This window comes from Chiloscyllium plagiosum, unplaced genomic scaffold, assembly GCF_037043375.1.
Source record: "Chiloscyllium plagiosum isolate Xiang-an unplaced genomic scaffold, Cpla_swu_hap1 HiC_scaffold_12, whole genome shotgun sequence".
NCBI classification, from domain to species: domain Eukaryota; kingdom Metazoa; phylum Chordata; class Chondrichthyes; order Orectolobiformes; family Hemiscylliidae; genus Chiloscyllium; species Chiloscyllium plagiosum.
In genome coordinates this window covers 89,742,732-89,869,499 of record NW_028270150.1, presented here as the reverse complement: position 1 = coordinate 89,869,499, position 126,768 = coordinate 89,742,732, and the positions used below count along the sequence as shown (strand labels likewise).

The 126,768-nt window shown below is 41.5% G+C and overlaps 2 protein-coding genes across 8 annotated transcripts; one reads left to right on the top strand and one right to left on the bottom strand.

Moving 5' to 3' along the window:
* Positions 1-11,285: 11,285 nt before the first annotated feature.
* lcp1 (lymphocyte cytosolic protein 1 (L-plastin)) lies at positions 11,286-86,711 on the bottom strand. Of its 4 annotated transcripts, none has more exons than XM_043700340.2 (16): positions 86,646-86,711; positions 58,477-58,575; positions 57,377-57,534; positions 45,285-45,411; positions 41,251-41,386; positions 37,255-37,336; positions 36,901-37,066; positions 35,533-35,675; positions 30,504-30,599; positions 29,124-29,319; positions 23,867-23,945; positions 20,162-20,276; positions 17,614-17,747; positions 16,266-16,389; positions 15,735-15,859; positions 11,286-13,344 (listed from the first exon to the last, which is right to left on the bottom strand). In XM_043700340.2, exons 2-16 carry the CDS (start codon positions 58,541-58,543, stop codon positions 13,212-13,214), a joined length of 1,881 nt encoding a protein of 626 aa, XP_043556275.1. In that variant the 5' UTR covers positions 58,544-58,575; positions 86,646-86,711; the 3' UTR covers positions 11,286-13,211. The 4 variants fall into 4 exon arrangements, with proteins under 4 accessions (XP_043556275.1, XP_043556276.1, XP_087849168.1 ...); XM_043700341.2 differs by lacking the exon at positions 86,646-86,711 and adding an exon at positions 76,628-76,751; XM_087993042.1 differs by lacking the exon at positions 86,646-86,711 and adding an exon at positions 76,504-76,525.
* Positions 86,712-88,117: 1,406 nt separating this feature from the next.
* On the top strand, positions 88,118-122,847 carry lrrc63 (leucine rich repeat containing 63). Of its 4 annotated transcripts, none has more exons than XM_043700350.2 (10): positions 88,118-88,202; positions 93,136-93,256; positions 94,437-94,829; positions 97,988-98,062; positions 99,194-99,348; positions 101,257-101,355; positions 102,517-102,653; positions 109,347-109,430; positions 118,100-118,339; positions 122,420-122,847. In XM_043700350.2, the coding sequence occupies exons 2-10, from the start codon at positions 93,166-93,168 to the stop codon at positions 122,574-122,576; spliced, it is 1,431 nt and encodes a 476-aa protein (XP_043556285.2). In that variant the 5' UTR covers positions 88,118-88,202; positions 93,136-93,165; the 3' UTR covers positions 122,577-122,847. The 4 variants fall into 4 exon arrangements, with proteins under 4 accessions (XP_043556285.2, XP_043556280.2, XP_087849169.1 ...); XM_043700345.2 differs by lacking the exon at positions 88,118-88,202 and adding an exon at positions 88,500-88,603; XM_087993043.1 differs by lacking the exon at positions 88,118-88,202 and adding an exon at positions 88,770-89,076.
* The last annotated feature ends 3,921 nt before the right edge of the window (positions 122,848-126,768 follow it).

The window sequence follows — 126,768 nt, the reverse complement described above, 5'->3', positions numbered from 1 at the left end:
CCTTCTAAACTTCATCGAGTACGGACCCAAGGTCCTCAACCTCTCCTCATATAACAAGGCCTTCATCCCTGGGATCATTCTTATAAGCCTCCTCTGGACCCCCTCCAATGTTAATGCATCCTTCCTTAAATACTGGGCCAGAAATTGCTCAGAATATTCCAAATGTGGTCTGATAAAAGCCTTATACAGCCTCAGCATGTCATCTCTGCTCTTATATTCTAGCCCTCTTGAAACTGTCGACTGAACCTGCATATTAACAACCAGAGAAATCTGAACCAGGACTCTCAAGTTCCTTTGTGCTTTAGATTTTTAAAAAGCTTTTTCTGTTTAGAAAATAGTCTATCCATCTATTCTTCCACCAATTTTTTCCAGCAATGCTCAAATTCTATACTGCCAAACAACTATTAATTCTTTCATTGGATGTAGTTACTGAGCAAAGATAGTAACTTGCCCATTCTTAGCTGCCTTTGATGGTGACTTCAGAGGACAGTTAGGAGTGCTGAATCAGCTATTACAAACTTTATTAAACAACCAAATGTTGGGAGACCTTCTTAGCAGACTTGACCAAAATCTCTTCCCAGTGCAAAGTCAGCACGGCAATTTATGGTCTTAATTGTCACATTTTGTTACAATGCTTTTCTTCTTTTGTTAAATTCCACAGTCGTTGATTGATTTCACAAATATGTCACCTCTCCTGAATCAAGATAAAACATCTGGGCTCTGCGGATGTTCTCTTTCACCTCTTCATTAGCCATAGAAACCAATCTCTATGGGTTTAGGATCTTCCTTCTGTCTATCCCTTTATCACTTTAAAGTTTGTACTCAGCCTTATGAAGGTCATTAGGTTTTGCAATGTACCCAACTTTGTTTGCCTGGGTCCAATACTGTGGTGATTGTCCAGTGAGTGGAATCATTGTACCACATTGCACACTGTCTGATGCAGTAAAGATATTGCAGCCACTTGTTCTGTGACTCACTTCTTGTATTGAGCACGTCCCTTGGGGGGGGAGGGGGGGGTGTGAGTCACCTCAATTGAACCATTTCCTCTGATGACCATAAGTTCTGACCACAGGATATGGGTGTCACTGGCTAGGCCAGTATTTATTTTCTATCCTGAAATGCCCAGAGGGCAGTTAAAGGTCAACCAGGTTACAGTTGGACTGAAGTCATATGTACTGTAAGTCAGACTGTTTCCTTCCCTACAGGACATTAGTGAACCAGTTGAGATTTTACAACAGTCCACAGTGGTTTCATCATATATTCCAGACTCAGTTGAATTCAAATTTCAGCATCTACCATAGTGGGATTTGAATCCAAGTTCCAAGAACATTGGTCTGGGGTTCTAGCTTGTTAGACACATGTCCAGCACTCAGCTTACCCTGCTGGACATTTGTTATGCCTGCGGTTCAGTTTGGAGTTGCATCTTGTCCAACCTGATAGGTTCAATGACATTGATTCCTGCAGTTTGGATATGTTGACAAGCTTTCCAGGAGTAACAATACCACCTTGGGACCACCCATCTGAATTGACAGAAGAATCCCCAGTTCCAGACCTTGACGTCTCCCTACACAGTGAAATGAACTGCCAGCTCTAAATATTCTTTGGATTGAAGGGAATCTGATAACTTCTCACCCTTTACTACTATATGGTCTCTAATTAATTCATTCTTCAAATCTCAGCCCCAACTACAACCTGCTAGACATTATAAAATCATTTCCAAAGTCTTCCATTGAATCTCCCAAATGTTGAGAATGCTGATTAAATCTCATTCTATCCACTACATTTCTTTTGCGGCTTAAAGTATGTGTCAAATACTTCAATCAACATCTAATATTCAGTAGTCATTCCTTCCATACTTCATCTTCCCAGAACATCATCAGATATTGGATCCACAGCCTATCAAAATTAGACTAACTTGATGGCCCTGCCCCTTCTCTTGAAGACTGAAACTGTTCTGTAATGTTGAAACTGCAACTTCCAGAGCTCCCACTTCTGTTGTTGTACCATGTGGGCCTTCCATGTTATCAAGTGTTGAGGTCTCTATCAGAGCTGCCATCCCAATGCACTACCAAGCCTGACTGACTTTGCCTTTGTTGCAATCAGAGGTATTCATATTCTGTGATTGTACTGTCCAGAGTGTTGCCTGTTTTTGGACTCTTCTAAGGTTTCCTTGTCTCATCCTTCAGCGTGGGCCCATTTCTTAATCCTGTGATTGAAGTCTTGACTTGCCATCGAAAGCTTTCCTCTTCTCTCTCAGACCCAACTTTGAGCCTTCCGAGGTCGTCCTGCTTTCCGTATCTTCCCTTTTCAGTTGCGTTCCTTAGATTTTGTTTTAACTTTAGATTTTCCCTTACACGTGCTTCACTCTGTGTTTTAAGCCAGTATAGAATCCCACAGCCCAACAAGTTCACACCGACCCTCTAAATGAGAGAGAAAAATTCATCAATTTACTTACAGTATTGCTACCTGCACATTGATGTACTGGAGGATCTCAGGCTCTGCGATCCACTATCCTGAAGCTGTTTGCTTGCTAACATTGAGTGAGCCTCTTTAACTCTTTAGTTACTGTGACACTTCTTCACTTACATTTGTACACAAGTTATCAGTGTTAACATAAACATCACTATTAGGGATAGTGAGGTGCTCGGAGTCCTGGGTGTCATAGTGGAACAGTTGCCGAAGGTGAGCATGCAGGTGCACCAGCTGGCATGTTGGCCTTCATAGCAAGAGAATTTGATAATAGGAGTAGGGATGTCTTACTGCAGTTATACAGGGCCTTGGTGAGGCCACACCTTGAGTATAGTGTGCAGTTTTAGTCCGAGGAAGGACATTCTTGCTATTGAGGGATTCCAGTGAAGGTTCACCGGACTGATTCCCGGGATGGCAGGACTGACATATGAGGAAAGTCTGGATCGAGTGGAATTTTGAAGAATGGAAGGGGATCTCATAGAAACATATTAAATCCTGATGGGACTAGACGGGCTAGATGCGGGAAGAATGTTCCTGATTTTGGGGAAATCCTAAACTAGGGGTTACAGTTGCAGAATAAAGGGTAAACCATTCAGGAATGAGATGAGGAAGTCTTTTCTCAATCAGTGAGTTATGAACCTATGGAATTCCCACCTACAGGAAGTTGCTGGGGCCAGTTCATTCGATATATTCAAGAGGGAGCTGGACGTGGTCCTTGCAGCTAAAGGGATCAAGGGGTATGGAGAGAAAGAGGGAGTGGGTTACTGAGATTACATGATCAGCCGTGATCGTATTGAATGGTGGTGCAGGCTCGAAGGGCTGAATGGCCTACTCCTGCACTTACTTTCTATGTTTTTATGTTTCTATCCACAAAGTGCTGGTGAAAAGTTGCATAGATATTTCCTAAATTGATTTACATTTTGTTCTTCTTACCAAAACTTTTTCCAGGAGTTTGCTTAATGAATGGGGAGAAGCAGGTGATTTTCTTTTTTTACTATTCATTCGTGGGATGTGGGTGTGATTGGCCAAGCCAGCATTTATTGCCAATCCCTAATTGTCCAGAGGGCAAATAAGGTTCAACCACATTGGAGGACAGGTAATTGGCTAGAGCCCGGGTGTCTCTGGAAAAGGAGCACGCAGTGTCCACCGACACCCTGGAGTTGTTCAGGGAGAGGTGGGGGCCATAGGGAGTGGAGTGTATTATTTCTCCCTCCAATTCTATTTTGATTTAATCCCTGCCCTCCCCTTCACGGTTTGATCACACAGCATTGCCCTTTGATGAGAAGGGCGCTGCTTGTCACTGGCCACTCGCGTGTTTCCTATCTTCCTGATGGTGGAAATTGAATAAAGATTCGTACACCTTGTGTCTCTCACTGTGTCTCACACCTGCACACACACACACACCATGGGTGCTAGGGAAAAAAATAAGCACTACCGCAGTCAGGCAGTAATGTGGGGGTAAAAAGGAGAAAACAATTTTTAAAAATAGACAACTGGCTCAATGATGAGAGAAGGGGTGAATTGTGTAGATTTCATGGACCAATTATTTTTTTCCCAGTTCTTTTCACATGTACGAATGCGCTGGCAAATGCTTTCAACGGAACATTGGCTAGTCCATGATGGATCTTGAATATCCAGGATCCTGAGCCTGGCCCACTGTTAGTACAGGTAGAAAACCATGTCCCTTACTAGTTAGAAGTCCTGTCACTTGTCACTTATAGAGCAGTGGATAATTTAGCACCACCAATCATGTCCTTAGTTTCAGACAGTCCAACCTGCTCAATTTGCCCTGTCCAGGGGAATTCAAACTTCACAGTATCTCAGGAGTCCATTTGGCCCATCATGTCTACAATGAATTTCCAAGTGAGCAACTCTGCTATTCTCCTGCTCTGCCTCCATGCCCTTGCACATTTCCTTTCTATCTAAATGACCTTCCAATGCCCTCTTGACTGCCTCATTTGGACCTGCCTTCACCACATCTCCAGACAGAGTATTTCAGCCACTGTGTGTGTGAGAAAGATATATTTCTCACATCAGAGCTGCTTCACTTAAACATCACTTAAGGGTGGCATGGTGTCTCAGTGGTTAGCACTGCTACCTCACAGCGTTAGGGACCCAGGTTTGATTCCCACCTTGGGTGACTGTGTGGAGTTTGCACATTCTCCCCATGTCTGCTTGGGTTTCCTCCCACAGTCCAAAGATGTGTAGGTCAGGTGAATTGACCATACCAAATTGCCCATTGCATTAGTAGGTTACTCTTTGGAGGGTGGTGTGGATTTGTTGTGCTAAATGGTCCACCACTTCCTCTGGCAGCTCATTCCATATGGACCACCCTGTGTGTGAAAAAATTGCCCCTTAGGTCTCTTTTAAATCTTTACCCTCTCACCCTAAACCTATGCCCTCTTGTTCTGGACTGCCTGACCCCAGGGAAAAGACTTTGTCTATTTACCCTAATTTTGTAAACCTCTATAAGGTCACTTCTCAGCCTCCAACACTCCAGGCAAAACAGCCCCAGCCTCCACTTAGTCTTCTACCTTCCAATAAGAACAGTCCCAACCTTTTCAAAGCATCCTCTCTGTTGAAGTTTCTCATTCCTGGAATCATTTTTGTAAACCTCTTCTGCGCTTTCTCTAACGTATTCATATCCTTCCTGTAAAGTGGGTCCTAAAACGGCGCACAATACTCCAGCTGAGGTAAACAATTGTCTTGTACAATTCAGCAGAACCTCCTTGCTCTTCTATTCTAAACACCTACTTAAAAACAACATCCAGATACTCTTAGAATCAGAGCCATGGAGTCATGGAGCACTACAGCACGGAGACAGGCCCTTTGGCCCAAGCTGGTCCATGCTGACCAAAATGTCCAACCACACTACCTCATTTCCCTGCAGTTGATCCATATCCTTCTAAAACTTTCCTATCCATCTATTTGTAAAATGCCTTTTAAATGTTGGTAATGTACCCACCTCAACCAGTGGCAGCTCATTCCATATGCATACCACCCTCTGTGTAAAAAAGTTGCCCCTCAGGTTCCCTTTTATTCTTTACCCTCTAACCTTAAACTGATGCCCTCTAGCCCTCAAATCTGCAACCCTAGGAAAAACGACAGTGCATTCACCCTACCCATGCTTCTCCCGTCGGTCTCCGATGCTCTAAAGAAAGAAGTCCGAGCTTGTCCAACCTCTACATATAACACAAACCATTGAGTCCTGGCTATATCCTTGCAAATTTCTTCTGCATTCTTTCCAGTTTAATAAATCCTTCCTTTGGCAAGGTGACTAGAACTGAGCACAATACTCCAATTGTGGCCTCACCAATGTCTTGTACAACTGCAACATAACTTCCCAACTTCTATATCAGTGCCCTGACTGATGAAGGCCAGTGTGCCAAAACCCTTCTTCACTAAGCTGTCTACCTGTGACTCCAGTTTCAGAGAACTGTGAACCTGAACACCAAGGTCCCTCTAAGACCCTACCATTCACCATTAAACTCCTACCTTGATTTGACTTTCCAAAATGCAAGGCCTCTCACTAATCTATATTAAACTCCATTTACCATTTTTTGGCCCACTTCCCCAGCTGATCAAGGTCCTGCTGCAATGTCTGATAACCTTCTTCACTTTCCACAATACCACCCTTTTTGGTGTCATCTGCAAATTTACTAATCATGCCTTGGTACGTTCTCATCCAATTCAAATAGCATTTGGCCCAGCACTAACCCCTGAGGCACTCCACTAGCCACAGGCCTTCAGTCCAACAAGCATCCTTCCATTATTACCCTCTGCTTCCTACCATCAAGCCAATTGTGTATCCAATTTGCCAGCTCCCCCTGGATTCCATGCAATCTAACCTTTCAGAACATCCTACCATGTGGAACCTTATCAAAGGCCTTACTGAAATCCATATTGACTACATCTATCGTTCTGCCTTGTCACCTTTCTGGTCACTTCAAAGAACACTAACAGATTTGTGAGGCATAAAACCATGCTGACTACTTCTAATCGAACCCTGTCTTTCCAAATGCATGTATATCTTATCTCCCAGAGTCTTCACAAGTAACTTACCTGCTACAGATATTAGGCTTACTGGTCTTTAGAGTCATTGAGATGTACAGCACGGAAACAAATCCTTCAGTCCAACTTGTCCATGCCAACTAGATATGCTAAATTATTCTAGTCCCATTTGCCAGCACTTGGTCCATATCCCACTAAACCCATTTATGTACCCATCTAGATACCTTTTAAATGTTGCAATTGTACTGGCCTCCACCACTTTCTCTGGCAGCTCATTCCACACACATACCATCCTCTGTGTGAAAACATTGTTCCCTAGGTTCCTTTTAAATCTTTCCCCTTTCACCCCAAACCATACCCTTAAGTTCTGGACTCCCCAAGCCTAGGGAAAAGAATTTGTCCTGGGTCTCCTTCACCGCCGCTCCCTCACCACCCAACGCCTGGAGGAAGAATGCCTCATCTTCCCACTCGGAACACTTCAGCCCCAGGGTATCAATGTGGACTTCAACAGTTTCCTCATTTCCCCTTCCCCCACCTCACCCCAGTTCCAAACTTCCAACTCAGCACTGTTCCCATGACTTGTCCTACTTGCCTATCTTCTTTTCCACCTATCCACTCCACCCTCCTCCCTGACCTATCACCTTCATCCCCTCCCCCACTCACCTATTGTACTCTATGCTACTTTCTCCCCACCCCCACCTTCCTCTCATTTATCTCTCCACCCTTCAGGCACTCTGTCTGTATTGCTGATGAAGGGCTTTTGCCCAAAACGCCGATTTTACTGCTCCTCGGATGCTGCCTGAACTGCTGTGCTTTTCAAGCACCACTAATCCAGAATCTGGTTTCCAGCATCTGCAGCCATTGTTTTTACCTATTTATCCCATCCATGCCCCTCATGATTGTATAAACCTCTATAAGATCACACCTCAGCCTCCGACGCTCCAGGGAAAACAGCCCCAGCCTATTCAACCTTTCCCTATTGCTCAAACCCTCCAACCCCAGGATTTCCGTCGCACCCCTTCTTGATAAGGCCCGAAACGTCGATTCTCCTGTTCCCTGGATGCTGCCTGACCTGCTGCGCTTTTCCAGCAACACATTTTCAGCTCTGATCTTCAGCATCTGCAGTCCTCACTTTCTCCCACATTTGCTACTTTCCAGTCTTCCGGGACCTCACCCGCGGCTACTGATGATGCAAAAGTAAGAAAAGAAACTCCAGCAAGTTCCTTAGCCAATATTTCCCTTAGAAATCTATGCTGGTTCTTCCTAATTAACCCATCCTTAGCTATAAAATTATTTACTTTATCACAAATATCCATTTCTCAAAGCTTCCCTACCAACTGCTTTGTAATTGCTGGATTATCCTTACAAACTTTTTTTTTTTGAACAAGAGCATAACGTTTACAATTCTTCAGTTTGCTGGTATTTCCCTCAACACTAGGGAAAGACTATGGTCAGTGCCCTTGAAATTTCCACACTCACATGCTTCAAAATCCTTAGGTGGATCTCATCTAGTCTCGGCACCTTGTCAACTTTAAGTACCGACATTCCATCCAATACCTTATTTTTATCAACTCTGTCACCACGGTCTGAATAGCTTCTAGTTCCTCAGTAAAGACAGTTACAAAAGTATTAATTTACAATCTCAGCCATTCTCATACCTCCCCTCCCTCTCCGCCTAATCAGCCCTATTTCTCCTTTGACCACCCTTCATGATAGAAAACTTTGGGACTTTTGTTGGCTGCTAGCCTTTTCTCATGAACTCACTTGGTCACTCCAGTCTGTTTTTTTTCCCCCACTTCCTGTATTCCTCTTGGCTCTCAATTTATCTCCTACCTAACACCAGTCATAAGCCTTCTTCAATCTCCCTTTTCACAGAGGGAGCTCTGAAGTTGTTTGCCCTCCCTTTCCCTTTTGAGAGAATATACCTCGACTGTGCCTGAACCATTTCTTCTCGGACGGTAATCCATTGCAAAAGTTATAAATTTTTCTAGACAGAAATGGGTACTGCAGATGCTGGAGATTAGAGCGGTGCTGGAAAAGCACAGCAGGTCAGGCAGCATCCGAGGAGCAGGAAAATCGATGTTTCGGGCAAAAGCCCTGCTCCTCGGATGCTGCCTGACCTGCTGTGCTTTTCCAGCACCGCTCTAATATAGATTTTCTTGTCAACCTTCTGGTTCCAATTCCATTCATCTCCCCAACACACTCTTTCTCCCCCCTTCCCCAGTTTAAGTCCCTACTGTTTCACCCTATTTAACTCAGCTGTTCTGCAATTAATTATTTTTGCTCTGAATCGCCAATTGTCCTTTTCTATTACCACCCTAAACTTTACCATACATGGATCACTGTGTCCTAACAGTTTCCCCATTGATACTCAAACTATTTGGCCCACCTCATTCCCAAGAACCAGGTCCAACAACGCACCCTTTCTAATTGGACTGGACTCATACAGCTGTGGAAAACTCCCCCCGTACACGATTCAGGTATATTTACCCTTCTCTGCCACTTGCATGACATTTGTCCCATTCTCCATTCAGGTAAAGACCACATTACAACCACTCTATGATGTTTACATCTTGCAATAATTTACAGGCACATTTGTTTCTCTGTATCCAGTCCACTAGTTGGCAGTCTACACCCAACAATGGAGTCACACACTTAGTTTGTCAGCTCCAGGAAAGCTTCTATTATATGATCTCGGTTTATACAGCCCTCCCTGTTCGACTGAAGCCTTCAATTTGTGTGGACTACAATCAGCTTTCCAATGAATTAGCAGACAATATTCAGCAACATTAATCTCACCTTCTGTTCTAATTTGAAAAATTAGTCTCAAAGTTTTAAAAGTTACACCCAAAACAAAAATCAGACCATTAAAGGAATCAAAAATGAATCCCTGGGTCCCCTTAAGAACTCCATTGTATATAGAATCTTGTTTGGGCTCAATCCAATTAGGCACAGGGTATAAGCAATATAACTCAGTCCCTTACACGGAGACATGTATGTATTTTGTTCAAGTGAAGGCTAACACTTGAATAGCTATTCTACAATAAGGAAGCAATAGAGCTGGTCTCACGTTGTATCACCATTACTGAATGTCAGTTGTATCACAGCCACGCTGTGTTCTTTGGAGTGTGTCAGTTCTTGTCCTGAGGATGTTTTATGCCATGGGAAAGCAAACGGATTTCACAGTTCCAGTCTCTTTGCGCTGACAGCAGGTATCCATGGTGAAGGAAATGGAAGTGATATGAAACAGGGTGGCGAGGGCTTTGTGTGTAGCTGGTGGACAAATGGGCTGTTTCAATGCTGTAAAGTTCTTCACTATTCCATGTACTATGCCATGCCAAACGTGTGGGAGCTTCCATCATACAAACACATACTCCACATACTTAACTCAAAGGCTCCTGCAGAGGCTTCTGCTCTATCACAGTTCACCATCAGTGGGAATCGCTGCAGCATCCATTGCAGTCCCTAAATGCCCTTAAACTGAACAGCTTACTACATCATTTCAGAAGGTAATTAAGAGTCAATCACTCACGTCAGTATCACATGTAGGTCAGACCAGGCAAGGTTGGCTGACTTCTTTCCCTAAAGGACATCGATGAACCAGATGGTTAGAAAAGCTATTGTGGCCACCGTTACTGATGGCTGGCTTTCAATTCCAGATATTCACTAGTTGCCATGGTGAGATTCATAAGAATATAAGGAATAGGAAGAGTCTGTCATGTGACCCGTCAAGCCCGCTCCGCCATTCAATAAGATCATCACTGATCTTTTCCGTGGCCTCAGCTCCACACCTGCTCACCATAACTCTTAATTCCTTTATTGTTCAACAATCTATCTTGTCCTTAAAAACATGCAACGAGGTAGCCTCAACTGCTTCACTGGGCTGTGGATTCCACAGATTCACAACCCTTTGGGTGAAGAAGTTTCTCCTCAGCTCACTCGTTCTAGTTTTACTTAGCAGTGGAAACAACCTTCCCTGCTTCTGTCTTATCCATTCCCTTCATAATTTCATGTTTCTACAAGGTTCTCCCTCATTCTTCTGAATTCCAAAGAATATAATCCCAGTCTACTCAGTCTCTCCTCATAAACCAGCCCTCTCAACTCCAGAATCAACCCAGTGAACCTCCTCCAGTGCGAGTACATAATTTCTCAAGTAAGGAGGCCAAAACTGTACACAGTAAATTTGAGCCCATATCTTCTCGTGTTAGTCTGGGGCTCTGGGTTACTAGTCCCGTGACATTTCCACGACACCACTTCCTTCCTCTGGATTGAATCCTGATTTTGAAGGCAAGTGCACTGTGGTCCTTATCCATGTAGGTGGTCAAGTCTGTAAAACACCTTCATTCAGAATGATGGACAGAGCACTTGCCAGTCAGTTCATTATCTTGGATGATAGGCTCTGTTAGAACTTTGCCACAAAGCTTTGCAAACAGAAGGAAATAAACAACCAGTATTTTGGTATTTTGCAGAGGGGAAACAATCTTTTGAGTGCCATGAGACCTTGTACATTTTCCTCAGTTAATAGTCAAGGCTGTACTTGAGCAGTCTCTGAAGTGCAAGCCTGGGTACGTTCAGGTTAATGGAATCCAGGTCCACAATCAGGTGCAAGTGTTACAACTGAATCACAGAATGTCACTAATTTCTGCTCTATATTAACTGTTAACAGTTAGGACAACACAGTGAGAGAATGTACTATACTTAGCGGTTGTATCTGGGGTTAACAAAAAAAAACTCAGTTCAACCAAGGTTCCCATTTGTGGAGAAAAAGAAGTCACGTCATGTAGGAATACAATTCTGTCACATCCTTTACTTGCAAGATGTCAAACCATTTTATTTATTTTTATTTCATCTGCATATTTATATGATGGCATGAATTTCTGGCTTGCAAGTATCTTAAATAAACAGCATCTTATGCTTAAAGCTAGCATTTCCCAGGAATTTTACAAAACCAAAATATAAAAAACAAACTCTTTGGGTAGAAAAGTTAGTAAGTTATGAAACTGAAGTAATTTTGATTCTCTAGCACTACAGATGTGTGGTACATGAGGCACAATATTGAGGGCCTTTTTGGTTAGTTTATATTGAGTATTGATAAACTGTTTCACAAATTCAGGGAAGGTATGACCAAAGAGACATCCTTTACAAACACAAGTGGGACTAATTTCCAGTAGTTATTTGGAGGATATATCCCAGGGTGCGCTATTGACAGATTAACTGGATAAACATTTGCACAAAATTGTACTGTCATAGCAGTATTAACCCATGTAAAATAAACAAACCAAAAGGTTTGTTGCAGGAATGGCTAATTGTCCATTCCTCATGGTTAATCATAGTTTCTGGGATAAGGTATGGGGGTTACACAAACGACTATTCAAACCTCCTTCGATTTATGGAGAAACACATTTGAGATGCTAAGTCTAAGAGCAGGCTAGCTGTAATCTGAGGTCTCAATGTAGCTGTACCAGAAAATGCTGGCTTCCTACAATCAACAAAATAGCAAATGTTGACAAAAGTTAACAGCCAGATTTTTCTGCAAGAAAAGATGGCTACCTGAATGGCGCATCTGGTTTATTAATCTGCAAAGTATCCACAAAACTTGCAGGAAGGGAAAGGATTTCCATCAATTACAAATCGCCATTAGTTTTTAGCTAACTTGTGTTGCCCTACAGCTGGTTCACAAGAATGCATAATGCACATAATCTCTGTGGATGTCTATAGAGTTGGTGCATTTGGACAATAAAATGTCCACTAAACTTGTCAGACAGCCAAGCCTGGTCATTAATAATATAATGATCATTTTAATGTGATAACTGTTATTGGTAGCCATTCCAGAAATTGAACTAGTGACAATACAGAATCGCATTCCTTCCTCTTTGTAAGTGTTCTAGCAGATATTGAAACATCAGATTTTGATTATTGTTGTATCCTCACAGTTTGCTTAGTCTTTTTCGCAATCCCGCAATCCAATACCCTTTTCCTTACTTTTTAAAAACATTTCTTTCCCTCTTTCTGTAGCGGATGGGATATTGACTTTTCTCATCTCTCAGTCCTGCACTGCAAATTTCCCAATACTTTAGTCATTGTGGTTAAGGAGATTGCTACTTTGGCTTGTTGTTCACCCAAGGTTCCAGAAGGCTCGCTGCCCTCAATTCGTCTAATTGGCACACACTTCCAGAAATTGTGTAGGTGACACATTTTAATTGTAAACGTGCACAAACAAGTCCGATTACCGGTGCATCGACATGCAGTGTTCCAGAAAAATCCTGGACGAGTTTACCAGAAGGGCATAATATCTTCAGAAACCTCTTTCGCTGCTGCATAGGAGTTCCCCATGGTCAAGTAGAACAAGTACTGACAAAATATGCCTCTGAACACACTTTCTTCGACACAACTCAAATCATATTTGCTGATATCGGTAAATTGTTTGGGGAGTAGGTAAGTATGCTGATTGCACACTCTAAACGTTAGAATGCATGTTGAGCTACAGAACCTCTCTGGGTTAGTGCAGGGAGATTAAAGTTTTTTTTGTGTTTTATGACAACTGGGGGAATGTGGTACTTCGATCTAATACAATTATTTCAGCAGTAGCAAAGCCAGTTAAAATGGTTGTGGTAAAAGAAAAAAAACAAAAAAAAAAAAAAAGGAGCATATCTAAGCAAATGTCCTACATTTGAAAGTTGCACCCAGGCTATGGAGAAGAAAACAAATCAATTTAACTTGGCTCAGATCCTTCAGACTTTCTTCATTCCTTTCCCCATCAGACATGCAAAAACGGTCATAACCATTTTCGGTTTCACTTCGACAAGATCCTCTGGAAGGGCGTAGACTCGAGTTCCAATTTTCCTTGCCATTGATATAGCATACCTGAGGGAAGTCAACAAAAACATGTTGGGGTCAGGCACCAAGTTCGTAAATAAAGCCAACCTCGTGGTTCCAGCTATGTGAAAGAAACTTGCTGTGCAACGTAAAATAATGCTGGCAGATTTGCTCCAGCTCCTGTGCTGTGTGTTTAGATCAGGAAGGCTGCAGAAACATAATGAGGAGTGTGGAGTAAGAAAGACTAGCTGTTTGACTACAGGAATAGGCTACCAATGGTACAATACACTATAAGGTCTCAGAAAACAGATTTACCAACTCAGTGGGAGAAGCAGTGCAACATAAAAAATAAACTGTAGGCTTCTGACCACCTTTTTTCAATTTTCTTTCTCATTCTCTGTTTTGTCAGACCTTCAGACAAAAAAAAACTAAGTTATGTAGCATTCTGACTATCTTAAAATGGTGCAAAACATTTCATGGGAACATAAAAGCAAAATACTACAGATGTTGGAAATCTGACATAAGAACAGAAAGTGCTGGAGAAACTCTGAAACGCAGTGGTGTTGTTCATGGACAGAAACAGGGAGTTTCATATCAGACTTAGAACGTTAACAAAATCATTAATTGTTGGAAAATCTCAGCGTCTGTGGAGAGAAATCAGAGTTAACATTTCAGGTCCAGTGACCCTTCTTTGAAACACTAACTCTGTTTCTCTGCTGAAAGACCTCATCAGTCTCTCCAGCACTTCCTGTGCTCATTTTGAGCAAGTCGGACTAAAACTGGACCACACAGAGCAGTAAGGACCGAAGGTTCAGTCAAAGGGGCAGGTTTTAAGGAGTAATATCAAGGGGGAAAGAGAGGTGGAGGGATAAGCAGGTTTGTCGGGGGAGTTCCAGGGCTCAAGGCTGAAGGAACTGAAGGCACATTTGCCAATGTTCCATGGAATGAATTGGGAGTGCTGGAGGCCAGATCTTTAGGGGTATGCAGGGTGAACACTTCACATATTTGAAACAGTTCGGAGGGCAACAGGTTCCATTTCTTACAACGTTTAGTTTAACATAAAGCAAATAGACTGAGGATGTGTTTCTGCTGACAGCAAAGGAATTGAGGGACATGGAAAGGGAGACCTATAGGTGAGGTTGAGATCATTTAAAGAAAAGGACGTTTCCTGGGCTTGAATATGATCAAAATGATATTCTTACGCAGACAATTTCCCCAGTGCTAAAGGATAGCAAATTCCAATATATTTTGGAGTAATATACATTAAAGACACTAACTTTATAGGAACAAGGGTGGGTTCAGTCACCCAAAATCTGTTTCACCATTTAGTTAAATTGTTGTCAATCGGTGCCTCAAGCCCATTATCTCAGGTTAGTCTTTCACAAAGTGATTTGGAAAGGAGGCCCTAGATATTGAGGGGCCACCTTTTGTCTCATCCTTGCAAATGAATCATTGCCAACCTAGCTGTAAAACCACCCACGGTCCCAGGACTCAAACCCCCTCCTGCCTTCTATGTTGACACTCCAATTTTTGCTCAGTTTCTCTGTTCCAGGACACGGTGTTGGGGAGTATTTCAGTCTTTCCAGCAAATGGAGTGATCTCTGCACTGTTCAACACGACTATAAATTCAGAGAGAGTTAACTACATTCTCTGTCCCCTAAAAGATTTACATTTATAGCTGACATCGAAACAATAAAAGAGAAGCTTAAAACTAACGCCAACCAGTGCAAAAACGTATTTAGTGTATTTAACACAGGAAAGTACCCAAGATACATTCACAAGAGCGAAGTCAATAGTAAAAATAGACTTTTTGAGTATGAGGTAAAGAAGAAAATGAGAATAACCAAAACTTGATCAAAGAGATAAATTTTCAGGAGTATCTCAGAGGAGAGAGATGAGTGCAACGGCAGGGGGGGGGGGGGGAGGGGGGGGAATTCCAGAGATTGGGGGCTGTTGCAGCTCAATGCAAGACCAATGTTGGGACAAGAAAATCAGCAATGTGTTGGAAGTCAGAATTGAATAAACACAGGGACAAAGTCGGAGAGGTTATAGAGCAAGCAATGGGCCAAGCCATGGAGAAAATCGGAAATCCAGAATGAGAATCAGAACATTGAAGCAGTGAGGAAGTGACAGCCAAGGGGTGATAGGTCAATCAGACTTGGAGCATGTCAAAAGGTGCTGGCAGTCTTGGATATGCTTAACCTAAAGTTTGGTCCAAATTAATTTACAACCATATCCTGGAACATCATTCAATTAACCAATTTAATAAAAAGGAAGTGAAATTTATTCCTACATTTTCTAACAATATGGAGAATTACATTGAATTGCAGTGACAGAAACAAGCTATTCTCATCATGCTTAAAGCTATCAATATGCCCTTCTATTCCTTTTTCCATAGGTACCTTCTCCTTCAAATGGTACTGATAAAAGCTACTCACTTGGCATTTTCAAGTTTTTCTTCATCAGTCAGGTCTCCAGTCTTTACCAGGTCATATCGGATTGATCCTTGCTGAATGGCATCAATCAGATCCAATACTGGTATACTTGAGCTAATTTCTTTGTCCTGTGTATTGAGTAAGAATTGGAGAACATGTCAGAAAAGCCCTGTGCAAACTGTGTACTCTATCAAGTGCTGGCAGTCTTGCACATGGAGCCATGAACAATCCCAGATAGGTGGGTTCCGCTATCTTCAACAGACACAACTCGCAACATATCCCATAGCTCGGAGGGATAGGCAAGTCCCACAAGTGAATTTTGAAAACCGCACACACAGTCTTGCAAGTGAGCATATAATCTTGTTTATCACATCAAGCAAACTTGTCCATAATGTTTCTCATTAATCTGTTTTATTTCCAATTATCGTTTATTGTTTCATCATTTACAGGGAGTGGGTGAGGGGAATGCTATTTATTCAGGGAACCAGCTTTAAGTAAAAACAAAATCTGTTTTACAGCAATACTCCAGATTACCTTAAAGCTTGAAATGGAGGAACTTTTTCCTGACTCGGATAAAGTCTGATTCACCCAGTTTACAATGATATCATCATTGACCTTCTCTCCATCACCAATGTCTTCCAGCATGTTTAATGTGTATCTAGGGACAAAGGAAACAGTCTTTGACCTCTGAATGCAGATGTCACCACCATCAGTACAACATCAGGAATTAAGAGAATAATGTCTGTACTAGCATACTGTTTAAAAACTTAATTGTTCCCTGTATCAAAGAGTCTCAATTAATCAGAGGCGACTTGTAGACCAATCAGTAATCCTTTTCCTCCCATTGTAGTATAAATTATCATGATCATTTGAAATTTGGAATTAGAGTCATAGAATCATAGAGCACAGAACATACATTTTGGTCCAACACCTCCATGCCAACCAGATGTCCTAAAATGATCTAGTCCCATTTGCCAGTATTTGGCCCATATCCCTCTCAACCCTTCCTATTCATATATCCATTTAGATGTCTTTTAAATGCTGTAATTGCACCAGTCTCTACCATTTCCTGTGGCAGCTCATTCCATACACGCAACCACCCTTTGCATGAAAAAAACGCCCCTCAGGTCCCTTTTAAGTCTTTACCCTCTTACTTTAAACCTTAACCCTCTAGTTTTGGACTCCCCTACCCTGAGAAAAAGACCCTGGCTATTCACCCTATCTAAGCTTATCATGATTTTATAATCTTCTATAACGTCACTCCTTAGTCTCCGACACTCTAGGGAAAATAGTCCAAGCCTTTACAGCCTCTCCTGAAAGCTCAAACCCTCCAATCCCAGCAACATCCTTGTAAATCTTTTCTGAACTTTTTCCAAGTTTTGCATCTTTCCTGACGCAGGGAGGCTGTAATTGAACGCAGTATTCCAAAAGTAGTCTCACCAATGTCTTGTACAGCCACAACATGGCATCTCAACTCCTATACTCAATGCAATGACTGATAAAGGAAAAAGTGTACCAATCGCCTTCTTCACTACTATGTCTACTTGCTAACTCCACCTTCAAGGAACCATCCGCCTGCACCCATAGGTCCCTTTGTTTGGCAGCAGTTCCTTGGACCCTGCCATTAAATGTGCAAGTCCTGCCCTGGACATGATGTGTCAAATGAGCTACTTCTGCACTGCAACACTTCTGATTTTGATTGGGGACAAAAAAATTCTGTTCTGATGGATGCAAGACAAAAAGCTTCATCACCATCTCTGCCTTTCCAGCAGGATTCAAAATCTAGATTACTTTGTCCAGCATTAATGAAGCAGAACCAAACACGTCCCAATTGTAGTACCATCAATCTCTGGCTCTATCGTGCAAGTTAAAACGCACTCACCTCCTCATTAACTGCCATAGCAAGGCTAAAGTTGGCATGTGTTTGCCTTCATTCAGATCCTGTCCTGCAATCCCAACGAGTGAAAACTTTGCTTTATTCTTTCCCAGTTCAACCGCATAGTTACAGTTTTCCAGCTTTGGGTAACAAAGGTTAAATGTTAGCAACCCTCTGGTTTGATTCATTAGCAGAAAACACAGTCTTATTTGATTTTTTAAAATGGTCAATTAGTTGAATCAAAAAAGAACCAAGTAACTGTTGGTGATTTGTTGTGGAGCTTCCTAAAACTTGACTTTCAATCTCAGTCTTACTTCTTGTCTGCGCTCACTTCATTTCATTTCAATGAACAGGTCTCATCAGCAGTATGCAACAGTTGTTGAACCATAATTCACTAGAATGAAGCTATTCAAGAACTGAATAGTGGATTTGTCTCCTTGAATTGAAAATCGCTGATGTCTCCCCTCTCCCATGATGCTCAGAATTGGGCTTCTGTACATTTCAGAGATACAGGTCGGCTGGGCTGGGCAGAAGTGGCTCAACCTTCTCACCCACCTACAGAAAGCCATCTTGATGGTGGTACTGGCAGATTAGGAGGCCTCGAAACAATTCTGTCAAGAGCCTAATGCTGGAGGGCTCCACAACTGGAACCACAATACTGTGGGACCCGTTCCAAAACGGAGTTTAACTAGAACTAGAGAAAGTCACACTCTTAGATTCTGAGGAGTCTCCCACCTTAGTAATACTTAACAGACGTGGGTTTATTTTTAAGCATTAAATGAGAGGTTATGAATGATAATATGATAAAAAGAACAGTGGGTACAGAGTCACCACTAACTTTTAAAAGGAAATTAGATAATATCCTCGAAGAGCAAAAAGATTCTTCACAGGGCTATGGGGTCCGGGGGGGTCATGAGGAGGAGGCGCAGTAGTGGAGTGGGATTGGTTAAAGGGCTGGTACAGGCACAATTATTAAAAAGCTCTCCTTTTGTGCCCTGTGATCCCATGATTCTAAACACCTGGTGTGGCTGAAATCAGACAGGAAAAGCTGAGTTTTTCAATCCTTTAACAGAGGACAAAAATAGTTGCTTGAGAAAGGAGGAAATGTAAAGAACTGAGAGTGGACATGAAAGTAGGATTAGACCTGGGGGTTCAAACGATGTAAAGAGACTACTATAGTCTTGAAAGGCTGAATGGTCTGCTGTAACTTTTGATATTCATCAAATATTACAGGAAAAATAACATACACCTTCAATGACTGCTTATACCCTAACAACAATTTGGATTGTTACATTTATGGGGAAGTGATTCTGCCCAAATTTGGAAGGAGGTTTGGTCTTCAGAGGAAATTGGGGAGATCTTGCCCTTGCTGATGGGGGAGTGGGTGGGTGATATCAACAGTACATGCCTGCCATTCATTGTTCAAGCAAGTTGTGAATACATCTGGAATTAAATTTTCATTTCAAACACTGAGGAAGTACTAGGAAGGTTGTAAAAAGCACACTTTTGAGGATGGCTAGACAGGAGCCCACCCAAAATTAATGCACCTAGAACAAAGAGGCTGTTGCCTTACATTCTGGGAAACTGGGTGGTCATGTATGACTATTAGATTGGCAGATAAGAATTTTAATGTAATGGTCAACCACAGGGACTGAGACTGGCCAGCAAGAATCAGAATCCCAAGTGTTGATGTAGGCTATTTGCCTATCAAGTCCAAACCGATCGTCCAAAGATCATTCCATCAGACCCATTCCCCTACCCTAATCGTGTAATGCTGTATTTCCCATGGCTAATGGACCTAGCCTACTCATTCCTGGACTCTTTGGGCAATTTAGCATGGCCAGCCCACTAAGCTGCAAATATTTGGACTGTGGGATGAAACCAGAGCACCCAGAGGAAACCCTCGCAGACATGGGGAGAACATGCAGACAGTCACCCAAAGATGGAATCAAATCCAGGTCCCTGATGCAACAGTGGTACCCATTAAGCTACAGTGCTGCAGAAGTCTGGCCATTACTCACTAGGTAAAACAAAGGAGTGATTTCCTTTAAACTAGCTTTTTCTAAATACATGTGTACATCCCAAAGCCTGCATTCTCCAATTCTCAGCTATGCAGCCCTGTTAGTGTCTATTCTGGGACGTTGAAGCAGAATTTTGACTAAATTATTAAAATTAAGCCATATTAAAATAAAGTCATTACTACAGTACAGGAAGCAGCCATGCAGTCCATCAAATCTATGCTATCTCTCCACTGAGCAATCCAGTCAGTCCCATTCCCCCAACTCTATAACTTTATTTTTAAAAAGTGCCTTTTCAAGTCATGCATTTTCAACAGTTGTCTACTTATAAATTGGCTAAAGTGCTTTAATTTTGGTTTTAAAAACACATTAATATCTAAAGTCTGTTTCCATTTGAGTAAACAGGAGGAATCTCAGGATCACAAAAGGGGCAAGATCAGAGACATCAAGGCTGGTTGCTGACCGCACAGTTAGACTGCAGAAAACTCTGATCCTAACCTGCCAGATGGTTTTGGCCTTCCACTGAGAAAACTTACCTTCTTCATGTTGGCTCCCAGCTTAGGATAAGGTGGCTTGTTCACCCGACTCCAGTCCACTGGAACTTTGATCTTTTCGTAGAGCTGCAGAATTACCAAGGCATCTTCCAGGTCACTGTAACAAGACAGATTATAAATCATCTCCACAGTATGGAGAATAGGATTGTGCATTCAGACTGTGCATTTAGAACTGCTCAAAGTCGAGATGCAGTTCTGGATACCGATCCAGTCAGAATTCTCAAACCCAGAGACTGGTGCAGGTCAACTGATACCAGAATAGACAATAGATATGGAGTAGACCATTCTGCCCTTCGAACCTGCACCACCATTCAATATGATCGTGGCTGATCATCCTTAATCAGTATCCTGTTCCTGCCTTATCTCCATAACCCTTGATTCCACTATCCTTGAGAGCTCTATCCAACTCTTTCTTAAATGAATCCAGAGACTGGCCCTCCACTGCCCTCTTGGGCAGAGCATTCCACACAGCCACCACTCTCTGGGTGAAGAAGTTTCTCCTCATCTCTGTCCTAAATGGTCTACCCCGTATTTTTAAGCGGTGTCCTCTGGTTTGGCACTCACCCATCAGCGGAAACATGTTTCCTGCCTCCAGAGTGTCGAATCCTTTAATAATCTTATATGTCTCAATCTTCTCAGTCTTCTAAACTCAAGGGTATACAAGCCCAGTCGCTCCAGTCTTTCAGCGTAAGGTAGTCCCGCCATTCCAGGAATTGACCTTGTGAACCTACGCTGCACTCCCTCAATAGCCAGAATGTCTTTCCTCAAATTTGGAGACCAGAACTGCACACAATACTCCAGGTGTGGTCTCACCAGGGCCCTGTACAGCTGCAGAAGAACCTCTTTGCTTCTATACTCAATCCCTCTTGTTATGAAGGCCAGCATGCTATTAGCCTTCTTCACTACCTGTTGTACCTGCATGCGTACCTTCATTGACTGGTGGAGAAGAACACCCAGATCTCTCTGTACTGCCCCTTTACCTAAATTGATTCCATTGAGGTAGTAATCTGCCTTCCTGTTCTTGCCACCAAAGTGGATAACCATACATTTATCCACATTAAACTGCATCTGCCATGCATCTGACCACTCTCCTAACCTGTCCAAGTCACCCTGTAATCTCCTAACATCCTCCTCACATTTCACCCTGCCACACAGCTTTGTATCATCAGCAAATTTGCTAATGTTACTATTAATACCATCTTCTATATCATTAATATATATTGTAAAAAGCTACAGTCCCAGCACTGATACCTGCGGTACCCCACTGATCACTGCCTGCCATTCTGAAATGGAGCCGTTTATCACTACTCTTTGTTTCCTGTCAGCCAACCAACTTTCAATCCAAGTTAGTACTTTGCCCCCAATACCATGCGCTCTAATTTTGCTCACTAACCTCCTATGTGGGACTTTATCAAAAGCTTTCTGAAAGTCCAGGTACACTACATCTACTGGATCTCCCTCATCCATCTTCAGAGTTACATCCTCAAAACATTCCAGAAGATTAGTCAAGCATGATTTCTCCTTCATAAATCCATGCTGACTCTGACCTATCCTGTTACTACTATCCTGATGTGTCGTAATTTCATCCTTTATAATAGACTCCAGCATCTTTCCCACCACTGAGGTCAGACTAACTGGTCTATAATTTCCTGCTTTCTCTTTCCCACCTTTCTTAAAAAGTGGTACAACATTAGCCACCCTCCAATCCGCAGGAACTGATTCCGAATCTATCAAACTCTGGAAAATAATCACCAATGCATTCATGATTTCTCAAGCCACCTCCTTCAGTACCCTGGGATGTAGACCATCAGTCCCCAGGGACTTATCAACCTTCAGACCGAACAGTCTCTCCAACACCAATTCCTGGCAAATATAAATTCCCTTAAGTTCACTGGGACAGCTGGGACTCTGCTTGCTATCCCTGGTGAGGCAGACTCCACAATTAATCCACCAGTGATGTGAGAGGTGCAACAAACATTCAAAAACACATGAAAGAGAACAAAGTTCTGCAGCTCCGATGGCATTCTAACTGAGCACTTCAACACGGATAGGCTTTTCAAAACATCATTTACTCATCCTATGGATTTGAGAAGATAAATAACTCTCTCTTCTCTCCCCACCCCTTTCCAAGTTTTTAGGAATGTGACAATTATAACTACATTCAAGAAGGGACGTACATCATGGCGTGTGAAAGACTGAGGTATTTTCTTCTTTATTAACACAGGAAAAGTCCTGACACGTGTTAGGAGAGGTTAGGAACAGGTTAGGAGAGTGAGCAAAGAAATGGCAGTTGGAGTACAACATGGATAAGTGTGAAGTCATGCACTTTGGTAGTAAGAATAAAAGCATTGACTATTTCTTAAATGGAGAGAAAATTCATAAGTCTGAAGTACAGAGAGACTTGGGAGTTCTAGTCCGAGGTTCTCTCAAGGTAAATGTGCAGGTTGAGTCAGTAGTCAGGAAGGCAAATGCAATTATGGTATTTATTTAAAAAGGACTTGGATATAAAAGCAGGGATGTACTTGCGAGGCTCTATAAGGGTCTGTCAGGCCACATTTGGAGTAATGTGCGCAGTTTTGGACCCCATATCTCAGGAAGGATGTTCTGGGCATGTTCAGAGGACGTTCATTAGAATAGTGCCAGGAATGAAAAGCTTGACATACAAGCAACATTTGAGGACTCTGGGTCTGTACTTGATGGAGTTTGGATGAATGAGGGGGGATCTAAATGAAACATACAGAATACTGAATGGCCTGGACAGAGTGGATGTTGGGAAGATGTTTCCATTGGTAGAGAGGCTAGGACCCAAAGGCACAGCGTTAGAGTAAAGGGAAGACCTTTTAAAACAGAAATAAGGAGAAACTTCTTTTAGCCAGACAGTGGTGAATCTATGGAATTAATTGCCACAGAAGGCTGTGGAGGCCAGGTCATTAAGTATATTTAAGACTGAGATAGGTAGGTTCTTGAGTATCAAGGGGATCAAGGGTTACAGGGAGAAAGCAGGAGAATTGGGTTGAGAAACTTATCAGCCATGATTGAATGGCGGAGCAGATTTCTGGTCCTATATCTTATAGTCTTATGAGATACATACACTGGAAAATGCTGAGTACCTCCTAACTTTGACAGTCACCTCTCTCCTAAAGCCACCACTGATGAGGAGATCTAACACCGGGGTCAACTATGACAGCTTAACATTCTACACTACAGCAACGAGTGCTTGATAACAAATATCTCTGCAGTCAATGAAAGTCCCAGTGTCCAGACCAGCTGTTGTCACTACGCTTCTCCAGATTCAATGGAAGAACTGTTGAATAAATGCTCATGTCATTCTTGATTCCATCACTACAAGAACTCAGTTAAACCCCTTGCAAAACCAACTTCAGTGGATTGGTAATGCTGTCTGAATATTCCACCAAATTCTGCTTAGCTAACTCTCAAATGTCCATTACTCTCGAGTGGACAGAGAAAGTGCTACAAAGACACTCACTCTAAAGCTTGCCTTGAAACAAGGGGCAATCAATTGTTAAAAGACTCAAGGTAACAGACAAATTTCTGTGTGTAGACTGACTATACAATCTCTCTGTGCCTCTGAATTCAGATTGTTAATGTATGATTAATCCTATAGATTGCAGCAACTGGATCCTTGCTTAACCTTGAACTTAATCTTATTCCATTGGTTTCCCTCACCTGTACAAATGGTTCACGCGAGGAGTCACACCAAGTGAGTTCATCCAGTTTCTGAAAGTCCTTTCCTCTCTCGTTTCACCTACAAAGTTTAAAATAAAGATAGATGGTTCACAAAGTCATCCAAAAAGATAGGAAGTAGAATTCATTATAGAGGTGCAGAAATATGTAAGAACATGCCTTTCACATCTGCTCTGCCATCCAAGGGGACAGGAATAAATGTAAAAATCAAAAACAATAGGCCTTTCAGCCCCTCAAGTCTGCTCTGCCCTTCAATAAGACCTTGGACAAGCTGATGGTATCTTCAAATCCACATTCGCCCAATAAGTCTTGCTCAACAAGCATCAACCTATATCTGTCTCAAATACTCTGTCTCTTCCTAAAAGGATGCTGGAAGCAGAGTGCTAAAGACTCTCAGTCCTCAGAGAGAGGGGGAAAACAAAAAGCTTAATCAGATGGGAAAGGTTCACAGGGATAAGGGCTAAATGCAGGCAAAGGAGGCTAGTTCAGCTGGTATGGATGAGTTGGGCCAAAAGGTCTGTTCCATGTTGTACATCTCTACGACTTTAAGAGGGTGACCCTGATTTTGTAAACAGGGATCCCGGATTCTAGATTCTCTCATAAAAGAAAACATGCTCTCAACATCTACCCTGAGAGAAAGTGAGGACTGCAGATGCTAGAGATCAGAAATCACAATTGGAGATCACAATTGAAGATCACAATTGATGCTGATTCCTGGAAGAAGGGCTCATGACCGAAACGTCGATTCTCCTGCTCCTTGGATGCTGCCTGACCTGCTGTGCTTTTCAGCAACACATTTTCAGCTCAACATCTACCCAATCAACTCACTTCAGGATTTCATATGCGTCAATCAAGTCACCTCTTACCTTTCCTCACAAGACGATCTGCCCATTCCAGGCATTAGTCATATACGCTTTCTCTGAACTGTCTCACCTTTTTTTCTAAATCCTTCTTCATTAAACAAGGTTATCAAATCTGTGCACCAGGCTAATCTTCTGTTTAGACGCCCCACAAGTGACTGCAGCACGATGGCTCAGTGGTTAGCACTGCTGCCTCACAGCATCAGGGGCCACGGACAACTGTCTGTGTGGAGTTAGCACGTTCTCCCAGTCTCTGTGTGGGTTTCCTCCGGGTGCTCTGGTTTCCTCCCACAGTTCAAAGATGTGCAGGTTAGGTGGACTGGCCATAAAATCCCCATAGCATACAGGGACTCGTAGGTTAGGTGAATTGGCCATGAGGAATGTAGGATTATAGAAATGGGGTGGGTCTGAGTGGGATGCTCTTTGGCAGGTCAATGTGGACTCGATGGCCCAAACGGCCTGCTTCCATACTATGACTGAGCCTTCACAGCTCTGGGGCAAATGATTCCAAAGGCTTCCATCCTCAGAGAGAAAAGGGATTTCTCCTCATTTTGGCCTTAGCTGGCTTGATCTTTATCCTGAAACTGTGTCGATTGGTTGGAGAGGCACACCCACGCTCCCAATATCTCTCCTCCATTCCCATGCCCAGCTCAGGGAAACACCTGCATTGACATTGTAGATCTCCCTAAGAATTTTCAGTGAAGTACATCACCCCATATTCTTCTAAATGCCAGAGAATGTAGGCCCAGTTTATTTAATCTGTTCTCCTAAGACAATCCCTTCATCCTAGGAGTTAGAAATGTCCATCCTGAGGGAAAGTAATTAGTTTATCCATCCTTAGCTGGGGAATACAGCAGCCACAATCAAAGTCAACAACATTAGTTAAAGAAAGACAGTAGATAAGGGTGCGTCTATGGACACTGTTTACATGATCAGTCATTTGACAAGGCTCCACACAAGATATCATTAACCAAGATGAAAGCAGATGAAATTGGAGATAATCTCGTGACACGGTTTGGGAGAGAGGGTGTAGAGACGAAGGTTTACACACTAAAAACATCACTGCATGGTGGGTTGTTGAATAAGGTTGAATCTCACAGGATCCAAGGAGAACGGCATAGTAGCTCAGTGGTTAACACTGCTGCCTCACAGTGCCAGGGACCCCAGTTCAATTCCAGCCTCGGGTGACCGTCTGTCACATTCTCCCAGTGTCTGCATGGGTTTCCTCCCACAATCCAAAGATTAGATTAGATTCCTTACAGTATGAAAACAGGCCCTTCCGCCCAACACGTTCACACTGACTCTCCAAACTGTACTCCACCCAGACCCATTCCTTTACTCTGTATTTACCCCTGAGTACTGCACCTAACACTATGGGCAATTTTGTACGGCCCATTTACCTGACCTGCAAATCTTTGGAGTGTGGATGGAGACCGGAACACCTGGAGGAAACCCACGCAGATATGGGGAGAATGTACAAACTTCACATAGACAGTCGGCCGAGGGATTAATTGAACCCGGGTCCCTGGTGCTGTGAGGCAGCAGTGCTAACCACTGTGCCACCCAAAGGTGTGCAGGTTAGGTGAACTGGCCATGCTAAATTGCCCATAGTGTTCAGGGGTGTGTACGTTAGGCACATTAGTTTGGATAAATATAGGACAATAGGGTGGGAGAATAGGTTACTCTTCGGAGGGTCAGTATGGACTCATTGAGCCGAAGGGCCTGTTTCCACACTGTAGGAATTCTATGGTGATTCATTTGGATACAAAATTGTAGAGTGAAGACAAATGGTAGTGGTAGAGGGTTGTTTTTCCAAACTGTAGGCCAGCGGTGTGGCATAAGGATATGTGCTGGGTCCACTGCTATTTGTCATTCATATAGATGATTTGAATGAGAATCTAGGAGGCATGGTTAGTATGTTTGTGGATGACACCAAGATTAGAGGTACAATGGGCACTGAAGAAGGTTATCTGCGAGATCTTGATTTACTGGAGCAGTGGGCTGAGGAATGACAGATGGAGATTGATTTAGATAAATGGAAGGAGTTACATTTTGGAAGGTCAAACCAGGCCAGGACTTACACAGTCAAATGGTAGGGGTTGGAGAGTGTTATAGAACAAAGAGATCCATGGGTACAGGTTTATAGTTCCTTGACAGTGAAGTCACAGCTGACCAGGGTGGTGAAGGTGGTTTTCAGCATGCTTGCTTTCATTAGTCACAGCATTGAGTCCAAGAATCAGAACAAAGTTAAAAATCACACAACACCAGGTTATAGTCCAACAGGTTTATGTGGAAGCACTACTCCTTCATCAGGTGATTGTGGAGTATAAGATCATATGATACAGAATTTATAGCAAAAGTTTGCAGTGTGATGTAACTGAAACTATATATTGAGAACAACCTGGATTGTTTGTTAAGTCTTTCACCTTTTAGAATGAGCATATTGGTTTCAGTTCTTTCATATGTAAATTGCAGAACATTTAAAAGTTACATTCTCAAGTGAACTTTAACAATTGGTGTCATGTCGGCCCAGGTTTACATATGAAAGAACTGAAACCACATGCCCATTCTAAAAGATGGGAGGTTTAACAAACAATCCAGATCTTTTTCAATATATAATTCCAGTTACATCACACTGTAAACTTTTGCTATAAATTCTGTGTCTTACAATCTTATACTCCACAACCACCTGATGAAGGAGCAGCGCTCCAAAAGCTAGTGGTTGCAAATAAACCTGTTGGACTATAACCTAGTGTTGTGTGATTTTTAACTTAGTCCACCCCAGTCCAACACCGGCATCTCCAAATCAAGAATCAGAACGTCTTTTTGCAGATATACAAGACATTGGTGAGGCCACATTAGGAGCCCTTTATGCAGTTATGGTCACCCTACTAAAGAAAGGATATTATTAAACTAAAAAAAGTGCAAAAAAGATTTCATGGAAAGGTTTTAGTTATTAGGGGAGGTTGGATAGGCTGGGACTTTTGGAGATTGAGGGATGATCTCAGAGGTCTATAAAATCATGAGAGGTGTCATTAAGGTAGATGGCCAATAGCTTTTCCCCCATGGCAGGGGAATCTAAATCTAGGCGGCATAGGTTTAAAAGGTGAGAGGGGAGAGATACAAAGAGGTCCAGAGGGACAATTGTTTCACACCGAAGGGGAGTGTGTCCGGAACAGGCTGCCAGAGGCAATGGTGGAGGGGAATACAATTTTGCTATTTAGGAAACATTTGGACAGGTACATGGGTATGAGGGATATGGACCAAATGCAGGCAAATAGGACTAGATCAATTGTGAAAACTGGGCAGTATGGAATAATTGGCTGATGGGCCTGTTTCCATGCTGTTGACCTCTATGATTCTATAAAGGTATACAGGCAGGAGTTGACTGTATAGTCTATACAGCCTGCTCCACCACTCAATATGGATATGTTGATTGAGAGTATATGGTGAGGATTGATCGCTTAAAGATCTGCTCTGGAGCCTCTTCACTAGATATATATGTTAACAAATATTAACAAATGTTAACAAATTTGCAGAGGATACTCAAGTCTGGAGACATAAAATGGAATTTATAAAAGGAACAGGGACCAAGTGAGTAGGGATAAATTGCAATAGATGGTGTCATTACATCTGAACTTCCTTAGTTCTCTATTTGCTCAAGTCTGTCTTTCTAGACTCGAGGGCTGAACGGCTTCTTTCTGCACTACAGGGATTCTATGATTCTGCATGTAAACAGTCCTCCTATATCTTGGTTGTATGTTTCTCAGGACTTCCAAACTATTCCGATAAAATTGGTGTAGTGTACTCCAATGGCAACAGAAATATATTTTTGTGGGCAATAGTTCAACAGCACAGATCAAGAAACCCTTTTGCAATAAGTGCTCCCCTGGTTGACCAGGATGGTAATATCGTTGCTAGATTTTAACCTGACTGTCTGGCTCCTTGATTGCTGAGTTAGCAGGTAAGTTTACTGATAAGCTTACTTGAAGCAAACAGCCCCAATCAAAAGGGAACAGAGGTCAGTGACCAGGATTCAGCCATTGTAGGCCTGGATTTCAGTGCAGGAAATCCTTTTAAGTGCTGGGACACAGAATTAGTAAATTGATCCTACAAGGGGCAACAACTCATCAGAATTAATTCGTCAATCCTAAAACAGGGAGGGTTGTAATTCATATCAGAATTAGTTAGCTAATCCTACGTTGGGGATGTGTGTGCACGCGCGCGCACGCGTAACTCGTATCAGAATTAGTAAATTAATCCTGCTGTCGCTCATATTAGGGGAGGAGCAGACATTGGTTCATGGGATCTTGGCAGGAACCATTGGTAGCTGGAGAGATTTTTCACACTGAGGCATTCTAGAGTTTTCAGGAGCTTACCCTCGAGGAGACTCCAGTCTATGTCTTGGTTCTCGGGTTTCTGAAGAGCTGGATACTTGTTGAACAAGTTGGCGACAAATGCCAAGTTGAGCTTGGGGTTTCCTCGGACCACGTCTGTTGCGGTGACAAACTGTCTGCAGCCAAGCCTGTCAGCTTGCTGAAGCATGCACTCTGCTCGCTTCAGATCGTCACTCTCCTGCGCACGCAATTGAAAGCACGTGTGATTTCACCAGCAAACAACGTGTTCTGTCCTACACTCCTCAGAACCCAAAACCCACCTCGTTCTCTGCGTCCTTGCCGGCAGCTCTCCTGAGAATTACGATACGGTGCTGATACCCATCACCATGGAGGTGAATTCCTAGAAAGGGTTCTCCTGTTTGCCTGCATTATTTTGCCAATCTTTCCTTTGTCCACCAAAATTCAGCTCATTGTCTGGAGTAGACTCACCCTGACCTCCTAATCCCAGCAGGAGTTCAGCACCTTGGTTAATTCTTTCATTTTTAAGCTCCTATCCATTCTATTTTGGTGCAGTCATTAATTCATTGAAATCAATGCAATTGTAAATTCATTTGTATATTTTTTTTAAAAGACGGTAAAAACAAGAATTTCAAATCATGAACTACTAAGAGAAATGAATCAGTTAACTAACAACAAGATAACAATACCCATTAACCAATTTGTTACAGAAGCAAAGTTAAACGCACTAACCAATTTGTTACAGAAGCAAAGTTAAACATATAATCACCGTTACACAGAAAAAGAAATGTGAATATCTGATCAATTTCCCCTTTCACTAAATCTATTGCCCAGGAATTAAACTCACTTTGTCAATAAGCTGTGATGAGACGTGGTGACCCCATCTCTGGGCCAGGAGGCCCTGGAGCAAGTCCCACTTCCTCCAGTGGTGTATAACATCTCTGAACAAGTTGATTAGACAATATAATTTTTTTTTAAAATGTTAAATTAGTTTATTCATATGTTATGCAAGTAAAGTTAATATGATGCAGTGGCCGCATACCTACCTCAGATTCAAGTCTACCTACTCAATTGGTGTATTATACATACCTGAATAGGTTGATTAGAAAATGTCTATAAATTAAGTTAAACTGGTTAACCAGCAAGTTATACAGGTGGTGTTTAACCCTCGATCAGCAGCTTAGACGACACACATTGACTACGTCTCTGACCAGGTTAATTAGAAAACATCTAAACCTATTGACTGGTTGCACAGAAGTGCCGAAGTTCCTGTTTATCTTTATTTTTAACTATTTGACCAATCTTGCCGCAAACTGAATACTATTTTTCACTATCCCAGAGAACGGTAACCAGATGCTAGGTGTACAGATACGCTAAGGGAAGACTGCAGGTTTTAATACTTACATTAATACCGGACATATCGACTGGAATTGGAGCCTGGCCCTCTTCATCACCTTTTGGTGCAATTTGATTGAGAAGATGGAAGTAAGCCTTTGAATCCTGCAAGAATAAAGGAAAGGACTTAGAAACTGGTACATTCCATACAAAAATAGCTCAAGCACGCTGAAAGAATGCCGCCGTTACTGGAGACTTCTAATTAATTCCAAAAGACTAAAAATTCTGCATGCAAAACAGTGGACTAATAGAGCAAACATGTGATCTCCAAGCACGGTAAACCCACCTTAATCCAAAACATTAAAAATGGTTTGAACAGATACCTTCATCAAGTTACAGAAGTCAGTCAGCTTTTTGAGTTCACCCACATGACAACAGTCCAGAAAGACGAGACATCCAAAGGGCAGCATTAAGAATTCAAACAAACAAAGAGTAGAGGAAAGTAAAACGGTACAGGATTTAACATTCAAGGGAGACACAACGAGGGTGAAAAGACATTCGAGGGACCATTATTGCACAACACCAAAGACACGGTAAATATGCTTCCAATTATGTTGCAATCACCTTTTCATCTAGATGCTACTTGGGAATGCTGCGTATTTGTACTTAAATGAAGCTTCATAAGGTATGGTGATGTCACTGAACTAATACTCCAGAGAATATACATTTATTCCCTCAAGGCCGATTGACAGCTTAATATCAGTTTTAAAGATCGGGTCAAAAGCTGGTGTCAGTAAAAAGGACCATAAAGCTGACGTGTGTTAAAATCTCAATTTAACAGAGGGTAGGGCCCCTCGGATGCTGCCTGAATTGCTGTGTTCTTCCAGCACCACTGATCCAGAATCTGGTTTCCAGCATCTGCAGTTATTGTTTTTACTGACTGTCAATACCCACTGCGACTTACATATGACCCCAGTCTGACTCATTATTAAGTGCCCTGGGAAGTGGATGCAGTGAACCATTCTGTTATGTTAAAAAAAATCAAGGGCCCACACTCAGTGCAACGGTGTACAGGCGACAGAAACTGTTTTTGTCATGATGCCCACTTTCTGAGAATAAATAAAGGAAAATAAAATTTTAAAACTTGTTTTTATGGTCTTTAACAGGCTACTTTTTTTTGCTAGAATCCCCTTTATATTAGCAATGTGTTTTTCTCCAGTACCCATTTTAATTGCACGTGCAAAATCGAAAAAGAAAATTATTGGTCAAGGGTAAACATGTCTTGCTTGTAGCAATCTTGCCTCTCCAGTCTGAAGCAGCAAGCGGTGTTCCAGTCAGTAATCCAGGCTGAATCCACCCTGCGTTGAGGGGATGCTGCACCACTCAAAGTGCTGCCTTTCAGAACAGGCACAAAACTGGGATCAGCTGGTTGAATGATCTCCCACAGCACCACCTGAAAAGCAGTCAGCAGCCTGGCCAACAAGTCTCACTCCTCTGACAGTATTGAAATCCGGCTCAAGTGGCCGCTCACCCCAGCTGCTATTTAGGGGATCTTACTGTGCAGAAAGCAGTTGCATTTTGCTCAGGGAAAAATATTCACTGAATGCACAGCAACTCTGGGGAAAAGGTGCCTATCCATCCCATAAAACTTCAGAACCCTCTCCCACCTGAGAGGGTGGGCCCTTGATCTGGGATGTCCCGTGGATATTAAATTCACTGCATGGAATGCAAGACATCTCCTCTGCTCTTTCCCCTATGTGGTGTTTCAAACTTGGCAAATAAAAGCAAAATACTATGGATGTTGGAAACCTTTGAAATGAAAACAAAGTGTTTGAGAAACTCAGCATACATGCAAAGAGAATCAGAGTTAATAATTTGAGTCTAAAGCCTCTTCTTCAGAACTCAGTCCTTTGAAGAGTCATCTTTGGATGGAAACAGACTCTGCCAGACTTGCTGAGTTTTGCCAGAATTTTCTGAATATTTAAGTGGCAGATTTATCTAGCCCTTTTCATATTTCAGTCAACAGGTAGATCTAACCATGAGAGGCATGCCAGGCTCAGTTTCTGGCATCCCTTTGGGATATTGAGCTCCAGAGTCAGACAGCATGTCAGGATTCATACCAGTTGAAAGGGAAGGATCTGACTCTGACCTCCGTATCTCAGCCAGGAGTGGTATAACCCTGCCACTGGCTAGACTGACCAATCCTACAGCCAAAGAGGCCAAGGGAAACACAGAAAGCCAGAGCACAGGGACAAGCGGATAATCAGGAAGACTAATGCAGTATTGGCTTTTATTTCAAGCTGGTTGGAGTGTAAGACTAAGGAAGTCTTAGTGCAATTGTACAAGGTGCTGGTGAGATCACATGTGGAGTACTGTGAGCAGTTTTGATCCTCTTAAGGAAAGATATTATTTCACTGGAGTTCAGAGAAGGTTGACTAAGATGATCCTTGGGATGGAGGGATTGTCTTATAAACAAAGGTTAAATAGGTTGGGACACCACTCACTGGAGTTTAGAAGAATGTGAGATGATCTCATTGAAACATATAGTATTCTTAAGGGGCCTGACAGAGTAAGTGTTGAGAGAATGTTTCCATTCATGTGTGTGTGTCTAAGACGAGACAGCATAGTCTCAGTATAAAGGGACACCAACTGAAGACTGAGATGAGGAGGAATTTATTCTCCCAGAGAGTTGAAAGTCTTTGGAACTCCTTGTCAGAGACAGCTGTAGAGGCAGAGTCCTTATGTATTTTTAAGACTGAGATAGAGACGATTCTTCATCATTCTGGGAATCAATGGCTACGGTAAAGGGCAGGAAAATGGATGTGAGGAATATCTGGCTAGCCACGATCCGATTGAATGGCAGAGCAGGCTTGAGAGGCTTATAGCGCAGGAGACCCAGACATTATAGGCTCTTGATACCATTTCCCTTATTTGATGGAAGAAATTCAAATTTTGCTTTTTCAGAGTTGCTATATCAAATACGCCATTGAGCCAATGTCTACGTGTAGCCGGGTGCAGATATTTTGCTACTTTTCAGAATAGGTTTGCAAAATAACATCAAAAAAAAAAAGGGGAAAAGGTGTCTATTCAGCCCATAAAACTTCAGAACCTCTCTCACCGGAGTATCAAACTGCTTTTCATACATTCTTAATTCTTAGGTTCTGACTACTATGTGCTGACAGTTACTTCAATTGTCCATGGAGCAAAGAAGTTGGTCTTAATATCTACTTGATAATTTGTTTGTGCCTCTGGTTGTGAATGCACAGTGGTCCTGCATACATTCTACAGCTCCTGGAGGAGAGCCTCACTCAACAGCAGGGAAGAGTGTGCATGATTGGATAATCCAGCATGGAATTTAATTCACGGTCACTTTGCTCTCCAAAGATGAAAAACTGAGGTGGTGGTATTTGGAGGTGAGTAAATCGGAAGTGCTTATCTCATTGATCGGCACACCCATTGAACAAGGCTCTATACCAGGAGTTCTAACACATCCCTTACAACATAACGCTATGTACAACAAACCATTTCAAAACGTAGCACTAGGTTGGTCAAATGTACATACACCTTGAACAACTTCACACAATATTTAGGGAGTAAGATAATAGGGAACGGGAGACAGTAAGGTTTACAGCAAATGGACTTACTTGAGCTTCTTCTACTGATGACTGATTTAAAAAGAAATAGGAGGAGGTGTGTTACTTTTACAGATATTGTCTACAGTATTTCAGAAAATTTCCATCATCAAACTGATGCAGTGTTCTGAAGCATCAAAGTAGTTCAACACAGAAAGGGGAGACCTTGTTCCAGGGGATTTCAGACCTCAATTGGTTTGATGTGGTTGTGATAGATCTTCTTGAACAAGAGGCGGGTAAATGCCACAGCTGACACCACAAAAACAGATCATCTGTTCATCCCTTTAAGTGATGTGTGAGGGACCTTGCTGTGTACGAATACCATGATGTTTGCTTCCACCACAAACTAGTACATTGGTTATAGATATTTGAGAGCGTAAAAGCTGCTGTGTAAATGCAAGTTCTATCTTTTCTAAAGGCTTTAGGAGAAAGTAATTAACAAAAAGAGAGAGCAACCAAGTTGTTTAATCAAAAGAACTGCAAAATTATCAGAGCACAGATTCATGGGAGTGGACACTATCAAAACATACTGACTGCTTTACTTTTAGCAACCAGTGATAGCACAGTGTTTAAAATGTCTGGCTAAATGCAGAACCACGAAACACAGAAAATAGGAGCAGGAGTGGGCCATTCAGCCCTCTGATTCTGTTCCACCATTCAATGGCTGATCACACAATTTAGTATCCCATTCCTGCACTCTTCCCTACACCCTTTGGTCTCTTTCGCTCTGACAACTATACCCAAGTCCTCCTTGAAAACATTTATTGTTTTGGCCTCAACCACTTACTTTTTTTTTTAAGATTAGATTATCTACAGTGTGGAAACAGGCCCTTCGGCCCAACAGGTCCACACCAACCTTCTGAAAAGTATCCCACCCAGACCCATTTCCCTTTAACTAATGCACCTAACACTACGGGCAATTTAGCATGGCCAATGCTAAATTGTGGGAGGAAACCGGAGCATCCGGAGGAAACCCACGCAGACACAAGGAGCATGTGCAAACTCCACACAGAGAGTCACCCGAGGTGGGATACGAACCCGGGTTCCTGGTGCCGTGAGGCAGCTGTGCTAACCACTGAGCCACCGTGCACTTTCTGTGGCAGAGAATTCCACAGGCGCACCACTCTGTTTCTCTTTGGAGAGAAAGCTATCTTGTTCTTCCTGCCAATGTGGCCTATCACTGAACAATGAAGTGATGCTCACACGGCTACGAATGGGTGTCCTGGTGTTGGGCAATCACCCAAAAGGCCTCTTTGAGGTAAGACAGTAGGGTGGCAAATTTCCTACCCGACACCACTGCGTGGTCACCAATGCCCCAAGCACTGCCCTGGATTTAAGACAGAGAATTGCGATCGTCTCAGTGCAGTTTGGGGAATGGGCAAGAAATACATCTTTGCCATCGTGATCCTCCCATGCATGAGCCGAGAAAATGCTGAACTGGTCTCTCTTGAATGGCTCATTCGTACCTTGACATCACTGCTGAAGTTGTTCACTTTTTTGCAGCCAGCACCTTCCAGGTGGTAGTTTGCCCAACGTAACAGCAGCTCCTCAGGGGACAGCTTCATCAGGTCCTCCAGATCCTCACCCTCTTGGAGCAGGGCAATTAGTGCTGAAAAACAAACACCGCTTATAAGTAACAAAGGCTTTCCTCACAACTCTTCAAGAAGAAAAACTCAGCATCCTGGAGTGGAAACTTGATCAAAATAACAAATGAAGATGTGCCCATGATGAATAACTATTGCATTTCCAGCTCCGCGGGAGGAAGCAATTAATTGGCCCAGTTTGATAAAACAGTACACCTTCAAAACAGTATGTCGGACCGTAACACTGTTAGAACTCAACTGTTTCTCTGAAAGCTCACTTTTGCCAAAAGGCGGTGAGTTTTAATCAATCACGTGATCGGCAATTTGGAGGTAGATTTGTTGAATTGATGTTGGTCATCCCAACTCAAGTGGAAGCACAAGGATTACTGACCGGCCAACTCTGCAAAATCTGCACCTTCGCATTACTACAGTCCCTTATGAGCCAGGTGACCCAGGCTTACATCGAGCTCAGATTCACTCCACACACAACAGTGTCCATTTCCAATGTTACACTGGTTGAGGTACTTGGCTGCACTCAAGCCAAAAGAATGAAGGAAATCTTCCGGTAGATTTTTATCACACACTGACCACGACCGGGGGGAATTAAAACAGAAGTGTTGCAATATCGATTCTTGACACGAGATCACAGTCTGGGGAATTAAAGACCTTACTGGGCAAGGTCCAATGTGTAGAAGTCACAAGAATTTGTCATCAAGGACCAACAGAGTGGGTACAGCCCACAACAGTACCAGGACTAAAAGAGTTCAATAGACTAGACTTGCAGTCCTTTGAATCTAAAAGGTGATCTGACAAAGCTGTTTTAAGATACTTCAAAAGGAGGCGATGAGGTCAATGGAACCTATTTCCTCTGGTCAAGGAGGGGTGAAGGTGAGGGATAACTTTGTCACATCAAAAGTCAAGGAAATCTAGATCCCTCTCATTCAAAACCTTATTGAGGCTGTGGAACAATTTTTTAAAAAGTGTAAAATGCAATTGGTAGATTTTTGTTGTTAGGTAATAAAAGTATAAATTATTATGGAATTAAGGCAGGTTAGAAGTTAAGGTACAGATCAGCCATTATCTAGTTGAATGACAGAACAGGCTTATGAGATAGCTTGCCCTTAGAATATGCCTCTTGTTACCAGTGGATCAATCCTTAACCCTTCTCTATTAAAAGCTTTAACCAACCCTCAAACTTAAAATCACTGGGGGAAATCAGACAGCTGCCCATTAAGAACCACCAGCACCTACCTTCATTTCTGCTCAGTTCGATATCTGCAAACAGACCAATTTTGATCACCTGCCACAACAGGCCCAACACAAGGTGAGGCTTCCCCTCTTTGAGATCCTCAGCACCAATGTTAACTACATGGCACCCAATTGCTGAGGCAGAATTCAAAGCCAGATTCAAATTCTCCTGCAAAAATAAGGAAAGGCTGTAAGCAGTAGTGAACATCTGTATGTGTCATAGTTACGAGAAAGCAAAGTCTTTCTGGCAGCTAGCAATGTACAGGTATCTGGTTGTCAAAGATGAGCACGTTAATGCAGTGTTAAAACGGCATATAGGTTTTCATTCATTTAGCCTATGCAAGTTGAACTGGCTACCTGTATAGTGAATGGGGTGAGCTTCTTTTTGTTAATCGTCCTCTCATCGATGGTGTCAGGTACCGATAGATTGATCATTTTACTAGATTAAAACAGAAGACCATCAGACAGAAACGTATGATCAGAAATGATAAATATCCATGACTTCAAAGACCCAGTAGCCAGCAAACAAAATGAAAAATCGAAACAAACAAATCTTACGAGAGATTATCTTTCCAGAGGCAACTAAGATAAAGCAACAAACTGGTTTCAAAAATCAGATATATATTAGCAAGACCTTACTGATTCTGCCTTTCCCACTGCACAGTGAGGAATTCTTTGGTTATGAACAGCAAACACACAAACCCCTTCTGGGTTTTAGAATTATTCAGATACACATTCCTGTTTCTGGAGCTGATGTAACCAAGGTATCTGGACACAGTACTACTGGTGGAGAAGGAGCACTTAAGGTGAATGTTGTGTCTCTCTCCTGACAGCTCAAACTGGAGGGCTGAGGGGGAAAATAAAGAGTTTCCAGGACTCTCACAGAAATGTTAAAACCATATTAACATGAAAAGGAAGTGAGAGAAGGTGAGATGGGGATTACAAATTCATTTATGGAAACCTGCCCACAGATGAAGTAATGGTTGACACAAATACGGATGCAAATTTGGGGCACCAGCTGAAGGGAAGGGCAAGCCACCACATCCCTAAAGTCTGGAAATCGGGAAACAAAGCATTGGTAAGAATTATGTTCACTCACTAGTGGTACAATCCCTAACCTTGGACCAGGAGGGTATAGTTCAAGTCCCACTTGCTCCAGAGGTGTGTAATAACATCTTTGTACAGGTAGAATTACGCTCACTCACTTGCCAACTACACAAAAGTACTGCAGATGCTGTAGATTAGAGTCAAGATTAAAGTGGACCATGAAAATTGATGTTTCGGGCAAAAGCCCGATGAAGGGATTTTGCCCGAAATGTTAATTTTCCTGCTCCTCTGATACTGCCTGACCTGCTGTGCTTATCCAGCACTAATCTAATCTTGACACTTGCCAACTATGCCCTGTATTTGGAAGTGGCACAGTTGAGTTGGCACTACCATGATATTTGAGATGGCATTGTGAGAGATGAACGCTAGATCATCGTGGAACTATAAATGCTCTACTGACTTCTGTGCATTATCGGGGAGTGAAACTATTCACCAAAATGGAACATTTTGCCTCTTTTAAATGTTTACTGATCGATTCTGTTCAGAGATTTGGAACACACCTCAGGAGCAGGTGGGACTTGAACGTGGATCTCCTGTGCCAGAGTTAGAGACAATGCCGACTTGGTAACACCCTTCCAGGGCCCTGAGGGAGGTAGAGGAAGTGCACAGCTCTATGACTAACTGTTTGCCTCCATGTTCTAAGCACAGGATAGTGATGTCAAATAATAGGAGCGGCAGGCACAGTGTTTAGCACTGCTGCCTCACAGCACCAAGGTCCCTAGTTCAATTCCAGCCTCGGGTGATTGTCTGTGTGGAGTTTGCACATTCTCCTTGTGTCTGCGTGGGTTTCCTCCGGGTGTTAGGTGCATTAGTCAGAGGGCAATGGGTCTGGGTGGGTTACTCTTCGGAGGGTTGGTGTGGACTGGTTGGACCAAAGGGCCTGTTTCCACACTGTAGGAAATCTAATCTAATCTAACCTAACACAGCATCCAGACAATACAGAAGGACAAATGTGACTATGTGTAATGCTGACCCAGTGGTGAGACACATCCAATCAACAGGGATGTACTGAGTGGACCCAGTGACCACCTGAATCTAAAAAACAAATGTAGAAAATGTAGGGATAACCAGGAACCACATGTTCTCAAATGCTGAAGGAATCTAATGTTATATACATTAATTGAGCTGATAAGTGGCAAGTAACATTTGATTACACAAGTACCATACGCTCACCATGATATGGCTAACTAACCATCTCCCTTGACATTCAATGACATTACCCTCACCAGGCTGCAACCTGGGAGTTACCTGTGACCAAAAACCCAACTGGAACACAAGTGCTCCTACACCAGGTCACAGGTTAGCCACTCTGCCTTGAGTGGTTCATCTCCTGACTTTCCCAAACCAGAAGAGGAGAAAGTGAGGGCTGCAGATGTTGGAGATCAGAGCTGAAAATGTGTTGCTGGAAAAGCGCAGCAGGTCAGGCAGCATCCAAGGAACAGGAGAATCGACGTTTCCTGAAGAAGGGCTTATGCCCGAAACGTCGATTCTCCTGTTCCTTGGATGTTTCCCAAACCAGAAGGCTACCACCTACAAAGGCAGAGGCCAGTATTGTGATGGAATGTTAAGTATCCAGATAGGTATGCAGTTCCAACGTGTAAAAGACTCCCCACTAACCAGAACAAAATCATCAACTTGGTCAGTAGCCATCCAAAATCTTAATATCGACTCCACTCCAGTCCCAGATGGCCTTTGGAAACTAGGGGTGGGCAATAACTGTTGGCCTTGTCAGCAACACGCAACAATCAAAATTATACATGAAATGGTCGGATCCCGGGGATCACAGAGGATCAGTAGACCTTTATGTGCAAGTCACCTATCCCGAAAGATCATGGGACAGGTGGATAAACTGGCTAAGGCAGCATACGGGATACGCAAGTCCCTACCCCTGGGCCAGGAAATCTGAGTTCAAGCCCCACCTGCTCCAGAGATGTCTCATAACATTCATAATAATCATCACAGATTTTATGTAGAACGAGGTGAGAATGATCTACAATTAATTAACAGCCCCAATCAGAGAACTACATTTTCCACTAACTGTACAGCTATGACCTATTCTCTGGTTAAATAATATGTTCATACTGCTACAGAGCCAAAGAGGTGTACATACACTCACCATGATATGGCTAACTAACCATCTCCCTTGACATTCAATGACTTTATTAGGTGAGGAATAGTGTTTAAGAGCAGGGAGGTGATACTGGAACTTTACCAAGGGTTGCTTAGACCACAGCTCGAGTATTTTGTGCAGTTGTGGAATCCACATTATAGGAAGAATGTGATAACACCGGAAAGAGTGCAGAGGAGATTTACCAGGATGGAGTTTCGGTTATAAAGAGAGAATGGATAGAGTGGGGCTGTTTTCCTTAAAAAGAGACAATCAAGAGGGAATATGATTGAGATGTATAAGATTACGAGGGACATTATTAGGGTAGACCAGAAGGAACTTTTCCTTTTGAAGGAGGAATTCAATGACTGGGGACATAGGTTTAAGATAAGGGGCATGGAGATTTAGAGGGGATATGAGGAAAAACTTTTTCACCCAGAAATGGGAACTCACTGCCTGTTAGAGTGGGAGAAGTAGAAACTTCATAACATTTAAGAAACATTTCAATGTGCACATACGATGACAAAGCACACAAGCCTAATCAGCCAAGTGCTGGAAAATGTGATTAGAATAGTTAGACGGTTGTTATTTGACCAGCACATATATCAATAGGTCAAGGGGCTTTCTCTTACCTGTACACCTCTTTGGCTCTGTAGCAGTATGAACATATTTTTTAACCAGAAAATAGGTCATAGCTGTACAGTTAGTGGAAAATGTAGTGAGGTGGACCTCACAGAATATAGTTCTCTGATTGGGGCTGTTAATTAATTGTAGATCATTCTCACCTCGTTCTACATAAAATCTGTGGTGATTATTATGAATGTTATGAGACATTTCTGGAGCAGGTGGGGCTTGAACTCAGACTTCCTGGCCCAGGGGTAGGGACACTATCACTGCATCACAAGATTCTCTTAGCCTTTCCTTTTAAGTCTAGCCTTCAAAAAAACATGGACACAGAGTTGCTGTCGTTATTTCCGCTGCCTCTAGTGATTCCGTCGGAAAGGGTAACACAACTGGCGAAGTCAGGGAGCTCGTCGATGTCAGCTGTTCCGTGCTCGGAGACAAATTTGTGCAATAGGAGGTAAAGACTGATGGGCTGTTTTAGACCGACAGGAAGGTGCAAGGCAGGAGTAACTCACCAAAGGATAATGCCATTTCCAACAGCAGCAAAGAGATCAGTGTCACTGTTGGCATCCATTGGAATCAGTTGCTGACAGTCTGGATCCTTCTCCAAAGCGGTGTTGATCCAATTAACAAAGGCATACCTTTCTTCCTCTGCAATAAATAAGATCAGACTCAAATGGTCATTTGTTGTTCGACGAATACAGAAGCATGAATATTGAAGATTCCTGGAGCTAAACTACCTGTTTTGTTTCTAGACCTCTTATTGTACAATGCAGTCAACAACATCTCTCAACACCTGAAGACAGCAATAACTGACAGCACAAAACTCCTACAGTTGAAATTGACCAAAGATCCACTTTCGAATCCCAAAAACATGTGCTTTTCTAAAAAAAAAAAGAGGGGCAACAGCAAAGATGTGTTGGTCAACACTATCATTGGGATCCTTCACTTAATATGCTTTAGTTTTATCACTGTATGACGATTATGGGATATACATTATTCACTTATAGGGTAAGAAAAGCAGGAGGAGAAAGTGAGGTCTGCAGATGCTGGGGATCAGAGCTGAAAACGTGTTGCTGGAAAAGCGCAGCAGGTCAGGCAGCATCCAGGGAACAGGAGAATTGACGTTTCGGGCATTCCTGAAGAAAAGCAGGAGGGAATGCAAGGAGGCATGTTTGTTATGCATACCTTCCTAATGATTTCAAATGCACTACTGGTGGAAGTGGATTAAAAAAAAAATCATAAAAAGAAATTGGATGGATACGAGGAAAATCAACTGCTATGGGAGTGGGTGGAGGAGTAGTGAGTTTTGGAAATGGAGAAATGATTATAAGGATGGATGGATAGAGACTATGGGAGATCAGGAATGGGACAGACTGGTCTGTACTACCCAGAACTAGCATAAAAGCAGTGTGCCAAATTGACTCCCTATGGAATTTTACATTCAGCACCTTTCCCTCCCCAGCTCAAATCCCCCACCAAACACTGTTCCCCCCTCCCCCAACGATTCCTATTTTCTTTCCCTGCCCTGCTCCAGCTCCCACTTGCTCCACCCCAATAATCTCGCCAACTCTGTGGCTAACGTACCAGTGGAAGGATTAGTTTTGGGTGACTTACCTAACCCTTAGGCCAACTAAGGCCTTTACGTGGTTAACTTGTGCCCATGTAAGAGTGCCCTCCTGCTGGTATACCCAATTGACCCCACGTCCACACCTGGGCCTGTCCCAGTGAGGTCAGCCCACTTGAAACAAGTCTGACCCATATCGTTGGGGATGGCCTGAAGTCCCAATAGTGGCCACTCCCCTCAGTGGTGCCACTCAGACAGAAGAGCTAGCCCATGATTGCGATGGGCCAGCAGCTTTTGGAGGAGTGGCAGAGACACCCTTACAGCAGTGGATGCCACCAGCTCAGTCTGGTGTATTAATCTGGTGTAAAACTGAGCCTCATGCCGGATCATTGGCATGGAGATGAACTCCAGTTAAACAACTCGCTGAAGAATGAGGAAATCCACAATGCCCAGCACATGGGCAAGACACTGCATTCAATGAGGGTTGCATCATCAATTTCCATTGCTTTTTACACAAAACCACCTCCCCTTTGTATCTCTTCTCAGAAATTTGGTAATCCTTGTTGAAAACTTGTAGTTGCATAATTTCCTGTAATTTTGTTTGAAATAATGGTAGTACTTTCCCAACAGGCATTTGGGCCACATCTCATGACAGGAGCACTCGTCATTACAACATGATGTTGGTTTCTCAAAGTACTTCGGAAAACCATTGCAAGCAAAATTACATACTGGTATGGGTGTATGAATGAAACGGATGTGAAACCTCATAGGGATAGTTGTCTGTAAAATTCACTACACATCCAACTAATTTGGATGTGCACCATAATCTGCATGCAACAATCAGAAATGCAAACATTATTGGGTGAGGTTTAAAGGTAATAACTCCAAAAGGTTCACACAGTAAGTCTATTAACATTATTTTCATTTTTAAAAATTTGTTTAAAGCTTCAATAAGGAGACATATCTTTCCAGAATAAAAACATATCTACACCATGTGGCTTCTCCGGACTGAATTTATGCTTCTGCTCCTATTGCCCTGGTCTGGAAGATCTTCCTCAGCCGTGTTCTCAATTTTTTGTTGTTGTCTTGTTCTGGGATCCAGATACTGACGCCTTCATTTGAAATCTACATACGTATGTGCATTGTAGATATGAACAGCTAGATTGCCCAGAATAAAGCAGAGTCTGTGCTTAGTGTGTACCTCCTGCCACACTGATCCCAACCTAAGCAATGTTCCAACCTTTCCTTCAGACTTAAACCTAATTGAATGTTATGAAAACCTTTTTTTTTAAAGTTTCCCTTCTTTACTCTTGTATGGGGTTGTGGGTATCACTGGGATCTCTTGCCTATTCCTTATTGCCTTCGAACTGCTTTTCTATCTCGGCCATTTCAGAGGATAATTAAGAATCAACCACATTGCTGTGGGTCTGGAGTCACATTGCAAGAAACCATATCATTTCCATGTTTTGGAACTGTAAACTGAAATGGAAGTTGGACTGTTACAACTGAAAAAAACAAACCAGAAACCACATTTTGCAAATTGAAAATGTGTTGTATTGCACAGCTCAACCAGGTGCAATGTTGCTGTTTGGAAGCAAAAAGAGGGAGATTTTAAGACTAAACTGCACTGAGAATCAAGGGCTGGTCACCCACATACATGTGACAGCATCTTGCCATTGCAAGAATCAAAAAGACTGGTGACAAAAGAGTACTTTCCAACCCGTGGTCAGGAATTTTGATGTTTTGCAATTCTGTTCATCCTTTTTGTTTCACCTATTATTTCTGTTTTTTGTCTGTCTTCATTGTGATGGAATTTTTGGGGTTTTCCAAGGGGTATAGGTTAAGTTGCAAATATTAGAAATCTCTTCTTTTTGTTTTTGTTCAAGTTAAAAGTGTGTCACAATAAATAGAGGTATTGTTACTTAATGAAGAAAACCTGGTGTGAGCTGTTTTCATCATGGGTAGCAGCCAGTCAGGCATGTTGCTTTTGTGCACCTCCCGTGAAGTTGCATGCCTCGATCTAAACACTATGACTTGTATGTCCTTGTTTGTTATGATCTGACTGTACTGTTCACAACAAAAAACTTGTCACTGTACTTAGGTACATGTCATAACAGTAAATCAAACCAAATCAAATTGGTCATTTAGGTGATTTCTTTGCAATTTACTGTTACATTTGTGGACGAATTGTGGAACAGTGCAACACAATTATCAACCCACTAAATTCAGTTAACGTGTAGGACAGACCAGGTAACGATGGCAGATCTCTCTTCCCGAGGAGGACATTAGTGAACCAGATTGGTTTTTACAATAACCAATATTGATTATCTGGTCACCATTAGATGAGATCTTCGTTCCAGATATTTTTAAATTCAGATTTCACCATTGTTGGGATTCAAATCCATGAATCCCCAGTTCACCACCTTTGGATTAAACAACAGCAACAAAATAGACTGCTGTGTGCTCAGAGGTCGCATTCAGGTGACACTATAACTACTTATGTCGTGGTGCCTATACATCTGCATTCTGAGAACTTAAGTTGGACAAAGGTAATCATCATTGAATCATGCTGTCTGTACAGAAAAAAAGACACTTAGCCCATATGTCCACATCTGGTGTTTAGGTCCAACACAAGCCTCCTCCCACCCTTCTTCATTCATCACAATTAGGATACCTTTCTATTTATTTTCCCCTTACAGGCCAATACAGCTCTCCCTGAAATACAGAGGAATCTTGATTACCCGAATGTTGATTATCTGAATTTTGGATTATCCAAACAAGGTTGCAAGGTCCTGATGCTTGGCTAGACTGTGATATAGGGCATTTGATTATCCAAACAAAATACTCCCTGCCCGTGTCTTTTGGATAATCGAGGTTCCCCTGTATATCTGACAAAAAGCATACAAATCCACTTTGCAGTACTAAACTAGATAGCGGCTTACTTTGACCTATGCTTTACAAGTAAGGCACACCTTCGCCTACCTGAGTAGGAATGCTGAGTTCCTTCACTGGACTTTTCAGTTCCATGAACAGCACAGATTCCCTCCTTTTTCAGGAGTTGCTTTCTGAATGTCTTTGCAACATCACTGCTCTTCAGACCATGGAAAAGCTGTGAAAATACAAGAGATGATTATTCCTACATTTCAGTGGGCAACCTCAAAAGGTAGCAATATCAAGAACCTTCTGGAAATGAAGCTTCGATGTATATATATATATTAAAAAAAAATCAACATGATGCAGATGGATGATTAATTATGCAACTACGTATCATTAGGTGTCACTGAAAACTCGTGTTTAATTTCCATCTTAAAGCCATATATTTGTCTGCCATCCACTACAGAAATAAAGTATGATTGTGCAACAACGTAAAACCAAAGGTACTTCAAAAAAAGTAGCAATTGGTCTACTGCAGCTACAAGTGGCAACAGTGGGTTAGGGAAGTCAAGATGAAATCATTTGAGTTTTCTGAGCATAGAAACAGGCCATTAGGGATAAAAAAAATTTGTGTTCGTAATCTGCAAACCATGAAATCTTTAATTCCATCAATCATTTAATTCACTTTCAAAATAATTTACAAATTCTGTCACATTCTAATGAACTTCCATGGAAGGATGTTTTCCCTAATCTACTTAATCATGTCATAGAGTCATAGAGATGTACAGCATGGAAGCAGATTCTTCAGTCCAACCTGTCCATGCCAACTAGATATGCCAACCCAATCGAGTCCCACCTGCCAGCAGCCGGCCCATATCCCTCCAAACCCTTCCTATTCATTTACCCATCCAAATGCCTCTTAAATGTTGCAATTGTACCAGCCCCCACCACATCCTCTGGCAGCTCATTCCATACACGTACCACCCTCTGTGTGAAAAAGTTGCCCCTTAGGTCTCTTTTATATCTTTCCCCTCTCACCTAAACCTATGCCCTCTAGTTCTGGACTCCCTGATTCCAGGGAAAAGACTTTGTCTATTTATCCTATCCACGCCCCTCATAATTTTGTAAACCTAATTTTGTCACCCCTCAGCCTCCAATGCTCCAGGGAAAACAGCCCCAGCCTGTTCAGCCTCTCCCTAAATCTCAACTCCTCCAACCCTGGCAACATCCTTGTAAACTTTTTCTGAACCCTTTCAAGTTTCCCAACATTTTTCCGATAGGAAGGAGACCAGAATTGCACACAATATTCCAACAGTGGCCTAATCAATGTCCTGTACAGCCGCAACATGACCTCCCAACTCCTGTACTCAATACTCTGACCAATAAAGGAAAGCATACCAAACGCCGCCTTCACTATCCTATCTACCTGCAACTCTACTTTCAAGGAGCTATGAACCTGCACTCCAAATATCTTACCGTTAAGTGTATAAGATTTGCTTTCCCAAAATGCAGCACCTTCCATTTATCTGAATTAAATTCCATCTGCCACTTCTCAGCCCATTGGCCCATCTGGTCCAGATCCTGTTTTTTAGATTAGATTAGATTACAGTGTGGAAACAGGCCCTTCGGCCCAACAAGTCCACACCGACCCGCTGAAACCCACCCATACCCCTACATTTACCCCTTACCTAACACTACGGGCAATTTAGTATGGCCAATTCACCTGACCCTGCACATCTTTGGACTGTGGGAGGAAACCGGAGCAAACCCACGCAGACACGGGGAGAATGTGCAAACTCCACACAGTCAGTCGCCTGAGGCAGGAATTGAACCCGGGTCTCTGGCGCTGTGAGGCAGCAGTGCTAACCACTGTGCCGCCGTGCCACCCTGTTGTAATCCGAGGTAACCCTCTTCGCTGTCCACTCCACCTCCAATTTTGGTGTCATCTGCAAACTTACTAACTGTACCTCTTATGCTCGCATCCAAATCATTTATGTAAATGACAAAAAGTAGAGGGCCCAGCACCAATCCTTGTGGCACTCCCTGGTCATACGCCTCCAGTCTGAAAAACAATCCTCCACCACCACCCTCTGTCTTCTACCTTTGAGCCAGTTCTGTATCCAAATGTCTAGTTCTCCCTGTATTCCATGAGATCTAACCTTGCTAATCAGTCTCCCATGGAGAACCTTGTCGAACGCCTTACTGAAGTCCATATAGATCACATCTGCTGCTCTGCCCTCATCAATCTTCTTTGTTACTTCTTCAAAAAACTCAATCATGTTTGTGAGACATGATTTCCCACGCACAAAGCCATGTTGACTATCCCTAATCAGTCCTTGCCTTTCCAAATACATGTACATCCTTTCCCTCAGATTCCCTCCAACAACTTGTCCACCGAGGTAAGGCTCACTGGTCTATAGTTCCCTGGCTTGTCTTTACTGCCCTTTTAAACAGTGGCACCACGTTTGCCAACCTCCAGTCTTCCGGCACCTCACCTGTGACTATCAATGATACAAATATCTCAGCAAGAGGCCCAGCAATCACTTCTCTAGCTTCCCACAGAGTTCTTGGGTACACCTGATCAGGTCCTGGGGATTTATCCACCTTTAACCATTTCAAGACATCCAGCACTTCCTCCTCTGCAATCTGGACATTTTGCAAGGTGTCACCATCTATTTCCCTACAGTCTATATTTTCCATATCCTTTTCCACAGTAAATACTGATGCAAAATATTCATTTAGTATCCCCCCCATTTTATGTTGCTCCACACAAAGGCCACCTTGCTGATCTTTGAGGGGAAAGTGAGGACTGCAGATGCTGGAGACCAGAGTTGAAAAGTGTGGTGCTGGAAAAACACAGCAGGCCAGGCAGATTCCTGAAGAAGGGCTTATGCCCGAAACTTCGATTCTCCTGCTCCTCAGATGCTGCCTGACCTGCTGTGTTTTTCCAGCACCACACTTTTCAACTCTGATCTTTGAGGGGCCCTATTCTCTCCCTAGTTACCCTTTTGTCCCTAATATATTTGTAAAAACCCTTTGGTTCTCCTTAATTCCATTTTCCAAAGCTATCTCATGTCCCCGTTTTGCCCTCCTGATTTCCCTCTTAAGTATACTCCTACTTCCTTTAGACCCTTCTAAGGATTCCCTCGATCTATCCTGTCTATACCTGACATATGCTTCCTTCTTTTTCTTAACCAAACCCTCAATTTCTTTAGTCATCCAGCATTCCCTGTACCTACCAGCCTTCCTTTTCACCTGACAGGGATATACTTTCTCTGGATTCTTATCATCTCATTTCTGAAGGCTTCTCTTTACCTGTGAACATCTGCCTCCAATCAGCTTTCAAAAGTTCTTGCCTAATACCATCAAAATTGGCTTTTCTCCAATTCAGGACTTCAACTTTTAGTTCTGGTCTATCCTTTTCCATCACTATTTTAAAAATAGAATTGTGGTCGCTGACCCCAAAGTGCTCCCCCACTGACACCTCAGGTCACCTGCCCTGCCTTATTTCCCAAGAGTAGGTCAAGTTTTGCACCTTCTCTAGTAGGTACATCCACATACTGAATCAGAAAATTGTCTTGTACACACTTAAGAAATTCCTCTCCATCTAGACCTTTAACACTATGGCAGTCCCAGTCGATGTTTGGAAAGTTAAAATCCCCTATCATAACTACTCTATTCTTCTTACAGATGGCTGAGATCTCCTTACAAGTTTGTTTTTCAATTTCCCTCTGACTATTGGGGGGTCTATAATACAATCCCAATAAGGTGATCATCCCTTCCTTATTTCTCAGTTCCACCCAAATAACTTTCCCTGAATGTACTTCCGGGAATATCCTCCCTCAGCACAGCTGTAATGCTATCCCTTATCAAAAATGCCACCCCCCCCTCCTCCCTTTCTATCCTTCCTGTAGCATTTGTATCATGGAACATTAAGCTGCCAGTCCTGCCCATCCCTGAGCCATGTTTCTGTAATTGCTATGATATTCCAGTCCCATGTTCCTAACCATGCCCTGAGTTCATCTGCCTTCCCTGTTAAGCCCCTTACATTGAAATAAATGCAGTTTAATTTATTAGTCCTACCTTGTCCCTGTCTACCCTGACTGTTTGACTCACTTCTGTTCTCAGCTGTACCCGTCTCAGATTGATCTCTTTCCTCACTATCTCCCTGGGTCGCACTCCCCCACCTTACTAGTTTAAATCCTCCCAAGCAGTTCTAGCAAATTTCCCTGCCAGTATATTAGTCCCCTTCCAATTTAGGTGCAATCCGTCCTTCTTGTACAGGTCATTTCTACCCCAAAAGAGATTCCAATGACCCAAAAATGTGAATCCTTCTCCCATACACCAGCTCCTCAGCCATGCATTCATCTGCTCTAAACTCGTATTCCTGCCCTCACTAGCTCGTAGCACTGAGAGTAATCCAGATATTACTACCCTTGAGGACCTCCTTTTTAAATTTCTGCCGAATTCTCTGTAACCTCCCTTCAGAATCTCAACCTTTTCCCTTCCAATGTCGTTGGTTCCAACGTGGACAATGACCTCCTGCTGGCCCCTCTCCGAGACATCCTTGATCATAAGGGAAACACACCATTTTGCTTTTTCTCTGCTGGCCACAGAAACGTCTGTCTGTACCTCGGACTACAGAATCCCCTAACACAATTGATCTCTTGGAAGCCGACGTACCCCTCGTTACATTAGAGCCAGTCTCAACACCAGAAACTTGGCTGTTCGTGCTACGTTCCCCTGAGAATCTATCACTCCCAACATTTTCCAAAACAGCATACCTGTTTGAAATGGGTATATATCCACAAAAGACTCCTGCACTAGCTGCCTACTTCTCTTACTCTTCCTGGAGTTAACCCATCTATGTGACTGTATCTGAGACTTTCCCCTCTTCCTATAACTGCCATCCATCATATACTCTTGCTGTTGCAAATTCCTCATCGCTTCTGTCTCTCCAACCGATCCACTCAATCTGATAAGATTCGCATCCAACAGCATTTATGGCAGATATAATCCGCAGTAACCCTTAAGCTCTCTTTAAACTCCCACATCTGACAATAAGTACATATCACTGCAAAGGCCATTTTTGCTGCTTCACAATCTACAGACCAAGAAAATAACACCGTCTTATTCCTCTACAAAACACTGCACCAGGTTAAATTAATAGCTATGGCTTATATTTTAAGTTTAATCAAGAGACTTATCTCCAAAAACATATAATCAAGAAAGAACCCACTGTACTCACTAATACAGCCTTTCTCTTGGACAGACTTAAAACTTATCTGATTCTGTGCTGTGAACTTCGCCCATATCATTTATGGTTATTTTTACTTCGTGCTCTGAATAACATTACCACAACCAATGAACAAATTATTCAAATTCATGTCAATGCTTCGTAATCTCCCACTCTGTGCTCACTCCACAGCTCCAATGAAGTCCATTCTATCCTCATAACGAAGTTCATTCTTACAATCATTGTAAGCACAGTAATCATTAGAGTTTAGAAGGTTGAGGGGAGATCTAATAGAAACTTACAAGATAATGCATGGCTAAGAAAGGGTGGACGCTGGGAAGTTGTTTCCGTTAGGCGGGGAGACTAGGACCAGTGTGTACAGTCTTAAAATTAGAGAGGGAGTCAATTTAGAACGGAAATGAGGAGACATCTCTTCAGCCAGAGAGTAGTGGGCCTGTGGAATTCATTGCCACGGAGCACAGTGGAGGCCGGGACGTTGGGTGTCTTCAAGGCAGAGAATGATAATTTCTTGCGAGATCAAGAATTTAAGGGCTACAGGGAGACTGCGGGTAAGTGGAATTGAAATGCCCATTAGCCATGATTGAATGTCAGAGTGGACTCAATGGGCCGAATGGCCTTGCTTCCACTCCTATGTCTTATGGCCTTATGGTCTGAGGTGCTAGGATTTGAATAACCCGATTTCTGGGGGAAAATAAACCCTCCAAAATTCTAGGTTTAAAAAGAAATTAATTTATTAGAGGAACCTTCCTTTAAGAAAACTGTCAATTAACTCTCTCCACTAAACATAAACATGTTCAGAGAACTTATAATTGTACCTTTCCTATCTTTAGGATGTTACAAAACACTTCACAGCCAAGAGTTGTTCCTGTCAATGCTATTCTGCACCCTTAAGACCTCGCAAACAATCAAAAAACAAGGCTGATCATTTTAATCCACAAACATTGACCTAGACAGCTTGTATTACTCAACTATGAGAAGTTTGTTTGAAGTTGTTAAGAATAAAAGAATCAGAGTAACAACTCATAGGAATGGCTGTGGAGGTCAAGCTCTAGAAAGGCTGATCTGACGTCTCAATAAAGGTATGAAAATATTTTGGTAATAGTATCTTGTTTCAGTGATGGTGACTGACCCCTGTAACAGAGTTAACCTGCACGGCAGGGATTTTTGAGCTTACAACCATAGCTCCATCCCGGAGTGACAGGTCCTGACCTGCCAAATGGCAAGTGGCTCTCTCGTTCAAATCTAAAGCAATTGCCAGATTTAAGTGGAGGCTCGCGGTAGGTTTTCCAGCATTATAGCGAGGCTCAGTGCTTTTGCATTTCTAGCAAATGCACCTTGCATGAGAATCATGTGATACTTGGTCCTGAGACACATCACCTTAGAGCAGCCCAATTCAGTCTCAGATTCTTGGGTCATCCCTCATCCATTACCGAATCATCTCCTCACGGACTGAATGAAAGTAGACTCAGGTTAAACTATGACCCTCAAAGGAACTTGTGGCACAGTGGCAGTGTCCCCACCTCTGAGCCAGGAGAGCTAGACTCAGGTCCCATGCGCTCCAAAGGCATGGGATGACATCTCTTGATTGGATAAATATCCAAACGGTGATCCTCTTTGAATACTCAAATTTAAATCATGAGAGTATTTGAGCAAAGTTCTGGAGGGTGCTAGAGATCTGGAAAGGATCAACATCAAGGAAGAAGAGGAACGCGAGCAAGAGTCAGAGAAAGCTGGCGAGAAAAAGAAGCAAGAACAGTTTTAATACTTTCATAGGAGGGCGAGCTTACTGAATTTTTATCCAAGCAGGAAGATTTTGTTGGTAGGCAAAACTTAGGATTTACTGGATGATTTTGTTATTGATTGATGTTACTATTGGAAATGAAGCAACATTTGTAGCAAAAATTGTCAAATAGTTCAGATGCAATTGTTTACATATAAATGGGAACGAGGAATGTAGAATATGATGATATTCTAAGAAAATACAGCCTGCTTCAGACAAAAACAAAGTAAAGTGAAAAGGGACCAAGGTGTGGTTGGTTAAATATTCCTGTGCTTCATTGAAATCTCCTTCAATTATAAACTGGATATTTGGGAAATCAGTGGGCTTTACAGTCTTCTGGTGGCACAAGAAAATCAGGATCTTGGAAAGATATTCAGCCCATTAAGTTGCTTCCATCCAGACGTTCACGGGTTGAAATGAGGCCCCAATAATGGGATGGGAAAGCCAGGGATAACCTGACCTTGGCAGTTTGAGGTGATTCCCTGGCTTAGTGGAGGACCAGCAGTTTGTGTAAGAAGGGGTGCCCATGTTTGGGAGGCAAGATATAATGAGCAAGCCACTGCCCCCCACCCCTGCCCCATCCCCCCAGTTATCCAAATTATACATCCAATAGTTTCAGCTTTTGTCAAATGGCAAAAGCTGTATTAGTGTCTCAGCTTTCTGACCCATATCAGAAAACAATTATCCCTATCCCTGCCTGAATTCCAAGCAGAATAATGGCCCTTTTTTAACATTGTTCATTCATGGGTGTCAGTATTTAGCTGCCTTTGCAAAGGCGATGGGGAGTTGCTTTCTTGACTGCTGAAAAAGGCTTAGGTTACCCAACAATGCCCTGAGGGAGAAGGAATTCCAGGATTTTGACCCATTGACACTGAGGGAACGGCAATATATTTCCAAGTCAGGATGATGAGTGGCTTGGAGGGCAACTTGCAGTTGGTGACATTCCCATGTATCTGCTGCCCTTGTGGTTGTGGATTTGGAAAGTGCTGTCTGAGGAGGTTTGGTGAATTTCCATGGAGTATCTTGTAGATAGTACACATAGCTACGATTGAGCATCAATGGTGGAGGGAGTGGATGTTTGTGGATGTGGTGCCAATCAAGTGGGGCTGCTTTGTCCTGGATGATGTCAAGTTTCTTGATTGTTGTTGGAGCTGCACCCATTCAGGCAAGTGGGGAGTATTCTATCACACTTCTAACTTGTGCCTTGTTGGTGACTGAGGCTTTGGGGAATCAGGTGAGTTACTCACCACAGTATTCCCAGTGTTTGACCTGCTCTTGTAGCCACTGTGTTTATGTGGCTGCTTCAGTTCTCCATCTGGAGAATGATAAACTTCAGGATGTTGATACTGGGGGATTCAGTGATGGCAATCCCACTGAATATTAAGGGACAGAGGTTAGATTCTCCCTCATTTGGTGTTGTCGTTTGCAAGGTACAAGGCATGAATGTTACTTACCACTTGTCAGCCCAAACCTGGGCATCCAGATCTTGTTGCATTTGAACAAGGACTGCTTCAGTATCTGAGGAATCATGAATAGGGCTGAATATTGCACAAATCAGCACATATCCCCTCTTCTGGCCTTATGATAGAGAGAAGGTAATTGATGAAGCAGCTGAAGATGGTTGGACCTAGGACACTACCTGAGGAGCTCCTGAAGAGATGCCCTGGAGCTGAGATGACCTACCAACAACCACAACCATCTTCCGAGGTGCTAGGTATGATTCCAAACACCAGAGAGATTTCTCCCTGATGCCCATGCTAGAATACAGGAGAAAATGGCACGTTGGAATAGATTTCTGAACAAACTCCATGGATCAGAGAGTTCCAGTGAGTTGGACTTCTCTATAAAAATGTAATGGTATCTCATTCAAACCTTTGGTCCACAAAAACATACATGATGTTCAAACAGAGCATTCCATTGCTCAACGATATTCTATTTTCTGGACTCCTGGTGTTTAGTTTACATTGCTGAATATTTCATTCCTTTGGAATGAAAATGCTCTCAAACATGAGAGTCCAGAGACAGTATGTACCTGTTGGGGTAAAGGCAAGCCTGGTAGATGTAGGGAATGCTGGATGACTGGAGAAATTGTGTTTTCAGTTAAGAAAAAGAAGAAAGCATGTGTCAGGTAGAGACAACACAGATCGAGTGAATCCTGAGAAGAGTATAAAGGCAGTAGGAGGGTTGGAGGATTTGAGCGATAGGGAGAGGTTGAATAGGCTGGGGCTATTTAGGAAGTTGCAGAGGCTAATACAATTGCAACATTTAAGAAGCATCTAGATGGTTATATGAATAGGAAGGGTTTGGTGGGATATGGGCCAAATGCTGGCAAATGGGACTAGATTGGGTTGGAATATCTGGTTGGCATGGACGAGTTGGATTGAAGGGTCTGTTTCCATGCTGTACATCTCTATGACTCAGAGTATACTTAAGAAGGAAATCAGGAGGGCAAAAAAGGAGATATGAGATAGCTTTGGCAAATAGGGTTAAGGAGAATCCAAAGAAAATTTATAAATTAAGGACAATGGGTAACTAGGGAGAGAATAGGGCCCCTTAAAAGGTGCCTGTGTGCGGAACTGCAGGAGCTGGGGGAAGACTAAATGAGTATTTTGCATCAGTATTTACTGTGGAGAAGAACCTGGAAGATATAAAATGTAGGGAAATAGATGCTGACATCTTGAGAAATGCCCATATTACAAGGTGGTGGTGCTGGATGTCTTAAAAAATTGCATAAAAGGTGGCTAAATCCCCAGGACCTGATCAGGTGTACCACAGAACTCTGTGGGAAGCTAGGAAAGTGATTGCTGGGTCCATTGCTAAGATATTTGTATCATTGATAGTCACAGGTGAAGTGCCGGAAGACTGGAGGTTGGCTAACGTGGTGCCACTATTTAAGAAAGATGGTAAGGAAATGCCAGGGAACTATAGACTAGTGAGCCTAATATCAATGGTGCGCAAATTGTTGGAGGGAACCCTGAGGGACAGGATTTACATGTACTTAGATAGGCAAGGACTGATTAGGGATAGTCAAAACAGCTTTGTGTGAGAAATCATGTCTCACTAACGTGATTGAGATTTTTGAAGAAGTAACAAAGAGGATTGATGAGGGCAGAGCGGTGTACGTGATCTATCTGGACTACAGTATGGCATTTGACAAGGTTCCTCATGGTAGGCTGGTTAGCAAGGTTAGATCACATGGAATACAGGGAGAACTAGCCATTTAGCTACAGAACTGGCTTGAAAGTAGAAGACAGAATGTGGTGCTGGTGGGTGCTTTTCAGACTGGAGGCCTGTGATCATTAGTGTGCCACAAGGATCGGTACTGGGTCCACTGCTTTTCGTCATTTATATATATGATTTGGATATACTTAGTAAGTTTGCAGCTGACACCAAAACTGCAGGTGCAGTGGATAGCGAAGAAAGTTACTTCAGAGTGTAAGGGGATCTTGATTAGATGGTCCAATGGGGTGAGGAGTGGCAGATGGAGTTTAATTTAGATAAATGCAAGGTGCTGCATTTTGGAAAGGCTAATCTTTGCAGGAGTTATACATTAATGGTAAGGTCCTGGCGAGTGTTGCTGAACAAAGGCACCTGGGAGTACAGGTTCATAGCTCCTTGAAAGTGGAGTCGCAGCTAAATAGGATAATGAAGAATGCACTTGGTATACTTTCTGTTATTGGTCGGAGAATTGGGTACAGGAGTTGGGAGGTCATTTTGCAGCTGTACAGGACATTGGTTAGGCCACTGTTGGAATATTGTGTGCAATTCTGGTCTCCATCCTATTGGAAGGACGTTGTGAAACTTGAAAAGGGTTCAAAAAAAATTTACAAGGATGTTGCCAGGGTTGGAGGGTTTAAGCTATAAAGGAGAGGCTAAATAGGCTGGGGCTGCTTTCCCTGGAGCATCAGAGGCTGAGGGGTGACGTTATAGAGGTTTATAAAATCATGAGGGGCATAGATAGGATAAATAGACAAAGTCTTTTCCCTGGGGTGGGGGAGTCGAGAACTGGAGGGCATAGGTTTAGGGTGAGAGGGGAAAGACATAAAAGGGCAACTTTTCCATGCAGAGGGTGGTACGTGTATGGAATAAGCTGCCAGAGGAAGTGGTGGAGGCTGGTACAATTACAACTTTTAAAAGGCATCTGATGGGTACAGGAATAGGAAGGGTTTAGAGGGATATGGTCCAAATGCTGACAAATGGGACTAGAATAATTTAGGATATCTGGTCAGCAAGGTCACGTGGGACCGAAGGGTCTGTTTGCGTACTGTACATTTCTACGACTATTTGCAGAGTATATTTTATTGGACTGGGTACTTAAAAAGGGTCTCTTCTTCAACCTGTCCTTGCATGTTTACGGTCCTTATGCAGCAAGTTGTTGACGTTATCAGTTGTTAACATCAGTCAGGGAAATTGAGTGGTTGGGACTGGAGTGAACAAGGTCAACAACTGGATCTCTCTTTAACCAGCGAGATCAAAAGATCGTGAACTAAAATGGTGCAAGGTTTGAATAAGTAATTGCAAGCCAGAGTAAGTGAACTCAATATCAAATCAGACATGGAGGAGAAATAAACAGAGTGGGGGGAAAATATTACTTTGCTACACAAAAAGAGGAACAGGATAAAAGTAACAATGAAACAAATTCAAATCTAAAAGGAATGGGATTGCACGGTCAATTAAACATGCAGTGCCAAAGAGATTGTTTGGCAGTAATTACCCCATCAGTATTAAAAGGACGGACAAGTTGTAACCTTCTAATGCAAGTTTATTTCATATCCACCATGCAGAAACAGCGACATCATGCTTTTCAGTGCACTCGAATAGTAGTGTGGCAGGCAGTAATTTGAGATTCTCAGGAATCTAAGGGTGAAGGGGATAAAATTGAACAGTTTTGGTTGGGCCAGATGTTGCTGTCAAAGAGAGCTCATGGCACTGCCCATCATTTATGTGCAAATGGTGGTGGAGCAGCTGCAGGTAGATACGCCCTCTTGTGGCTTGGGATTAGTGTTCCAAGATGCCCAGGTTCAAGCCCCACCTGCTTCAGGGGGTGTGTAATAATATTTCTGAACAGATTGTTAAATTAAAACAGAATGAGCAAGAAATATTCAAAGAACCCTGGTCTTCACACCCAAAAGTACATCCAAAAAGATGCACGTTGTAACTTACTCCAACAAAGTCTTCAAAACTAATCTGATCCTTCTGACCTCCAGCAGCCGTGAGCTCTTCTTTTATTTCACGAATTTTGTAGCCTGGTAATTGTAGGTTGGCTTGTTGAAAGAGGTTGTGGAGTTCATTGTTATCAATGTATCCGGAGTTATCAGTGTCTGAAAGGTGAAAATTAAAAGTTAGTAAAGCTGTTAGATGGTCAAACAGCTAAGGACTATCCCTCTCCAAGCCTGTTTCTAGACTACCCCGGTTGTAGACACCTGACAGTGAAGTTTGTGCTTTACAAGATTCGAAGCTGTGGGTGCCAAATGTGTGTTTCGTGGGTAGTTTCTGCTCAAATTTATTTGCGTACTGCCGAAGTGATATTGTCCTTGCAGCGAAATCCTTAGCCATGCGTCCTCTGCAGTCTTCATTAGCTTCGTTTTGAGATGGGCATGTGGATGTGGTGACGTTACATGACAGGCAGGTAATAACAATACAGGGTCAGCAGACTGTTCAGTGACCCACTCAGTAACATTTGTACAGCAGCCAAATCTTCCAAGAGCTGAAGTTTAATTAGTATGAGGATAAATAGGCAAGGTCTTTTCCCTGGGGTGGGGGAGTCCAGAACTAGAGGGGCATAGGTTTAGGGTGAGAGGGAAAAGATTTAAAAGGGACCTAAGGGGCAACCTTTTCACACAGAGGTTGGTGAGAGTATGGAATGAGCTGCCAGAGGAAGTGGTGGAGGCTGACACAATTACAGCATTTAAAAGTCATCTGGATGGGTATATGAATAGGAAGGAGGGTTTAGAGGGATATGGGCTAAGTGTTGGCAAATGGGACTAGATTGGGTTGGGATATCTAGTCCAACTCGTCCAAGCCGACCAAAGGGTCTGTTTACGTGCTGTACATCTCTATGACTCAAACATTGGAGTGGTAGTGGCAGGAAGAGGGGGGCCTCATCTTCAGACTGAAAGTGAGAAGACCAGTGACCTGTTCCCACCATATATGGTTTAACTGGAAGTACAATTGATGTACATTCTGGACAGTTTTTCCAGTTTTTCCCACTGTCCCCTCCACTCGGGTAACTATTGCTAAGGTTTGGTAATATGGTTACTTACCAATTTTTGAAAATGCTGCCTGCAGTTCTTCCAACTCTTCAGTGGAGATCTGTGCTGTTTCTGCCATGTTCCTTTAATGTAAGATGGGAGCGCACAAACCTGAAAACAAAAAGAAAACTTGACTGATTAACTTCATAGGGGGTTAGAGTGGTGCTAGAAAAGCACAGCAGTTCAGGCAGCATCAGAGGAGCAGGAAAATCAACATTTTGGGCAAAAGCCCTTCATCAGGAATAGAGGCAGAGTGCCTGTAGGGTGGAGAGATAAAAGAGAGGAGGGTGGGGATGGGGAGAAAGTAGCATAGAGTACAATAGGTGAGTGGGGGTGGGAATGGACGTGATAGGTCAGAGAGGAGGGTGGAGTGGATAGGTGGAAAGGAAGATAGGCAGGTAGGACAAGTCATGGGGACAGTGCTGAGCTGGAAGTTTGGAACTGGGGTGAAGTGGTGGAAGGGGAAGTGAGGAAACTGGTGAAGTCCAAATTGATACCCTGGGGTTGAAGTGTTCCGAGGCAGAAGATGAGGCGTTCTTCCTCCAGGCGTCGGGTGGTGAGGGAGTGGCGGTGAAAGAGGCCCAGGACCTCCACGTCCTCAGCTGAGTGGGAGGGGGGAGTTGAAATGTTGGGCCACAGGGCGGTGTGGTTGATTGGTGCAGGTGTCCCAGAGATGTTCCCTAAAGCGCTCTGCTAGGAGGCGTTCAGTCACCCCAGTGTAGAGGAGACCGCATTGGGAGCAACGGATACAATAAATGATATTGGCGGATGTGCAAGCAAAACTTTGCTGGATGTGCAAGGCTCCTTTGGAGCCTTGGATAGAGGTGAGGGAGGAGGTGTGGGCGCAGGTTTTGCAATTCCTGCGGTGGCAGGGGAGGGTGACAGGAAAGAAGGGTGGGCTGTTGGGGGCGTGGACCTGACCAGGTAGTCACAGAGGGAATGGTCTGTGCCCTACAGGCACTCTGTGGAAGGCAGAAAGGGGTGGGGAGGGAAATATATCCCTGGTGGTGGGGTCCATTTGGAGATGGCAGAAATGTCGTCAGATGATTTGGTTTATGCAAAGGTTGGTAAGGTGGAAGGTGAGCACCAGGTGGCTTCTGTCCTTGTTAAGGTTGGAGGGGTGGGATCTGAGGGCGGAGGTGCAGGATGTGGACGAGATGCGTTGGAGGGCATCTTTAACCACGTGGGAAGGGAAATTGCGGTCTCTAAAGAAGGAGGCCATCTGGTGTGTTCTGTGGTGGAACTGATCCTCCTGGGAGCAGATACAGCAGAGGCGGAGGAATTGGAATGCAGGATGGCATTTTTGCAGGAGGTAGGGTGGGAAGAGGTGTAATCCAGGTAGCTGTGGGAGTTGGTGGGTTTGTAAAAAATGTCAGCCTTCATTAATGGAGATTGAGGGGTGCAGGAAGGGGAGGGAGGTGTCAGAGATGGTCCAGGTAAATTTAAGGTAAGGGTGGAATGTGTTGGTGAAGTTGAACCCCCTCGCGGGAGCATAAGGTGGCGCCAATCCAGTCATCAGTGTAGTGGAGGAAAAGATGGGGAGTGGTGCTGGTGTAACTACGGAAGATGGACTGTTCTACGTAACCAACAAAGAGACAGGATTAACTTCATACTCAGTCAAAGGAATGTAACAACCCTCAACAATCCTCATTCCTACTTCTTTAATGTTCAATCATCCCGATGCATTTGACACAAATTCAAAGCTTCCCTTTCTGTTAGCTAATGTTACTGTAACTGTGTCATAATCTTTTAATCTGTGATTTGAAAGCACAAAAGAAAACATGGTGGCTGTAACAGCAGCAACAAGGAACCTAGTAAAGCACTTAATCGTACAGGCATACTGCATGGAAACACACCCTTCAGTCCAACTCATCCGCGCCAACCAGACATCCCAATCTGACCTAGTCTCATTTGCGTGCATTTGGCCCATATCCCTCTAAACCCTTCCTATTCATGTACCCATCCAGATGTAAAAAGAATGTTATAATTGTTCCCACCTCCACACAACCCAGCCACCCCAAGACACTATAGTAACAATTTTCACATACCTTCCACCCCATCTGAGGTTTATGGGGTAATGATTAGTTCATCTGTTTTAGCTGCTGTTGGTTGGGGATAAATATTGACCTGGATACTGCAGTTCCTCCTTCTTTCACATCCACTTGACCAGGCAGCAGAGTTATTGGCTCTGCACCTCCAAGACTACATCTCAAAAACTGCCACACTCAGTGGAACTAAAAATGCCAACCTAGATTATGTGCTGACATCCCAGAGAGGAACTCGATGTCATGACCTCTGATATAGAGACATGACAAGGAAAGAAAATCTGCTGTCCTTATCCGATCTGGCCTAAACTTGATTCTGGACTCTCAGAAATGTGGTTGACTCTTAACTGCCATCTGAACTGACCTAGTAAGTCATTCAATTCAGGATAGAGACAAAAAAAAACTGCAGATACTGGAATCGAAGGAAAACAGGCAGGAGGTTGGAAGAACACAGCAGGCCAGGCAGCATTGGGAGGTAGAGAAGTCGACCTCTGTGGGTGTAACCCTTCTTCAGGACTGGTAGAGAACTTCTTCAAAGTGGGCTTCCTTTGAAGAGACTTCTGAGTGGTACAAACTTGGTTAGGAGACATAAAACTGCAGATGCTGGAATCCAAGGCAGACCAGCGGGAGGTGGAAGAGCACAGCGAGCCAGGCAGCATTGGGAGCTGAAGTTGACAGAGAACTTGTTCAATTCAGGATGGGCAAACAATCCCACGAAAAGAACGATAAGAGGCACCGAATGAGCTAACCTGACAGCCTTAAATAAAACATAGAAACACACAAAGACAAATGAGCTTAGTGTTCTTTTTTCAAGATGTTTAGGTTCTTGTTAGTCTTCCTATTAATACATTTTACTACTGGAGCAATTTATCCAAATTACTCTAATGAACATGCTTCTTTAATATCCATCTTGCTGATCCCTTTCTTCAGCTTAAATTTGTAGGGGTGTGCGCGTGCACGCTCGCGTACAAAAACAACAGTTACATTACTGAATCTTTTGTCTTGGTCTTTGGATTGCTAATCCAAAGGTGTAAGTTCAAATCCTACCACAGCACCTGGGAAATTTAAATTAAGTTCAATAAATAAACCTGGAATAAGAAAGAAAAGCTACTTAGTAACAGTCACTGGATTATTGTCAAAACTCATTGAGTTACCTCATGCCTTTTTGAAAATCAATCTGCTTTCCCCCTCCTTGGTTTGACCTACAGACCCACAGTTGTGGTAGAAACAGCATTGCAAGGAAAGAAAAACAGAGAGTATCAATCTAAGCAGTAAATGTCACAAAGGGACACCAAGCTTATAGTAGGTAGTGACAGAAGCAACATGACGGAAAACCCTGAATGGAACTGAATATCTGATCTAACTATCAGTCATTCATGAAACTTGTGATGACTGGGTTGGTAGCAGTGATAACCGTACAGTCTTTATGGAGAGCAGTTCCTATAGTCACACTGAAGGAACAAACAGTGGGTTGTGTGATACTACCACTGTCTTAAATGCGATAGATTTAGAAAAGACCAAGCAGCTCAAAACTGGGTATTGACGAGAGCCCTATGGGTCATCAGAAGTAGAATTGTATTCCACCACAATCCGGCCTGGCAAAGCCCTCATTCTATGATCACCATCAAACCAGGGGGCCAACCCCGGTTCAACGTGGAGCACAGAAGAGCAGGCCAGGATCAGCAGCAGGTACGCCTAAAGATAATGTACCAATGCTGTAAAACAATGTGTTGAAACGACCGAGGGTGCATGCTTTAGAAACAGCTAAATTGTTTCCAAAGCCACGAAATCAGATCAAAGCCTTGCCAGTTTTAGTCACAATACAGCTTAGGTAAATAGGAGACTCAAGAGTAAAAGAAATACCTCAGTGATGGGGAGTGCCAAATTCAAAGGTGAAACCATTTTCAGCCAGAACAGCTCAGTGGATGACTCAATTTAGACATAGTGAGAAATTCCCAGCGACATAGATACCAGCCTTTAGCCAATTCCATTCACTCCGGATATCAAGAAATGGCTGTGCACACTGGATAGAGCACAGATTATGAGGACCAACACTACAGCTTCTGACTCAGTTACATACCTAGCCAAGTTGTTTCAGTGCAGCGATAACGTTGGCATCTGTTCAGCAATATTAAGATTATATCGTGCCTGTGAGAGCATGACAAATCCTATCCAGTCAATTGCTTTTTTTTAAATTCAGAGGTGAGGTGAGGGGGATTGCCTTTGATATCAAGACTGTTTGACAGAGCATGCCATCAAGAGACCTGAGTAAACCTGAAGTCAATGGGAATCCAGGAGAAACTCTACAGGAATTCCTCAGGGAAGTGTGAGGCTAACTAACATAGCTACGTCAATGACCTTCCCTCCACAATTAGGCCAGAAGTAGGGATGCCTGCTGATTCTGCAGTATTCAGTCCCATTTCTACATCTTCAGATGCGAAAACATTCCTGTATGCATTGAGAGGTAAAAAGGATATGTGCCAAGTAACATTGGTGCCACACAGACGCCAGGCAAAGACTGTTCCAACAACAGAGAATTGAACCACCTCCCCATGACATTCACATGTAAATGCATGGCCGCCAACGTCTTGGGGACCACATATGGCCGGACACATAACTGGACCAGACACTGATCAAGAGACTAAGAATTCTGTGACTGGATAAGTTCCTGATTCCCTAAAGCCTTTCTGTCACTTACAGGTCTGGAGTGTTGTGGATAAAACATAGCTCTAGTGCTTAAGAAACTTGGCATCTTCCAGCACAAAGTAGCCTGTTTAATTGGCACCCCATCAATGGCCTTCAACATTCACTCCCTTCCCATCACTGATGTATAGTTGCAGCAGTGTGTACCAACTACACAATTCACTGCAGACATTCACCCAGTCTTACTTGGGAGCATCTCAATCACTGATCAGGACAAGAGTAGCAGGCTGTCAGGAATGCTACTGCATGGAAAATTCCCTTACCAGGTCACACACTATTTGGACTTGGAAATATATCATGATTCCTTCTCTGCCCTGGGGTAGGAAATTCACCACAGCACAGACAGATCCTTCACTCCACACCACAGCAGGCAACAAATGAATACTGAGACCAGCCCTGCCATTAATGCTCACCTTCCGATAGTGAAGAAAAACACAACTTTAAGAGAATTTAAACAAAGCACTGTGCAGCTATCTGAATCTTTCTAATCTGAAACAGCAACACAGGAAGAACTCAAAGACGTGCCCCTTTAAGACATACTCATTAAACATACTTGGCATCCATCAGACCTCTTTACACCTCACTGCTTCCGAATCTCTCTCCCACTGAAACCATTCTGAGATAATCTCTCCAAATAAGGAGTTTTTTTTTCATTAAGCATATCATGCACATGAGGGAGACACGTCATTAGTTAATAATGACACATTTATCCATAGTAACAAGGCTCTCCTGAGGCGTCATTATAACCATTGCTTTTCATCATTTACATAAATGATTTGGATGTGAATACAGGAGGTATGGTTAGTAAGGTTGCAGATAACACCAAAATAGGTGATGTAGTGGTCAGTGAAGAAGATTACCTCAGACTACAATGGGTCCTTGATCAAATGGGCTGATAAGCTGAGGAGTGGCAGATAGAGTTTAATTTAGATAGATGTGAGGTAATCATTTTGGGAAGGCAAATTGGGCAGGTCTTGCACAGTTAATAGCAGGGTTAAGGAAAGTGTTTTCGAACAAAGAGACCAAGGGGTGCAGGTTCATAGTTCCTTGAAAGTGGTATCATAGGTAGACAGGGTGGTGAAGGTTGCGTTTGGCACACATGCCTTTATTCATTAGAACATGATATGACTGCATAGGACATTGGTGAGGCCACTTATAGAATACTGTGTACAATTCTGGTTGCCCTATTGGAAGGATATTGTTCATTTTGAGACTGCAGAGAAAAGATTTCCAAAGATGTTGCTGAGATTTCAGGATTTGAGTTCGAGAGAGAGGCTGAATAGGCTGGGGATTCTTTTCCTGGAGTGTCGGAAGGCTGAGGAGTGAACTTATACAGGTTTATAAAATCATGAGGAGCATTGGTAAGATGAATAGCCAAGGCTTTTTCTTCAGTTGGGGAAGTCCAAAACCAGAGGGCATAAGTTTAAAAGGTGAGTGTGGAAAGATTTAAAAAGGTCCAGAGGAGTAAACTTTTCCATACAGAGGGTGGTGAATTCATGGTACAAACTGCCACAGGAAATGGGGGAGGTTGGTATAATTATAACATTTAAAAGGCATCTGGATGGGTACATGAATAGTAAGGGTTTAAGAGGGATATTGGCGTGGCAAATGGGACGAGGTCAGATTGGGATGTCTGGTCAGCATGGATGAGTTGGACTAAAAGGTCTGTTTCTCTGCTGTATGACTGACACTCTTACATTGGCTGAAGTAAATATCTTTTGTCCTGAATCAACTGTGTTTGTTTGAACATTACAGACACTCGACTCGCCTGGACTTAATGGCAGCTCGTGATCAACTGTGGTGCCAAGGAACTTTAGTAAAATTCAAGTTGATAATGATCAGGGACAAGAGAAGCCATCACAGTCCTACAACCTTACGGCAGGAACTCCTCAGAGCAACACTGTAGCCTAAACACATTCACTGCACCTGGTTCAATAACCTTGGTCAGAAGTAGAGATGCTTGCCAATGATTGCGAAGTGTTAAAACTTCTCAGGTGATGAAGAAATTCATACCCATGTGCAAAAATATCGAGCCAACATCTATATATGGGTTTAAACATAACATTAATGCCACAAGCACCAGCCAGTGTTTCTTTAAAGAATAGAGAAACAGGTCATCTCCCTTTGCCATTCAAGGGCATTACCAATCAGAAAATGAACTGGACCAGCCAGCTACGTGCCAGGGCTACCAGAACAGGTAAGAGGACGGGTATTCTGCAGCAAGACTTTCCCCAAGACTTTCCACCACCCACAAACAGAATTATAAATGGGACAACCTCCAAATTGTCCAGTGGGTGCACTCAAGACCTCTCACCACTGTCTGGGGCAAAGCAGTCCATTTCATTGACAATACCACCCTTAGTCTAAAGATCTAAACCCTTCACTGCTCTAGTTGCAATGTGTATCTACCTTCAATATGATTTGCAGCACCTTCCAAATCTACAAACGCTACCAACTAGAAGGACAAGGGCAATGTCTTGTAGAACACCACCACCTGCATGGTCCATATCAAGGCACACACCATCCCAAGTTGGAAACATATTGTCATTCCTTCATACTTGCAGGGTCAAAGTCCTGGTTGCTCTTCCCCAACAGCTGCGTAAATAACACCTTCCCTACAAGATCAGAAAGGTTCAAGAAAGCAGTCCATCACCATTTTCTCAAAGGCTGCTCAGGACAGTCAATAAATGCTGGCCTAATCACTGCCACCAAAACAACATGAATGAATTCAAAGACAAGACGATGAAACTGCAGTGAAACCAACACCCTATTTCAGGAGTTGTGGAATATGCAAATAATAAAATTCTTAAAATGTAACCACTAATTGAGTAAGAAATAATTAACCATATTTTTTGTAAAAATCGGTTTATTGGAGTTCAAGCAAAACACTTAAGGGATGAAAAGATCCCAGTGCTATGTTGTATATGTTACTGTGGAAACACATTTAATTTACTCAGAAGTAACTGAAACTGCATGCCCCAAAACAGCTGTAAAGAAAAAGTAATGGAATGGCACAATATTAATGAAATTACTGCCGAGTTGTCAAAGGCTTAGCTTCCAGGGCTTTGGAGATGAGGAACAAGGGATTGCATCTTTCACTTGATTAGAGGCAGCAGCATTAAATCATTAAGCATTTAGCTTCAAAGCTGCTGTAATTGCAGTTGTAATCTCCAATGTGGAAACCAGTTATTTTAGCACAGGGCTTACTTAGAATTTACATCACACTGATAGATGGGAGTTAACACCTCAGTTTTTGGTTCAGTGCGAAGACAGAGACTCGGAAAATTGCAAACCCTATCAAATGCAGACGAGTTTCACAAAAGCCTGCATTTTCTACTTTGCATCCTATTTTAACAATGTCCTCAGTCCATGAGTCAAATTGAAAGAGACCAGCGGCTGTTTTACGATTCAGCTCAGACAAACCGAAGGTTGTGAGGGATTTTGAAGTGTGCTCAGAATTTGAAGTCTACAGGAATACGTATCATATTTGGAATGGTGTCCAACATTGAAGAAACTTTGTTTCTGCTTCATAGAGCAACAAAGTTCAAACTTAGAAAGCTTTCCTTGGAAGAATTACTTTAATTTTTCATTGCATAACTCAAGCACAACATACTGAGTATGCTGATGATTCTTAGCGATGGTGTTGTGGTATTGTCGCTGGACTTATAATTCAGAAATCCTGGTAATGCCTTGGAGACCCAGGTTCGAATCCCAACACATGAATGAAGTTTGACATCAAAAATAAAATTCTGAAATTAAAAGATGTCCTGGAACTATTGTTGACTGTCATAAAAACCTGTCTGGTTCACTGATGCCCTTTAAAGAAAGGCATCTGCTGTCCTTACCTCATCTGGCCTACATGTGACTCTAGACCCACAGCAATGTGGTTGACTTGCAACTACCCTCTGAAATGGTCCAGCAAGCTACTCAGTTGCATCAAACTACGAACAAGTCTCAAAGGAATGAAAAAGGGATGATGATCCTGGCATCAACTGGGCAAGCACCAGAAGTGCCGCTGGTAAATAGAGCCTCGACTGGATCAAAATACAAGTAATACAGCTTCATCTGTAAGGTGTGTATGGGACTTGGGCAGTGAGGTGGTGAATAGGCAAGTGCTACACCTTCTGTGACTGCGTGGGAAGATGCCATGAATGCATTAGGTGTGCTGGAGAAGTTGACTCGGTTGTCACTGAGGGACAGAATGCTGACAGGGTAGGGGAAGAGAAGATGTATAAAGACCATAAAACCATAGGACCAGAGTTAGGCCATTCAGTCCATCAAGTCTGCTCCGCCATTCAACCATGGCATTTGCTGGTGGCACTCTACTGGAGATGTTAGATATGACAGAAGATGATCTTTTGAAAGTGGAGACTGGTGGATGGAAAATATGAGGATCTGGAAAAACTCGTTATGGAGAGGAGGGAGTGGGTTAGGATAGAAATGTAGGAAATGTATTGGTCACGGTTGAGGGTACTGACTGTCTATGTGGGGGAGTGAACTCGAAGCGGAGGATAAAGAAAGGCATGTCGGACACACCCCAGTGGAAGGTGGCGTCACCAAAACAGATGCAGCAGAGACTGAGAAACAATTAACGGAATAGAATCCTTGCAGGAAGTATGGTGTTAGGCAATGCAGTGTGGGAGTTGATGGGTTTGTAATGGGGTAATCGTCAGAAGTGTTAGCAGTGAAGTCAATGAGGGGAAAGAGTCAGAGACGATCCTGGTGTTGGAGAGAGAAGGATGGAAATTGGAAGTAAAACTGACTAATTTTTCTAATTCTGGGTGAGAGCAGGAAGCAATACTAATCATGCCATCAATATATCAGAGAAAGAGTTGTGGGTGGGGGCCCTGAATAGGACTGGAACAAGGAATGTTCCACATATCCTACAAAAGAGACAGGCACAACTGGACTCTCACCTTTGATTTGGAGAAAATGAGTCAGAATGAGAACATGCTCAGCCAGGTGAAGGTCTGGGACTGTTCAGGCCACTTTATCCAAGAAGGAAATGGAGAGGCTTCAAAGACTCCTGATGGGGGATGCACATGTGGAGGGATTGTACATTCCACAGTGAAGAGGAGGCAGCTAGAGTCAGAAAACTGGAAATCATGGAATCAAACTCAAGCATCAGAAAAATCACTAATGTAAGTGGGAGGAGACTGAACAATCTGTTCCAATCACTCTTTCTTCCCCTTTGTCAACAGCGTAAAAAACCCACCATTTCCCAAACAGTGGACTGAAACTCTCTCTCTCTCTCGACAGATACTGCCAGACCTGTTGGACTTTCTCCAGCACTTTCTGTTTTTACTTCAGATTTCCAGCAGCTGCAGTATTTTGCTTTTATTTCAGAATTACTTGGCCACTGCCATTACCACTAAGACTGACCTGCAGGGAGACAGTGTCACTCAGACAAGGCTTTTCTGTTTTTGTACCTTAGGAAGTTGACAAAGCTTGATGATCTTTGAGCTAGTCTGGCTTTCATTTTTGGATTTCTGCTTCTACCATGGCTCTTTCTCCGATGAGATCCTTTCCTAATTGTAGCACATCTTAAAAAATACATTAGAAATTCCAACAACTTTGTCTCAAATTAGTTCTGGGAAAATTAAACAGAAACTTTTGATAAAGTTATTAACAGACTTATATGACAACTACATTATTCCAGCAAATCACGTTCTTTCCATTGTATGATTGATCCCCAAAAGTGAAGTACAGCGTAATTGTCAAATGCTCTTACAGATGTTCTTAAAAGATATCCATCTCTTCTCTTAACATCCTTTTGTTTTAAAACGTGGTGTGCAACAAGTCCTACAGAATAAGGAAAGGTGTTCACTTCTTTTTCTTTTTTGGATATTGTAAGATTTTTTTTAAAATTGCAGGGTAATGGAAATGATTGGTAATATAAAGCTTTTCCCATTAGGCTGGTTGGTGTTAAAGAAAACCAACCAGCCTAATAAAAAAGCTTTACTACCAATCATTTCCATTACCCTGCAATTAAAAAAAAACTTACAATATCCAAAAAGGAAAAAGAAGTGAAGACCTTTCCTTATTCTGTAGGACTTGTTGCACACCACATTTTAAAACAACAGGATGTTAAGAGAAGAGATGGATATCTTTTGAGAACATCAGAGCATTTGACAATTACTTCACTTTGGTGATCAATTGTACAATGGAGAGAACATGATTTGCTGGAATGTAGTGGTCATATGAAAAACATATAGTAATTTAAGCCTGCTTTTGGCTTCTCGGTCTAGTATTTCTTTAACGCAAGACTCTTCATCCTTCTTCTTAGGGACTTAACTTATTTTGGGTGCCTGATATCTTGATTTATTCCGGGTTTGATGATTCAGATTTATCCCCTTGTGGCTTTTAAGATTCTCTACGGTCTTCATAAGCATTTTCAGTATTGTTCACTACTCCTAGCAGTACTGACTTCTACTGAAGGCTTAATCGTGGCTATTGCTTCTGTGGCCTTTTTAAATTTCCGGCTGCTGCTTTAACAGTAGCTGGCTAGCTCTGTGCGCCTTTAAGTTGCCGAGTATTTCAAAGTACGCTCATCATTTCTGACTGTAATTAATAATTTTTTCTTTCCTCTCCTCTAGTGGCCATGTATTTTGTACAGTTGAACATTATTTTCACAAGACCAACCCGCAAAATGTAGGGGACAATGATGCCCATCTGTGGTCTGTTAGTATTAAAATGCTTTATGTAATCCCCTCTCCCTAGTCTGTAGTTAGAAAACCCTTATGACTTAGCTATTGAACAAAACTATTCTTAAACTATTTGAGGAGGTCTATCTTTAATTTTCAATGACATGTTGAGTACATAATGAATAATGAGGCATTACAAATCATATCAATCCTATTTCTAAACCCATAAACGAGGCTGATGCCAACATTAATCGGAACCAATTCATTATCATCATCTCCTTCACACTTTGGTGCAATCCTGATCAGCTGTGAGTGGTGTTACAAAGATGAATTGGCTGCATATCGGTGCTTTGTTCCAGAGTTCAGAAATTGCATAAAGATTGATGCCAGAAGTTATTTCTCCCAGCTGCTCACTGTTAGACTCAAAGCAATATATTAAAATTTAAATAGATAATTTGTCAGTTTCCACGGTACAGAATATAGACCCAGACGTATTGAATGAGCAGCACACATCTATAAAATTGGATGTATTCATTGGTCAGGTTTTCAAAAAAAAAAGCAATCTTTTGAATGAAATAACATACTTTTAAAGGGTAGACAAATATGATAACTCATAAAAGTTATTGAAGTTCCATAGTACTGGCAGATAATATTGACTTGGTTGCAATGATCCGTATAGTACACAGAAAATACTATTCATTCCTATCAACCATAAAGCTTAGTTGAAATTGTAAGCATTACTCAAATTGAAAGTGTAAAAGTCCCTTGTGTTCTTTTACTTTAAAAGCTCAAAATTGCACTATTGAACAATTTAGGGGCTTTCAAAAGGCAAAAAAGCTTTTAAGTCAAGTTAAGAAACCAATAAAAAGAAAGGGTTTGTATTTGCAAAGCACTTTTCACAACTTCACGAAGCCCTAAGCCACTTTAAAACTGACAGAATACTTGGGGGTGTACTCAAATGTAGTGATGGGATGTTGGAACTGCGGCAATCAATAATACACAGCAAGCACCCACAAGCCAGATTATCTGTTTCTGCTTAGTCGTGCTGGGCAAGGGAAAAAAATGCTGGCTCAGGTAAATTCCCCTTTACTTCAAAATAATGGCAGTAGGCACTCTTGGATGCACTCAAGAGGGCAGGTAGGTCCTTTGTCTAATACCTTATCCAAAAGGTGCCACCTTCAATATGTAGTGTTCCCTCCATGCTGTCAGCCTGATTTATGTTCTCATCTCTCATGAATAAGGCTTCAGCCCATCAACAAATGTGTAGCTGATGTCTTTGCATATATTTCAAACTTATTAATAAAGGTGAAGGTTCTTCAATCACTGCAGTCTAATATAATTAGATGACGAGGTTCAGATATTTAAACTCTAACTAGGTCAACGAACAACAGATCAGCATCAATTACTGGACACGTTAGGCTGCAGTCCAGGGGTCCTCTTGTGGCACAGTGGTTATGTCGCTAGCCCTGGACTGGGAGCCCCAGGTTCAAGTCCCACCAGCTTCTGAGGTATGTAATATCATACCAGAAAAGATTGAATAGGAAAACAAAAGATAGACTACAAGCCAGTATGATATTAGCAGGCCCATTTAATTTGAACAGGTAAACTGCTTAGAGACAGCAGCTGTGTTGAAGACAGTGAGAAATTTACACAGTGAGAAGAAAGGCATTGTACTTATTTCACTGCAGCCATAATGGCTGGTGGAATTTAAATCCAATTAATAAAATTTGTAACAGAAAGCTGCTCTCAGGAATGGTGGTCATAACAACTACTGTAGAAAACACATCTCATTCTCTAACCTCTTTGCAGGATAAAAGTTTACAGTCCTTACCCAGTTGGCCTTTATGTAACTCCAGACTCTCAGTAATCTGGTTGGCTCTTAACTGCTTTGTGAAATCCTAACAATTAAAGAGTGGGGAAAAGGCCCTTCGGCCCATTGATTCTGTGCCAACAATCATGACCACTAATTGGTTCAACAAGCAGCCATGTTCAGGAACTTGGGCATTGCCAGTCATGTGCATATCCTGAAGATGTATTTTTAAAGTGGTAGCATACCCAAGGGAATTATATTTAGTCAGGGCAAAGTACAGAACACAGCAACAGATTTAAGCAACTGGATAATTCTGTGTGTACTCTCAGCAGAAAGGAAATAATTGTATGGAAACCCAATAGCACAAAATTCCCAAATGACAGAAAGTGAGAGAAACCTGGGCCACACACAGATTGTGTGGTCTAGATTAAGGAAGTAGCAATGATGGCGCAGATTGACACTGAAACTGCTCCAGAAGTCAATGGCAATGCTGATTGACACCTAATTCCTAGGTCAGGATAGGGACTATACTTCAGAAAGTAATCCAATTTATGTGAAGCACTTAGAGATCAGTTGGGGGGGGGGGGGGGGGGGGGGTGCCTACTAAATACAGGTATAATTACTGTTGCTCGCATGGACGGGAGCTTCAGTGGAGGTGTGGCGACTGGAGTAATGTAATTTAGTTTAATTTGTTTGTAATTTCATTTCATTTCATTTCATTTTAATTTAACTTGAGTTAACTAAGTATGAGACAATTGTATCCTGTAGAGTAGTAGGTAGTTTATTGTTAATATTATTGTAATATAATAATGTATTATTTCTATTTTCCTGTAACTTTGTATTTTTATAATTTTTTGTAAAAAATTAAACTTTTTCCAATAAAAATATATCTCACAGAAAAGCACTTAGAGATCGAGGGTGTCTCAGGCATTATTCAAACACTGCATTTTAAATTATATATCTTAGTGTATGGCCTTGGAGTTTCCTGAGGGGTTACGGACTAGATAAATTGCTATTCTCACCATTGAATGTCAGCCCAAACCGACAATTCTTATCCTACTCGTGCCCCAAGTGAGAGTTTAAAATAAAGATTTAGTATCAATACAGAAACTAAACTCAGTGTTCAATACTTATTTGGAAGATGTTTTGTTTTGTTATTTCCAGATTTAGGCATTTCCAACAAGGTGGAAAGCACTTGTTGAAATTAATTTTTCCAAATACAATACATGCTGTTAAACAGGTCCAAAGACTGGTCTGAAATTGAACTATAAATAATTTATTGGATTATATTTCAATTGACGAGTTGTTAAAAGATGTTTCCCTCATGTCAGCACTTAAGAGCAAAGCAGGAACAGGAAGTGACTAATGCACAGGTTCCATTTTGTCTGTTAAGATTCATTTTGTGATATTGAGTATATGATAACCTAAGAAAGCAAGATAGAATGGCTGAGCTTTTAATCACACCAATTCACAGTCATGCATTGTAGAAATTACAAAATGGTTCTCAGTTTATGGGAAGTAAAATTTTGCAGGGTATGGAGGAAGCTAAAAGTTTACAAGCCTTCACCGTATTTGAAAGCAAACCACATAGAAGGAAGCTGATCACATGTACAAAAATGGATTTGGTAACAAATAGCAAACTATATTAGCTGAATCTGTGTTAAACAAAAAATGAATATTCAACAATGCAAAGTTTTTTTTGTCTAATCGAAACAACTCTCCTTTGTTTAAGGGAGAGCGAGCGATAGAGAAAGAGAGAGAGAGAGAGAGAGAGACAGACAAAAAAAAGGGAAAGAAAAATCACTGCTTCACCTACTGTTCAAATATCTTCTGTAGTCAGTCATTCTCCCACACCTTAACCCAACCACTGTTTCTGTTTTCGAAGTATGAAAGTTGAACAGAAATGACTCTGCTTTTAAATTCCAAATTTGCATCTGCACATACATACCAGTTGTACGCTACATTTACACTTAATTTGAATCAATGGAAATGATGGGAAATCAAGCCAGTTTTGGGTGAAACATCATGCTGGGGGCAATTCTGGCTAATTTAGAAACAGTTCAGACCTACTCATATTGACAAACAGGACGTGGACTTCAAGTAGATTTCACTCCCACTTGTTATGCCAAATTGGAAAGTAGCAAAAAAAAAGGCGAGGAAGTTTTATTGCAGTTAAATGTTAAAAAATGAATTATTGCTGTGCAAGTTACAAGATTATGCTATTTTCAAAAGCATCTGGCAGATGCACTTTGAAGTAAGTCCCTCTTTTTTACCTTTAGTTGAAACAATTTCCTATACCTAAATATTGTGGGCAATAGAAATAACCACAAACTCATCTTCACTAGACCCCTGCCTCAGCTCTCCCACTCATTCCCCTTCTCACCACACCCTCTATATGCAAGAGCGTTGAACTTCATATCAAAAACCGGACATTCAAATATCTGCTGCTCGTTCGTCTGGCTTTCTCAACTTTCCCTACAACTTCATGTTATCTACTCAATGGAACCTTCACCAATATTTCTCCTGTATCTACCCTACTTCCTCCCTTGAGCCCTTTAAACATCAGCCTCATGAATGAGGCCTCCCACTTGACACTGTCTTATCACAGACATGCTATTTCCTCAGCCTTAGATGGGTGGACTTGGTTTTGAAGGGTGCAGACATATTAACAGTCTCCATGTCTTTAAGACCACCTTCAGCCACCCACTTCAAGAATCCCACCTTCAATCCTCTTGTTTCTCAAAAGGACCAACTGATTAAGCTTTTCTTGTCTTATATATCCTCTGAAATGCATCTTGGATTTAAAAGTTAGCTCCCACCTTATCCAGTGCTCTCCCTTCATATAGGAACTTTTAATCTGGCTTCCACACACACACACACACACCATCAAGACCACACCAAATCCAGCACACTATAATACCTACTGGACCCATGTTCCACTACCTTTCTGATCCAGTACTGTCGATGTTGAAGTTCTTGCTCTTCCTCCATTGCCACACCCCACGCTGTTCCAGTATCCTCTCCTGCCATTTAGAATTGGAGAACACTGGCTTCTGTTTATCAACAATCACCCTCAGCAATTTTTTTTTTGAAACCTCCAGGCTTTAAACAACCAGAAAACCGTACTCATTGATCGACCGCCCCAACCACATTCAGTTTTCCCCTTTCCCTCACTGCTCAGTAATTCACTATGTTGTCTTCCTCAGCTCAAAGTACTTGGAGGCTACAAGAAGCACTACAGAAACACAAATAATAACAGTGAAAACAACACAGTGGCACAATTTATGAAGCAAGTGACAAAGAAATGTTGGACTTGAGTTTCGACCCGTATTTCTGATATCAAATTTCAATAATAAGGCTGTGGGGAAATCCCAAGTTGGAAATATCAGAGGATCAGCCATCTATGCCATTCAAATACATTTCTCACTGGCTGCTAATTAAGGCCTTCAAAGCTTATGAGCGATTCCCACCCAATTCCCGCCTGACTATATTGCAGCCACAGAATTAGAAATGACTATTCACTTCAGACGATTTCAGAGAAAGGTAAAAAAACTCATGCAATGCTGTCTTTACTACATTATCTACGTTGCTACCTAAACCAACTTGTACTTCCAACAGGATCTGTACATTTACATATATTATTTTCAATTCACTGTCCTCTACCTAAACATCTAATTGCTAACAACACCATTTACAATTCTCAGTAGCTACTCACCTTAACAAAATCCTGGAGATCTGAAATCCACAGTCAGTGCCGGACTGCTGAGTATTCCCTGGTAGTTTCTGCCTTTATCTCATTCTATACATTTGTCAACAGTAATAGGGGAGAAGCTGGCAGACCATATTTTCATAATGTATCTACAAGATTTTCCTCAGAAGCAAACTTCAAATAGTATGCCATACATTTTGCAACATGTAACTTTTAGTTCCTTCATATTTGGTTTCCCAACTTCCCCTAGAATAGCATTACTTCTGCTTGCTGAATCAGTTCATGATGATGCTACACTATCACAAAACAAAACACAGGAGATATTTAATAAAGTACCTTGCTTAGCTTGTCTGTGCAATCTGTAGCTTTGATTGTTTCTGTGATTTCATTGCTAAAACCTGAATTCCCAATTGGGTTAAAAATTGATTATTGGCTGGGTTGGAATAGTTGTATCCCAGTAAATCTTAGAAAACCCACTGGGGTCCAATAACCACCCTTAGCTTAATGACAGAATTCAAAGATAAATTTTGAATTGCATCACAATGGTTCTGCAGCATTTTAAAGATCTTAGAACGTAAAAAAAATTGCATGTAGACTTCCCTTTCTAGAACCTTTCAAATACAATTCTAAAAATCATCAAAATGAGCTTTCAGCTACTGGCAGATTCCGTGTAACAATTTTGATTTTCACTAATAAATAAGTTGGCGGATTCCCAGTGATTTAGAAACCCTGGGCCTAAAACAGACGCGAGCAAAACTGACTTTCAAATAACACTATTTCAATCAGAAAGTACTATTTTAAAATCTAATAAAAGACTCAAAAGCAAAAGAAGGCGCATTAACAGAACGTAACTCTGCATTAATTGCACGTTGCATTCTGTAATCCAATACTATGCTAAGTAACTTTGCTAAATATTAACAAAGGTGCATAATGGGGCCAGAACATGCCAAATTTGTACCGCAGAAAGAGCAAACTAGTTAACAAATACTGCATTCTACAACTTTCAATGATCTCCTTTCAAGAATTTCAAAGTGACAGTTGTTAAGTCGGCCAACTACATTTGCACAGCCTGACTGCCACAGTCCCACCACACGCTTCCTGCGTTTCAATATATAATCACATGCTTACGGCATTGAAATGTTCAAATCAAATTGACTGCTTAATTCCAGCAAGTGAAAGCTCAACTCCGACTCTCTTGCACAGAAAAGCAAATTTCTTATGGCAAGACACACGGTCCGACTCTCACTGTTACCTTAGCGAAGTAGAGTGGTTTCTTTTAACCTCTGTGGCTGTCTTAAAGAGTCCTCACTTTCTTCTGTCAGAAGAGAACATATGCAGAGTATGTCAAAGATTGCATTAACAGGAAGGAAGTGACTTGAGTGGCGGTAACATGTCATCCTAAATTTGCAAGATTTGCCTTTATAAGGCAATTGAATAGTAGGTATGGTTGTCATAAGCAGTTTTATTGGTTCCACCTGCTTAATCTCTGAAAAAGGGTTTATGCTATAATTTCTTAGATTTTTAACAACTTCAACCTGGAGCATCAAATAAACTTAATCAAATTGTTCCTTTACTAACTTAAAATGGACAAGGAAAAGATTTGGAAATATAATCACCAGGACCAAATCATTAGCAGCCTCAACAGTTTAGAACAAATTAAAGCAGGCAGTTCCACGTGATGTGCTTATTGTTTTAATGAATATGTGCTCCATACATACTGGTTAAGCCCTACAACCCTTTTCTGCAATTGAAATAGTTTTTGGTTTATTTTATTTATAAAGGAAGTCAAGCATTCAAGCAAACCTATATACAATTTATCTGCATTAAAATGAGATCCTTAGCAGTTAAATCTCTAATCATTATAAATGCGAATCTTACTGTCAATTTTCCCCCATTATAAATTCATGTGCATTTATTTCAGAAATTGCCCATGTAATCCGCAATCACACTGTGCCACATTGGAGCTACTATATTTGAATCACTGACATATAAATGTGCTGTTATACTATGACAAGTTTACATAGGTGCTTTTCATTAGAAAAACTTCAAGGGTGAACCCACCATCTGTAGTTAGATACCATCAAACTTAAAAGAAAAAACATATCATTGCACAAAGGTAGGTGGCTCATCAAAAGATTGGACATAATATAAAAGAACAGCAAAGAATGACGAAGAAATTAGTAAAGAGGAAAAATTTCAGAGTATGAGAGAGTGATAGCTATCTAGCAATAAAAAAGCAGGTACAAAGAATTTCTATAAAAAGAAACAAGTTAACATCGTGATTGTTGGTCCTGTAGAAAATGAGTCTGGGGAGCTAATAATGGAAAATTAAAGGATTGTATGCAAATTGTACAGGTACTTTGCACCAGTCTTCACTATTGAAGATGCAAGCAATATCCCAGAAATAGCTGTTAATCAGGAAGTGGAAGGGAGAGATGAAGGCAGGACAATTACAAATGACCAGTGAAGTGGTACTCAGCAAACTGCTGAAGCAGGTCTTGATAGTCTTCCTCCTCGGGTTTTAAAAGACATGGCTAGTGAGATAAGTGAGATGCATTGGTTCTAGTTGTCAAATATTACCTAGACTCACGGAAGATAGTTCAATAATCCATTAAATTGGAAGATAGCAAATGTGACTCTTAATCCAAAACAGGAGACACAGAGAAGGAAACTATCGTCCAGTCAGCTTTACATCTGTCATAGGGAAGAAGTTAAGGTAGTTTTAGAGTTATAGTTTTACACTTACAGAAGTTTCAAAGTGATCAGGCAGGGTCAACATGGCTTTGTGAAAATTAAATCATGTTTAACTAATTTATTTGAATTCAATTAAGTAATAATGAGCTACAGATATAGGTGAGCTGGTAAATGTGCATATTTAGATTTCTATAAGGCATCTCAGAAGATGTCACAAAGGGATAATGTGGAAAATAAAGGCTCATGATGTAGGGAGTAACATGCTGACATGGAGAGAAGATTGGCTAGCTACCAAGAAACACAGTAAGTATAAATTTATAATTTTCTCTGGTTGGAAAGAGATCAGTGCTGGCACCTCACGTATGTACAATTTCTCAGTGACTTGAGTGAAGGGACCAAAGCTACATTTGCTGATTTTAAAGAAATCACAACATCAGGTTATAGTCCAACAGGTTTAATTGGAAGCACCAGCTTTCAAAGCGCTGCTCCTTCATCAGGCAGTTGTGAAGGACCAGTGCTTCGAAAGATAGTGCTTCCAATTAAACCTGTTGGACTACGACCTGGTGTTATGTGATTTTTAAATTTGTACACCCTAGTTCAAAACCGTCATCTCCAAATCATGACATTTGCTGATGACAAAGATAGATAGAAAAGTAAGTTTTGAAGTGAACATAGGAGGTTACAAAAAAAAATATGTAGATGAATGGACAAAGATCTGGCAAGTGGATTATAAATTGGCAAGATGTGAAACTGTCCATTTTGGCAGGAAGAAGTGTATTCCATAAATGGTAAGAGATTACAAAGCTCCAAGGTGCAGCAGGAGCTAGGTGACCTTGTGCATGAAACAAAAACAAGAGAAAAAGGTTAATGTGCAGGTTCAAGTAATTAGGAAAGCTGTAGAATGTAATAAGTTGTGATAGGAATTTAGAAGATTTGATTGAAACACAAGTCATCTTGAAATGGTAATAATGGAGAGGATGTTTCCTCTTGGGAGTGAATCTACAAGTAGGGGTCACTGTTTAAATATTTGGGATAGCCAATTTTAGTCCGATGAGGCATGGTTTTCTTTCAGAGGATGGGAAGTCTTTGGACCTCTTTTCCTCAAAGACCCTGCTTCTGAGGAAGCAGGGAGTTTGAATATTTTTAAGACAGAATGGGATAGTTTCTTAGTAAGCAAGAGTTGAAAGTGGTGGGCAGGATTGGAAATTATACATCAGATCAGCCATGAACTTGCTACAGGACATGGCAGGTTTGAGTGTTAAATTGTTTACTCCTGTACCCAACTGATAAGATGGCATGTTCATAGGACACATATCACTTGAAGTTAGCATTCACTGCCCAACCCTAACTGACTTTGAGAAAGTGGCGGTGAGCTGCCCTCTTGAACTGCTGCAATCCTTGGAGGTCCCTCACTGTTAGGCAGGAAGTTCCAGGACTTTGACCCAGTAACAATGAAGGGATAATGATATACTTCCAAAACAGGATGGTGTGTGAGGGACTTGGAGGGGAAATTGTTCTTGAGGTGTATCAACCCATACATTGAAGGTCTCAGAGGTTAGGAATGGAGTTCTAGGATCTGAGCCAGCCGTGAGTGACCGCAGACATATCTCCAAGTCATACTGAGGTGCCTCTTGTTGACTGTGCCATTTCCATGCTCCTGATAGTTCTCTGCTTTTAAGTGGTGATGGTTTCAGGTTTAAGCTGGACTTCCAAAGAAGCCATGGCAACTTGCCACAGCCCACAGAAAATAAAATTTGGGCCATCCAGCTGCAATGAAACCATAGAACTGCCACTACATAGGCAAGAAGGGGAGATGTTTAAAGTGGGAAGCTGTTCAAATGGATTATATCAAATTGTGTGTATGTTGCTGGAGCTACATTCATTCAAGAAAGTGGACAGTATTCCACCACAATGTTGACTTGGTATGATAGGACCTGTTGAAGGGTGAAGGTGAACAATTAGCTACAGAATACGCAGCCTCCCAGGTGCTCTAGCAGCCACAACTTTCATGAATCTGTTACAGCTGAGTTCTTCCTCAATGCTGACCCCATCACGTTGAGAATTGTAATGTGATTGCATGTCATTGGGAAGTGGTTAGGCTCTCTTGTTGGAGACAGCTGATGCAAATATTACTTGCAATTTATCAGCTCAGGCTTTGCTGCACATGGGTACAAACTACTTCATGTTTGACCCAAATGATGGAAGAGACATCACTGATAAAGCAGCTGAAGACAACCAGGACCTAAGTAATTGAATCGAAGAATCCTTACAGTGTGTAAAGAGGCCATTCAGATGCACACAACTCTCCAAAGAACAAACCCAGCAACTCCCCACCCCCTCCATCCCTATAACTCTGCATTTACCATGGCTAATGCACCAACCTGCAAATCTTTGGACAGTGGGAGAAAACCGGAACACCCAGTGAAATCCCCAGAGAGAACACGCTAACTCCATACAGACAGTCACTCGACGCTGGAATCAAACCTGGGTCCCTTGTGCTGTGAGGCAACGGTACTAACCAGAGTTGTCAAGCCACCTTCTGCCCTGAGAATTACAGCAGTTCTTCAAAAACTATTACTAAAGTTCCATGTGAAAAGAATTCTCTGCACATGAATGTTTGTTAAAACATTAAGGTAGACACTCAATTAGTCAAGGAGGTAAAAACAAAGACTGCAGATGCTGGAAACCAGGATTCCTGATGAAGGGCTTTTGCCCGAAACGTCTATTTCGCTGCTCCTTGGATGCTGCCTGAACTGCTGTGCTCTTCCAGCACCACTAATCCAGATCAATTAGTTAAGACAGAGGGAACAGTAGGTATTCATTTTCACTGGGGAGGTATGTCCAGTACTATACATCATGGAATCCTGAGTGTGCAGAAGGAAGCTATTCAGCCCATCCAGTCCACACTGACCCTCTGACAAACATCCCTCCCAGGCCCCTACTGCAACAGGTGGGTGTATCATGTCTAACCCACCTAGTCTGCATACTCCTGGACACTACGGACAATTTAGTATTGCCAATCCACCCAACCTGCACATCTTTGGACTGTGGGAGGAAACCAGAGCACCCAGAGGAAATCCACGCAGACACGGGGAGAACATGCAAACTCCACACAAACTCCACTTGAGGTTGGAATCGAACCTGGGTCCCTGGTACTGTAAGACAGCAGTGCTAATTACTGACCCTGGCATGCCGCCCCAGTTAAGTTCTTGTTTGACTACAGTTAATTAATTCATGAAATGGACCTGTATTCACAACTGAATGCATGCACAATTGATTTGCAATGGAGAACAGGTACAATTAAATCAAGAAAAATACTTACTTCTAATCAATCTTTTCAGACATGTTATGACACACCTGGAGCAAATGGGACATGAACCCAAAAGGTAGGAACATTACCACTGCCCACCCCACCCCAAAAAAGGGGCAGTCACAGAATTCCAGCAAATGAAATTCAATGCGGATATCACACACAGAACAAAAATGGGAAATAACATTCCTCACAGAATGATGATTAACTCGCTAATAGAGGAGGCTGGGGTATTGAGGGCGGGGGGAGGGGAATCAAAGTTTCCAGACATGGCCCCATCCATTTCTCTGTCCTAATGTCCTCTCTCTAACAGCCCCCTACTTGGGGTTTAAATGTCACATTTGTCACATCTACTTTGATCTCCAGGGAAATCATTGTGGATCTATAGATAAAACAAATATATTTTTCTCTTTAACATGCAGCTATCACTTGTTAATTAAAGATGCAATTAGCATGATCTAAATAAAGAAGCCAATTACAAAGATTTCCTGAGTGAAAAGAAAGAAAAGTCTTACTTGAAAACACAAAAACATGACATCAAAATGGAAAGACATAAACACTAGTAACAGGTTTAAAAGGGAAACTATCTGATACGGACAGGGAGAATAAAGATTACCAGTTTAAAAGTCCTCAGGGATTTATTGAGGTGTATGATTTTTAACTTGGGGCTACAAATGTTTAAGTGTTTGACTTGGATATTCTGCATTGGCAAAGCTTATAGATATTGTTGAGTTTCCAGAAAATGGTTAGTCCTCAATTTACTTCTGCTGCTTTCCAGGATGGAAAGAAACATGGAGAGAAACAAAGTAAGCAACTCTTCTAGTTATTGCTTATAAATTCATCTCTTCCTCCTATTGATCAAAAGCGGCTGCTAAAATACAGCTCCATGTATATTCCCGGGTCTGTCTCCACTGTCTTTCCAAGCTAACTAACCAGTAGACCAACCTTTCATCGCCCAATATGTGAAAATACAGCAGTAATCAAAACAGGAGATTACATTTTCTTGGTGCCAACTTGTTTGCGGGATTCAATGCCTTGAAATAAAAATTTTTTTTTTTTTTTTTTTAAACAGTTTGGCTTATTTCACATGGGTTTCTCATAGTTTGCCTCAATTTGTAATCAGGTGACCAGTGCAGCCGTTTTAGGTCTCTGTTTCAGTTGCGAAAATCTGAAAATCTCTCCCACAGTAAGTTTTTGGGGCCTGTTCATTAGACATACCAGTGGAGTGCCACAAGGATCGGTGCTGGGTCCTCTACTTTTTGTCATTTACATAAATGATTTGGATGTGAGCATAAGAGGTACAGTTAGTAAGTTTGCAGATGACACCAAAATTGGAGGTTTAGTGGACAGCGAAGAGGGTTACCTCAGATTACAACAGGATCTGGACCAGATGGGCCAATGGGCTGTGAAGTGGCAGATGGAGTTTAATTCAGATAAATGCGAGGTGCTGCATTTTGGGAAAGCAAATCTTAGCAGGACTTATACACTTAATGGTAAGGTCCTAGGGACTGTTGCTGAGCAAAGAGACCTTGGAATGCAGGTTCATAGCTCCTTGAAAGTGGAGTCGCAGGTAGGTAGGATAGTGAAGAAGGTGTTTGGTATGCTTTTATTGGTCAGAGTATTGAGTACAGGAGTTGGGAGGTCATGTTGAGGCTGTACAGGACATTGGTTAGGCCACCGTTGGAATATTGTGTGCAATTCTGCATGTCCTTCCTATCGGAAAGATGTTGTGAAACTTGAAAGGGTTCAGAAAAGATTTACAAGGATGTTGCCAGGGTTGGAGGAGTTGAGATTTAGGGAGAGGCTGAACAGGCTGGGGCTGTTTTCCCTGAAGCGTCGGAGGCTGATGGGTGACCTTATAGAGGGGCATGGATAGGGTAAATAGGCAAAATCTTTTCCCTAGGGTCGGGAGTCCAGAACTAGAGGGCATAGGTTTAGGGTAAGAGGGGAAAGATATAAAAGTGACCTAAGGGTCAACTGTTTCATGCAGAGGGTGGTATGTGTATAGAATGAGCTGCCAGAAGTAGTGGTGGGGGCCGGTACAATTGCAACATTTAAGAGGCATTTGGATGGGTATATGAATAGCAAGGGTTTGGAGGGATATGGGTCGGGTGCTGGCAGGTGGGACTAGATTGGGTTGGGATATCTGGTCTGTTTCCATGCTGTACATCTCTATGACTATGACATTCAAGAGGAGCTGAACTTGGCCCTTGTGGCTAAAAGGATCAAGAGGTTATGGAGAGAAATTGGGAGTGGGATACTGCAATTGCATGATCAGCCATGATCATATTGAATGGTGGTGCATGCTCGAAGAGCTGAATGGCCTACTCCAGCTCCTATTTTCTATGCTCCTCTAAATAATATTTGCACTGTAACTGCGCAAAATGTTGGTCAAAACTCCAAGTTACTGGCACGTAACCCTTCAACTTGCTTGGATGACTGGCTGCAGGAAATACTGAAGGAAAGAATCTGAAAACTCCCGTACATGGTCAGAAATCAATAGACAGTAGAATAAAACAACCTCTGGCAGAAGCATGCACGGTGTAACACGGCAGCAACAATTAGTAGCTAGCTGTTCTGCTCCGTCAGTCAAGAGCAAGCGACGACAGTAAAATGGTTTGATGTAGTCTGTCGAGGATAGTTCCCAGGCAGCAGGTGTTCAGTATACCTTACACTCACCAGTATAAAAGAGAAATGGAACTAGCTGGGCACAGAGACAACAAACATAACAAAGATCAGAGTATGAATACCCCAAATACACTCCCCAAACATCCTAAAATTAATTCACCAATCTAAAATTTGATAACATGTCTTGCAATCTTTCATTCTTTTACTTCTCCTGAAATAAACACATGGCACCAATGTTTTATTTAATGCTGTAGCATAGAAAACACAATGCCAGTTTAGAATCAGTTGAAAGGATAACAGACCCGTGTCTAAACGTTTACACTCAAAATGATATGAAATAGGACGTACCTTGCTTTGGAAAATTTTGATGGCACAAACTTAATTCTACCTCACGTCAGTGGCATACATATTGCCAAAATAGATGAATAGTTGAATCATGGCAAGCAGTTGATGTAATGAGGTTCGATACCCTAATTTCTGTTTTCAGCATGCAAAGACACTTACAAGTGCAGCAGAGTAACATTGTACAATAACTGTAAGCATGTATTGTGACATCATACCAACATTTGGAGCAGAAAATGTTCTAGTATAATTTTATAAGATATAGGAGCACAATTAGGCCATTTGGCCCATTGTGTCCACTATGTCATTTCATAATGGCTGATATGCTCCTCAACCCCATTTTCTTGCCTTCAACCCATTACCAAATGTCCAACCTCTCCTTAAATTTCCTCACTGTCCCAGCATCCACCGCACTTTGGGGCAGCAAATTCCACAGACTCAAAACTCTTTGGGAGAAGTTGTTTCTCCTCAACTGCTTTAAATTTGCTACTCCTTATCCTGTCTTTGACCTCTTGTCCTAGAGTGTTCAACAAGAGGAAGCATCTGTTTCATGTCTATTTTATCCATACCTTTTATCTTCTTGAATAACTCAATTTGATCTCCCCTCATTCTCCTAAATCCCAGACAGTATAGCTCTAAACTGTTCAATCTCTCTTCGTATGACAAACCCCTCATCTCTAGAATCAATCTAGTGAACCGCCTCCAATGCCAATTCATCTTTCCTCAAATAATCTCTCTATCTTTGATGTGGTACAATTGCTTTGCATGATTACAATCATGTGAAAGTGCCTTGGGGACATCTTCCACATTCAAGACATTTGTTTTACTATATTGTCTCTTTGAAGACCAATGAAAGAGAAAAGGAATCGAGGCATCCATCCACAATTAAATCAGAGCATTTTCACTATGAATGCCCCACTTCCATATTCTTTGTAACTCTGACTTAAGAACAAGAATGAGAGAACTGGAATTGCCCAAGACAAATGGACAATTCTTCAAGTCTTGTAACCAGGCTGTCCCAGCCAATGGCCAGGGAGACATTTTTTATTTGGCTGTGGATACAGGTAATGTTGGATCTTTGCAAATAAAGCAAAACTGGAGTTGGCCTTGGGCTTAAATGGTGATATCCACCTTTGAGTCAGTAGGATTTGAACCTCACTCTGTGCTAGCAATTAAGTTCTGGATTGAAATCCACTGGATGCAGTGAGCCAGGTGATGCTGCTCCAGAGGAGAAATTTCCTTCCTGATCCACATTGGTTGTTAGGGCCAGACGAGGCATATTCATGTTGCAACCTGTGAGCTCTTCCACTGCTTTACAGGTTCCCCCTTAAAAGGGAAGTGTGTAAATACAAAAACAGCACGATTATAATAAAGGGAATAGTTGAGATGGCTCAGTGGTGACATGAGGCTTGAATGCAGTTATGTTCCTGATCATTAGAGGAAGTGGTCATGTTTTGTGCAATGGGGCCCCAGTAGATTTAAAAAACACAAACACAGTTGAAGAATTCAATTGAAAATAATTTGCAAAGAACAAGTATTTTGTCTTCCAAACAAAACAAAGTTGCTCAATTCTGCTGGTATAGTGCACCCTGCACAATTTATGGTTTGGGAGGACTGATCAGCCATAAATCTTTCACTCAGGGATACAGAATTTGAAAATTTGCTGTTATTCAGGGAAACGAACCTCCTTAATTCACAGAATAAAAGATCTTCCCTGACAGGAATTTGGGAAACTTCAACCCAGTTTACACAGAATTCAGCAGAACTTGGCAAAACACCATAAAATGGTTAACCACAAAGATAGACAAGGAAACAGACAGCAAATGCACCAAGACAAGAAAACAATGAATCATGGGCATTAAAATATAGGTCATATCATAACACAACCACCGAGCTTCTGATGAGGTGAATAACTGAAGGGACATGTTTTCAGAGGAATTTTCATTTGCCAAAGCATTTTCTAACACACAAACAAACAAGCTTAACACCATGCTTACGATTCTGCAAACGAAAGACATCACATAGGTAGGATTTTCAAGAGCTACACAAACTCTCCCATTTGCTTAGGAACTCAAGCAAAGAAGAACCATCTGAGCACATCTTCTAACTTAACTTGAAATGGGATCACACAACTGCAGAGGAATTGGAAGGCGAGAGGTGTCAATTGCCCTCATCAGGATAATGTCAAAATATGTTAAAATTAGCATCCACCAAAACAATAAGTATTCTGGCATTTCTCAGTATAGTACACTCTTGAAAGGAATAGTGAACATTATAAAAGTAGCATTTTACTCACCAATAATCTGCTCAGTGATGCTGAGTTCAGGTTCTGTCAGGACCACTCATCACCAGGAGTTGCTGCAGCCTTAAATCAAATATAGACAAGAGCTGAATTCAAATGGCCAAGAGAGTGTAACTGTCCCTGACATCGAGGCAGCTTTTGACCATGGGGATTCTAGAGTCAGTGTAAATCGGGAGAAAATTCTGCTGATTGGAATCATATCTGCACTAAGGAAGCTGGTGTGGTTGATGGAGACCAATCATCTCAGTTGCAGAACATTGCTTCATAAATTCCTCAAGGCAATAATTCATACCCACTATTCAGCAGCTTCATCATTAACTTTCCTTCTATCTTTAGGATGGAATTGATGAGATTTTTAAAATATACCCAAACTGATATCAAGGCTTAGACTGCATGGTGGCAGCCATTTAGTTGATGAATAGAAATTGATTGTTGTTGTCAGGTCATATATATGGATGCTAACTCAAGCTTCAAGAATCAGCATACAGATGATAAAAGGGAAAAAGACTAAAAGATAGCTCCTTGGGTCACACATTGTGCAGCCCCCCCCCCCAAGATTAGGTCAAACCTAAACAAATTCTACAGCCTTGCTCTCTCCACAGGGTGCTCGATCTCTCTAGGTTTCCCTTTAAAGATGCAATCGCCTCTGCCTCAGCTACTCCTCGTTGCTACTGCATTTACTGCTCTAGTAACCTTTGCATAAATAACGGGAGTCTCTCCCTATACTAAAATTTTACATCAATGACTCTTGGTCACAGGCTTCCTAACCAACACATTCATGCACCGTGAAGCAATGCAGCAGCAGAACAGCCCAAAGCAATGACAGGGGATGAAATAAGCACTAACTCAGGGTTAGGAAAACCCTGAGTTAGGAAAAGTCGACCGAATTCTCACTTTTTTGCAAAATATTAATACACAGGAAAGTTTGTACCTTGAAAATTCATATAATTTGCGATTAAACAGTGGTTCCTACAGTTCCCACACATACACCAGTGACCCCAGCTTACATTTTCATTTGAAAGCCCAATCGATAGATCAATGCAGCCTGTCACATTGCCCGAGGGCTAGTAACCCTGCTTTAACTTCTCTGCGTTGAGTGAAGGGAGGGTGACATGGGGGGGGGGGGGGAAAGAAACATGCCGTATGTTTTTTTTCTGCATTGCAACTTGCACGTACTCAGCACGTCAGTCACCGTTTTGCCCATTTAACACTGAACCGCGCTGTAAATACGATGATTCATGATTCTAGTCAATACAGATGGATGCAATGTTATATATTACGGCCACCAATTCGTTTAGCTTAATGTGAACTGCCCACTTCCCCCCCCCCCCCCCCCCCGATTTCTTTTTTTTTCGGGAGTCAGTTAACGCACGGGAATGTGGAAGTTAATAAATTCCCCCTCAAGAGCTTTCGAAGTACCTGCAAGTGTTCCTCCCTCTACTGCCAGAGTTAGCGCTGAACGCCAGCTCCCTCCCCTTGTCCTGACGCTGGCCCTTTTTGTATGCAAAATGTTGCCGGTCCATTGCGACAAGCGGTTGCCTCACTCACTGGGTACGAGTACGTCGGGAGAAATCACGAGTGACTTATTGGGCCCATTTTTCTCTCATGAGCTGCATTTCTTTTCGACAAAAGTTGCCCTCGGTTTTTTTTTTGGGGGGGGGGGGGACGCACGCCGTTTAAAGGTAAATTCAAAAGGTTGATGCTCCCTCCAAGGGGCGGGGGTTCTGCTGGTGTTGGGAAAAAAAACACAATGCAACGCCCTTCCCTTCCCTTCCCTCCCCAGTGCCCACTCTGTACAGGTGTTGGATCCCAATGGAGCTGCAGGGAGCGCGTGAGGTTGGGGGGACCCGGCGCGTGGACGGCTCCTGGGAGCGAGCGGCGGCGGTTGCTACCGGCCGTGGTTGCTAGGGCGGTTGCTTGGGTAAGGGGACCTGGCGACGGCAGTGCCGCAGGTGAGCGAGAGTGGCTTCCCCGGAGAAAACGGTTGAACCGGAAGACAAGGTGGCCCCGCGTGCGCGCCCCCCCCCCAAGAGGAGGATCAACGCCCCGCCTTCCGTTCGACTCCTCCAATGGACCGAATGGCCTCTCTCTCTCTCTCTTCTCCCCTCTTCCCCCCCCACGACGCCATAACGTTTCTGTGACTCTTCAAGTTTGCACGACCCCGAACCCGGCGACCAGGGCAATTTGTTCCTGATCAACCTTGGCAGGACTCTCACGCCTGCAGACGGACCTTGAGGCTCAGGGATAAGGACAAGTACCACCCAGCCCCCAAAGTTATTATTCGCCTTTACGCAGCGGATCAGCAAAGAGCTGGCCAGCCTGCCTCTGCAAAGACGTCCTCTACCGCTTTCAGAGCTTTTTTTTTGTTTCCTTCTGTAATAGGGAACGATGGAGTACTGTGGAAAGACAGAAGACAGGATTTGGAGTATGTCAATAGTCTTTTTGTAAACATTGAAACAAAGACAGGCATTTATATAGAATGTCATGTTACTTGCAATGTGGCAGCTCATTTATACGCAGCAAGGTCCACAAACGCCAACGTGACCATCGTCAGATTATTTGCTTTCAGGAGGTGTTGAGGGGTAGATGTTGACCAGGGCGCACAGGCAAAACATATTTTGCTCTTTACAACAATTGGTTGGTTTCTGCTGCACACACCTGAGAGAGTAAAATGGGTCTCAAGTTTCACATGTCATCCAATACCTTTGAGATTGCAGCGTTTCCTTAGTGCCCCTGAACTGAATTCAGTTAAGTTTTTATTATATGTTCGAGATTCATAATTTTCCATTTTGCGGTGAGTACTTCAACTGTGCCAATGCTGTCCTTATAAGTTTTGTTAATTCAAGTCTCGATATATATTTTTAAAATCACAAAACAGGCATGAGATTCAGTTCATAATGTAATGTAACATTTGTTTTCTTTGTCTACATTTCCCTTTGGCATTGAGTTTGTTAAAACATCAATCAAGAGTCAAGAGTAACTTTATTGTCATTTCTACCATTTACAACCAATACAGTAAAAATGAGAATGCGTTCTTCCAGGACCAAGCTGCTACATGGACCACACAAATTACACGAGAGTACAGTCATAACAGGGCAACATAAAGTGCATAGGAAATGTGCAAAACACGTAAGATAGCACAGTAATTCCTGACAAGTCAAGACAATCAGAATTATGAAGGAGGAGTAATGATCCTACTGTAGACTAGGATAGTAATCGGGTAAAGTGTAGAAAGATTAAGAGTTCCTATGGTATACCGAGAGGATTTTCTTTTACATAACGGCATGTTTCCAGCCCAATAAGAAATTAGGCACCACTGAACCAGGTTCTTGGGAATACAGTGGACTAAATAAACCAAGTGTCAATCGGTGCGCAGTCATAGGACAGTGATCATCATATCACAGCGTTTAATTGGCTATGGAAAAGGACAAAGAGCAATCTACAGTAAGAATAATTAAATTGTGTCGGGCAGGATAAATGAATCTGACCCAAATAAATTGGAATCCAAGATTGACAGACACAACTGAAACTGAGAAATGGGCTGTTGCTGAAGAGGTTCTAGTATAATCAAGGTCATTGACAAGAGAGAAAGATGTAGGATAGATACATCCAGAGCTCATGAAAGATATGGAGAGTAAGATGAATCAGAGAAAAAGGGAATTTGACAATTGTCAAGTACATAGAGGTAAAAACAATGACTGCAGATGCTGGAAACCAGATTCTGGATTAGTGCTGCTGGAAGAGCACAGCAGTTCAGGCAGCATCCAAGGAGCTTCAAAATCGATGTTTCGGGCAAAAGCCCTTCATCAGGAATAAAGGCAGTGAGCCTGAAGCGTGGAGAGATAAGCTAGAGGAGGGTGGGGAGAAAGTAGCATAGAGTACAATGGGTGAGTGGGGGAGGGGATGAAGGTGATAGGTCTGGGAGGAGAGGGTGGAGTGGATAGGTGGAAAAGGAGATAGGCAGGTAGGACAAGTCCGGACAAGTCATGGGGATAGTGCTGAGCTGGAAGTTTGGAACTAGGGTGAGGTGGGGGAAGGAGAAATGAGGAAACTGTTGAAGTTCACATTGATGCCCTGGGGTTGAAGTGTTCCAAGGCGGAAGATGAGGCGTTCTTCCTCCAGGCGTCTGATGATGAGGGAGCAGCGGTGAAGGAGGCCCAGGACCTCCATGTCATCTGCAGAGTGGGAGGGGGAGTTGAAATGTTGGGCCACGGGGCGGTATGGTTGATTGGTGCGGGTGTCCCGGAGATGTTCCCTAAAGCGCTCTGCTAGGAGACGTCCAGTCTCCCCAATGTAGGGGAGACCGCATCGGAAGCAACAGATACAATAAATGATATTAGTGGATGTGCAAGTAAAACTTCCATCAAAGTTTTACTTGCACATCCACTAATATCATTTATTGTATCCGTTGCTCCCGATGCGGTCTCCTCTACATTGGGGAGACTGGGCGTCTCCTAGCAGAGCGCTTTAGGGAACATCTCCGGGACACCCGCACCAATCAACCACACCGCCCCGTGGCCCAACATTTCAACTCCCCCTCCCACTCTGCAGATGACATGGAGGGCTCAGCACTGTCTACATGACTTGTCTGGACTTGTCCTATCTGCCTATCTCCTTTTCCACCTATCCAATCCACCCTCTCCTCCCTGACCTATCACCTTCATCCCCTCCCCCACTCAACCATTGTACTCTATGCTACTTTCTCCCCACCCCCACCCTCCTCTAGCTTATCTCTCCACGCTTCAGGCTCACTGTCTTTATTCCTGATGAAGGGCTTTTGCCCGAAACGTCGATTTCAAAGCTCCTTGGATGCTGCCTGAACTGCTGTGCTCTTCCAGCACCACTAATCCAGAATTGTCAAGTACATGACAATTGAGAATCTGGTTCAATGTAGAAGGTTCAGATGGGAATTAAAGAAACAAGTGCAAGAAGCAAAGACAGAGTATGAGAAGCGACTAGGAACTAACATAAAAGAAATCCAAAAGCCTTCATTAGGAAAATGATTAGTAAAAATTGGTAAAAGGGGGAAATGAGCTGACCAGGTACTTCAAACAAATTTACCTATGGAGGTAATGGGCATTGCTGAGTTACTACTTTAATGCTTTTCATCTGTCATTACCAAGGAAGACGTTGTGTCCAAGCAATGTTAAAACAAAAGATAACTGAAGAGTTCCAAATGAATGATTATGTAGTGCAAAGCAGTAGCAGTAGTTTTGATAGAGGTGAGGGGTGCTGGTGAGAATGTGTGAAGAAGATGCATTGTAGAAGTGGTGGACCTTCAGCTTTGGTGGGAGGTGGGTGCGGGAGCAGCGATAAAGTGTGAGGTAGCAGAGAGCACTTAACCTTGGCAGAGGGTCATTGACCTTCTTCCTACACTGCTGGCATTCATGCAGATGGCTCAGACTGCACTAATCTGGCTGGTGACCAGGATCTCTGGGACCCTATTTACGAATAGAGTCACTAATTGCTCCTTATCTGCCAATTCCAGGGTTGATGTCATGAACCATGTAGGCCCTGGACTGACAGTAGCTGTCTGGGTGCGCAACGGACTTTTAAAGATGGCATCAGTGCCAAGGATACAATATGTTCAGGAACTCCTGGCAGTGATGAGTTCTTAAAACAATGATGAAGAATCAGGCTACTATTGGACATGAGGGACATGTGGGGGTGATAGGCAGCTATGAGGTAGTTTGAGATGATTGCACGAGAAAGCCAGCTGGGTATCACAGACAGCAGTCCTTCATGAAACTTAGCGGAAAGACTTCAACCAAAATATGTTATAGTTTGGGCCCTACATCGAAATCCAAAGAGAAAAATAAATAAGGTTACGAGGAAAAGGCAGCAGAGGAGCATTAAATGCAGTGCTCTTACAGAGAACTGAGACAGATGATGAGCTGATTGGCCTGCTGTGCTCTAGCCTACAAGAAGAGTTTTCTTAGCATGCCAATAGATATCAATACAGTATTTCATTGGCCTGGCTTTCCACAGGTGGAGTAATTACATAGCTTCCAGTCCTTCATCTGGTGTCTTTACATCCGAATGCAAATAGTGACAGCTAACTGCAACAAACGATACTTAAGTGTTTTTTAATTGTGTTTTCTCGTCCTTCAAGTTAAGGCTCAAGTTTAGTTTCCAGGACTTGAGCGCACAATAATTTCAGTGCAGTAGCAAAGTAGTCCTGTCTGATCTGGGGTGACATTTTTCAACTTGCAAAAGGTTCTATGGTGCTCTAAAATATGGCACAGATTTGTCTTGGTCACTATTTATCACTCAAAACACTGTCAAAAGATGCTGTAAATATTGGATTGGCTACACCATGGTGTGGTGGTTACGAGGTTTTCAAAAAGGGAATGAAAAATGCCATGCTGATTTTGGCAATGGGACAGTCAATCAAGTATGTATAATATCACTTCTGGGTATTTAAAAAAAAAATTAACATGCTCCATATTATGTAAAACTTGACATTTGTTTCAATTAACTTCAGTCAACCATACAGATTTGAACCAGGTTCAATATGTCTGAACATGCTCAACTTCTTCGCAGACCATTGCCACCAAAAGATGCAATATCTGCAAAACCCTGTGAACCCATAAGTAGACCTCCTGGTAAGTAAACTATTTTCGTTGGAATTATTAGACGGGGTCTTGTTGTAGCAATGAAGTATTTAAGATCATTTACTTATTGTTTTGCATTCAAGTATTTCTTTTACCAATGCATCTGTTTGGTCTCAGACGATTTTTAAAAATGTTGTGTCATAATGTCAGCAGGGGCTTGATTGATATTACTGTTGTTTCTGAATCAGAAGGTTGTGCTTTCAAGGCTCACTCCAGAGGAATGAGCACAACACTTCCAGCTGTGATCTAGTGCATGATGAAAGGAGATTTGCTGGCGATATTCCTGACTTTTGGATGAAATATTAAATCATGGTCCTTATAAAGTCAATATAAAAATATTCTGCCAATACATGAATGTCTTGGTCAGTATTACAATCCTTGTATGGAGCTTATTAAAAACCTGTATTGAACTCTGTTGTGTTGGAAGCTTATTTTAAAATTGGAGTGTACAATTTGAATTATTTGTTTTCTAAAAACGTGGAAACAGAGTTCCTAAAGTTAATAAAGGTGGACTTTCAAATTGCAGCTTTATTCTGGTTCATAGTATATTTGAGAACTTAGTGTGAGACACATTGGCACAAGCTATTTATACTTTAGATTTTTACTGCTTTCAAACCATTAAAAACCACTAGATACTCAGTACAAGTAGGAGTCCTTATCAACACAGTATCCATTGGGATTCTGAAGTCTATTTTGGTTCAAAGTGCACCCCTCTAAATCAAGTTAGCTTTCTCAGTGCAATGGTCTTTTTATCTCAAACGTGATCCATTGGCCATTGAATCACTTAAGTTTCCTTTGAGCCTAAAGTCATGGATTCAGTGCATAACAGTCCTTCTTGCTAAGGTCTGAACGCTAAACCCTTGTCCCCAAACCATAAATTTTGCACCCACCACTTTGAATAGTCTTTTGGTGGTCTGCCCTAATGTCTCCTTACATGCACTGGTGTTGAGTTTTGGTTTGATTGAAGCTCCTATGAAGCACAGGAAATGTTTTTACGAATTTATCAGTGTCGAAATGTTTGCCAAACTGTGTAGTTTGTGTTTATCAACAATGTAGATATCTCGTGTGACAGTACTTTAGCCAGTCATCAGAAAGATTACATTATAGTGGTGTAATAATTGTTCTTAAAATTCAAGAACATTCTTTCAGCCTATTAAAATATATGTTGTAGATAAACTTTCTACGAAAAATGCCACAGCTCCCAAGGGTGAACACAAGAAGGAAAACGCAAAAGAATTAGACTCTGCCAATCAACCCTGCACTTCCTGTACTCCAAATAGATTTCTTTCCTGGGATGTTGCTATACATGGACAGGATGACTTGAATTTTGCAGAGGATGATCTTTGGTACGATTTAAATGATTTTCTTCAGGAACCCAGTGTGAGAGTTCCACCTTTGCGGAGTAAAGGCGTAGTCTTATCCCGTCACAACTATGAAAAAATTGTGAGGCTTCTTGCTGCTGAATTATGGAATCAGAACCAGGAAAAAGTGAACATTGTAGAATTGCCTTTTGATGATATTCCACCTGTGTCAAGACGAATACCTGAGAGGCAACGCACTATTGGTATGATATTTTGACATTTTCAGAAATTTACAGCTAAAGTTATAGGAATGCCTTGCTTGCAAACAAAGAGTTGCTTCTAATCACAAAGGAAATGGCGTTTTAAGGAATTGTAAAAGTAGATTTTCCTGATTAGCTGATGAAAAATATATTTGGAAGTGGGGGAAAGTAAAGTATCCTTGTGCTGCAGAAGTGAATTTGCTGGGGGAGGTTACAATTTTGTCAGATTCCTACTTCTCAGCACCAAACAACGATCCATCCTGGAAATGCACATGTGCAGAGATGAACTAAAAATAGAAATATTCTAACCTGCTGTGTACTCTGCAGTGAAATAGTGCAACAAAACATTCTTAAAGATTCATGCTTGAATTGTGGCTGCTAATTGCAGGTAACCCAAGAGAAAATAGGCAACTAAATTGGGGAAAGGTGCCAATTTTTGAAGACCCCTCCCCCAACACTGGCATCTTCATAAATGGTAAAGTCTGATGAACTCCAGGTATTGGGCCTTGAGTTATTCATTATACTTTTGATACATTATATATAATTATTCATTATACAATTGTTAGCAGAATAGGTGAAGGCTGAAGAGATAAATATTGCAAATATGGCCAGCCTGCAATGCAGTGGCTCTCAGGAAAGTGGCAGTTTTGGACTTATCCTCTGATGTTGGGGTGGGAAGGCTGCATTACACGTTAGGGAGATCCTGGAGCTTTGGGATTCTGGGATTGGAAATGGAGATGCTGATCGTGGTAAATGTATAATTTTTTTAAAAATGTACCCAATATTCAGCTTTGCTTTTCCTCATTGAGCAGATTGCCTTGGTTCAAATCTATTTTACTAATCAACCTGTTAGATGTTATTACACACCTCTGGAACAGATGGGACTTGAACCTAGGCCTTCTGGTCCAGGGGGTAGAGATACTACCACGGCACCATAAGAGGGCCTTTGCCTTTGTTCAAACTAATGCAGGAGAAACAGGTTTTTGTTTAATTGACTATGGGATGAGACCCTAACTAGCGAGGCCAGTATTCCTCAGCTATTCACTCATTGTCCTTGAGAAAATAGTAATGATCTGCCTTCTTAAATATGACTGAGTGGCTTGCTAAGCCTTTTCTGAGTGCAGTTAAGAGTTAACCACATTGCTGTGGGTCTAGAGTTACACATTGCCTGGACCAACCGAGGACAGCAGATTTCTTTCCCAAAGGACATTATATTTTAAAGAATCTGATAGATTTTACCTGCTGTTATGGGACCCAGCGATACTGTTTAACATGTCTAAAGCAAGCATAATTTGACTTCTCTTTCTGATCAGGCTCTAACATACTGCCTGCCCTGCAGGGAATGACTGACTGCCATCAGTGGATTTGACATCCAATTCAAATCAAAGGACTTGAAAGCCTTTATCATGACAAATGATTATAGACTGTCAGAGCTGATATTTTTGGGCTTGGGTCCATAGCAGGAATTCCCACTAAATCAGGAGCAAAACGATATTCAATCACTATATTGCCTCAGAGAGGCTGTAAAAATGATTGGTACAGGAATTTGCAGTTGAAATGCTTAACAAAGTCGCACCTGGGATGCAATTTTTGCTAATGGGCTTCTGGGAAAATAAACATTCCTTTTTTTGTTAGAATAACAGTACCTCAGAGAATAACAGTCCCAGAGATATTAAGAGTTCCATGTTGGGTCTAGCATAAATGACTATGATTTGTTTAAGTATAGCTATTTTGTAGGCTAATATTAATTCATTTTCCCATACGATAAACTTATTCCTGGCAGTAAAAGTTTAACACATGGAGCCCATTTTATCTCCAAAGTGCTTAAACAACAGTGAACATAGTAATTCTTATTAAATCTTCCCATTTTATACAGGCTATTGTGCAGGGGTAGTACTTCTACTCGAGGCTAGGAGTCCCAGGTTTCTGGATTGCTCCAGAGTGTGTAATAATATTGTTGGATAGGTTGATTAGAAAGTATCTACACAGGTACTGGAGAATGCAGCTGAATTTTACTAATGTAATAATTGTGGAAGGTGGACTGAAAAAAAACTTTGTCAATAGACTTTGCATCAAATTGAATTAGATTCCCTACAGTATGGAAACAGGCCCTTCAGCCCAACAAGTCCACACCGACTCTCTGAAGAGTAACCCACCCAGACCCATTCCCTCTGACTAATGCACCTAACATTATGGACAATTTAGCATGGCCAATTCACCTGGCCTGCACATCTTTGGATTGTTGAAGGAAACCAGAGGAAACCCGCGCAGACACAGGGAGAATGTGCAAACTCCACACAGACAGTCGCCCGAGGCAGGAATTGAACCCAGGTCCCTGGCGCTGTGAGGCAGCAGTGCTAACTGCTGAGCCACCGTGCTGCCCTTTAATCCCTGATGTAACTTAACGTAATATGAATGGAATACAGATGTCACTGTGAAAGCTGTCAATATCCCATGTTCCTCGATTACGAAAAATTCTTGAGGTGCCATCTTGCTCTTGATGTAAATTTAGGCCACTTTTTTCAAGTTGAGTTAAGCCACAGTTAGCCAGTCCATGTTCCTGTTGCTAGGCATGACTCAGCTGCTGTATCTGGGGGGTGAATTCTTTTCCCTTTAAGTCTGTTGGCTAGTGGGAATGGGATTGGGCTAACGGAGCAGGCAAGTAAGATCACCATGAAAATCGAACACCACCTCTGATCTAAGGCACATATCTACCCCAGCCAAAATACGGTACAAAGAGAAGCAAACATTATCTGGTCACAGAGGTGTCACTAGGAAGCTAACAGCAATGTGAAATGCCTGGGATTATATGTGACCGCTCCACCTTTGTTTTCTGATTGAAGTGGCACTTTAAACATAAAAATGTGCCACTCATGTCTCAAGAACAAAGTTTCAAAAACTGTACTTGTCACTGTACTATGCTGATCCACACAGAGCTTCTGTACGTTACTTTGTCATTATCAGAAGAAGATCTACCACCATCTTCTCAGGGTGAAAATAAAGTTGGGGAACAAATGCTGGCCTTCCCACTGATCCCCTCATACTAACCATGAAATATAACAAATTTACCAGAACAAATAGTTTCACCAGTGAACTTCCACATTTGTGAGTCAACTATTTACATTAGCTTGTACTAATGATTTCAAATTTTATCATTACAGAAATGATTGCTGCTGCTCGACATCTAGAAAATAACTTAAGACGTGGTATTGGGCCAGAATTGCCTGGCTATCCAGGTAATAAAAATGTTGAAAAAATGATGAGAATAAATCACCAATGGAATGTAAAAACCACACTAATAAAGCATTTGACATGATTTTAACAATGCATTTGAAAAACATCATACTGTATTCAGTATAGTATTACAGAACATTTAATACAAAAGTAAATCAACAAATACTACAAACGTAATGTTTAAATGTAGAAATTTCATGTGACAATCCATTATAAAAACATGTTGGTTAACATTCCTATTTAAGATGTCTTACTGCACAATTTATTGATTTAATTAATTAAATAATTTGAAGAAGGTGTATGAATAAAGTTACCATCTGTCTTCATTTGCCAATTGTGATTTCTCAAGATCCATTACTTACTTAACCATAAACATTTGCAATTTATTACAGACACTTTCACCATCTTTGGTAAATTTTGTCACAAGAGATCCAATGGTGTATAAAGTGATAGAAATATAAAATCAGCTGTTGAATGCTAATATGTATCTGGAGATTTGAATTTAACATGAAGGGATGAAAGTTGAATGTAACAGCCTCAGTATCCTCTCTATTTAAGATTTTTTGAGCAGTCCTGATTTTAATTACTTTGCTTTTGGTGGCCATGTTTCAGCTTCCTCAGCCTTCAGGTTGTAATACCCTTCGTACATCTAGCTGCTTCTCGACCTCTTTTCCTCCTTTAGGACCATCCTTAAAGCCTACTTCGCAATCAACTTTTGGTCATCTGCCCTAATATCTCCTACCATGGCTTGGTGTCAAATTTTAGTTTCTCATGTGAAGCGACTGATGAAATTTTATTTTACATTAGGGGCTTGATATTAATGCAATTGATATAATTGTTTTTGTGGTCATCTTCAGTCCCCTTCACTAAACCCATAGTTCAGCATTTATAGGATTGATACTTAGAGTCATACGGGAAGGAAACAGACTCTTCAGTCCGACCAGTCCATGCCAACCATAGTCCCAAACTAAACTAGTCTCGGTCTGCCTGCATTTGGCAAGTATCTCCTCAAACATTTCTTCTTCATATACTTATCTAAATGTCTTTTAAACATTGTAACTCTACCCGCATCCAGCGCATCCTCTGGAGGTTCATTCCACACACGAATCACTCTGTGTCTTTTCTGATTTCAGTTGCAGGTCCAAATACTGAAGGAGGTAAAGAAATTCTTGAATCTTCAGACAATGTATCCCTAGATTCGGAGGAAGAACCAGAAGGAAACGTAAACCCATATGATCTTCTTGTTCTAAGAACCATAACAGTCGGAAATGATTCTTTAAACCTCAGGGTAAGTCAATGAATGATCTTCTTACTTAAAATTTAGTCATTTTATTAGTCTGACGTAGTCATGCAATGCACCATTACAGTCTTTGGGTACATCCTATCTCACCAGCAGGACACACTCACCTGACCAATTGAGAAGGAGTCTCCCTGGGGGTCATCAACAGTGTCTCCAGACTGCATAAAATCTCATGGCATCAGTTTAATCATGAGCAAGGAAACATCCTGCCAAGTACCACCACACACACCCTCTACCCTTGGTTCCATGTTGAATACCACTTAGACAAAGGTTATGAGGGTGGCAAGGACACAGAATGTACTGTGGCTGCAGGACTTCAGTGTCTGTCATCAAAAGTGACTTTGTAGTATCACTATTGACTGTGCTGGGTGAGTCCTAAAGAGCATAGCTGCTTGACTGGGTCTGCACCATGTTGTAAAGGAACCAACAAGAGAATTTTTTTTGTTTTAAATTCATGTATAGTATATGTCACTATAAGCCACCATTTATTGTCAATCCTTAATTGCCCAAAGGGCAGTTTATAGTCACACTACTGTAGGTCTGGAGACACTTGTAGACCACACCACGTAAGGGTAGCAGAATTCTTTTCCGAAAGGAGGGGATGGACATTAGCGAACCAGGTGGGTTTTTACAACATTTGACAGTCGTTACATGGTCACTGTTAGACGAGTTTATTAAATATAAATCTATATTTAAATGTCATCGCCTACCATGGGGGATTCAACCTCAAGTCCTTGAAATATTAGTCAACAACTTTGGATTACTCATCTAATGATATGACCACAACACTAACCCTCCATACTTGACCTTGCCCTCACCAGTCTACTTGATGCACAGTTCTTGTGGGGACAAAGTTCAGTCTTTACATTGAGGATACCCTCCATTATGCTGTGTGATACTAACCACCATTCACCCCCACCACCTCCTCCTCCTCCTCTTCCCCCCCCCCCCACCCCATGCCTCTGATCACCAGCAAATAAATCACGCACAATCTGCAATCTCATGGCCTAGTGTATCCACATTCTGCCATTAACATCAGGCCAAGCCACCAACTCTAGTTCAATGAAGCGTGCAGGAAAGCAAGCCAAGATCAGCACTAAGCATTCTTCAAAATGAGCAGTCAAGCTTGGGAAGCTCCAACATGGGACTGCTTGCATGCCAAACAGCAGAAGTAACATGAAACAGACAGGGCAAAGTGATTATACAACCAAGGGATTTACTTTATTTACCTCCACGTTTCTAGATGACAGTTGATCTGACAAATTTATGCATTCACATTACACCCTAACTTATGTTTAGTTTGTATTTATTTTTACTTTAGAAATAAATCCTCTTTTTCCTCTCTTTAGGGGCTCACAAAGAGTTTTTCCTAATCTCTTTAAAAGCAAATAAAATACCAAATCTCCATGACACATAACAGGTTGAGTTCATAGCCTTTATTATTTCTTTCTACATAATTTCATTGTAGTTGAAGCTCAGTTACTTTCACATCCCTTGACAGTTAATGTTTCATTAAGTTTCATATGCATCCAAACTATTTTCCAAATTTCCAGTTTTTTTTTGTTGTTGCAATTGTACAAATTTGTGGGTATTACTTGGGCATAATTATCTACATTGAAAAATGTGAATATCAGTGCAGTGTTTCTTCATGTAGTCATTATTTTGTTCCCTGTGTCCTTGACGAACATTGGAGGTGCAGCCAATACATCAATGCCCTTTATAAACAATTTTAATAATTATCAAAGCATCTAAATATTTTTGAAACATTTAGCATTTCTATAATTTCAAAATAATGTAGTTTTAATTCCCAATGAATTAATGACAAAAGGTAGAGGTATTTTTCAAGTTTTGTAGAATATGATTATCATCATGTTTAATATCATCACTATATTGTAGGGTCATTTTCTTCGCCAACTTCCTGATCTGACTGCACTTGTTTCCATATTAAAGTATCTGAACCTGTCTTTCAACACTTTACAGGACATTCCTGCTGAGGTGAGAGCAATTTACTAAAACTGCATTTGTATTATTGCTTTACTCAGATAACTTATGTGATCATGTATAAACTATAGCATTCCTATAATGAAACCTCTTCTAGCCAACTGCCATAACTGAATTAATGATTGGCATCTAGTCACCAAGAATGCTGGAGAACAATGCTGTAGAGCATATTGTGACATACCCCTAATTACATAATCAATGGATTAGTTTGAGAGTTTGAGAAGATTTGTATCTCAGGTTGAGGTTCTGGATGTAGGTTTGCTCACTGAGCTGGAAGGTTCATTTCCAGATGTTTCGTCATCCTACTAGGCAACATCTTCAGTGGGCCTCAGGCGAAAATTCCTGCTTTCTATTTATATGCTTGGGTTTCTGTGGGTAGTTGAAGTTACTGTACTTGAAGTTAACTGCTACAAAAAATATTTAGAAGTGAAATAATTACACAGAGGCCAGTATCCCATCACCAAGGCACCCTTTGTTTACATGTGCATAGTACACTCACTGTGACCAGCCAGCTTGGAGTCAGTCCTTGAAGTCAGGAGACTCACTGTATACATCTGTCAGCCAAGCCTCCTTGATTGGCCCAGGTTAACAACCTCAATCAAGGATCTCATAATAAATAAGATCCACCTGGTTCCAATCACAACAGTAAGGTAAGAAATTAATTAGTTTCACATTATAAATTCCACAATATCATTGGCATCACAACGGGTGATTTCAAATTCGTTGGTTAGATTTGAATGCTTTCATCTGAGAACAAATGTATATTTTTCCATTTGCACGTAGATGAAACCGACTTACTGTTTTCTAATTATTTTTGAATAGATTTATTTTTGGCGGAATGTGAGCAATGTTGGGGAATTACATAATTGAAGTGAAAATTGTTTAGAAAACAAAATATTTGGCCATAGAATGCTTTGTATTCTTGTATACTTTTTTATTGTTCGATCTCTCTATATCACTTTATATTTAACTTCTCTTGTTTCAATTTGGCTACTCATGCTAGTTCTTCCCAACATTTGAATTTTTAAGCTTTCTTTTATAAGCCAATTATAAACCAATCAGAAATGTAATTATGTTACTAACAACTGTTATACAGTACTTTAAAAACAATTTAAGTGAATGAATATGTTTTCATTTAACTTCTTTTCCCTTCAGATTTATAGATTCTCCCACCTCGAAGTGCTGAATTTACGAGACAACCCTATAAAGGAGATTTCTTCTGATATTGCAAAACTAGCAAACCTGAGAATCTTTAATATTTCCTTCTGCCAGATTTCAACCCTGCCTGCTGGGTAATGTGTTCCAAATGTCTTCTACAGCATAATAGCAATTTTTAGAATAAGTCTTGACACATATTGTGAAAAGAAAATTCTGAACTTGTTTGCGACCATAAAATGATGTGAGCTGTAAGATTATATTGGGAATCTGTGTGCTCCTGAATATTTTATCTCCACAATTCAGTAAACAACTTCCTGTAAAAACCGAATGAACTGAGGATGCTGTATATCAGATACAGTTCTGTGGAAGGGACACACAACCCGAAAGGTTAACTGTGATTTCTTTCCCCAGATGCTGCCAGACCTGCTGAGCTTTTCCAGCAATTTCTGATTTTGTAAACAACTTCCTGTCCCCCAGATTGCTTTTTAATTAGTCTAAAAGTCTCCTCTTCCAATTACTTACCAGTGGTCATTTAGCAGTACAGAATTTCAGTGCTGTTGGAGTATCAAAACTTTTCATTTTGCACTCACCAGGATAATTCTCAAGAATGTAAATAGAAAACAACATCTGTATGGTATGAATGAACAGTGCTGATTGAATTTTTCATCACTATTTAAAATTATATTTTATTCTTCTTACATTGTCCCCCAAATATTTCTGTTTCTATTATTTACTCTATTATTAACAAAATTGTTTGATAATTTATTAAAAATATGCTTTTCTATCTTACTTTCCACATTCAGTATGTCGCTCTTGCCCGTGTTTCAGGCATTGTGCCATACCAGCAAGCTCTTAATAACCATTGAATCTTTCAAGGAGATGCTAATTGCTGTAACTGGGATTTGACTGATTTGGATACAATGAGGTAGATTAGTCAGGAGTGTATTGGGCATTATCTGCAACCAAACACCCCCCTCTGAAAAATGTATCAGCACTGCACTAACCAGAAACCTGGCTGTCCCATAGTGATAATATATGGATATTAAAAGAGTAGTTTTAATTGGATTAAAATGAGATTTCTGCCCCCATTTGAGAGGAGGTCCCATCCTATAGAGCTGATTGGCAAGCTATTTTGCAGTTGTAGTTTCATTTCTAAATTCCTAATATTTTGACTTCTATTTGCATTCTTTACATTAGTTTAAAACAAAAGTTTGATACCCTCATGGGATTTCCATCCCTACCATGCTTAAATTACTGATGTCATATCTCAGACAGAAGTGTCTGTCTGAGAGTAAATTTATTTTGTTTTATCCCACATTGGCACATACGTATCATGGCATCACCGATTTCAAAGCAATCTCACAGTTGTATAATTAAAATTGGAGGAGCTGATGCAAAAGATGTCATTTCCTGTTGTACGGTCTCTGCTTTAAATACTTTCCATACTACTGTCCTTTGCTAAGTATGATAACCCCTCATTCCACTGGCACCATAGTAACCATGAAACAAGTCAAAATCATATTATCATTAATAAGAGATGAGATTTAATCATAATTTAAGATACAAATGTTACTTGCAACTTGAGTTAGTCATCTAAAACAAAACCTTTCTTGGAATCTTTAGCTTTTACCAGTCAGAATCTTAATTTCTCACTTTTGTTTTATCATTGTTCTTGATTAATCTTTCTTTAGCCTTTTAATATGGTGATCTGTTCAAATTATCTTAATTGCTGATCATTTCACCCTCTAACTTTAAAATTATATCATACATGCACTTAAAGCTCTACAGTTCTCCCTTCATCTGGATCCATCTTGACGATGAGCCTTACTACTCCTATTCCTTTCGTCAAATCCAAATTGGCGGCACGGTGGCTCAGTGGTTAGCACTGATGCCTCACAGTGCTAGGGACCCAGGTTCGATTCCAACCTCTGGCGACTGTGTGGAGTTTGCACATTCTCCCTGGGTCTGTGTGGGTCTCCTCCGAGTGCTCCGGTTTTCTCCCACAATCCAAAGATGTGCAGGTGAGGTGGTTTGGCCATGCTAAATTGCCCATAGTGTTCAGAGGTGTGTAGGTTAGGTGCACTGGTCAAGGATACATATAGGATAATAGGGTAGGGGAATGGGTCTGGGTGGGTCACTCTTCAGTGGTTCACTGTGGACTTGTTGAGCCGCAGGTCCTGTAGGAATTCTATGATTCAAATTCTCCTTTTTTCTCAAATTTTGCTGACTTTAGCAGGTATCAACATGTTTAATTCTATCCTAATTGTTTTAAGACCTGTTTCTCTGAGTGCTTTGATGATTTTACTGGCCACATTAACTGCTTCGTGCCAAGCTATTTGTCAAGTCGATGCAAAGGTTTAAACCCATTCTTCAGTGCAGTATTTCCTATCCTTTGAGGAAGTCTGATTTTAACTGGTTGCCAGCATTTTCTTGCACACTAAACAAGATATCCCAATATTATGCCACTCCTTATTAATTCTCATGTGATCCTAACAAAAGCATTGAGAACATTTTATTCATTCTTCCGTGTTTTATCCTGGATGATGGCCTGAAACTGTCAACTTCAGTTCCCTTAAAAGCAATCAAGGACATAAATATCACCGAGAAAGCTACCAATTTACTATTGCTATCTAAGGTTCCCTTTCACTGAATGCGTGTTAATACCAAATTGCCATTCTATTGAATTATACAAAGACATGTTGTTCCAATTCCCATGTGCTGCTGTGTTTTTCCTATCTCTTATCTTCTAGCCTCAATCACTTCTTCTCATTAACTTTTACATGGCCCAATAGTTTCCATACCATCTCTATCATGAGCCCTGAAAAAATTTTACAGTCTAATAAAATATTATCATAACATATTTAAAATAGAAATAAAACTTCTGATTGATTCCAGGCAATGACAAATACTTGAATTTGTTCTTTATCTTAGATGACATTTTCTTTCAAAAGTCACTTGATAAATAACTCTGGATTTTTTATTTCGCATTTCAAATTTCACTATATACAAAATAGCATTGCTGGCTAACATTTTTTTTAATAATATTTCATTTATTTCATTTCAAACCAAACGGGAATATTCTTTTTTTTTATTAAAGCCACGGAGACTACGTATATACGGTTTTGTTATTTTCCCTGAATCCCTTTAGATTTCAGGAAAGCATTTCCCTTAAATATTTTGTTTTAATCTTAATTTAATCCATTATTATCATTAATTTTAATCAGACTTAATGTTTTTGAAATGCCTGATACTCAGTATTTAGTGTTTTTATAGCAGTTCTCATATTCCCAAGTACATTGTTAACAAATGGTTTGATGGGTTTTGGATGATTCATTTTCAAAATTTAGGAACAAAGTAGAGATTCATGTTTGAATTGAATTGAATTTATTGTCACGCTTACTGAGGCACAGTGAAAAGCTTTGTCTTGCAGCAATACAGGCAGATTACAGAGTTAAGTAGCATAAATAAGTAAATAATAGGTAAACAGCAGCAAAACCAAAAGCACCGGTTCAGGCGAATGTTAAGAGTTTGTGAGTCCATTCAGTATTCTAACAACAGTAGGGTAGAAACTGATTCGAAACCAGCTGGTGCATGTGTTCAGGCTTTTGTACTTTCTCCCCGATGGTAGAGATTGTCGAAAAACATTGCCAGAGTGGGATGGATCTTTCAGAATGCTGGTGGCCTTTTCTTGACAGCGGGCCTGGTATATGGATTCTATAGATGGGAGGTTGGCCTTTGTGATTGTCCGGGCCGAGTTCACCACTCTCTATAACCGTCTCCGATCTTGAATGGTACAGTTGTCACACCAGGTAGTGATACATCCAGACAAAATGCTCTCGATGGCACACCTATAAAAGTTGGCAAGGTTAATCACCGTCATGCCAAATTTCCTCAGCTGCCTGAGGAAGAAGAAACATTGTTGGGCCTTTGTAACTAGTGCGTCCACATTAAGAGTCCAAGAAAGCTTGTTGTAGCTGACCATTCCCAGGAGCTTGACACTCTCCACTCATTCCACCTCTGTGCTGTCAGTGTGTGGGGGGGCATGAGTAACATCCCGCCGAAAGTCAATAATGAGTCCCTTGGCTTTGCTGTCATTCAGAGCTAGGTTGTTTTCAGTGCACGATTTTTCCAGGTCTTCCACCTCCCATTTGTAGTCTGTTTTGTTGCCATCTGAGATTCGACTGACTATGGTGGTGTCATCAGCGAACTTGTAAATGGCATTAGTCTGGTATTTGGCGACACAGTCATGGGTATACAGTGAGTACAGTAGGGGGCTGAGTACACAGCCCTGAGGGGCTCCAGTGTTGAGTGTTAGTGAGGATGTAATATTGTCCCCAATTTTCACTGACTGTGGCCTGTGCATCAGGAAACCCTGAGGATCCAGTTGCAGAGGGTGGGGCTTCGTCCAAGATCACTAAGTTTAGTAATCAGTCTCAAGGGGTTAATAGTGTTGAAGACTGAACTGTAGTCAATGATAGGATTCTTACATAACTGTTTTTGGTGTCAAGATGTTCTGGGCAGGAGTGAAGGGCAAGTGATATGGCATCTGACGTGGATCTGTTGGTCCGATAGCCAAATTGAAATAGGTCAAAAGTTGGAGGGACGCTGGAGTTGATTAATGGCATGACCAGCTTTTCAAAGCACTTCATAACCACCGAAGTTAGGGCCAATGGGCGGTAGTCATTGAGACATGCTGCATGAGCCGCCTTAGGCACAGGGATGATGTTGGCCTTCTTGAAACAGGCAGGGACAGTGGCCTGCTGCAGAGAGAGGTTAAATATGTCCGAGAAGACCTCTCTGCCAGTTGATCTGTGCATTCTCTGAGTGTACGGCCTGGTACTCCATCTGGTCCCATCGCTTTCCTTGGATACACCCAAAGGAAAACTGATCTGACCTCTGATGCAGTGACTGTTAGATTACGTTCGTCAGGACTTGTCGGAATAGGTGTTACCTCTCCACCGAAATTCTGCTCAAAGCGAGCATAGAAGACGTTGAGACAATCTGGGAGGGATGTGTCATCGACTGCTTTCTTGCACTGTCTCTTTTTAGAACCTGTGATGTCATTCAGTCCTTGCCATAGTCGCCGGGTGTCTGTTTGGGTCTCAAGTGTGGATCGATATTGGTCCTTGGCTGTCCTAATGGCTCTGTGGATTCCTTATTTGAGTGGGTCTCCTGATCTGAAGGCCTCACGCCTGGTTTTTAGCAGGTTCTGTATGTCCTGATTCATCCAGGGTTTCCTTTTGGGCAACACCCGGATTGACTTCCTCGGTATGTAGCCCTCCACATGCTTGCTGATAACATCTGTGAAGGAAGTGGCATACTTGTTCAAGGTACCTGCGGACTGTTTGAACGTGGCCCAATCAGCCGATTCCAGACAGCACCGGAGTTGATCCTCTGCCTCCTCCGACCAGCACTGAACCTGCATCCACGCGGGGGTCTCCTTCTTGAGCTTTTGCCTGTAAGCCTGGAGAAGAAACACTGCATTGAGGTCAGAGTTCCTGAAATGAGGGAGGGAGATGGAGCAGTAGGCATCCTTCACAGTGGTTTAGCAGTGGTCTAAAATGTTCGGGCCCCTGGTGAGGCAGGTAATGTTCTGGTAGTACTTGGGCAACACCTTCCTTAGATTGGCTTGATTAAAGTCACCAGTTACAATAATCAGGGCCTTGGGGTGTTCCATCTCCAGGGTGTTAGTGGTGGAGTTCAGCACATCCAGAGCTTCCTCAACCTTTGCTTGTGGTGGTTTTATACATAGCAGTTAATTTAGCAGTGTTAAATTCCCGTGGTAGATAGAAGGGGGCGGCATTTGATGGTATTTGTACTCTGTGAGGAAGGAATTCTTTTGCCCATGTCGTCTCATGCCCTCAGGCTGAGACATTGTAGTGAACTCAACCATTATTAAATAAATGGTAAGAGGTATAAAAAATTTGAAAGCATCGGCCAAGTGTGAAGTGACTGGATTTCATACATTGAGCTGTAGAAAGATGACATTCTTGTCTCCGTGTAGCGAAACTGAAATTCTGTATGTTTTTAAATGTAAAAAATAAAACGGAAAGGAATATGTTTGTCTAGTTTATTTGGAAAATATCTGATAGTACAAGAATATTTTTCTTAATTCCAACAGGCACCAGGATCTTAAAATGAATAACTTGTATTTTTAAACAATTTGTTGAATGCACTAAAATATTTTGATGCTTTATGAAGATGTTTGCACATTTTAATTACTGTTGTACAACTTTGTTCTTGGAATTTATTCATTTTACTAACAATGCAGATATATTTCTTCAGTTAACATTTGCATAGCGCCTCAGTCAAATATCTCACATCACTTGACAGAAATGTTGTCAAATTAATTTGGATAACGAGCCACATAAGGACATATTAGGGCTGGTTATTATAAGACTGGCCAAAACAATATTTAGGACCTCTTTAAAGGAAGAGAGAGAGGTGGAGAATTTAAGATTTAGCGTAGGAATTCCAAAGCTTAGTATTAGGATGGTTGAAGGTATGATGCTGAATGAAGGAATAAGGTAAGCCAGAGTGCAGATTGAAGCAGATATTTGCAGATGAGCAAATACATTAATTCAAGAAATTTGGTCCAATGTTAGTTCATCTTTAAACTTTAAGCAATCCTTCTAATAGGCATCAAAGAAATGCAACTGACTTAGGTTCTGATATGGCACTGACAAATGAAAAGTGATCCTTGCTTAGACAGAATGCTCATGCAGGCTACATAATGGCCGCAATGCATTCTAGTTCTAGTCCAGCAATGTTTTAGAAATCTTTCACAAGTAAATTCATCTTAAAAATATGTCGGGTTTTTTTGACAGGTTATTTCATTTAGCAAATCTCCAGTCCCTGAACATTGCCTATAACAAGATTTCTGTTATTTCCAATGACATTAAGAACCTAAGGTTAGTAATGATTATTCTTGTATAATTCATTATTTCATTTATTTGATTGATTTATTGTCACGTGTATCCTGTTACAAAATACAATGAAAAGTGTTGTATAGTGTTGCCCCTCTCTGGTACCATCTGAAAACACACAAAAATAAACCAAAACATAGAATACAAAGGCAGAAAGATGAATAAATAAAGAAAGTGTCCAACCTTACATGATTTGCAGATGTCAGTGTTGGACTGGGGTGTACAAAGTTAAAAATCACCCAACACCAGGTTATATTCCAACAGGTTTAATTGGAAGCACTAGGTTTCAGAGCGCTGCTCCTTCATCAGGTGGTTGTAGAGTACACAATTATAAGACACAGAAGTTATAGCAAAAGTTTACAGTGTTATGTAACTGAAATTATACATTGAAAAATGTCTTGATTGTTAAGTCTCTCATCTGTTAGAATGACCATGTTAGTTTCACTTCATTCATATGTAAATCACAAACATTTTTAAACAAGTTACATTCTCAGGTTAACTTTGACATTTGGTGTCAGCCCAGATAATGTGTTGAAGGTGTTCACCCCCTATGTGCTGTGGTCTGTGCCATAATGTTTAGACTGACTCTAATCTAAAAAATGAGTTAACAGAGTCTTACATGGATTCATGCAGTTTTTGAGCAACGTACAATATAACGCTGCAAGTACAAATTCACCCCATAGGTACCCATTCGGTACCCATAGGGAGAGCCTCAACCAGGACCTTGGGTTCATGTCACACTACAGGTGACCACCATTGCACTATACACGCGCACACACACACACACGTATATATACATTTGTGGGGTAAATTTGTTCTTGCAGAGTTACATTGTCTGTTGCTCAAAAACTGCATGAATCCATGTAAGATTCTGTTAATTCTTTTTTTAGATTAGAATCAGTCTAAACGTTATGGCACAGACAGCAGCACACAGGGGTGAACACCTTCAACACATTATCTGGGCTGACACCAATTGTTAAAGTTAACCTGAGAATGTAACTTCTTAAAAATGGTTTTGTGATTTACATATGAATGAAGTGAAACTAACATGGTCATTCTAATAGATGAGAGACTTACCAAACAATCAAGATATTTTTCAATGTATAATTTCAGTTACATCACACTAAACTTTTGCTATAAATTCTGTGTCTTACAATTGTGTACTCCACAACCATCTGATGGAGCAGCGCTCCGAAAGCTAGTGCTTCCAATTAAACTGTTGGACTATAACCTGGTGTTGTGTGATTTTTAACTTTTGTCCAACTTTACAGTCCTCCTTGTTAAGTGCTCTTTCTTGAATCTGGTGACCATGCATGAAACCACTTCCATTGCACCACTGGAACATATGTTGTTACTCTTTGACACCATCTTGCCTCCACTGACACTTTTGCCACTGTAAATCTCCTGACTAATGCAGACATCATCAATCCTGCTGGGTACCACACTGGCCCAAACACAACTCTGCCGTAGCTATGAATCTGCTTTAGGCCCACCTTGCCGGTGCAGCCGCAGCTGATGTCGCTGGGTCTTATACTGGGCCCAAACTCGCCTTCACTGCCACCTCCATGATTCTGCGCTGGACACAGACTCCTCTCGGAACTCAAACTTAGCCTCTGCTGCAGTAGCTATGAGTCAGTGCTAGGACCACCTCGAAGACATAGAAGCTATTGGGAACACAGACTAGCTGACGCCACTGCCATAGATCCACGTTGCTGGGCCCACTTAAGCCTGCACTGGGCTCACTCACCGCCACCGATGTCATTGCTGCAACTGAGCTCTTCACCAAGAACTAAGTAAAATAGAAGGCAAAACAAAATGAGAGAAGAGAAAGAAAAAAAAAGAAATGAAAAACTGATGGAGCAGATGAGCTCTGGGCTCAGAGCTCCTCTCACTGCCATCTTACCAGAAGATGGTGTCAGATGTATAACAATATTTAGATAAGTGCAATTTGTATAGCACCTTTGACTGACGTAGTATTTTCAATGATACATCAATGCAGGTTTGCTTTCAGTGAAACATCTGTTTCTGAATTACTTTAAAACAATTGAGTATTTCAGTTACAGATACATAAAGGATTTGGAATCAAGGACCAGAAGTACAATTTCAAAAATTGCAGATGTCTCCAAATTTGTAGTTAATATAGAGGAAAGTTGTGATAAAGAAAATAAGTCACTAATGATTTAGTAGGATTGGTGTGTAAATGATTTATTGATTTTAATTTAGATAAATGTAGCAGTGCATTTTGATAGAAGGGAAAGGGGCCAACTATTTCCTGCAAAATAAGTGAAAATAGAGAAGAGGACCAAAGGGAACTGAATTGCAGGTTCACAAATTATTAAAATATAATGCAGGTTAACAAAGTTTATGCAAAAGATAATTTAAGTAATGAAGTTCATTTCTAGAGGAAATAAGGCAAAGTTACATTAAACTTATTTACAACCTTGGTTAGACTACATTTGGGAGATAACAGAAGATGCAAAAAAAACCCAGCAGTTATATCAGAATTGAAAGGCTATAACCATCTAAAAAGATTGAAGGTGGTAGTAATTTTCGCTACAAAAGAGGAAAGTAATATGTAGCCTAATAGAGGTCCTTAAAATTATGGAGCGATGTGATAGCAAGAACAGAGAAAATATTTCAACTTTTTGGGAAATGGAAATTTATTGGCTATAAATATAAAGTCACTAACAAATTCAATGAGGAATTCAAGTGAAACATCTTTACCCAGAGAGTAGTTAAAATGGGGAAATTGTAACTGCAGCATTGAATCCTAGAATGACACAGTACAAATGAGATCGCTCAGACAACTGTGCCTGTGTCAGTTCATTGGTAAAGCTGCCCAATTAATACTGCTTGCTTGTTCTTACCTTGAAGCCTTTCATTTTTCTATTTAACCATTTCCTTTTTCAGACAATGCATTTTAGATCACAATAACTCATTGGGCTGAATCTTTCCAGAAATCCGCTGTTATTTTAGGCAAATTTCATGGAGGGTTTCTCTCCACAAAGTCTCGCAAATTTTCTCATGCAATCACTTCAAACTCTCATCATTAATCATGCACCATATCCCTAAGGAACCTCACTTGCCCTATTCTCCCTCGAGCCATAGGTAGAAGCATTTGCAGGTACTGGCACATTCCAGACTCCCTGGTACCAACATCACATTTGAAAGGCTGTCGAGCACCCCCAAATCGAACACGGTCTGGAGCTGCCCTCAGCAATCTCTGTGAATTGTCCCAGGCATAAGTGTCAAATAGCACCCCACTTGGCAGACAGGGACTTGGATGTTCTGGTGGATGAGGTGATGCAGAAGAAGTCTGTTTTGTTCTCCCAGGACTGGCAATGGAGGACTTGACACCAGACCCTGCCAGCCTGGTCTGAGATCACCATTCAGGTCAGTGCAATCTCAATGGACTGGAGAAGCATCCAGCAGTGCAGGACAGACAACTAATGCTATGTGCTCTGTACATTGCTTACTCACTCACTCAGGACACCTCACCACTTTTACTCACCTGATGCAACACTAATAGCTGTGCCACCAATTTTTGTCTCACTTAATACCTTCCTTTCACTCATTCCAGGAGCAAATGTATCATAGTAAGTGCTGAAAGAGCTAAGGTGGTTAGTGGGGCACCTGACATACAGCTCCTTTGAAGAGTGGATCTTGGCCCTTGCAAGTGAAGATCAAGGTTGGTTCTGTGAAGATGCTAAAACATCCATGACTCGGTAGCCAAGTAAGAAGTATTGTTCATTGCATTAATTCCCCTATGAATGTATTCTTAACATTGTCCAACTTCTACTCTTTGTTCACAATGCATTCTCTCTTCCGTGCACAAGCAGCGTCAGAACAGTCTCCATGGTTAAGTGGCTGACCCCACAAGACAACCCTTCCTCCACCTCCGAGGAAGAACGCATGGATGCCACAGAGGAGGCACCAATAGGACTACCTTCTGAACCTTCCACCAGCTCAGATACTGACACCTCGGTGAGAATATCAGCTGAATTCAAGCATGTTGCAGAGGAAGAAAATCCCAGGTTGCTGGCACTCAGAGGACTGAGGACCCCATGATGTTGGCCATTCGTGACTTAAGCAGGCAAGTTTGTTGGAGGCGCTGGACAACCTGAAACAAAAGGTTACACAACTGCATCAACACTTACTGGGACCTTACTGCCTCAGAAATGCAAACGTCTAGCCATCTCCATGAATAGGTTGTTGGCTGCCATGGAGAGCCAGGAGCAACACTCACACAGTTTGCTGGATATGCGCACAGACCTGCACTCCATCGCTCTAACCATCAGGGCATCACATCAACACCGAGGCAACAGAGAACAAGGGTCCTTAACATCACCCCTGGTGCCCCTTCCTCAAAGGGAACCAGGGTAGTGCCAGTATGGAACCAATTGGAGGAGGAGACTCCATACAGGAACCTCAGAAGTCTCCTCTCGGGCCACTCCAGAGGTGGCAGGGCCTTCGAGGTCCACACTGCCTGCTACCCTCAGCCCTATGGGAGGTCAAGCCAAGGAGCATGAACCTCCATCTGGACAGAACACACGCAGAATATCTGAGACACAAAACCCCTGGAGTCACCTCACCAAATCTTCAAGGCCAGTGTGCTCCACTGTAGGGCAGGCTCCCTTCACTCAAACTGCAGACCCTGGGACCTAATACTTTAGCACATTTGTTAATAAATATTTACATTTCTTGGCTGTGTGAACAAATGTATGTCTGGTAGTAATTACAAATACAGAGTCTAGCCAGCCTTTGTCTTGGCGAGATTCTGTAGTCAATGGTGAGAAGTGAGCAGCTCCTGCAGCATGTGAATGCCATGGGAACTCATTCTTGCTACTTTGCCACCTTGGATGAAACCTGCCACTCCACTATGCATTACGTGTGCATCACAGTCACGACTGGTATTTATTCCTGATGCTGAACGATGTGGTCAAGAGTGCTTGGGGCCAGGATTTGGACTCCACATGTTTCTTAATGCCTAAGTACAGCTGGCAAGTGTCTTTCAGCTGTACTGTATGGATATCTGTGTCATGCTGTTACCCTTTTGAAGGGCCTCACAGAGGGGCAAAGAGTTGTACATCACAGAAACAGACCCTTCGGTTCAACCCGTCCAAGCCAACCAGAGATCCGAAATTAATCTAGTCCCATTTGCCAGTATATGGCCCATATCGCTCTAAATCCTTCCTATTCATTTACGCATCCTGATGCCTTTTAAATGTTATAATTGTACCAGCTTTCACCACTTCCTCTGGTAGTTCATTTCATGAATGCACCACCTACTGTGTGAACAAGTTGCCCCTTAAGTCCCTATTAAATCTTTCCCCTCTCACCTTAAACCTATGCTGTCTAGTTTTGGACTGCCCAAATCTGGGGAAAAGACTTTGTCTGCTTACTGTATCCATGTCCCTCATGATTTGTAAACCTCTATCAGGTCACTTGAAGGCCCCTCCCTGATAGAATAAAACACCTACCCATCCACTGTGAGTGTAGTGGCCGCCATTTGCAGTTCCACACTTATTATTCACAGCAAGATGGCAGGATACAGTGATCACTTATTACACTGTGCTCAGCCTGTCACTCTTGGTGAACTCCAGTATCCACATTCCCTTCTTGGTAGTCTTCCCCATCCACCCCATTGGTTTTCCCACATTTCACCCAACCTGTCTATCTAAATCTTGATCTCCCCACTACATGGAATCGTACAGTATAGAAGAAGCCCTTTGAGTCTGACAAAAACAACTACTCTTAATTGACATTGGTCCCACTTTCCAGTATTAGGCCTATAATCTTGAACGTTATGACATTTCAAATGCTCATCCGAGTAAAAGTTAAAGGTTGCGAGATTTTCTGCCTCAATTACCCTTCCCAGGTAGTGTGTTCCAAATTTTCACCACTGTCTGGGTGAAAACATTTTCCTGAAATCCTATCTAAACCTTCTGCCTTTCAGTTTAAAATTATGCCCCTTTGTTATTGACCCTTCAGTTAAGGGGAACACGTTGGGAATTGCCTTTGGTTTCTATTCGGCGAGTGAGAGAATGGGAAATTATATACCAATGAGGCCAGCTGGTGTCACAATGAGAATATTAATGTGATCATGTGATTCTCCCAGTTTTCTCCATTGCCGACTAGCCAAAACAACCAAAGAACTGCAGATGCTGGAAATCAGAAACAAAATCAGAAATTGCTGGGATAATTCAGCAGGTCCGGCAGCATCTGTGAAGAGAAAGCAGAATTAACGTTTCAGGTCCAGTGACCCTTTCGTTTTTGTTTCTCCGTTGCCCCCACTGTTCAGAATTTGGGAAGATCCACCCATAGAATCCGTCAAAGAACGTGATATATTCTTCCATGGACTTACCATCCATCTTCTTAAATCTATCAAACATTGGCAATGCTTGATTCTTTTTTCTTATCTCCATACATAAATTGTATTAGAATCTGGAGGACCTCTTCAGTGTTCAGGTCAGAAAATTAGAAAGAAAATAAAACTAACTTTATTGTCACATGTATGAGTACAGTGAAAAGTGTGTAAGTCGCTGCTTACGCCACCATCTTAGGTACAGTGTCCCTAGGTACAGCTTCCTCATGTACAGATCTTAGAAAAATATAGAAGTAAAAAAATCCAGTGTAACAGATTTTCAGAATAAAATGGTGAAAAAAAAACTTTTTACTCCTTCTTAATAAGGATAACGTCAAATCTCTTCCAGGCTGCTTCTTGGCTGGAAAAGTAACCTAAGTCCACATCTCCACCTTGTTCTCCCACTGCTTGCATGGCTCCAATTCTGAAAACACTGGTGGATAACTATTATTTCATGATCCTGCAGCACAACTCAACCATTTCACTTCAAAAAGACACCAGGAGCTTTTCTTTTGTCAGAGACAGGAATTATATTTTCTTTACCTTCCCACTTAATAATTCATGTTTTCCCCTACCTTTTTTGATTTTTGTTACTATTTCACTGCCTGTGGTTGTTGTTAGGTCAATTTGTTGGTGGGTTTCTAAAATAATTATGAAAGCTGGTTTCATGTAACATTTCTGCCCGAGTGTCCTTGTAGAAAGAGCATATGGTCTCTATAGGTACTCTTGAAACTTTTCTGGATAATTTGGCTTTACTAGGACTGGGATTCATCATTACCTCCTCCAAAACAAACATGATTTAATTCCCCCCTCTTCCCACTGCTTCCCCCACCCCACGAGTTTCTCCCTTTATTGATTTTTAGTTTTTGACATTGCTTCCAGTAGTCAGATTTTGCTTTTTTTTTTGTATAAAAGCAAGAGCTTAGTTCATTGGTATCCCTGAAGTTTTTTGGGTTGGGTGGGCACTTCAGGGGCTGAGGTGCATCATTTGCCCTTCCAACATCATTTTGATTTAATCCCTTAAAGTTTCTCCCTTTATACCCATTAGTGCAATCACTCCTCTGATCCTAGCAAAATAGACTTTGTCTTTGACCTGGGCAAAAGTGAGGACTGCAGGTCCTAAAGAAGGGCTTATACCCGAAACGTTGATTCTTCAGCTCCTCGGATGCTGCCTGGCCTGCTGTGTTTTTCCAGCACCACATTTTTCAACTTTGTCTTTGACCCCTCAACTGCATTGATTACTATAATAGGTTGCATTGATCACTATTTCAACCCAATCTCCTTGTTTTCCTTCCCTATGTATCCTGGGCACATTTTAGCCAAGAATATTAAGTTCTCAATCTTCTCCTTTGAACCAGATCTTTGTTATTGCTATTAATGTAGTCTCAGATCACGAAGTGTGAAAATTCTTTTTAACCAAGTTATGTGCATTTATGTGTGTGTTCTCTAAAGTATTCTCACACTGCCTCGTATAATGTAGCTAAGGTAAGTAGTATCAATCCATTATGGGCGGCACAGTGGCACAGTGGTTAGCACTGCTGCCTCACAGCGCCTGAGACCCGGGTTCAATTCCCGCCTCAGGCGACTAACTGTGTGGAGTTTGCACATTCTCCCTGTGTCTGCGTGGGTTTCCTCCGGGTGCTCCGGTTTCCTCCCACAAATCTAAAGATGTGCCGGTCAGGTGAATTGGTCATGCTAAATTGCCCGTAGTGTTAGGTAATGGGTAAATGTAGGGGTGTGGGTGGTTTGCGCTTCGGCGGGTCGGTCTGGACTTGTTGGGCCGAAGGGCCTGTTTCCACACTGTAATGTAATGTAATCTAATCTAATTTAAATTGTGTATGAAGGAGAAAAATGGTATGCTGATAGAACTAAATGAAGAAGATGGGTGGAGCTTGTGTAGGAGCGTAAAACCAGGTGATCTGATTAATCTATTTTTGTCTGTGAATTTGCACATTTTCATGACTTAGCTATCTGTTTCTCGGATATATAGGTGATGTAAGAGCTCTTTTTCCTTCATGCCTTTACTATGCAGTAAATCCAGTGACATGAAGAAACATCCACTTACCTTCTGCATTTAAACAATTAATTCTCATTGTACAGTAGAGGGCACGTATTTTCAACATGTCTTTGTGAGGTACTTGAACTTATTGATTTGACAGCAGTGAATTTAGACTTCTATAATTGGTTCCATATATTAATGTTAACTCATAACTTTAACAATGATCTTGTCATGAAGACAGAGCATATATTTGAATAATTATGATTTTTGTATTAAACTCCTGCTATACAGAAAACTTCAGTTTTTAAATATTGAAGGAAATGAGCTGACAACTTTGCCACATGGCCTCCTCCAACTCCATTTAAAGCAATTACGTTTGGAGAATAATTACCTACACCCTTTGTTCTGGGAAGAAAATGCTCGGAACCAACCACAACGACTGACTGACCTAGCTGCAGTTACTTTCTCCAAGAACTACTTAATTCAGCAGTACACAAACATTCCTAAAGAGGTACAAGAAATACTGAACAAGTAAGTAGATCAGCTTACATCAGTTTCAGGTAATGGGTTCAGTTTCACTTACAGTTCTAGTGCTAATCCTTTCACTTAGGGCTGCTTGGTACACACTACAGGTCAATGGAGTCTTTTATTATTCAGGCTTCTCCAGTTACATTTTCTCATGTCCAATGTAGAAGTCATTACCCATTGACAAACCCAGACTCAACTTAAGAACTGGAGCTAGTCTGTGGTACAGAATAATCTGGATAGTATTTCAAAGGCAAATGATAAATTGGTTTATAATCACTCAGTAACATGTAACATCCATATCGCTTCTGAAAATGATTAATATCAGTTACACACAGACACTCTGATTCGAACTAAACTCCCATACAGGTTAATATACAGAGAGTCATTTGCAGCAAAAAAGCATAACAGGCAATCCAGCTTTCACGCAGTTTATGAAAGAGGTTTATAAACTAACCAATTGGTTAAGTTTCTTCTGAATAGGTTTTCTTGAGATTTTTGTCAAAAGACAGACATTCTAGGAATAGTGACCTAATTCGTACTAATTCTACACTTTCTCAAAACGATATGAGAATTCCAACCCACAGAATCTGGATTCCCTCCCTGCTCTCATCTCCCTCCCCCATTTGATGCAGTGGGTTCAAAGCCATGAGGTCAATAAATATTCTGTTAAAAGTGCCTGAATTTGAGTTACACATACTGAAATACTACCTTATCTTTTTTGAGAGGTGAAACCTTTCTTAAAAGGTATTTCACAATAACTCCTACACACAATAATCATTGTTTCACCAAGAATGTCTTGTGTGCCAATTTGCTACTGAAAATTAACAAGTATTCCAGCTACTACTTAGACCTGATGCTTTTGCTGCCATTGTTCAAATTCTGAAAGGAAACAATAAGTGCTGGAAATTCTCAGCAGGTGAGGCAGGATCTTTAGAGAAAAACAGAGTTAAGATGTTAGATATGAGCCTGGCTCAAATCCTATTGCACTTTAAAGGAAACAGTGACAGTGACCCAGAATAATGTTAATTAAAAGTGGTGTGTTTCTTATATATTATACTTATCGATGATTGAGGCTGAGGGGGAGTAGATGAGAATTTCTGGTCAGATCTTCACAACCACAGGACTGGACCTTTCTGCTGGATTAAGATCTTGAAGTTGTCTCAGTCCAGAGTCAAAAACCTCGGCCAGAGCTGTGGAAAGATATCAGTTATGGATATCAGTGGTGCCCCACCAATGGACAGACTAAGTAAAGGACAAGATCATTAGGAGAGTATGCAGTGTTGTCCATCTGGCAGCACATCATGAGAGGTAGCTGTGAAACATCTTAATATGGAGGTACGCTCTTTAGAGTTATGAAATTGTACATAAAAAGGTGTTTTGTTGGGCCTCACTGTGGAGGCAGGGTCCTCTGCAGGATGACCTGTTGCCAAAACTGCAGCTCGATGACCCTTCCAACTCGAGAAAAGGGGGTTGTTTAAAGGAGGCAAGTTAGCTTGCATAGAATAGGCATAAATGGGTCATTTTGGTTGACAAGAAATGACAGCTGGAGTGCCACAGGGATTACTGCTGGGTCTTCAACTTTTTACAATTTATATCAGTGACTTGGACGAAGGGACTGAATGTATTCTTGCTAAATTTGCTGATGGCATAAAGATCAGTAGGAAGTGAGTTGTGAAAAGGACCAAGGTAGGTTAAGTGAGCGGGAAAATTTTGACAGATGGAGTATAACTGAGGAAAATGTGAACTCATCCATTTTGGCAGCAAGAACAGAAAAACAACATATTATTTAAATGGAAAGAGATTGTAGAACTCTGCGCCAGAGTATCTAGTGTCCTGGTACATGAGTCGCATAAAGGTCGTCGACATACGCAATCGGCAAGTGATTAGGTAGGCAAATTAAACACTTTCATTGTAAGGAGAATGAAATCTAAAAGTTGGATGCTTTGCAGGGCATTGACGAGACCATGTCTGGAGTACTATGTCCAGTTTTAGATTCCTTTTTTAAAGAAAGTATTTAAGTATGTTAGAAGCCAATCAGAGAATGTTCACTCAACTGATATCTGAGATGGGGCTGAGTGGGTAGGGGTTTGGCAATCCTCTAAGGTAAGTTTGTACAAACCAACCCTGTATCTTTTGGAGTTTAGAAGAATGATAAATTGCCTTATTAAAAATTTTGTGATCCAAAGAGAACATGACAGGATGGATTTTAAAAGGAAGTTTCTGTTGTGGAAGAGTTTCAAGCTAGAGGTGACGCAGTTTAAAAGTAAGGACTGTCCTGTTTAAGACCAAGATTTTTTTTCTCTGTCAGAGGCTCATTAGTCTTTGAAACTCTTCTCAGTGAGTGACTAACAAGGAAGTGAAAGGTTATTGGTGGCAGGCAGAAGAGTGGAGTAGAATTAGATAAGCCATAATCTTACTGAATGGCTGAGAGAAGCTAAAGTGACCCCATTCCTGCTCTTGAATTCAATGTGCACATCAGGCAACAATGGCCTGCCAAGAAGCTATCTCCATGCAGCCAATGGCATTCTGCCAAAATGAAGCATCCAACTTCTAATGGAAGAATTCCACCATGTCACCACTTTGCAGATCTGAGCTGTCCAGCCCTGCTACAATATCCCCATACTCGATGATGGCGAGCCCAGCAGACTAGTGCAAAAGATAAAAGTAATTCGCAACAGTCTTCAGCCAGAAGTGCTGAGCTGATGATCCATCATGGTCTCCTTCTTTTGACGTGGAGGCTTTTGAATGTGAATTGCATTTTGAAAACATTTTGCATTTTAAATTAAACTATCTTTATTAGCAAATAGTCAAATTCTTGAACTGGGAATATCTGCTAAACTTTGGAAAGATTTCTTTAATGTGAGGCATCTGAATTATCTAGAAAAGCTGTATTCTGTCTACTTTGTAATATAGATAGTCATGCCAACTGAGGCTCAGTTTCTAGCAGATCTTTCTTTATTTTGTTGTTTGTGAGAGCTTGCTGTGTACAAATTAACTGCTATTTTTCCTAAATTACAATAGTAAATATATTTCAAAAATACCTTTGACAGCAAAGTGCTTCAGGACATCCAGAGGTCATATGAATGCAAATCTGTCTTTTCAGCTCTCGGTTTAGATCACCCCAGGATTGTTTTTAAGCAGTTTTCTTTTATAAAATTTCTTTGTCTACTCCAGAAGTTTACCTATTGTGTAGAAACCATGCGACAGAAATTCTGTTCCTGTGTCTGGTATCTGCCAAATCTTTATTCCCATAACAGAAGAGTCTGTTTATATTGTCTAAACTGCTCTCAATTACTTTTGCACACCCTGTGACTAATTCAGCAATGTGACTCAAGACTGAAGTTTCACCGCAGGCCATCCCTGTTTTTATGTCCTCCATGTTGTGGGGTCAGCAGTGCTGGGAGAGTAGTTTGATCTGTTCCTAACCAGATAGTGTACCATATGGAGCCTATTTCATGATATTGATGCTTGATGCTGACGCTGGGTGTAAAACATGGGAAGTTTCCCATTAGTAGTACAGACATCCCTTTTCTTGTTTAACACCAAATTCATAAAATAACAAGAGTGGCAGCATACAATAATGTGTTTCATTGAATTGGGTGCTATATCAGTTTCTTTAGTAGTCTTTAAGATACATTTTCAGAAATGTTTTCTTTGATTAAGATTGTATTTGTTTAAAAGTTAATAAAGATGAAAAATTGACATTTGATCTTGGAAAACTGATTGCATTACTGTGTAAAATAGTTCTGGTATACTGTCTGTCTCTGTTCCTAAATCAAGTAGCTCACTGACAAAAATGTGGAAAAGTGCAAGCACAAACATTGATTGAAAAAATGCAACTTAACATGGCATGCATTATGAAATGCACAGCACAGCTGCAGAAATGAGTACAGCTTTAATTAATAAAACACTAGCTCTGCAGAAAAAATGTGTTGAAACATTTATTAAGATAAAGAGGGAAAGCTGAGGAATAAGTCCCTATTACTTCCCATGATGCTGCCTTATGCATGAAAGAATAGCAGAACTTTGTATCAATTTATGTGTACATTTTATCTAATGTTATTTTTAAATTTTGTATGACAGTGCAAATATGTGTGAGTGCTGCAGAGGACCTTTGTTTGGTCCAGGACTTCAACTGATCAAGCCACGTAAGGCAATCTTCAATCGTGAAAGCCTCCCGTTCCTGTATCATGCCTGTTCACCATCTTGCTATAAATGGTTCATGTCCAAGACTGACTGAATATATTTTTCACTAAGCTTTGGCCTGCTGGAAAAGGAAATTAATGAAGACCATGTTCAATTTAATATGTCAGCCATTATGAACTCCTGGTACACTTCATTTCAGCAACTGTAGACATTGTTCAGTGTTCATACCTTAAGCGGTCATAAAGAATTTGCTGTGCACACTTGTTTCTCAATTAATTCAGCTGTGTAAGTAATTATTTAAATTTAGCAGCACATATTTTAAAGTGTTGACCTAATTTGAGTCACTGAGTCAAGATTAGAGTGGAGCTGGAAAAGCACAGCAGGTCAGGCTGCATCCGAGGAGCAGGAAAATTGACTTTCCAGGCAAAAGCCCTTCATCAGGTCTTTTCTGACGAAAGGCTTTTGCCCAAAATGTCAATTTCCCTGCACCTCGGATGCTGCACCTCCTGCTGTGCTTTTCCAGCACTACTCTAATCTTGACTCTGATCTCCAGCATCTGCAGTACTCACTTTTGTTTAAGTTGAGTTGCTGTCAACTCATGAAAACCCATGTGGCATAGCTGTTTAATTAGGTTTTTAAGAGGAGATCCACACTTTGAAATGTTAAAATACATAATCTTGACTTTAAATGCAAACGAACTCCCAATTACTTCCTTCAAACTGGCAATCTTCAAAACAATTATACCACTGCTTGTACGAACTGTTCATAGCGCACTTAATATTTCAAAATACTTAACAAAACTCCCAACTCATACCTATTTATTTAATAAACACCACACTACTCCAGTGTTTGGACATTAACACAAAAAAATGATAAGGATTGAAAATTGGTTTAGTTGTAAGAAAAAATGTGGGTGGAGACAGGATAACTCTACAAGCTTTGACTAGTGGAACTGTGCAACAATTGGTTTGACTCTCCAACTGTTCACATTTCTCATAATAACAGAGTGATGCTTATGATGATGGTTCAATTAGGCACTAAAAATGGTGTACGTGTGCTCAACTTCACAATTCAGGCATCGTGCTATGGAGTGAGAGTTTGTTGAATAAATAGCTCAAATTTCATGATAGTAATGCAGTGACAAGCATCCTGAATTTAGAAGTAATGAAGAAAATGTACCAATTGATATCAGAACCTGAACCAGTTAAGTAATTTCAGAAACTTTTGTTCATCCAATTTTCTTGTCGCAAACTTAAATGACTTTGAGCTGGAATGAAATTTTCTAATTTAATACATTAAAAATAACATTTCCTACATGATTAATATTACCTCTAAAATTATTTGTATCCTTTACTAATTTTTTGCTCAGAGGTCTGAGCTTCATTTGAAAGTCTGGGGTTGGAATTGATAGTTCTTCCCAAGCTATCTCTCTGTCAACTGAATGCAGTTAATGACTGCCTACAATTTCTAGGAGACACAGTTAGATAATGGCAATGTGTCCAGAACCTCTCAACACGTGTCATTATGAATCTCATGACACCCAAATTGAAGGTATAGTGGACAGTGAAGAAGGTTACCTTGGATTACAACGGGATCTTGACCAGATGAACAAATGGGAGAAAGTGAGGACTGCAGATGCTGGAGATCAGAGCTGAAAAATGTGTTGCTGGAAAAGAGCAACAGGTCAGGCAGCAGCCAAGGAGCAGGAGAATCGACATTTCGGGCATAAGGGCAGGATGCTGCCTGACCTGCTGCGCTTTTCCAGCAACACATTTTTCAGCTCAGATGAACAAATGGGCCAAGGAGTGGCAGATGGAGTTTAATTTAGCTAAATGCTAAGCGCTGCATTTTGGGAAAGCAAATCTTAGCAGGACTTGTACACTTAATGGTAAGGTCCTAGGGAATGTTGCTGAACAAAGACACTTTGGATTGCAGGTCCATAGCTCCTTGAAAGTGGAGTCGCAGGTAGATAGGATATTGAAGAAAGCGTTTGGTATGCTTTCCATTATTGGTCAGAGTATTGAGTACAGGAGTTGGGAGGTCACGTTGCGGCTGTACAGGACATTGGTTAGGCCACTTTTGGCATATTGCGTGCAATTCTGGTATCCTTGCTATCAGAGGGATGTTGTGAAAAGAGTTCAGAAAAGATTTACAAGGATATTGCCAGGTTTGGAGGATTTGAGCTATAGGGAGAGGTTGAATAGGCTGGGGCTGTTTTCCCTGGAGCGTTGGAGGCTGAGGAGTGACTTTGTAGAGGTTTATAAAATCATGAGGGGCATGGATAGGGTAAATAGACAAGTCTTTTCCTTGGGGTGTGGGAGTCCAGAACTAGAGGGCATAGGTTTAGGGTGAGAGGGGAAAGATATAAAAGAGACCTACGGGGCAATTATTTCACGCAGAGGGTGGTGCATGTGTGGAATGAGCTGCCAGAGGAAGTGGTGGAGGCTAGTACAATTGCAACATTTAAAAGGCATCAGGATGGGTATATGAATAGGAAGGGTTTGGAGGGTTATGGGCTGGGTGCTGGCAAGTAGGACTAGATTGGGTTGAGATATCTAGTCGGCAAGGACGAGTTGGACCGAAAGGTCTGTCTCTGTGCTGTCATATCTATGACTCTATGACATGTCACTAGAGAAATGAATTCCACTGGTTATGGCAGTATAATATTAAATTATTTCTAAACAAGCTCGAGTACTAATGTCGGTAGCTTTTTGTGATAAAGTTTGAGGAAAATTTAAGTACAAGAGCTTAATTTATTATTTCAGAGGTGTTGTTGAGAAAAACAATAAAAGTACATCAGGTTACCGACCTGTGTTTCTGTTAATACTGAAAATTTTAAAACCAGTCTTCACTTTGTCCTAGTAACAAATTCAAGGTGTGTCTTGCCTGAGGTTATAATAGTATTCATGTGGTTTGTTTATCCAAATGAAGAAAGCAGAAACTAAGCTTTTGAATTTTTTTTCTTCCAGTCGTAATTTATCAAGTGTGTCTTTACTTCAGAGAGAGTTTGCCTTGGAATTACAAAGAATTGATTATAGTATGAATGCCATTATTGTGATTACAGTATAATGAAAGTTTGTAAAAAGAGTGATTTTGTTATCCAGAAAGATTGATGTAGTTACACTAACCATTTATCCAGCTGGAGTTGTCACAAGAAATGCATTATTTATTTTCTCAGAATCATCCAAAAATACTTGTTCCACAGCCCATGGTCAGGTTTTAGGGATCTCTTTATGTGTGGAACTGTATACTTCTTCACCATATTCATGGCCCCTGAGAGAGACATAGTACTTGTTGACCTTGAATCAGGTTATGAGAAATCTGAATTGAAATAACATGTATAAAAATACAGACTGTAGACATCAGGTTTTTTTACAGATGAAAAAAATCTTAAAATGTCAGATGCTTTTGTGATGCTGCTGAAGTGCATATTCTAGCTGCAAAATTCCCTGACTGTAAAACAATTAAGTGCTGCTTGAAATATTGCAAATATTATTGCATTTATCTCATTTGATGTTATAGATTAGATTAGATTTTAGATTACATTACATTACAGTGTGGAAACAGGCCCTTCGGCCAAACGTCCACACCGACCCGCCGAAGCGCAACCCACCCATACCCCTACATTTACCCCTTACCTAACACTACGGGCAATTTAGCATGGCCAATTCACCTTATCTGCACATCTTTGGATTGTGGGAGGAAACCGGAGCACCCGGAGGAAACCCACGCAGACACGGGGAGAACGTGCAAACTCCACACAGACAGTCGCCTGAGGCGGGAATTGAACCCGGGTCTCTGGCACTGTGAGGCAGCAGTGCTAACCACTGTGCCACCGTGCCGCCGTTCCATCAAGGGCTGATCGTGTCACCATTTTTTTTTTATTCAATGCAGTAATTTCACTGAGATGAATCACAAAATAATTTCTAAATCAAGGTCTTTTCCCGGGTTACTTTTACTATTCAACTAGTTCTGATCTGGTGGTTCCTTTTGTTCCTGTTACATTGTCAGGTTTCTCTTTAACATTCCCTATTTTTCCTCATAACCTTTTATGTTTCATCACTTCACTGTTAATACTTGGCTTGGTTTCCTCTTTCTCCTGCTTGTAACTACATGCCCTGATTGATCAGTTAATAGATTTACCATCTTTATGTTTCACTTGGGGAGAACAGGAGAAGGAAATTTATCTGTTGATCAATAATAAAGCCTGTGTTTCTTTTATACTGTCAGTTCTCCATATCCCAAATTGTTTTTTGTCACTTTGTAATAATGATCTCAAAATCATC

Bases quoted from the DNA above. Each gene is read 5' to 3' on its own strand.
- lcp1 (XM_043700340.2), bottom strand. From the start codon at position 58,543: ATGGCAGAAACAGCACAGATCTCCACTGAAGAGTTGGAAGAACTGCAG. The intron at 57,535-58,476 runs GTAAGTAACCAT...TTCACCTTTCAG, and splicing joins GGCAGCATTTTCAAAAATTG to ACACTGATAACTCCGGATAC. The intron at 23,946-29,123 runs GTAAGCTCCTGA...TAAACTTTGTAG, and splicing joins AGACTGGAGTCTCCTCGAGG to GTGAAACGAGAGAGGAAAGG.
- lrrc63 (XM_043700350.2), top strand. From the start codon at position 93,166: ATGTCTGAACATGCTCAACTTCTTCGCAGACCATTGCCACCAAAAGAT. The intron at 93,257-94,436 runs GTAAGTAAACTA...TATATGTTGTAG, and splicing joins ACCCATAAGTAGACCTCCTG to ATAAACTTTCTACGAAAAAT. The intron at 102,654-109,346 runs GTAATGTGTTCC...TTTTTTTGACAG, and splicing joins ATTTCAACCCTGCCTGCTGG to GTTATTTCATTTAGCAAATC.